The sequence below is a fragment of the Ceratotherium simum genome, chromosome 31, assembly GCF_057802395.1.
Source record: "Ceratotherium simum simum isolate JZ-2026a chromosome 31, ASM5780239v1, whole genome shotgun sequence".
Classification (NCBI taxonomy): domain Eukaryota; kingdom Metazoa; phylum Chordata; class Mammalia; order Perissodactyla; family Rhinocerotidae; genus Ceratotherium; species Ceratotherium simum.
This window is the reverse complement of record NC_141930.1, coordinates 29,124,292-29,268,470: the sequence shown is the minus strand read 5'-3', so window position 1 is coordinate 29,268,470 and position 144,179 is coordinate 29,124,292. Positions and strand designations below refer to the sequence as shown.

Sequence of the window (144,179 nt, the reverse complement as noted above, 5' to 3'; positions counted from 1 at the left end):
CAGTATATACACACAGTGAAATATTATACAGCCTTAAAAAGGAATGCAATTCTAATACATGCTGTAACAGGGATGAAACTTGCAGACATTATGTTAAATGAAATAACTTGGAAAGGGTAAATATTACATGATTTCACTTATATGTAATACGTATAATAGTCAAACACATAGAGACAGAATGTATAACAGTGGTTACCAGGCGCTGAGGGAGACGGGAATGCGGAGTTAGTGTTTAATGGGTAAGGAGCTTCAGTTTGGGGTGATGAAAAGATTCTAGACATGGATGGGGTGATGGCTGCACAACAATGTGAATGCACTTAATGACACTGAATTGTATATTGAAGAAAGGTTAAAATGGTACATTTTATGTTATATATATTTTACCATAATCTTTTTAAACAACTTTTTAAAAGTCACAGAATACACCACTTGGCAACCATCACAATAAGTGATGGAGGCATCGATGGATAATAGTACTAGTAGGTAAAAGTTTAATGAAAACCAGGAAATTTACAGTATCAAAGTACCTCCTGACAAGATACTGATGAATTATAGAAGGAAAACAATGACTTTAGAGTGGAGAAACCAGGTGACACCACCTTAACCAAGTGACCAAAGTTAACCTCACCAGCTCTGTGAGAAATGGAGCCCCGTGCCTCCTGACAGCCACACTGGGAAGCACACAGCAGCACTTCATTTCAGCAGTGCTCCTGCCAAAAGTGCATAACCTAAACCTAATTGTGAGGAAATATCAGGATAAAAAATATCACAATAAAAAAAAAAAGAAATTCCTGGTTCAAGTGGCTTACAACAGGAATATTTTTTTTCTCTTACCATGAGGTAGGAAGGATCCAGGTTTAGCTAATTTTAGCATTTCGTTGTTTGTTTTTGCTTCTGTACGTTTTTCACTCTGTCATCCTCAGCCTGTCAGTTTAGCTCCTCTATGGTTGCAAGACAGAGGCTGCGCTTCCTTTGTTATGTTCTAGACATAAGAATGGGCAAGGGAGATGAGGAGCTGTTTCTTCTGATGGTTGTCACTTTTAATCAGTGAGGAAAATGTTTCCCAGAGGCCCCAACATAGATACCCTCTTGGGTCGTTGGCTGAAACTGAGTCAAGAGCCAACTCCTGAACAAATCTCTGGCAGGGGGGAAGGGGATTCTCCAGACTATTCGGCAGTTCTCTGGGTGCCATGTTGGGAAGGGTGGTCACCCAAACCGAAGTGTGGCTCTTCAACCAGGAAGAAACGGGAATGGCTGATAGACAGTTGACCTCCAGCGTCAAGACCAGCTGCAAGTTAGAGTCTTGGATGATTCATTCACACAGACAAGGTAGGGGATCCAGGGTCACAATGCGGGGAGGCTTGGGGGAGGAGATTGTAAATTACATCTGAAGGTGGGTAGACAGCAACAGCAAACATACATGAATGATGGTATAGGCAGAAGCTATGAACCTGAAAAGAAGTTTTTGTCTGGTTTGGTTAAAATGCGCAAATAATAGCCTCAAAGTGGTGACAGGCACGGCAATGTGAAGTGAGTGAAGAATCTTGTAACCCGTCTTTTTCATAAACACTAACAACCTCTTCAGGTTTCCTGGGTAGGAAAGGGAGATGAGAGAATACATACTCAAATAATGCGACTCGGTAGATGACAGAAAATAAAATTTTTCCAGGAGAAAATGGATGGAGTGTGCCTTTTATGTAGTATTTTTTTTTTAACAGGGAGGATTCACAACCTCCCTGTCTAGCCTATTATGGTGCTTTATCACCTTGAGGTTCAAGAAACCTAATCAATACCGTGCTTGCCTACATTTAAGGCCAATTATTCTTTTTCAGTCTTAAACACACATGAAATACAACTGTTCATTTCCAAAAGTTATTCCACACAGATTTCACAAAATCTATTTAATTGCATCCTGGAACTTTTAAAAGATACTTCTTTATAGCATTTCTTGATGGCAGTACCAATCCATAAAAATGAGCAATTCCTAGATTCAATTTGCAAAAAACTCAATACAATACATTTTACAGAGGGGATCTCTTTGTTATTTCTACAGTTTAGGCTCACTGTAGTCTTGAACATTGATCTTTAGGGGAATCAAGTTATTTTGATTTATCAATAGAGAAAAACATTTTTGAACTGATTCTAATCTCCTAGCTAGTAGAACTTGTTGCTAGGGATTTAAATACATTGGTGCATTTTCATAAATCAATTAAGTTGCTTTTTTATATGAACTCAGTCAAATGATTTTTATCACAAGAAAATGTTTTAATCTTTTCCATACATTTTATTTGTTCACTTATTCAACAACTATTTATAACATGGCCAGTATCGTGGAAGGAACGAAGGACACAATAGTCAGTGTTACAAACCATTGCTGACTAATAATATTAACAATATATAAGATGTATCCAGTGTATGTGGCAGCGCTGTGCCAAGTGAGTTACGTCTGTTTTTTTGTAGAGGTGATGTGAGTTGCCCAAGCTACTATAGCTGAGAAGTGGAAAAGGCAACATTCAAACACAGTTTGGCTGTTTCTAGAACCCAAGCTCTTAACCACAGTGCTATTATGCTTCTGGCATAATGTTAAGGAATTACAAGTGTGACAAATGAGATAGAAAGGAAATCTAAGGCACCCAACCTTCGGGGGACAGAGAAGACCATCATGGACACGACATTTTGCCAAATGAGAATTAGCCAAGGAAAAGTGGAGAAGTTGAGGGGATTGTGCAAAGCAGAGGAAAAGTAGGGGCAAGGTGCAGAGAAACTAGAAGGAAAAAGAACCTGTATGGGTAAAATCAAGTGGCGGGAGGAGGGAGAAAGGCCGAGTAGTAAGAGGCAGGCTTACTTGTGAACCTTGTTAATAACACAGGACTTGACCTAAATGCAAAGGCACATAATCCTACCACCTACCATGGGGGTCCTATATTCTTCTATTTTCTTGCATATTTTCCTTTAGTTGTAATTGAATATTTTGATTTTTTAAATTATAAATTGAATAAGGGTAAATTTGTTTTCATTCATTTTTAACATATAAGCATACCTCCTTCTATTGTGCTTCTACTGAGTTTTTCACAAATTGAAGATTTGTAGCAACCCTGCATTGAGCAAGTCTGTCGGTGCCATTTTTCCAACAGCATTTGCTCACTTCATGTCTCTGGGTCACATTTTGGTAACTCTCGTTGGCAATATTTGGAACTTTTTCATTATTTTTATACTTATTATGGTGATCTGTGATCAGTGATCTTTGATGTTACTATTGTAATTGTTTTGGGGTGCCATGAAGCGCGCCCATGTAAGACGGCAGACTTAATCAATAAATGTTGCGTGTGTTCTGACTGCTCCACCGACCGGCCATTCCCCCATCTCTCTCCCTCTCCTCGGGCCTCCCTGTTCCCTGCAACACAACAATATTGAAATTAGACCAATTAACAACTCAAGTGAAAGGAAGAGTCACACGCCTCTCACTTTAAATCAAAAGCTAGAAATGACTAAACTTAGTGAGGAAGGCATGTCCAAAGCCGAGGCAGGATGACAGCTAGGCCTCTTGCACCAAACAGTTGGCCAAGTTGTGAATGCAAAGGAAAAGTTCTTGAGGAAATTAAAAGTGCCATTCCAGTGAATACATGAATGATAAGAAAGTGAAACAGCCTTATTGCTGATATGGAGACAGTTTTAGTGGTCTGGATAGAAGAGCAAACCAGCCACAACATTCCCTTAGACAAAGCCTACTCTAGAGCAAGGCCCTAACTCTTCAGTTCTATGAGGCTGAGAGAGGTGAGGAAGCTGCAGAAAAAAGTTTGAAGCTAGCAGAGGTTGTTTCATGAGGTTTAAGGAAAGAAGCCGTCTCCATAACATAAAAGTGCAAGATGAAGCAGCAAGTGCTGATGTAGAAGCTGCAGCAAGTTCCCCAGAAGATCTAGCTAAGATAATTGATGAAGGAGGCTACACTAAACAACAGATTTTCAATGTAGACGAAACAGCCTTATATTGGAAAAAGATGCCATCTGGGACTTTCATAGCTAGAGAGAAGAAGTCAATGCCTGGCTTCGAAGCTGCAAAGGACAGGCTGACTCTCTTGTTAGGGGCTGATGCAGCTGGTGACTTTAAGTTGAAGCCAGTGCTCATTTACCATTCCAAAAATCCTAGGACTCTTAAGAATTATGCTAAATCTACTCTGCCTGTGCTCTACATATGGAAAAGCCTGGATGACAGCAGATCTGTTTACAACGTGATTTACCGAATCTCTTAAGCTCATTCTTGAGACCTACTGCTCAGAAAAATAGATTCCTTTCAAAATATTACTGCTTATTGACAATGCACCTGGTCACCCAAGATCTCTGATGGAGATGCATAATGAGATCAATGTTGTTTTCACGCCTACTAACACAACACCCATATAGCCGTAAAGCTATAGCTGCCGTAGATAGTGATTCTTATGGATCTTGTCAAAGTAAATTGAAAACCTTCTGGAAAGAATTCACCATTCTGGATGCCATTAAGAACATTCATGATTCATGGGAAGAGGTGAAAATATCAACATTAACAGAAGTTTGGAAGAAATTGATTCCAGCCTTCATGGATAACTTTGAGGGGTTCAAGACTTCAGTGGAGGAAGTGACTACACATGTGGTAGAAATAGCAAGAGAACTAGAATTAGAAGTGGAGCCTGAAGATGTGACTCAATTGCTATAATCTCATGATAAAACTTGAATGGATAAGGAGTGGCTTCTTATGGATGAGCAAAGAAAGTGTTTTCTTCAGATGGGAACTACTCTTGGTGAAGATACTGTGAAGTTGTTGAAATGACCACAAAGGATTTAGAATATGACATAAACGTCATTGGTAAAGCAGTGGCAGGGTTTGAGAGGACTGACTCCAATTTTGAAAGAAGTTCTACTGTGGGTAAAATGCCATCAAACAGCATCACATGCTACAGAGAAATTGTTCATGAAAGGAAGAGTCAATCAACATGGCAAGCTTCATGCCACAGCCACCCCAACCTTCAGCCACCACCCCCCTGATCAGCCAGCAGCCACCAACATCAACGCAAGACCCTCCACCAGCAAAAAGATTACGACCTGCTGAAGGCTCAGATGATGGTTAGCATTTTTTGGCAATAAAGTATTTTTTATTTAAGGTATATACATTGCATTTTAGACATAATGCTATTATTGCACACCTAGTAGACTACAGTATAATGTAAACATAACTTTTATACACACCAGGAAACCAAAAACTTCGTGTGACTCACTTTATTGCAATATTCACTTTTTTGCAGTGGACTGGAACCAAACCTGCAAAATCTCCAAGGTATGTCTATATAAAATAAAGATGTGACTTGGGTTACTGGACTATTTTTCGAAAAAAGTGTCCTTTAATGACTATGCATTCCACTTCTTGGTTAGGGTCTTTCATTGTGAAGTTATGTTTTGACTGATTTTCAAAAGTATTTGAATAAGAAGGGGATCCTAGCATTTACAGCTCCTTGAAAGGCAGAGACCTTATCGTAAGTGGATACATTCTGCTTTATAAACCACACTTTGAAAACTGGTGGCAGGTGGGGCCCAGCCTCCAGCAGTGGCACCTAGAGCAACAGTCCATCCATCTTTGCAGCCCAGAGCCTGTGTTTCCACTTCCAAGACGTAAGTCCTTGAAGGCACGTGCTTGTCATGGACACCTGTTAAAATTAAAACTATAATGCAGCTCCAGGAGTCACCTTATGTATCAATGAAAAAAAGAATAACACTTGGAGAACACTCGAAGCTTCTTCATCAGCACGCAGGTTCCCCAGACAACTTGATGAAAAGAATGGTGATTCTTGAATCCACTAAAGCAGCCACTTGCCCTGAAGAAAGCACTTCTGCAGAATTTCAGCCTTTTTCATAAGTTTTTTGTATGTTGCTCAGGCGTTTTTTTCACTCATGAAAAATCTTGCTCCTGATAAACTTAAAATATTAGCAAGGACTGGGGTGACCACATCTGAACCCTGACACTTTCGTGTTATATTGATGCCGTTCCTCCATTTGCCAGTTGCACGAGAGCTGGCATGCATCGAGGAAACACACGCAGTGGGGGAGCAGCCTGTGCCTACTTCAAAAGGTTGTCATGAGGATTTTTAAAAGTAAGACAAGTAACGCACTTTGAACAGCACCTGGCTCGTGATAAGTGCTTGATGGGTGTTGACTGTTATTAAATCGGGATCTTCATTTATTTACAATGTTTAAAATTAAGCCTTACAAGCATTGTCAGGTTACTGAGAAGATTCCCCAGGCCTTGGAAAGGGGCCTGGCACTCCAGGGGAAGGGCCAGCTGCCACTAACACGGTGCTCGCTGAACTGAAGGGCGACAGTTATGAATGAGTCTCCTTAGGACAGGAGCCTGACACGCCTGTAGCACCAGCCAAGCTGTGGGGGATCTGTGAAGAAGAGCCTTATGCTATGACGGGGCTTGTCATGTCTCGTTAGTTAGTTACAGATTATATGACTAGTAATTTGTAATGTATCTGCTTAATCTCTATCCTGGAGGTATCACTTTTAGATGACTTTTCTCCTCTTGACTAACAACACAAAGATTTCCATGCAGACCAAAAACACAGAATTGTCATCTTAATTAACTTAATGCTTAGTTCACTGGGAAGATGGACGTTTCCTTCAGCAATGCATTTATCCTCTTTGGCATGTTGGCAGAGTTCTTATAGTCCAAAGTTTTTAAATAGTGATGTACCATCAGATAATTAACACTTACTCTTTGAAGGCTTGATGGTATTTTTCTCTTCTCAGGTCCTCAGTGGGATACTGGATTATATTATGGATCCCCAGCTAGGGGAGGCGTGAAGAATATTGATGTTTCTCAGGTTTGGCACACTAACTTAGTACTTGGAGTTTATCTGCAAGCCTCTTTTGTAGAAAAGAGATATTCCAACATAGTTGACTATCAAATGAGTTCCTGAATGTCCTCCAGTAAAAAGATGGTTTAATAAATTTGTGGGTATATATGTTGTGGAATATTACACATCTATGAAAAGGGATGAACTTAGGTCTATATCTATTCATTTGGAAGTGTTCACGATTTTTTTTTCTTCTTAAAGCAGGTTTCAAGATAATGTTTATAATCAGATCCTATTTTTGCAAAAACAAAACACACACACACACACAAACCAGAGGACACATGGAGGCTGACAGTGCACACCTCAGAGGCTCACAGAGGAGGAGGCATGAGGAGGATAATCCATTTTTTCTCCTTATATATCTTTGACAAATTCCCTCATTACAAAGAGCATGCTTTACTTTTGTATTTCAGAAATCTATTAAATATGATTTAAACAGGAAAAATTGTTCTCACCAAAAATGAAAAACCCTTCCCTAGAGACTTCTATTTTCCCATTAAACCTCCATCATAAAATTAAAAACCATCCCGGACAGGAGGGAGTGGAATCTAAACCATCTAATGCTGTGTGTGTATATCTTGGTTCCTGAAAATGGCCTGACCTGGTCTGGCCTCCTGCTGGGTGTTCCCAGCTCCCAGGCCAGTGCCTCCTTTCCAGCGCCTGATCTTTACCTCTTTCTGCCCCTGGACCATTGATGGCAGCTTCCTCCTTCACCCCATATCTCCCAGTGGCCTCTTGGTAACTGACTCTGACTACCCTCAGACCTCCAGTTCTGAATGAAGAGCTGGACTTGATTCCCCTCTTGTTCAGTGGAACCCAGGTCAGAGCAGCACCACATCATGTGTCTTAGTTGATCACTTTTCCACAGAGCAATTAAAATCTCTCATTTCTGGAGATTCCATTCCTCAAAGTTTCCAAATTGTGGGCCCCTCCTCCTTGAGTCTAGGTATTTGCCAGGAGAAGTGGGCCAAGGCTTCAGGTCCACTGGGAAATGACATGCATTCTCACCTCGTGATTTCATCAAGGTGCTGTGGCAAGGGGTGCTTTTGCATCCCAGAGTCCCCTCTTCTTCTTCAGCAGCAGGAACCTCCCTTTGTAGCTGGGCGTGTGCCACCAGCCTCTCTTGCAGTTAGATGTAGTCGTATGAGGAAGTGTGGCCCATTGAGATGGAAGCCCAAGTACAATGTGAACAACTCCGGGGAGTCTTCTAAGGCAGGGGGCAGTGCCATCTTCTGCCCACCCTCCTTCCTGTGGCCTGGATGGCAATACGAGGCTGGACCTTGACCCAAGACAGGGGGCAGAGGAGATAATGACTAAAGGGTCAGGGCATGGATTTCTTTTAGTGAAAGAAAGATAAACTTCTAATGTTTTGAAGCCACTGTTACTTAGGGTTTTCTGTCACATGCAGACAAATTAGTCCTAACCCATACACTGAGGTTTCACATTCTGTAGTGACTGAGTGCTTGTGTATTCGTTGTCTAACTTTTTACTCAGCAGGTAGTTGTTAAGCATCTATTATGTGTCCAAGCACAGCTCTCCTCCCAGAAGCACACACAAGAAGTAGAAAGATAGGGTCACAGCCCTGAAGAGGTTTATATCCCACTTGGGAAGCTAAGACCAAAATAAGACAACAAAGAGCAAGCAGGACATCCTGGCACAATATTGACTTAAATTATATGACAGTGGCTAAACGCGCAGGGAGAGCTTAGAGAAACAGAAGCTGAGAAGAGCTGGAGTTGTCTTAATCTCATAAAAATGGATGTATTTTCAAGGAGGAATGCCTACAAATTCTGTTGTTATGAACAGAGTTAAATGACTTCTCTAAAGATCCATGATACTTTAGGTTAGACTTTTCAAATAAATCAAGAAATGCTAGAATGATAAAATTATTAACAGAATGCAGAATTATTGTACAAATGACGAGCGGTGACTAGAGATGATTACTGTACAGATGTATAGAAGGTACTGCATGGTTAGCCCTGTGAGTCTGCTAACCTGCTTCAGTTTCTCAACAGAAATGCGAGGAGGATTGGAAAAGCACAAGTCTTCCTGGGTCCCTCGTTGCTGGTGCCCACATTGGGCTGCCTGTCCCTGTTCCAGCCAGTTAATAGCATTGATATTACTCTTGATCTATTCAATATTACTAAAATCCCAACTTTCTTCCTGCCTCTGACCTTTGTACCGGAAGTGTAGCTTTATAAATCACTGCTGCTCAGATTTATAAATTTATAGCATCAAAACTATGTTCTACAAGATTGGATTTGTTTGGAATCTCTATTAGGAGAGACAAACTCCCTACCTCTTCCCTGGATTTCCAGAACAGAATGGATATGGAAGTGAGCCTTACACCAGTCACATTCAGTAGCGGTGGACAGATAAGTCTACTGAGAGCTGTTAACCTAAAATCCCTGTCTTGCTTTTAGCCCAGATCTTGCACAAAATGGAGCCAGAGGAAAAGGTTAAGGTGCTAACGCTTTATTTGGGAAACGCGAGCCCCGGGCGGGGAGGGTGAAGTGAGAAGTGAGGCAAGCCAACTTGTGATGCAGGGTAATGAGACGTGTTAGCATTACTGCTCGAGCTGCTGTTTTTCATGCAGTGACAACAAAAAACAGCAGGTTGCTCAGCAGTATATTTACTCATCACACATGGTTTTCCAGAAGGGTTGCAAAGAGGAACTGCATCTCAGAATAGCCCACAGCAGAGAGAAAGAAGGGGAATGCCTGTGCCCACCACCCGGCTGTCAGTTCCCCCTTGCTAGCATTCGCCTCAAGGGAAGCTAAATCCCTCACGCGCCAGATAGCATCATCTGGACCATTGATGGCCACTCAGAAAGCAAATATTGTACTCTTCTGTATAAACTTTTAACAAAATCCAAAAGCAGGTGGGCAAATGGTGCAGGTAGCCTGCCAACCAAGGGAGCGAGGAAGAGGAGGCAGTTAAGGGAGTGTGAGGAGGAAGGCAAGGTGTTTATCCTGGTATAGAGCCACATGCCAACTGGATATGCCTAAGAATATCTTTACCATTGGTCTGAGTTTTTTTTTTTTAATTCATTTTTTAAAATTCTAAAGTAATTTAGGTTACACCTTATTTTTTTTTTTTTTTTTTTTTTTTTTTGGTGAGGAAGATTCACCCTGAGCTAACATCCGTTGCCAATCTTCCTCTTTTTTGGCTTAAGGAAGATTAGCCCTGAGCTAACATCTGTGCCAGTCCTCCTCCACTTTGTATGTGGGATGCCTCCACAACATGGCTGATGAGTGGTGTAGGTCTGCACCCAGGATCTGAACACAGGCCACCAAAGTGGAACGTGTGGAACTTTAACCACTGGTCTTCAAGCTGGCCCTGGTATGACATTTTTGATACAGTAAACAAGGGCTCTCCAAGTGATAGCTGTTAGCTAACAAATCTGGGCAGTGTGAGAAGTTCTGGTCAAGATAATGCTGTGAGTTCAAGCTTTACATTTCCTCCTTGATTCCAAACCATGGCAGTAATAAGGTTAAAAATATCAAGCAGACAAATTCATCCTTTATACTACTAGAAGTAGAAGAGTAACAGTCAGTCATCCCTACTGAAAAAAATGACTAAAAGAACTATGTAGAAAATGGAGCAAACACTTGTGATTTTTGTTTTGTTTTGTTTTGGCTACCCAGAAGCTAAACACACATCCTATTTTGGAGAAAACCAAATTTATGAGAATGAGATGGTCCCAGTAGAGCAGCTAACATGAATGGACAGTTAAAATTTCTTCCCAGGTCCCTTGCAGCTAAGGCATGACCACACGTCCTGACTTAGCCAACTGGATCTTCCCACCTAAGACTTTCAAAATTGAGATATAATGTAAAGATGATGAGGCAGAGATTATTCCTGACAAGGGTGGTGGAGCCAAGAATCCTGGGACACAGAACAGGAGCCCAGGGGCAATAGTGTCATAAGTAGGTTCCCTTGGTGACTGCACATTTTCTAAGCCCAGAAATATACACTTTCCATTGACCATGCAAGCTACACAATATCCTTATAAAAAGTCTTCTTCTGCTTAAGTTAACCAGAATTAGTTTCTGTTGTTTGCAACCAAGAACTCTGACTGGTTCAACGTTCTCAAACAAGGAAAAAAGTGAACCCAGAAAGAAGTAACAGAATTCAGGAAACAGTCATAAGGAAAATAGTGTGTTGCCTGGAGTGACACCTGGCTTCCCTATACATCGTCAACCACATCAGTAAGGATCAGAGGAGAGTTGTGTGCACTCAGACCAAATGTGTTTCTTTGTCACCTGGAGTCCAAGTGGGGCCCATATGCTGGAATATGATCATGCAGAGAAGACAGACAGAGGAGAGGGCAATGTGAAGACAGAGGCGAGATTGGAGTGATGTGGCCACAAGCCAAGGAAGCTGCCAACCACCAGAAACTAGAAGAGGCAAGGAACGAATTCTTCCCAATTCTTCTTGGAAATTCTTCCCAAGGTGTGGCCTTGCTGACACCTTGATTTTGGACTTCTGGCCTTTAGAACTGTGAAAGAATAAATTTCTGTTGTTTTAGGCCAACAAGTTTGTGGTAATTTGTTATGGCAGCAACAGGAAGCTAATATACCCAGTAATCCCAGTCCTAGGTATTCACCCAAGTGAAATGAAAACCTATGTTCACCTAAGACTTGTACAAAAATATTTATAGCAGCTTTATTCATAATAAACAGAAATTGGAAAAATATCAAATGTCTCTTCACTAGGGAATGGTTAAATACACTGTGGTACATCCAGACAATGGGATAATTCTCTGCAAGAAAAAGGAACAAACTACAATACAGGTAATGACGTGGATGAATCTCAAATGTAAATTATGGTAAGTGAAAGAAGCCAGACCCAAAATGCTGTGTAGTGCATGATTCCATTGATATGACATTCTAGAAAAGGCAAATCCTTAGGGATGGAAAGCAGAATAGTAGTTATTAGGGGGTGGAGTTGGAGAAGGGTTGACTATGAAAGTGGCATATGGAGGAATTTTTTGGGTGGATGATGCAATAGGTTTGTATCTTGATTGTGATGGCAAGTACATAGTGATACCTTCAAATCCCAAAGAACTATACATTTAAAAAGAGTTAATTGTATTGTATGTACATTAAAAATAAATTTTAAAATTAAAAAAAAGAAGAAAACTCTGGTAAATCATCATTCTGGAACCAGGTACCACGTAATCAGGAATGTCACTCAAACACTCATCAAAGTGGACCTTGTGTGACCTCAGAAAGATCATTGAGGATGAGGATACATTATTTTCATTTTCATCTAATGCCATCAACCAAAAATATTTATTTAAGTATAAAGTTTGTATGAGATATGTTAATAGTGGATAAAAATTTCTTAAAAGAAATAGTTCTTGCTCTTTAGGCACTTAAGACCTAAAAAAAAACTAATATGAAGTAGAACACAAATATGTCATTTTGACAAGTTGAAGGAAATGTGGTATCAAAATTTGCTCCCGATTTATTTTTCACTTCCCCTGTGCATTTTATTACATGGTTTCTTTTTTTTAACAAAAAGATGCACTTTGCATTATTAAAAAACAAAGAGCTCAAAATTAACAGACAAGAGAATAAAAGAGAAGAGATTTTATAAAGCAGAAAGATTCAAGAAAAGGAGGAGAAAGAAACACAACTCCCTCCCAAAATAAATAGGAGTCAGTGAAACAAGAAAACGTCTGCTGAGGATCTCATATGAGCGAGAAGAAACAAACAAAATGCAGTTTATAAATCTTGACTTGCCTCGAAGTTCATTATACCCCACATTCAGTAGGGAGAGGAATATGGAGAATTGTTATTCTAACTCAACTATGAACATCAAGAACTGGTTGGAAATGTGAAAAGCAATGATATCTTGAAAGCTAAGCAAAGGAATTCTGAGCATTGATATCTTGACTTGCGATAAAAATAGGCACATTTCCTTATCCGGAGATTCTAAAAAAGGAAGATGACTTAAGAGGAATGAGGGATCCAAAGTATAAGTCCTCACAATATCAACACAAAGTATGAAGAAATGGAAGGCCATGTATCAAAACCTATGTAGCTACACAAATTGCCCTCTAGTAATCTCAAATATTAACAGCTTGTTTATGAAAGATGGAAGAAATGGCAAATGTCAAAGAACAAGTTTCAAATGGTAAGACATGGAATCCTAGATCAGCATTTCATGCTGAAGCACCAAATGAGATGATGGTGCCAAGAGCAATATATTAGTCAGGGTTCTCCAGAGAAACAGAACCAATAGGAGATATGCGTGTGTAGAAAGAGGTTTGTTATAAGAAATTGGTTCTCGGTTTTTCCCAAGGGTAGGGCTTTTAGTAAGAGGTCAAACTTAAGAGAACATCAACTTAATATAGATTGCTAGTTAGTTAGTTAGTTAGTTAGTTAGTGAGGAAGATCGGCCCTGAGCTAACATCTGCCAATCCTCCTCTTTTTTGCTGAGGAAGACTGGCCCTGGGCTAATATCCATGCCCATTTTCCTCCATTTTATATGGGATGCCACCACAGCATGGCTTGACAAGCGATGCGTCGGTGCACGCCCGGGATCCCAACCAGCGAACCCCCCGCCGCCGCAGCAGAGCGTGGGCACTTAACCGTTTGCACCACCGGTCAGGCCCCTAGATTGCTATTTATATAGGTTATTAAGTATGAACCTCATGATAGCCACAAACCAAAAATCTATAACACAAGAAAATAAAGAAAAAGGAACCCAAACATAACACTAAAGAAAGCCATCAAATCACAAAGGAAGAGAACAAGAGAAGAAGAAAGGAACAGAAAAGAACTACAAAAACATCCAGAAAAAAAGTAACAAAATGGAAATAAGTACATATTTATCAATAATTATTTTAAGTGTAAATGGGCTAAATGTTCCAATAAAAAGATATAGGGTGGCTAAATGGATAAAAAAACAAGACCTACATATACGCTGCGTGTAAGAGGCACACTTTAGAACTAAAGACACTCACAAACTGAAAACGAAGGGATAGAAAAAGATATTCTATGAAAATGGAAATGAAAAGAAAGCTGGGGTAGCAATACTTATATTGGACAAAATAGACTTTAAAACAAAAACTGTAACATGAGACAAAGAAGGGTACTACATAGTGATAAAAGGAACAATCCAAGAAGAGGACATAACACTTGTAAATATCTATGTGCCCAATGTAGGAGCACCTAAATATATAAAGCTATTATTAACAGACATAAAAGGAGAAATAGACAGTAACACAATAATAGTAGGGGACATTAACACTCCACTTACACCAATGAGTAGATCATCCAGACAGAAAATCAATAAGGAAATACTGGCCTTAAATATCACGTTAGACCAGATGGATTTAATAGATATATACAGAACATTCCATCCCCAAACTAAAGGATACACTTTCTTTTCAAAAACACACTGAACATTTTCCAGGATAAATCAGGTATTAGGCCACAAAACAAGTCTCAATAAATTTAAGAAGATTAAAATAATATCCAGCATCTTTTCTGACCACAATAGTATGAAACTAGACATCAACTACAAGAAGAAAACTGGACAAGTCACAAATATGTGGAGATTAAACAACAAGCTACTGAACAACTATTGGCTCAATGGAGAAATCAAAAAATATCTGGAGACAAATGAAAATAAAAATACGACAAACCAAAATCTATGGGATACAACAAAAGTGGTACTAAGAGGGAAAGTTACAGAAATACTGGCCTGCCTCAACAAACAAGAAAAATCTTAAATAAACAATCTAACAATACACATAAAGGAACTAGAAAAAGAAGACCAAACAAAGCCCAAAATCAGTAGAAGGAAGGAAATAATAAAAATCAAATAATAAAAATCAGAGTGGAAATAAATGAAATAGAGACTAAAAAGACAAGAGAAAAAAATCAATGAAACTAAGAGCTGCTCCTTTGAAAAAATAAAAAAAATTTGACAAACCTTTAACTAGACTCACCAAGATAAAAAGAGAAGTCTCAAATAAATAAAATCAGAATGAAAGAGGAGAAATTATAACAGATACCACAGAAATACAAAGGATTATAAGAGAATACTATGAAAAGCTATATGCCAACAAATTGGACAATCTAGAAGAAACAGATAAATTCTTAGAATTATGCAGCCTTCCAAAATTGAATCAAGAAGGAATAGAGAATCTAAATACACAAATCACTGGTAAGGAGATTGAAACAGTAATCAGAAACCTCCCAAAAAACAAAAGTCCATGACCAGACGGCTTCCCCTGTGAATGCTACCAAACATTCAAAGAAGATGTAATACCTATCCTTTTCAAACTCTTCCCAAAAATTGAAGACCAGGGTATGCTTCCTAACTCATTTTTCGAGGCCAACATTATCCTGATACCAAAACCAGACAAGGACAACACAAAAAAAGAAAATTACAGGCCCATATAACTGATGAACATCGATGCAAAAATCCTCAACAAAATATTAGCTAATCAAATACAACAACACATTAAGAGGATCATATACCATGATTAAATGGGATTTACTCCAGGGATGCCAGGATGGTTGAACATTCACAAATCAATCAACATGATACACCAAATCAACAAAATGAAGAATAAAAATCACATGGTCATCTAAAGAGATGCAGAGAAAGGATTCAACAAGATATGGTGTCAATTTATGACAAAAACTTTGAATAAAATGGGTATAGAAGTAAAGTACTTCAACACAATAAAGGCCATATATGACAAACCCACAGCCAACATCATACTCAATGGGGAAAAACTGAAAGCTATCCCTATAAGAAAAGGAACAAGACAGGGATGCTTACTTTTGCCACTCTTATTTAACATAGTATTGGAAGTCCTAGCCAGAGCAATCAGGCAAGAAAAAGAAATAAAAGGGACACAAATTGGAAAGGAAGAAGTAAAACTGTCACTATTTGTGGATGACCTGATTCTATATATAGAAAACCCTAAAGAATCCACCAAAAAACTATTAGAAATCATCAACAAATACAATAAATTTGTGGGGTACAAAATCAACATACAAAAGTCAGTTATGTTTCTATACACTAACAACGAAATAGCAGAATAAGAAATCAAGAATACAATCCCATTTACAATTGCAACAAAAAGAATAAAATACCTAGGAATAAACTTAACCAAAGAGGTGAAAGACCTGTACACTGAATACTATAAAACGTTGTTGAAAGAAATCAAAGAAGACACAAAGAAATGGAAAGATATTCTGTGCTCATGGATTGGAAGAATTAACATCGTTAGAATGTCCATACTTCCTAAAGCAATCTACAGATTCAATGCCATCCCTATCCAAGTCCCAATGACATTTTTCATGGAAATAGAACAAAGAATCCTGAAATTTATATGCAACAACAATAGACCCTCAAAAGCCACAGCAATCCTGAGAAAAAAGAACAAAGCTAGAGATATCACACTCCTGATTTCAAAATATACTACGAAGCTATAGTAATCAAAACAGCATGGTACTGGCCCAAAAACAGACACAGATCAAAGGGACAGAATTAAGAGCCCAGAAATAAACCCACACATCCATGGACAGTTGATTTTTGACACAGGAGTCAAGAACATACAATGGAGAAAGAAAAGTCTCTTTAATAAATGGTGTTAGGAAAACTGGACAGCCATATGCAAAAAAAAAATGAAAGTAGACCATTATCTTACATCATACACAAAAATTAACTCAAAATGGATTAAAAACTTGAATATAAGACCTGAAACCATAAAGCTCCTAGAAGAAAACATAGGCAGTATGCTCTTTGACATGGATCTTAGCAGTATTTTTTGAAGATCATGTCTCTTCAGGCAAGGGAAACAAAAGAAAAATAAACTAATGGGACTACATCAAACTGAAAAGCTTCTGCATGGCAAGGGAAACCATGGACAAAATGAAAAGACTCCCTAATAATTGGGAGAAGATACTTACAAAGCATATACCTAATAAGGGGTTAATACCCAATATATATAGAACTCATACAACTCAACAACAAAAAAACAAACAACCCAATTAAGAAATAGACAGAGGATCTGAACAGACATTTTTCCAAAGAAGATGTACAGATGGCCAACAGGCATATGAAAAGATGTTCAACATCACCGATTATTAGGGAAATGCAAATCAAAACTACAATGAGACATCACCTCACACTTGTCAGAATGGCTCTTATTAAAAAGACAAGAAACAACAAGTGTTGGAGAGGATGTGGAGAAAAGGGAACCCTCATACACTGCTGCTGGGAATGTAAACTGGTGCAGCCTCTATGGAAAACAGTATGGAGATTCCTCAAAAAATTACGAATAGAGCTACTATATGTCCAGCTATTCCACTTGTGGGTATTTATCCAAAGAACACGAAAACACTAATTCAAAAAGATACATGCACCCTTAGGTTCACTGCAGCATTTTCACAATAGCCAAGACTTGGAAACAACCTAGGCACCCATCAATGGATGAATGGATAAAGAAGATGTGGTATATATACACAATGGAATACTACTCAGTGATAAAAACAGATGAAATCTTGCCATTTGTGACAACATGGGTGGACCTTGAGGGCATTATGCTAAGCAAAATAAGTCAGACAGAGAAAGCCAAATACTGTATGATCTCACTCATATGTGGAAGATAAAAACAACAACAAACAAACACATAGATACAGAGAATAGATTGGTGGCCACCAGAAGGGAAGGGGGAAGGGAGGAGGGCGAAAGGGGTAAGGGGGTACATGTGTACCATGACAGATGGTAGTTAGACTATTGGTGGTGACCAGCATGTAATCTACACAGAACTCGAAATATAATGATGTACACCTGAAATTTACACAATGTTATAAACTAATGTTGCCTCAATAAAAGCTAAAGCAAAACAGGAAAAAAGTTGATTTCTCAATTATGGAGGCTGAGAAGTTCCATGATCTGCCACCTGCCAGCTGGAGAACCAGGAAAGCGGGTGGTGTAAGTTCCAGCCCGAGTGCAGGAGAAGACTGATGTCTCAGCTCGAAAACAGTCAGGCAGAGACTGAATTCTCTCTTTCTCCCGCAGGCCTCTAACTGATTGGATGAGGCCCACTCACATGAAGGAGGGCAATCTGTGTTGCTCAGTCTACCAATTCAAAATGTTACTCTTACCCAGAAACACCCTCATAGACACACCCAGAATAATGTTTAACCAAATATCTAGTCACCTGTGGACCAGTCATGTTATTACATAAAAATTAATCATCACTAAAGAGACTTTTAAACAGCAAGAAGAGGAGAGGGACAGACCCATGCTTGGGGCTAGTGGCCAGTGAGGGGCAGTGTTTGAAGCAGAAATGGGCAGGCTCTGGGGCAGACAGAGGGAGCTGGAGTGGGATTCTCCCCTCTGTTCCTGACTGGTGACATGACCGTGGGCAAATTCCTTGACATCTGGGGGCTTAAATTTCTTTCTCTCTATAACAATGTGACCATTTCATATATTTTGTAATAGAGATAATAATTTGTACCTTATAGGACTCTTAGTTAAGTCATGGCTGTAAAGGATTTAGCACATGGCAGGTACCCATGAAGTGAGTGAGTGCTAAACATTTCATGACAGAGCACTAAGTAACAAATTGAAAACATTTAATAACAAAGCTAAACCTTTAATAACAGAGAAAAACCACTCACTTTTAATTCACATTAGGTCTTCATTAGAAAATGTCTTAAAACTAGAAAAGTGTGAATAAGCCTTCCTCAAAGGAATTGATGCTTAAGATATGTTTGTCAAAACATGGTAATTTCTAATTGTTTTTGATGTTTACAAATCTCCAGGTCCAGATGAATTAGAATTTATAATTAATAATATCCAAGGAATTTTGGACAGCAGTATAGAGACCAAAATTTCCAGGGGGAACTTGGATAAATGTCATTTTCAAGAGAGGGCAGAGGTGGGTTGTGAGGATACCAGACTGAGAAAGAAAGAAAATGCAGATATTGAAAGCTAAGTGAATCGTTTTAACACAGAGACACTCTGCTTAAAACAATTCTAGCTGTGCTGATCAAGCAGATTGTTTGTGATTACTTAGAAAAGGAAGAGATGATCAGCTAAAACCAGCTTCAATTTGCTGAGAATGAGTCATACCACACTAATCTCCGATTTTTTGGGGAAAAAGTTAATTTAACAAGAGAGCTGAGAGAACCATATATCAAATCCAGGAGGCTAGGAGCAGGCAATATTCATGGCTCCAGCAGGTGGGCAGGAGAAGATCCACAGGTACCTGGGATTGAAGATGAGGGATGAAGACGAGATTCAGGGTTGAGGAATCCATGATCAGAACTAGGGTATGAGAAGCCTGGTCAGAGCTGGAAATGGAGTACATTCACACAGCTGGACCAGCAGTGTGCTTGGTTTCTGAGGTGGATGTTAGCATGCAGAGGGCTGTCATCTCTGGACCACGAGGGAGTGAAGGAAACAGGACTGCAGGAGGAGTTGAACTTCAGCGCAATTGCAGAAGACCTCCGCCAACCCCATGGGGAGGTCTGGAGCTGCGGTGGCCCTTTAGAGGTATGCTGAATTGGGACAGGGGCCAGGCCTGTGTTCTGCCCCCATGGACCAGTCACTGGATGTGAGCTAGTGCCTGGGGAAGGGGGTGCCCTTGGGTAATGCAGCAGCCCCTTCAGCAGAGCACAATGCCAGAGGAGCTGCCCAGCTCTGAGCCTTCAGCAGCTGGGAGAAAAAGCTCCTCTGTCCTGAAGGAGGATTGGCGGTGCATCACAGTACCCCCTATACCTGGCCTGATGCTGAGTCTCCATGACACCAAGGAGGATCGCCTACAGCCCACCTAGACCACGAGCAGGACGGGAATCAGAGCAGCAGTGGTAGTTGTGGAAAAGTCAAGGACTTTTGCAGACAGATCAGCTCTTTGCTAGCAAGTTATTTAACCTCTTTGAGCTCCCAGTCTCCTTTGTATTTATAGACCACTTAGGGTGAGGATTAAAATGCACAACCTGGCACTAAGCCCAGCATATAGTAGATGCTTGATAAGTGTTCGTTTTCTTCCCTCTTGGACTCTCGGAAGGGTAGACCTGCAAGTGAGAATCAGGTGAGTTGGGCAGTGGAGAGAAGTCGGATACGGGGCTTGAAAGCAGGTGGGGTCAGAATAACATAACACAGAGAGGAATTCTAACAGCTGGACAAAGGTTTCCTAACAACTTGGATTAAGGTCGAGAGAAAGCTTACATATTAAATCTGTGGATAATCAAAACTTAAACATATATCTCAACAAAGCTGTTAAAAAATAAATAAATAAATAAATAAATAAATAAATAAAATTTTTAAAGAAAGAAATATCAGGATGTTGAATGATAGAATCAGAGAGATCATTACAACTTGGAAGGATGGGGCGAAATAATATAAAATTTAACAGGGATACAAGTGAAGTATTTAATATGGGTTTAACAGTTAAATTGCACATACACACACACCAGGAAAGTAAATAATAATAGCAGATATTTACAGAGTACTGAGTGCCTATTGTGAGCCAGGCCCTATACTTTTTGCTTTCTGTATTCTGCAACTAGATGCCACAAAGTGAAAACCCTTTATGGTGATGATTTCCACCAATCCTCTCAGCAGACCTGTGAGACAAGAGCTTTATTACCCTTGCTTTTCAGAGAGGTGAACTGTGGCTGGAGGGGTAAGTAATTCTGCCCAAAGTCACATAACTGAGAGCAGGTGGAGCCAGGAAACTCTCTGAGAGCCTTGATAGCCAAAGCTCTCACACATGACCCCGCACCTGTATCTCTCAATGTCAGAGAGAAGGAAACCAGCACATAACAAATTATATGTTATATCATTTGATTGATATAATGATCAAATGATATAACATATCAGTCAGGATATATAGGTAGCAAGTAATAAGAAATTCAACTTAAATCGGTTTAAACAAGAGAGAAAGGAATTAGTTCATATAACTGGAAGTCCAGAGGGAGAATGGTATTGAGGGTTGACTTAATCCAATGGCTCCATCTCAATTTCCCTGCAAATCTCTCTACTTGGCCTCCTCTGGTGTTGGCTTCTTCCCAGGCTGGGAGTGGCAAGTTCACAGCAGATCCAAGCTTCACATCCATGTGCCATAAATCCAGACAAAGAAAGAAAGGGTCATTTCCAGGAGCTCACCCAGAAAAATGAGAAAGAATTTTTCCAAAAGCCCCAGCTCACCTCTATTTCCATGTCCCAGGTCAAAATTATTAATAAATCAAGGGCATGAGACTACCTTGAGACCAGTTGGGCCACCCCTGGAACTGCAAGTGGGGTCAGCATCCCCTGAGACACACAGACTTCTTGGAGAAGGGGAGGATACCTGAATAAAATTAGGATTCTGTTAGGAAGAAGAAAGGAAGGAAAGAACGGATACTGAGTAGATAATCAACAATGTTTGGTTCAGAGAAATAAATTCTCATCTCATCGTCTTTTTGCAGATGACCTGTGGCTTTAAAACAGCTCTTGTGCAAAAGATCTGTGATTTTTATATTGATTATAAATTCAGTGTAAGACAAATGTATCAGATGGTTAACGCAGTCTTGAGCTCATTAATAAGAATGCCCAGGTCAAAAGAAGGAATAGTTTTGTTTTATTCAATATCAGCCCTGTCATATCGAGACTGTGGCATCAACTCCTGATGTTGCATTTTAAGAAGCATATTAAACAGAGATCATAGAGGACGTAGAAGTACAGCATAGTCATAAGAGTGGGGACTCACCAGGTTCAAATCCCAATTCTGCTACTTTCCCCCTGTGTGAACTTCAGCAATTTGTATAAACTCTAAGAATCAGTTTCCTCACCTGTAAAATGGGAATCTTGATAACACTAACCTGGCAGAATTGCTGGGAAAATTAAGACCAAATTCTGCAAATTCCCAGGATCATCGTGTTTACTGATGGTTATCATGGTCTCCAGACTCTAGCTTCTGCTGAATTCATTCAGTTCCAGAATTGCCTAGAAAGCCCCAATGAGCTCACTTAGCACTGCCCCTAACCCACCTGGATGTAAATCCTGGTCCCTTTTCTTGATTTCCACAGGAAAACAACCCCCTCCATCTCCAACCCCCAAAAATCTCACTCACACTAGGCCCTTTAGTGGTCTTGTCATGGACTGGGTGCCTCAAGAAACTTAAAGGTGGGTTTGGAAGCAATTAACTGTTTTTCCAAGTTGTTTCTTTTCCTTTTGTGTGTTAAGGAGGTGTAACCACCAGCCATCCCGAAACTGACCAAGCCTCACCACAAGAGCTATGCCCGTGACTTTTGCCTTATTTTATTTTTTGTGTGTGTGAGGAAGATCAGCCCTGAGCTAACATCCATGCCAATCCTCCTCTTTTTGCTGAGGAAGACTGGCCCTGAGCTAACATCTGTGCTCATCTTCCTCTACTTTATATGGACGCCGCCTCAGCATGGCCGGACAAGCGGTGCGTCGGTGCGTGCCCAGGATCTGAAGCCGGGCCGCCAGTAGCGGAGCGCGCACACTTAACCACTAAGCCACAGGGCGGGCCCCAGACTTTTGCCTTATTTTTAATGCAAAGATGTCTTCAGGAGGAGCTTAGGCCTCATTATGTGGAAGCATGCTCTCCAACTGAACCTGTGCAAGCAAATACCCACATCTCCCTTTTGAGTATTCATTCTCCAACCAAATAAAAGTTCCTGCTTTCCTTTCTTCTGGGACGCCATGACTTGGGAACTGATTCCCCATGGCCTCCTATTTGCTGCAAATACACTTTACTTTATGAGACAACTTCACTGGTGTAGAGTCTTATTTAACTCACCACGAGGTGAGCCTGCTTGGTTCGGCATGAGTCTTACTAAAGTTTTGGGGAGATGGGCAGGATTTACTTCTACAGAAACTTAACACCTTAAAATTCAATACTGGGCATTCTTGTTTTCCTTTATTATAAAATAAACAAATCATCAGTCAGGAGGGTATGCAGGAAAAAAGAAAAATTTCCCTCTCACCATTCCCGTTCCCCAAAAGTAATCATTGTAAGTAGATTTTTGTGTATTTCTTCCAGAAATGTTGTATGCATAACAAACATGAGCATATATGAGGTGTGTATATAAAGAAGGGGGGAAAAACCCTTCATTATTTCTATAATGTGAATTTTAGGCTTCAGCCTTGAGGATCTGACCCCTGTATCCCCCAGAGGGAAAAGCACACTCACAAATAAACAAATACTAGATACATATATAAGATTTCTTCCAGCCCTGGGTTGGACATTCAGCTTTTTTTGTCCACAACGACCAAATTCCATTTCAGATTAGGCCTCCCTCTGCAAATCTAAGATCTCAGCTTAGAAATGGCTGCAGATAAAGGTTCACGGACAAACTTCTCTGCCAAGAGCCAAGCCCTTCCCCAGATTTTGCTGGAGTTTCGGTGGGATGGCAGCGTGGAGGAGGTGGAGGAGCTCGAGTTCTCCCTTAGAGATGTGGACTGGACTGGGTGGGGCCAGTTCCTGGCAGGTGGGGGCAAGAAAGCCACCTGAGGAGCCGGTGCTAGAAGCCCCGCGCTGGTCTTCAAGAACCTGTCTACACTTGTCTGGAGTTGGCCCAAGTGCTCAGTGAGTGACCAGAGATGAGTGAGAAGGGTCCCACGGGGTCCAGACAGGAGCCAGGGTGGGCACAGAGGCAGGGCCCAGCCCAGGGAGGTACATGCTGACCTGTGGGTCAGGTGTGTTGTAGGGTGCCAAATTAAATGTTAGTAGGGAAGCTAGAGCAGTGATAGAAGGAAGGAGAAAAGAAGGCTCTAGTTTGTGGAAGGTAAGCTACACTGAAAACATTCTCTGCAACTCCAGACCCAGCTTGGCTCTGTTCTCCTGCCAGTAGGGGGCAGGTGTGAGTCAGGCTGGTGCAAGACAGGAGGGAGCCAAGGGGCTTTTGATGAGCTAGACAGGCCCACCTAACACAACTGAAGTTGAAAACTGAAAATAAAACTTTGCCGTCCAAACAAAACATGTCTGCAGATTGACTCTCCTACAGCAGCGTGCACCTATGCTCCAGAGTAATAGAGAGTCGCCCGGCCCAGCAGTAAGTGCTTAATGAATATTGAGTGAGTGAGTGTTGAAAGTGTCATCCTGAGAGAATGGGTTCTCTCCACTCATCCTAAGCCCCTCAGCTGCCCGCTGGACTTTTACCACTTGACTTGCTTGAAAGCGATGGTCCTGTCTTAAAGGAGTCGGGGTTAGCAAGGTCAGCAGCTTTGCTGTCAGTTTCTGCTATCAAATCCCATCCTGTGCTGGTTACTCTGACCCTCCCCCACCTCTTGGGTCCATTTCCCACCTTTCTCTGCCCTGACCTTTACCCTAGGAAGCCCACTGCTGACTGGACCCCCAGGCTCCCTTCCACTAGCTTCCCATTGGGTTGGGTCAGTAGGAGACACAGCAGGCAGTTGGAGGACGGAGGAGAGAGTGGATATTTTTTCCTTGCTCACTCCCTGCTTCTGTACTTTACCCAGAAGCCCATCCTCTAAGGTTCATCTCATCCCGGGCCTTGGAAACACCATGTCCTCCCCCTGCCCCTGCAGCCTCCAGGGTAGTGACAGGGCCTGCCTGTGGTAGTCTCAGACATCACCATCCTGTTTGTTTCCATAACCTGACCCACAGCTCTGCAGGTGACTTCCCAAAAGTCTCTGCTTTGGAACGATGGGCCCTGAAATCCGTATCCTGAGTAACCCTGAAAGATGCAGCTCTTCTTGTCACTCATGGTGAAAGGTGCCCAGGTCAAGGTCCCTGGATTAGGGAGTAAAGCCAGAGCAGTGTCACTGAAAAGAGGGACAAAAGCTCGAGAGTGGACTGGAAATTGGTGAGAATTAAATTCTTTGCTTAAAATATAAAGATTTGCATATAAAAGCCAATACATTCCTTAATTTAAACTTACATCAAAGTTTCCCATACTAGACGACCTTTATTTTTCATTTCCACGTTTAAACAAGTAATTTATTTTAAAATGTCTTAAGGACTGAAATATAATGCATTTGTTCCTTTATTTGACAAACATTATTGAGTACGTATCACGTCAGAATTTTTTCTGGAACAAGCCCCATAAATGTCACATAATTTACCTTTTTTTCCCCTATTCTGCCTCTCCAAACGATTTTATAGATCACACCCCATTCTCCCATTAACATTTCAAGAAATAAATTATGAAAAAACACGTTTTCTCATCTATCAAGGAAGGGACTCGGGTTGGGAAATGTGAAGGCCCTGCTCAGATCCCAAAATTCAGTGTTTTTAATTCTCTAATTTTTACAATGTCTGCTTTAAGCTTTGTGAGTGCAGTAGTGGTGATGTGACAGTACATTTTTTTTAAAAGGCTCTTGATTATTATATTGACCCTTGTTGCTCCCTCAAAGCACGGGAATCTAGAAAGCATTCTTTCCGTTGCTGCCTTCCACCCAGAACTGAACATCTCTCTTCATCCCGAGGCCCTTTGACCTCTGCAATCTGACTTCTTCCTGCCCGTCCTTGTGTCATTCCCCTTAACCGTTGTCTTGACTTTTTATCCAGTTGCATCTTAAGTTTACTTTCAATCTTCTGGAAGAAATCAAAATATTTTTCCTGTTGTTACATTCTAAAACATCTTTTCTGGTCAAAGCACTCTGTAAAAGTAGAATGGCAGGAAAACAGTATGGAGTTTCCTCAAAAAATTAAACACATGGCGCCAGCCCCATGGTGTAGCAGTTAAGTGCCCGCACTCCACTGCTGGTGGCCCAGGTTTGGATCCCGGGCACGCACTGACACACCACTTGTCAGGCCATGCTGTGGCGGCGTCCCACATAAAGTGGAGGAAGATGGGCATGGATGTTAGCTCAGAGCTAGTCTTCCTTACAAAAAAAATAAATAAACACAGAATTACCATATGATCCAGCAATCACTCTTCTGGGCACATGCCCAGGAGAATTGGAAGCAGGGTCTTGAAGAAATATTTGTGCTCCAATGTTCATTGCAGCATTATTCACAGTAGCCAAAAGGTGGACACAACCCAGGTGTCCATCAACAGATGAATGGATAAACAAAATGTGATGTATACATAAAATGGAATGTTATTCAGCCTTATAAAGGAAGGAAATTCTGACACATGCTACAATGTGGATGGATGTTGAAGACATTCTAAGTGAAATAAGACAGACACAAAAAGACAAATACTGGATTCCACTGATATGAGGTGTCTAGAGTGGTCACATTCATAGAGACAGAAAGTGGAATGGTGATTGTGGGGAGCTGGGGGGAGGGGAGAATGAGGAGCTGTTTCAGTTTGGGATGATGGGAAGAGTTCTGGAGATTGGTTGTACAACAATGTGACTGTCCTTAACTGTACACTTAAAAATGGTTAAGATGGTAAATTTTGTGTTAAGCATATTTTACCACAATTTAAAAAAAAAAAGTATAAGGGCAGGGGAGGATTCCCGGCAAATGTAATGACCAGGTAAAAGATTGAATTTAAGTAGGCTTCAGCCATGACAGAAATATTCTAGTTACTCTCCCAACTTCCTCTTCTCTCCGCCATTTCCTCCTGAAGGAAGAGAGGACTGCAGGAGTGCCTGCACCGTGGTGTGTGTCATCTTCAGCTATCTGTCACACCACCCTCACGTGGTTTCTCCCCTGCTGTCTCCTTTGTGGGATCTCCTTTCCATTTTGCACCAGAACTATTGGTGTTTCTGCTATTCCCCTCCTACATCCTCTCCATAAATAACCTTATGAAACTTCTTGATTGTCACTACCTCTAATAGTTTGGTCCCCAAATTTAAGTCTCCAGCTCAAAACAAGCACCTAAGCACCCGTAGACATCTCCTCTTAGGGATTCACAGGTACCTGAAACTCAACACATGCATGTGGATTCATGTTTCTCCCCGTATTGACCATATCTTTTCATTTGCTGTGCTCTGAAGCTTCGACGTCTTGGGGCCTTGCTGACCCTGCAGGGACTGCCCCCCAGGGCTAGCCAATTCCAAGAGATGATAAACAGCTAGCCCTGGAGCTCACTTTTCAAATGGAAACCAACCAATTCAGAGCCCATACGCCCCAACCACGTCCTCTATTTGGCTCTCACACTCAGAGCCACCATCCACCTGCCTTAATAACTCCAGGCCCCAGAACTGGACACTATGGATGGCCCCTATGCCCCAGAGCCCACTGAAGTTATTCAAGCCTGCTTACCCTGCCTTGTCATGTCCTTCCTGCAGAAGCCACAATAAAGACGCCTGCCCACAGTTTCCCCCTCTCCCTCTGCCTGACTGATCCTGGTGCTTCCCTGTGTGACCCTGCATGGTGTGGTGTTTCCTCCCCACCTCCTCTTGGGATCTGAGAGTCACAAACTATCTTTTCAATGGCAATTGTCTTCTGAGATGTTGGCCTCACCACCTGAATGATAATAATAAAACTACAAACTAACAAAGTTGACCTAATTGACATAGATGAAACACTTCATTCAAGACTAAAAGAGTTAAAATTCTTTGTGAGTGCCCACAGAACTAGCAAATACTGACTATATGCTGGACCAAAAAGCAAATTTCAAATGATTGAAATCATTCAAGTATGTTCACTTGCCACAGTAAAATTAAGCTAGAAATCAACTAAAAACAAACAACAAAAAAAAAGAAAATACTTAGTGTTTGGAAACTAAGCAATACACTTCTAAGTTACTCTAGTATCAAAGAAAGAAATAAGAAAACAACAAAGAAAGTATAATGAAATTAGATACCTTTTGAATTGAATGATAAAAGAATGACATCAAAATTTGTGAAATGCAGTTAAAGTAGTGCTTAGAAAGAAATTTATGACTTTATTCTTTTTTATGGAGGTATAATTGACATATAATATTATATTAGTTTCAAGCGTACAACATGATTTAATGTTTGTATACCCTGCAATGTGATCACCACAATAGGTCTAGTTACCACTCGTCACCACATATAGTTACAAAATTTTTTCCTTGTGATGAGAACTTTTAATATTTACTCTCCTAGCAACTTTTAAATATAAATGCATATATTAGAAAAGAAGAAAGGCTGAAAAATCAATGATTTAGGTATCCATCTCAAAAAGTTATAAAAACAATAAATTTAACCTAAAGAAACTAGAAAAAAGGAAATAATAAAGAGCAGAAATTGTTGGAAAAGAAAATAAACACAAATGGGAAGAAAATCAACAACAACAAAAAGAAGACTCTGAAAAGAACAATCAAATTGAATTTTCTACAGCAAGTATTGACAAACTATAGCTCGCGGGCCAAATCCAGCCCCCCACCTGTTTTAGTATGGGCCGTGAGCCAAGAATGGTTTTCACATTTTTAAATGTTTGGAAAAAAATCAAAAGAAAAATAATATTTTGTGACACATGAAATTCAAATTTCATTGTCCATAAGTATAGTTTTATTGCAACATAGTCATGCTCATTTATTTGCATGTTGTCTGTGGCTGCTCTCGTAATACGATGGCAGAGTTGAGTAGTCATGACAGAGACTGTATGGCCTGCAAAGTCTAAAATATTATCTATCTGGCCCTTTACAGAAAAAGTTTTCTGACTCCTGGCATATAGGAATGCTTGGCACAGAATAGACACTTGAAAACTACTTGCTGATTAAAAACGTGTAAGTTGAATAAATAAGCAACCAATCAATTTGCAGACTTGAAACCTCACTATGCTAGTTAGGACAGTTTATAGCCCACAACATCAAAAATGTTTACTGTAAAAGAGCCACCATTACAGAAAAAAGCATGACAGGCCCTGTTTTACAGTATCAAGGAAACGAGAGAGAGCCAAAGAGACTTAGAGACACAAGGAGAGTGTGAGAAAGTCCAAATTACCAATAGCAGGAATGAAAAGGAGGATTATCCTACAAATCCTACAAGACGTTGTGAACAACTTCATGAGAATAATTTAAAATGTTAGGGAAATGGACAAATTCCTACATAAACAGAACTTATCAAAACTTACCAATAAGAATAGAAAATCTTACCAAGAAGAAAAACCATGTCTATTACAGAAATTGAATTTGCAAGTAAAAACCTTCTTACAAAGAAAACTCCAAGCCCAGATGGCCTCATTGATGACTTCTTCCATTTGTTTAAGGAAAAATAGCAATATTATAGAAATTCTTCCAGCGATAGAAAAGCTTATCTTTACAAGTTTTACGAGCCTAGCATAACCTTGATACAAAAACCTGACCAAAACATTACAAGAAAGAAAAATTACAGGCAAATGTACATATATATTACAGTTACTTTTGGATGATATATTTCACAATTAAAAATTTTAAAGACCTAAAAACAAAAACAGAAAGACAATTTCTTAGAAACACATAAATTTCCAAGTTAAAAGAATCCATCAAATACCCAGCCCAAAGAATGAAAAATTAAACAAGTATCAAAAAATTTCAGACTTGGGATAAAATGAAACTACCAGAGAGAAAAAAAGGTGCCATGTAAAGCATTCAAATCAAAATGGCACCAAATATCTTATGTGAGCAACAATAGATACTAGAAGACAATAAAAAATGATTCAAAAATTCTGAGAATGATTTCTATCGTAGAATTCTATGCCCAGGTAATTTACCATTTACCAAACAAGTGTGAAGCCACTCAAAAGCTTAACCATGTATCTCTGATGCAACCTTTCTTAGGAAACGACTAGAGGACGTGTCTCACCAAAAGTAGGCATTAGCCAAGAAATAGGAAGAATGGGATCCAGGAAATAGGGCTCCAAAGGAGAGAAGTCAGAGAGGAATTCCTAGGATGACACAGCAGGGTTAGAGAAACCATGTCGGATTACAACAGATGTGCGGAAGGCTCCAGCAGAGTCAGCACCAAGACAAGAACAGAGCAGATAAAAACTGGCTGAGGTGCCTGACTGTAAAAGCTGTTTTGACTGTTTTTGCAGCTTCGTAGAAAAGTTTGGGGAAGAACTATAAGGGAAATTAACCAAATGAAACAGGAGATAATTACTAATTTGGCTGGGGAATAGAAAAGCCTGTGGAAGAAAGGAAATTCAAGCATAGCCACTATATGCCTCAGCTGTAAATGTATTTGCATAGTTGTAATACTACTGAATACTCATTTAACGCCAAATTGTGAGAACTCAATTGGTAAATTGGAGATAGGAAAGGTATGGGGAACAGTGGATGTAAATGAATTAAATCACTAGCTTTCTTAGTAGGAAATTAGTAGGAAAGTCAGCAGATAAACCTAGAAGTAGTGGCATATAAGCTATTTTTTATACTTATATATATATAGCTTTTACATATTTTATATATGTTGTTTAGAGGTAATTCTCAGAAGGAGCTAGAAGAACTGAAAGTGTTTGTCTAGAGTGGGATACTGGGTGATGGGGGAGAGGTAGGACAAAGGACCGCTGCCTTGCATTAGAAGCTTTCTTCAGCATGTGCACTACTCTGATATAAATGAAAATTAGATTTAAAAAAAGAATGAGTGTACTTTTACTTCCACAAGTTAATAGATACCAGGATCAAGCCCAATTTCAATGGTAGAGAATTATGGAGCTTTTAGTAGATATATTTTGTTGAGAATCCTTTTTCTTCCTTTATTGATCCAGAATAAACCAAAGGCAGCTTTGTGTGAGAGAATTTTTGAGGAGAGGCCAAGAGTAATATATAGCTTTTTGAGAAAATAGTGTCTTCTGATTTTGAGCTATAGAGTTTAGGGTCATAATTTTTATTTGTATAAGATAATATATTGATAGCCAATTTTTATTTTATTTTACTTTATTTTATTTATTTATTTTTTTGTGAGGAAGATCAGCCCTGAGCTAACATCCATGCTAATCCTCCTCTTTTCTTTGCTGAGGAAGACCAGCTCTGAGCTAACATCTATTGCCAATCCTCCTCCTTTTTTCCCCCAAAGCCCCAGTAGATAGTTGTATGTCGTAGTTGCACATCCTTCTAGTTGCTGTATGTGGGATGCGGCCTCAGCATGGCCGGAGAAGCAGTGCGTCGCTGCACGCCCGGGATCTGAACCCGGGCCACCAGTAGCAGAGCACACGCACTTAACTGCTAAGCCATGGGGCCGGCCCCGATAGCCAATTTTTAAAAGCGAGGGTTTATGCTTGGAATTTGATTTTGCCTACTGGGTCAATTAATGTGTTCTGTATTATCTATAAAACAATAGTCCTAAATGGGGAAATAATGTTAAATGAATAAATATTGAGTACCTGACTTTCAACACTGCTGGATGGCACACAGTAGAGAAGAAGCAAGAACAGGATACGTAAATAGCTGCTGTAGAATAAATTAGATGGAAGGACCAAGACAGAACAAATGTTTCACAGATATTGAATTATGATCTAAAATAATACGATAAAGCCACCCAGAATGCAAAATAACCCTAATACCACAAACCAGCCTTATGTGTAGAAGTCAACACACACAACATGGAAGAGATATACAGATTCACATCTATTCTTTCAGTTACATTCACACAAACAGGCATCATCTTTGAACATGAAAAATAATCATACAAAGACAAGATGTGCATTTTCACCACATCTATTCAACATAGTGTCCGAAGTTCTTCCCAGAGCAACTAGGCAAGAAAAAGAAAGAAAAGATATCCAAATTAGAAAGGAGGAAGAAAAATTTTCTCTGTTTGCAGATGACATGACCTTAAATATAGAAAACTCTGACATTCCACCAAAAAAATCTGTTAAAGCTAATATATGAATTCAGCAAAGTTGGTGATACAAAATCAACACAGAAATCATTTATGTTTCTATACATTAACAATGAACAATGGAAAAAGATACTAAGAAAACAATTCTATCTAAGATAGAATAAAATACTTAAGAATTTAACCAAGAATGCAAGAGACTGGTACTCTCAAAATTATAAAACATTGCTCAAGAAATTTAAGAAGATACAAATAAATGGAAAGATATCTCATGTTCATGGATACTTAATATCCATTTGGATATTCAGTGTTCATAGGATACTTAATATTGTTAAGATGACAATACTACCCAAATCACTCTACAGATTCAATACAATCTCTATCAAAATCTCAATAGTTTTTTTTTTTTTTATGAATGGGAAAACCCATCCTAAAACTCATATAAAATCTCAAAGGACTCAGAATAGCCAAAACAATCTTTAAAAAGAACTATGTTGGAGGACTCACACTAGATTTCAAAATTTACCACAAAGTTACCGTAATCAAAACAGTGTGGCACTGGCAAATGAACAGACAAACAGATCAATGTAATACAATAGAGAGCCCAGAAATAAACCCTTGCATATATGGTCAGTTGATTTTTGATAAGGGTGCCAAGACCAAACAATGGAAAGGACAGTCTTTTCAACAAATTGTTCTGAAAAAACTGGACATCCACATGCAAAAAAAATGAAGTTGAGGGCCCGACCCGGTGGCTGAGTGGTTGAAGTTTTGCATGCTCTGCTTCGGCGGCCCAAGTTCATGGGTTTGGATCCTGGGTGCAGACCTACTCCACTCACCAGCCATGCTGTGGCAGCGTCCCACACATAAAGTAGAAGAAGACTGGCACAGATGTTAGCTCAGGGCTAATCTTCCTCAAGCAAAAAAAAGAGGAAGATTGGCAACAGATGTTAGCTCAGCGTGAATCTTCCTCAGGGAAAAAAAAAAATTAAGTTGAACCCTTACTTTACACCACAGAAATTAACTAAAAATGGACCAAAGACTTAAAAACTTGAAAATTAAAAGTATAAAACTCTTAGAAGAAAACATAAAGGAAAAGCTTCATGATATTGGATTTGGCAATGATTTTTAGAATATATCACCAAAAGCACAAGCAACAACAACAAAAAGATAAATTAGATCTTATCAAAATTAAAAACTTTTGTGCATCAAAGGACACTATCATGAGAGTAAAAAGGCAACCCACAGAACAGAGAAAATATTTGCAAATCATATAAGGATTAATATCCATATCCAGAATATATAAAGAACTCCAAAAACTCAACAACAAACCTAATTCAAAAATGCGCAAAGAACTTGAATAGACATTTCTCTAAAGAGCATATGCAAATGGCCAATAAGCACATGAAAAGATGTTCAACATCATTAGTCATTAGGGAAACGAAAGTCAAAATCACGAGATACCACTTCACCCATTAGAATAGATATTATCAAACAAATGGAAAATAAGTGTTGGTGAGGATATGGAGAAATTGGAACCCGGGTATATTGCTGGTGGGAATGTAAAATGGTATGGGTCTCTGTGGATAACAGTTTGGCAGTTCCTCAAGAAGTTAAACATAGAATTACCATATGATCTAGCAATTCCACTCCTAGGTATATACCCAGAAGAACTGAAAGCAGGGACTCAAAATTTGAATTTGAGTCCATATTGACATTAAATGTGTGAGGGATGGAAATTGGAAAGTTCTTTCTTATGGTAGAACGTCAACTAATAAATGTAGAATCATAGAGCTAGAAAATCACACTTTTGAAACCCCCATAGCAATAATTTATTCAGGCAATAGTTAATTCAAAGGATGCTAAAACTAGTGGGTGGAAGTTTGATGAGAAACAGATATTTAGTCTCAAAGTATCTCTCCATAAACTTATTCATTACAAAGGGAAAAAGAACTTTACAAGGAAGACATCTGGTAGGTGCCATTTTAACCAAGTGAGCCAAGTTATTACCATTACTAATGACACAAACCAACATTGTGTGCCTTCTGATGAGACACATTCGAAAGAAAACAACATCATTTATGTCATATTTCTGGAATAAGGCATAACCTGAATCAAATCATCACAAAATATCAGGGAAAAACAGACTGAAAGGATATCTACAAAAGAAATAGTCTGTCATCTCCCAAAATGTCACTATCATAAAGACAAAGAAAGGCTGGGTAATTATTCTGATTAAAGGTGACTAAAGAGAGAGGAAAACTAAATGCAATGTGTGATCCTGCTATGAACCATGGATCAAGAAGAGAAATTGAATTGATATAAAGGACATTATTGAGGCAACTGGTGAAATTTGAACCCAGTCTTTAGATCACATAATACTATTATAGCAATGATAAATTTCTTGATTTTGATCATTGCTCTGTGGTGCTGTAAATGGATGGCCTTACAGTCAAGGGTAAAGGTAAGGGACACAGTGTCTGCAATTTACTATCAGATGATTCAGGAGAAAAAATTTTACAGATATCTACGTGGAGAGAGAGAGAGACAAGACGAGGGGTGTGTGAAGAGAGTAAAACAAACGTGCCACAACAATCGGTGAATCTGGGTGAAGAGTACACAGGAGTACTATGCACTATTATTGCAACTTGTCTGTAAATTTGAAATTGCTTCAAAATGAAAGTCTTTTACAAGGGTATGAAAGATTTCCCATGAAAGTGTGCCATGTTCATGCTTCTGGAGAGTCTCTAGCTTTCAAGAGATTCTGATTTGTGAACACTCCCTTCAAAAAGGGTCAAGAGCAGCCCCTTTCCATTCATGAGTTGACATTTCTATGTTCAGTCATATCCCCTCATTCTTCTAAGTGAGATTTAAATTCAAATAGCAAAGATAAAAATCTCGTATCAAGCAAGACAGGAAGCCTTCCTGTTAGTCTGAGTATCAGGGAACAAAAAAGGTTTTAAGTAAAGCAGTAAAAAACACTACAAAAACTAATAGCTTTTGCTAAATTAGCAGTAAATGTTGTTCTTTCTTCAGTTTTTAAAACTCAATAGTTGCCCAAAAACATTATTCTCATTCATTTTATGATCATTTATTCATTCATTCTGGAAATATTTATCAATTTTAAACAAACACTGCTCACTGCTAGAGGGAAAAAAAGCTACAAATAATCATTAATTGAGTCTTTTCACTAAAATTGAAATTCAAATATATTTATTACATTGGAAGTAAGGTTTATTCATTGTGGCTGAGATAGATGAATATGATTGTGAGTGAGAAATGTATAAACATAAAACAAAAAAAATCAGTTTAAAATAAGAAAATGTCACATACGCAAATTCACAAGAAAATGAATTACAATTCAGTTTTTCTTTTATTTTTATGTTGCATAATTGTATATACATTACACATATCATACATACACACTTGTTATACAAAAATCCAAGTAATTTAATATCTAAAAAGGAAGAGGGAGATACTGCATTTGATTTCTGGTACTATTCTGTTTAAATACTTTTAAAATTCAGATTTCAAGGAAACAACAAATCGAAAGCCATTAATTTTTCAGAAAGCTTTGTGTTCACATAAATCCATCATTCAAGTATATTTTTATTGAAACAATAAACCATCTGACTAGTTGCAAAGTCACACTGAATAAGCCACGATATGAAGCAAAAGCAGAGCCTTCTTGAGCTCTGCTTTCATCAGCCTAGAATCCGCTTCCAACAGGAGATGCAGAGCACAAGGGTCGTTGTAACCTTACACTATTACATGCCACATTACAGGGCTGACAATGCACGGCACACCCTATATTGCTTGCAGATTCTCATTAAAAATATAATACTAAAAAGATGATAATAATTAGAAATTTTCCTTTTCTAATTTTTTTATTCAATATGAAAAGCAGTACATCTTTTTCATTGTACTTGGCAACTTGACACCATACCTGAAGGAACAATTTAAACATCCTATGAACAAAATATATACACAAACTCTAAAAGATCTTGGTATTGCTTAATTAATTCAGTTATAATTTTGGTTCTACGGTTATCGACCACAGCAAATACAAAGAATTTAAAATAATATTCCTTACCATAGTATTAACAGGTTTTTAAAAAAGTGAATTGTTGATGCACAAAAGCATTGCATGATTTGCCCAAGATCATGAAAGGAAGATAAAAGAGCATTTTCTTTTCTAACTTAAGCATCTGTACTAAACCCTAGGTTATGCCATCTCACAAAATTAGCTCAGGGCAACAGATACAGAAATTAGATACATTATTTAGGAATGTTTGTTTAACATAAACTGCTGTTATTAATAAACTTAACTTTAGAATCTAAATGTTTATCATACATTAGGAATTTATAAAAAGAAACATGACCATTTTCTGAATTAATAGGCATGTAATGAGTTATTGTTTAAATTTGACACATTTGATTGCAAACACAAAATTGACAACACAATTTTAAGCAAGTTCAGTAAAAGATGCTTATTAACATGATTTTTTTAAAAAATACTTATTATAGTACCTACAAAATTTAGAAGACAGGACTAGAGACACAAACATATTAATATAAATGTATTAAATCATCTTCTAGTTGATCTTTTGTTTTATATGAAAACGTTCTAACAGAGCACTCATGATGTTTCCTGGTATTCTTTGGTGCTCATCAATCAAAGCTTGAACAGCATTCTTCGTCTATTAAGAAAACACAAAAGCCATTATTCTTTTAGTTCTCAATACAGATCATTTATTTTGTAAAGATTTTAATATACTACTACTTTCAAGAAGTCCTCCCTAATTTAGCACCCATCTCTCCTCAGAATTAATAATTTCCTACTCAGTACACCCACAGCATATTTCTTATACTTATTATGCTTGAATTACAGTTATTGTCCACATGGCTATTTTCCACCCCAGATTGTAAGCTCTTTAAGATACTTCTTAGTATCTCTTCAGCAGTGAGCAGAGCAATGCCTTGCACACACTAAACACTAAAAAGAACTGAGGAAAAAAATTCAGAAGAAAAAAAGTAGCAGGAAATTTTCTAGCAGCCAAATGGTAGCTTCACTCCTTTCCAGCCAGTAATAAACTTTTGTGTATTTTTCTTTCATCACCAGACCCACCAAACAATTAAATCAGGCAATGTAACAGGAAAAAGTGAGGAAAACTATGAATGAGCTGATAAACTTTAGTTCATTACCTTAATTTGCAGACAGTTTATCAGGAATTTAAATTAAGTCATAGCAATGGAAAAGTCAATTAGGATATATTAAGAAATCTTCTACAACTATTTGTTTCCCATTAAATTCATGACAAATTTCAACAATTTTTACTTTTAAATCAGTTTATGGCTATTTACAAAAATGTTTTATGCATGTACATACTGCATGCATGCATGCATATGCATACACACTTCCTTATAGATGCTAACCTTTTAATGAGCCTTCTTTTTACAATCTTGGACCTTCATCTCTTTTTAAATATAATTAATAAATATAATTAATAAACCCTAGCCTACAGGTGTATTTTAAAAATATGCCTCTCTAAACTGCAAGTTTTCACATCTGTGGAATGAGAACTATTTCATACACTTATTATAAGGATTAAACGAAATTGAAACCATGTCTTCAGGTACTTGGCACAGTGACTCACACATGGGCTATGTTCTGTGAAGTATTGTTTTCAATTTTATTTATTCATTCAGATAATATTAGATGCTTTGAAAGCTATAACGTTAGTGAACCAAGTTTCTAATCTCAAGTAGCTCATAACTTAATAAGCATAATCAAGTACAAGGTAATTAAAATATAAGATCATTTGTGAGACTTATCATCTGAGATGTGAAAAGAAAGCATATGAAAATTCAGACTGAGAGCCCATTTGGTGGACAGTGACCGGGGAAGGACGCATGACAGGGTTACTGTTTGGTCTGGGTCTGAAGGCCCAATAAGATTTCCACAAGGAGGGAGCATGAGGAGAAAGACCACAGGAAAACACCTCAAGAATGGCAAGTTGGAGAGTTTGGCTGGAGTTTCAGGCAGGTGTTCATAAGCGGGGTGGTATAAGGCTTTAAAGTTAGGTTTCAATTAAGTCATGAATGGAGTTAAATACCAAGTGAAAAAGTACAGACTTTGTTTAGTATAAATTGAGGTGTCAAGGAAGGATTTTGGGGTAAAGAAATGTCAGAGCTTTGCATTAAGAAAATACAACTCTTGCAAAGATCACCAAGGACCCCTTTTGTCACTAAATCCAATAGACATTCTTTGAATCCTACTTGACCTCTCAGTCACAATTGATCTTGCTTCTGGAACTCTCACACTAGAGGACAAGCTAGGTTTTACTCTGGCCTTCAGACTGTTCCCTTTCAATCTCTTTTTGCAGATTTATAATCCCCAAATCAGGCACTGACTTATTCTTCAAAGGTTCAGAAATCTTATCCATTTCTAAAGCTTTAATTACCATCCATTTGCAGATGCCTCCCAAATTTATATCTGCAGACCTCTCAACTTCAGGTAGGAATGTTCAATAAGACTTCCATCGAATGTTTTAAAGGCACCTCAAACTCAACAGGCTTAAAGACTAGACTCACATTCTTTCCTCCTCATACTTTGTCCTTTCCTGAGTTCCCTCCGTATTTCAGCAAATGACACTACCATGAGTCTAGCCAAGTAAGCTAAAACACAAGAGTCATCCTCAACTCCTGCTTCTCATTGACAATACCCAATCCATTGACGGCGTCCATTAGTTTCACTCCCCAACACCCTGCAAATCTATCCACTTCTCTCCATTTTCTTTCCACCTGAATAATACATGTATATTATATGTACATGTACATATAAATAAATCTGTATTTATAAGTATATGTGAATGTGTGTATGAGAACATACAGAGAGAGGCAAAGAGACAGAAAGAAATGGAAACAGAACAGAGATTAAGACTGAGAGAACTTTAAGGAAATATCCCAAGCGTCCTCTTCAGCATTAGTACAGTATATTTTAATTTAGAGTTAGACAGTGTTTACAAAATGGGTTTTCTCCACAATCAAATGCCTGAACAATCTATCACTCATTTTTTAAATGAAGTTTCATTTCTGCATTAATTTGGATGCTAGTCATTTTGAATTTGTGATAACCCAGGGATCATTATGCTATAGTTTATGCTTATGCTATTAACAAGGAAGACTGGAAAATCAGGACAACGTATTCACAAAGGGAAATTTCAAGTATTCTTTATTTCAAGTATACTTTAGTTCAATAATGACAATTTACAATCAAAAATATGTATATAGTAACTATATATTTAAGTAAATTCCCTCAAGAAATTCTACTAAACTATGCTTTTGGTAGACTGCTACTGGTACTCAAGTGCTGACGATAAAGTACATAAAGTAACTGAACACAATAACTGGGGTATGTCAATGATTCAAAAAGGCCTTTTCTTTCTTACTTAATTTGAATTGGCAAGATTTTACTATATTTATATATTTTAATATGTAAAATATCTAATTCTACCAGGGACATGAATGTGAGTAAATTTTCCTCTCATAGGAAAATCAAGTCACTGCAATTTAACTATCAGTAATATATTTTCCTTAACTGAGAAAAAGAAGGGAAAGGATTCATTTAATTTTAGACCTGGAAGAAACCTCTGAGATCATCTAGTTCAATTTCCCCATTCTACAAATAAGGAAACTGAGACCTAGAGAACATGTCACTTATCCAAAGGGACATTGCGGCCTAATGGTAGAGCGAGGATTAGAACCCAGATCCCTAAACTTCCAGGCCAGGCTTTTTTCCCCTTCTCTCTCCATTACCTTCTATTTTGACCATAAAATAGACAGTACTTGTAAAAAAGTGTTCTTAACTAGCTCTGACCCACTTAAATCCTGATAGGCAAGAAAAAATTTAAAAAGAACAAAACAGAATTCAGTTATATCCTAAAGAAGAATGCGTTTGTTAGGAAGCAGCAAAGAAACGTGTTATATTAACAATATAAAGTATGTGGGAGCAGAAGCAACATCACAGGGTGAGGTCTCAGCCCTGGTTAAGGCTCCTGGAGCATCTCAGGAAGGCATGGCTTCAGGATGAGAGAAGAGCCATGCTGTGTGGAGAGCGTGTGCTGACCCTAGAAACCAGTGTCACAGGGTTTTCTTTGAGGAAAAAGAGAGCAATAAACTGTGAGTATACTGAAGGACCCAGCACAATAACTGGAAGTAAGTTTCCTAAGAATGAAGTTCATATACAAGGCACATAGGTATCATTAATGTTACTTTTGCGAAACTTCCTACACATCAGCTGCTTGGCTTGAATAGTTTCAGCTAATGTAACATTAAAGCTGCTTCAGCTGCACATCCTTTTCTAAATGTCTGACCTTGCTGAGTTCCAGTATGGTACAGTGTATTATAGTCATTCATTCCCTCTGCCTACTAGGCCTCTCTCTTCTAGGCTACCCCTGCAGGTAGAATCCAGGTCCTGCCCCACTAAAGTCCCATGTGGCCGTGTGACTGCTTTGGCCAATAAAATGTCAGTGGGGACGAGTGAGCCACTTCCAAACAGAAGCTTTCAGGGCCATCTCATGGGTCCACTCCTAACCTTTTCCTTTTGCCATGCAAATGGCAACATCCCACACGGATTCTTTCAGCCTGAATCCCAGAATAAAGAAGACATAGGCCTCAGGGGAAACACAACATGAACAAGAAGTAAGCTTTATTGTCCTAAGTCTCTGAGATTCTGTGGTTGGTTGTTACCACAGCATAACCTAGCGAAGCTGACTGAATCATCCAGTTTTCTCATGTGTAAAACACCGATAATAGGGCGACCATATAGGGTTGATGTGAGGATTAAATCAGACTATGCATGGAAAGGAAAGATTAAAATTATCTCTATTCACAGATGAGACGATTTTATACACGGAAAATCCTAAAGATTCCACACAAAAAACTGTTAAAACTAATAAAAATTCAGCTAAGTTGCAGGATATAAAATCAACACACAAAAATCAGTTGTGTTTCTGTAATACACTAACAACAAACAATCTGCAAAGAAAGTAAGAAAATAATCCCATTTACAACAGCACCAAAAAGAATAAAACAGTTAGGAATAAACTTAACCAAGGAGGAGAAAGTTTTGTAAACCATAACACATTACTGAAAGAAATTAAAGAAGACACAGATAAATGGAAACACATCCTGTGTTCATGGATTGGAAGATTTAATATTATTAAGATGTCCATACTATCCAAAGTGATCTACAGATTCAAGGTAATCCCTATCAAAATCCCAGCAGCATTTTTTGCAGAAATAGAAAAAATCCTCCTAAAATTCATATGGAATTTCAAAGGACCCTGAATAGCCAAAACAATCTTGAATTGGAAAAGAATCAAGTTACAGGCCTCACACTTCCTCATTTCAAAACATATTACAAAGCTACAGTAATCAAAACAGCGTGGTACTGGCATAGATAGACACATAGGCCTATGGATCAAAACAGACAGCCCGAAAAAAACCTTTGCACGTATGGTCAAACATCTTTGACAAGGGTGCCAAGACCACACAACGCGGAAAGGACAGTCTCTTCAACAAATGGTGGTGGGAAAACTAGATATTTAAATTAAAAAGAATGAAGTTAGACCTGTACCTTAGACCATATGCAAAAATTAACTTACAATGGATTAAAGACCTAAACATAAGACCTAAAACTATAAAACTCCTAGAAGAAAAACAGGGGAAAAGCTTCATGACATTAGATTTGGTAATGATTTCTTGACTATGACACCAAAAGCACAGGCAACAAAAGCAAAAATAGACAAATGGGACTACATCGAACTCAAAAACTTCTGCACATCAAAACAAAAAACCAACAGGGTAAAAAGGAACCTATGGAATGGGAGAAAATATTTCCAAATCATGTATCTGATAAGGGGTTAATATCTAGAATATATAAAGAACTCATACAACTCAACAACAAAGAAAACCCAAATAATACAATTAAAAAATGGGCAAAAGACTTGAACAGACATTTCTCCACAGAAGATACACAAATGGCCAACAAGTATATGAAAAGTTGCTCAGGCCGGCCCCGTGGCTTAGCAGTTAAGTGCGCGTGCTCAGCTACTGGCGGCCCGGGTTCAGATCCTGGGCATGCACCAACGCACTGCTTCTCCGGCTATGCTGAGGCCGCGTCCCACATACACCAACTAGAAGGATGTGCAGCTATGACATACAACTATCTACTGGGGCTTTGGGGGAAAATAAATAAATAAATAAAACTGAAAAAAAAAGAAAAGTTGCTCAACATCATTAATCATTAGAGAAATGCTAATCAAAAGTACAATGAGATACTACCCCACACCCATTAGGATGGCTACTCTCAAAAAACCCCAGAAAATAATAAGTGTTGACAAGGATGTGAAGAAATTGGAACCCTTCTACACTGTTAGCGGCAATGTAAAATGGCACAGACACTATGGAAAACAGGATGGAGGAGGTTTCTCAAAAAATTAAAAATAGAATTATCATAAGGTCCAGGAATCCCACTTCTGGGTATATATCCAAAAGAATTCAAAGCAGGATCTTGAAGACATAATTGCACATCCATGTTCACTGTAGTATTATTCACAATAGCCAAGAAAAAGGAAGCAACTCAAATGTCCACCAATGGGTAGAATGGATAAACAAAATGTGGTATATACATACAATGGAATATTATTCAGCCTTAAAAAGGAAGAAAATCTTGTCACATGCTACAATACAGATGAACCTTGAGGACTTTATGCTAAGTGAAATTACACTTAACCAGTCATAAAAAGACAAACAGTGTATGACTCCACTCATATGAGGTATCTAAAGTAGTCAAACTCAGAGTAACACAAAGTAGAATGGTGGCTGCCAAGGGCTGGGGGAAGGAGGAAACAGGGAGCTGGTGTATGATCTCACTTATATGTGGAATCCAAAAAAAGCCAAATTCATGGAAACAGAGAGTAGATTGGTAGTTGCTGGGGCTGGGAGGTGGGGGAAATGGGGAGATGTTGGTCAAGGGTATAAACTTCCAGTTATAAGATGAGTAAATTCTGAGGATCTAAGGTACAGCATGGTGACTACAGTTAACAGTACTATATTATATATTTGAAAGTTGCTAAGAGAGTAGATCTTAATCTCACCACACACACACAAAAGTGGTAATTATGTGAGGTGATGGAGGTGTTAACTAACATTATTGTGGTAATTATTTCACAATATATACATGTATCAAATCTTCACATTATACACCTTAGACTTACACAATGCTATGTGTCAATTATATCTCAATAAAGCTGGAAAATAAAAAAGAATCTTGTGCAGCCCATAAAGGAACCAGAAAAAAGTGTTGATGGATGTATATGAAAAAAAGAAAGAAGGAAATGGGAAGGTGGTGCTGAGTGGGTACAGAGATTTAGTTTTGCAAGATGAAAAGGTTCTAGAGATCTGCTGCACAACAATGTGAATATATTTAACACTACTGAACTGTACACTTCAAAATGGTTAAGTTCATAAACTAATGCTACGTATTTTTTACCACAACTTTAAAAACTTAAAAAAAATCAGACTATGTATACAGAAGGCTGGTGTAAAAGTCATAATCAAAATACTTCATCCCATTTTCTAGGTGATTGAATAATATGACATTTATTGCTTCTTATGTAGTTTTATGTATAATTGCAAGCTGAGTGGTCTTTTCTCATCCTCATCTTCCTTGATCTCTTTGTAATAACTAATACTACTGACCATTCCTATTTTTTTAAAAACCTCACCTGCTGACTTCTCTCACACAAACTGACTTGTTCTCCTACCTCTCTGCCACTTTCCTTTCAGTCGGTCTTGATTGTACTTCCTTGGCCCACTCCTTAAATGTTACGTCTCCTACAGTCTGTCCTCAGTCCTTTTCTTTCTCTCTCTAATCTGCCTTGTAAGGGTAATGGTCTCAGTGCAAATGTCTTCTAAATCTTTATCACCAATTCTGACTTCTCTCCCAAACTCTAGTACAATATTTCCAAAAACCTACGTATATAAATATATATCTAGATATCCTGCAGGTAACTATATAGGATTAGTTTTCAAGTCTGGTGCATTCTATCTCTGTAAAATCTCTTTTGCTCTCCCTTTCAAGTAGATAAGGAGATCATTATCTAATTCATTCATTCTTCAAACATTTACTGAGATCTAATTAAACACTTAACACTGTTCTGGGAACTAGAGACATAAAAATTCATAGCATAACCTCTGCTCTTAAAAAATAAACTAATAATAATAAATAGCATAACCTCTGCACTTTTATTTATATGTATGTAAATAATGACAATTGCTAGAATCATCTTCACAAACCATTGTAGAGGAAGAGGTCATACATCTGCTTGCTTTGGCCAAAAAATTTGAGTGGAACTGATATAAGCCACTTTCAAATAGAGGCCTATCCTAATTGAAATGTATTTGGTAAACAAATTCCCTAGTCTGAGATTTAAGGGCCTAAAAATGTAGCTCCTACTTACTTTTCCAGTTTCATCTCAACCAAACCCCACCCACTAAGCCAGTGATTCCCCAAGTTTATTCCACAGCTGTTATTAATTGCTATTCATGGAAAAACAGGGAGAGGGTTTTGGTCAGATGAGACAGGGAAATGCTCTTTGAAACAAAATAGATCCCTTTATTGTAGGGCTTCTTAGAACCTTTAATATGTTAATATCCTTTCCAAATTCCTGGAGGACAATTTCTTAGGCAGTCTCTCCCAGCCCTGCTGTTCTAATCACATCAGATTGCTCAATACCGTGGGTATAAGCAGTCAGCTTTCCTACCACTGTTTCTTGTTCTTACTCTCCCCTCCCGCCCCAAGTCTACGTGTCCAAGTCCTGACCATCTTTCAAAACCCACCACAAATGCCCTCATTCTAGGACGCTTTTCCTATTTTTCCCTCACTAAGCAGTCTCTTTCCCCTTTGAGCTTCTACTGGTCTCACTCAAATTCAGCCTCCATATTGCTTCTAGGGATCTTTCAAAATGCAGACCTATGACTTCATTCATCTGCTTTCAATAGCTCCCCCTAGCTTTCAGGAAACAAAGTCAATTATAGGCCAACATAGGTCCAGACTCTTCCTACATTTCTAGCCTCATCTACAATTTCTCTGGTAGCTATACCAGACTACCCTCAACTCCCCAAAGATTTTATGCTATTTCATGTTGCCATCCCTTTATACACTCAGTTTCCTCTACCTCATTACTCTCTGTCCAGCTAATCCCTTCTTGTCTTCAAAACTCACTTCAAGCATTACCTCCCTCAAGGAGGGGTCCCCAATCTAATTTAGACGCCTTTCCTTTGTGCTTCCATAATACCCTCCACAGCAGTTCTCAACCAGGGGAGATTTTGCCCTCGGTGGGAACATATGGCCATGTCTGGTGAGGGGTGGGGATGGGGAGTGCTACTGGCATCCAGTGAGTAGAGGCCAGGGATGGTGGTAAACATCCCGCAACGCCACAATGCACAGGACAGCCCCCCCGGCAAACAAAACGTCAGTAGTGCCCAGGTGAGAAACCCTGCCATAAACACACCATTGTGGTAACACTTATCACCTTATAAACACTGATTCAGTTATTTATCTCCCCCACCGGACTGTAAGTTCCTAGGATGACAACAGTGGCCAGCATTCATGGAGCACTTACTATATGCCAGACACTGTTCTAAACAATGAACATGAGCAATCCCATGTAGTCCTCAAGGATAACTCTATGAGTGGGTACTACTCTCTGCTCTGCAGACTAGGAGAGTAAGGCGGGGACTGCCCAAGGTCATACAGCAAACAAAACAGTGGAGCTAGGAACAATCTGACTTCATAACTCACATTCTTAAACACTATTCCATTTTCCTCCCAAGATACTTCTACCAGACAGGAACAATTTCTTTCTTATCATGGAGGTCATAGCTTTCTTTTTCTGAACACCACTTACAAAACTTTTTAACCATCAGTGCCAAGAACAGGGGTTCTCAATGTCAGCACAGTGACATTTTAGAATGGATAGTTGTTTGTTGTGGAGGGCTGTCTTGTGCACTGCAGAATTTACGAGCATCCTTGGCCTAGACCCACTAGATGCCAGTAGCACCACCACCTCCCAAGTCCTACCCATCATAACAATAAAAAATGTCTCCAGACACAGCCAAATGTCCCCTGGGGGGAAATCACCACTGATCTAGAACATGTTTGTTGAATGAATGAATGAATAAATTTTTAATATAATAATTGAAAGTAAAAATCTATCCTAAGACTAAGAAAGAGAATAATTTACCTTTTCGGCTAATTCTTCTGCTGTTATCTTTGGATCATACGGAATGGGATCACCTAAATAGGTGCGTAACTTCACTGGAAAACCTCCATACATTGGAGCAAACGGATAGCGGAATTTTTCATAAAGCCACCTAAATAACCCTGTTTTAAAGTAACAAAATCATTTTACTTGGTTAAATATTCTGAGCATGTAATCATAAACTTTCAAATTGTAATATGTAACACTTAGAGGAAGGTGGCAAACAGTATCACCTCCTGGAAATTAATACAGTATTTTTTTTTAAAGATGAGCTTTTCATCACTTGTTACAAATGTACCACAATAATGCAAGATGTTAATAATAGGAGAAACTGGGGGGTATATACTCTCTGTGTTTCCTGCTTAATTTTTCTGTAAACCTAAAAATACTCAACAAAATAACGTCTGTTAAAAAAAAAAAAGATGAGCTTTAAAAAATATGAGAATTTTAAAAGGCAAACAAATTACTATTATTGCAAAACAAAGGGTAAAGACTGCAACCAAAAGCTAGAAGCTAAAAAGTCTAGAGACTCACAAATACGTGACATATGAATAAAAGAAGAAAAAATGGAAGCATAAAGTAAATTCATGTAAACCTGAGACTAAAATGAACCAATAAACTAGGTAAAAACTAAAAACATTATTGTAAATTGGAAAAAATGCAACAAAGCAAAGAATTACTAATACAAATGACCAAGTATGAAATTTAGCAAGATTTTTAAAAGTGGTAATAATGTAAAATTAACCGATAGACTAAGTTTTAAAAAAAAGGAATTCTAAATGGCAACCAACATGAAATACATAGTCATGAATTATACTGAAGTTTAAAATACTGTTTACATAAGGAAACACAGAATATACCCTAAGACCCATAAGAAAGTAATAAAAAAACACAGAATATGTTTACATAAGGAAACAGAAGATACCATAAGACACTAATTTTTGAGGTATTCAACTGCTGATGTCAAAAAGAATTTTAAAACCATTTTACAATTTAAGAAACAAAATTAGGAATAATTTCTGGTATGCAACTTAAATTCTGAAGAAATGACACAAAAGAAAGTTAGAAGAAATAATTCTACAACAGTTAAACATTACATCAATCTGCCTTTCCACTTAAATTTGAAAAAAAAGGAAAAAAAAGTAAGACCTAAAAAACATAATAGAATATCAACAATATACCAACATCAGACATAAAAGAAACAACAGAAGTTTCAAGCTCTTCAGGAGGAGATTTGTATGTGGACAGGAGCACTATATTGTTAGTGCAAGGAATATAAAATATAATCAATTGAATATAATATGTAAACTATAGGGGAGGAAAACAAACTATCAAAACTTCAAAATAAAAAGAAAACAACAGAGATACTGCAACGACAAAGCATATCTAATTGTTATCACTCCTATAACTAGATTCAAATTATTCTGTTATCAATAAATTAAAGGTAGGCAAAAAGAACTCTTCAATGTAAATGTATCATGGTTCAAAATATTAAAAAAAACAAAAACAAGAAGTAACAGAAATAAACCAAAGCAAATGATATCTCCTTAGGTTGTTCATCTTATTTCAATATCATATTTCTTCAGGGGTGAGTTAGGAAGACACTCTGGATAATATGTAAATTTGTTTTAAACCTCAACAACATGGTTTAATACAGTAAATTAGATAATTCACTCTGTAGTTTTAAAAAGCCCATGACAAATAAGCTTAAATATGTATATTAGACTCTTAAAAATCTAATATCTAAGAACCACCATTACTTAGAACCAGTTACCTCTTAGACTTGACATAAAAAAACATCTAAACGGTATATCCATTATCAAAAGTAACAATTCAAGATGATTCCTTACAGGGTTCAAAAGCCCAAATATTTAAAATATTACATTCTAAATATTACATTATAATTAGAAAAACCATACGAATCAGAACTTACTTGTTCCTCCAAGTGATCTAAATCCTTCTCGAATATTTTGTGTAAACATAGGAATAATAGGCTAAAGAGAGAATTTGAATTAAAAAGTAAATAAATCAATCCATTCAATGTCTCCATTGAGTCACTAATGTAAACTTTTGAGGACCTGTTTAAGATTATGAAAATAAGGTATTTTTAGAATAAAGGTATACTTTATCACCAGTGTGATTTATCAGACTAAATTTAACTTGATTATTTTAAAAAATATAAGTAGGAAACACTACCCTCTAGTGGTAATATATAATATTTCATTTACCACTTTTCCTATCATTCCACATAAACCCTTGAAACTCAAAATAAAGATTACAGTAATCATAATTTCATTAAATAAAATGAATCTGGTAAATTCAATTGGTTTTAGTGTGCTACTGAATAGTATGCTCACTGAAGAAAAAGTTGCAAGATGGAGATTCTCTCTACAAAAAATTTATATAAATTTAAATGACACGTTTTGGCAAGATGCTGTCAAGATATTAATGAAATACCACTTTTTTTTGTAAGCTTATTAAATCTAAAAATGTTCAACAACAATGAAAAGTAAGTACAAGACTCACTGCAAAAAAAAGCATATATAGAAAAGAATTCTTTACATCAATTTTGGAGAGTTTCTGCTCACGTTTATGGGTTTTATTTTTCCATAAATATCAATGATTATGTATGATTTTTTTAAATGGAGATCTTAACTAAATGTCATAAAACAACGGATGAAGTAGCAAAGGATCATGTAAGGAGGTTATGCCATGGTGAAACTGAAGTAGATAAAAAACTGAAAGAAACACTCTAAAATATACACAAAATATACTGAATTAAATGATGTTTTAGAATAGATAAAACTGGGGAGAGGGGGCAAGTACCACTTTACTTACAGTCTACCATCAGCATTTGCCTCAATCAGAATTACCTGCCTCAGTGAGCAGGGTTTGAGACATTTAAATAAGCTGATATTTAAAAAGTCATTCCTATTCAGCTTTGGAAAACAGTAAAATATAGTGGACTGAAGGAAAGAGACTAAAAGTATAGCTTTCTTCATAAAACTTATTGCCTCACATATAACTAACTGATCATTTATTTATTGTATCTCTCCTATCATCAGAAGGAAGACCCCTGATAGCAGGGACATTGCTGTATCCCAGCACCTAGAAGAGTGCCTGGAATAGAGTTAGTGCTAAAAGAAAGTGTGATGAATGAACACATAGAACAGAGAAACATTGCTGCTAATGAATTAAGTTTGTGTTCTCCGAATACAAAGGGTCAGAAACAGGCAGCGGCAATCTCAAAAGCAGTGAGGAAAAAGAGCAGCCAGGTAAAGAAAAGAAGTCAGATGAAGAATTTAAAATTTGACAGAGTTAATTCACAAAACAAACACATAAGACAAAGTACATTGACTCTTTTGTAAAAAATTCAGATTATGATCTAGAAAATCACCACTGGTTTTGTAAAATAAAATGAAGGTTGAAATCCTAATCTCTTAAATAGTTATAAAGTGTCTTTAGAGGTGAGAACTTAAAATGCCCAAAAAGGAACAGAAACCATTCAGCTCATATATACACCATTTTTCCTTCTCTGACCAGCACTGCTGAATTTATGTCTACTGACTAGCACGAACCCCGAAGCTTGTATTCAAGTATGCACTTTATAAAGACTCTTCAGGTTACATATCATCCTTTAAATAGCTAACTCTCCGCAAGCTGGACATTTCTAGACCCTACTAAAGAGGAGAAAGCGTACCCTAGCAGGCTCAGCATTCCAGGCTATAGACTGGACACATGGTTTCTAGATTTGCATTCAAGCTTGCAGCCTTAAAGCTGCAAGCATTACCTTATTACACCTTGATGTTGTAGTACAGTTATTCATTCCTTTTTCCTTGTGCACACTTTGTATACAAGGTAGTTGCATAAGTAACGCAGAATTAAATCCTGTTTACATGTATCCGTGTCTCTGTATGTATGTGTGTACACATATGTGTGCAAGAGAGAGGGAAGGTGTATTTTGCTAAAACTATTCTTGGGGAATCAGTTCAACATGGTCTTGGAGTCTTAAGTTTGCCACTAAAAAAGTGGGAACCATTTGACAAGTTGCTTACCAAGTCTAAGCCTCAGTTTCTTCATGTAAAAAAAAGTGGATAATAGGGGCTGGCCCGGTGGCACAAGCGGTTGAGTGTGCCCGCTCGGCTGTGGTGGCCCAGGGTTTGCTGGTTCGGGTCCCGGGCGTGCACCGACGCACCACTTGTTAAGCCATGCTGTGGTGGCATCCCATATAAAGTAGAGGAAGATGGGCACGGATGTTAGCCCAGGGCCAGTCTTCCTCAGCAAAAAAAGAGGAGGATTGGCATTGGATGTTAGCTCAGGGCTGGTCCTCCTCACAAAAAAAAAGGGGGGGGGGATAATAATAATTTTCCTACCTCAAAGGTTTTTTATAGATTGCAATAATACATATAAACAATTTTATTGAAACAAATGCTATTTTCTGTTACATCTGTTGTTTTCCAATTAGAGAAAACAGGCAAATTTTTTTCCCAACTTATTTAGATTCGAAGCTACCTAAAAATTCTTATCGAAATCATAATTCCCAGGAATTCACAAAATAAGGATTTATGTTATATCAAAAAGCCTGTAACTTTCAGATGAACCTTAACTATTTTCTACCAATATTTTGTGAACCTGTATTGACAGTCTAGATTTTTTCAGTTTAATTTCTATGTCACAATTTAAATGTAGTTAATCCTGAAACAACAGTCAAATTTTTACTCAAAGTTTACGATAATTCTCTGAGGCCTGTGAAGGGGTTTTCCAGACAGGATACTTGTGCCATCTACAACTATATCCATATACGACTGAAAGCTTTCCCTCACATATCTGGAAGGCCGCTCTAACCTCCAGGTCAGCAGACTCACTGTGAACGCAGTCAGGGAGGGCAACGGCACCGTTGCCTGCAGTCCTGAACTGAGTGCTCTGCTCTGCTTCTGCCTTGCTGTGTGACCCGATCCCTCCATCCCTTCATCTCTCTGTGACTGAGCTTCCTCATCTGTAACATTGGAATAATTACATATGTCACCTACTTACTGCAGGAGGACCAACATAAAGCCTTTAAAAGCACTGCAAGAAGTTGAAGTGGTACAATATTTATCAAACTTATAATGCTATTTTGTAAATCAGTAATGTTAAAGATTTTTGTTTTCAAACTTGTAAAAGGCTGTTTATTAAATTTTCTCAAGTTTTTGTATAAAAACCTTAACTAAATTATCTAGATTATGTTAATTATCTAGAAACTCTTTCAAGGACTGGAAAAGGAGTTCCTTTCTCTATATAATTTCTTTCTTTCAGGGCTTCTTCCAGGTAATGTTCCTTAAAACTGTCAACTTAAGGATGAGAAATTAGAATCCCATGATTGATTTATGTGATTCCAAATCTATTTTCGTCATTTTTATCTTAAGACTTAGAAGAAATAATTCTTTCAAAATATAAGCCTAAAAATTGAACTGTCTGATTAGGTTTTCAGCTTTTATCATTGCTTTAATATACATTACACTGATTTTTCTTAATTTTTGTCCAACTCTGCCTATATCCTTTTGTATTCTATATTATTCATATAGCCTAAGGTTTTGTTTTCTACATCAGGGCTTAAGACTTTTTGGAAAATAAAATGTGCTATAAATTAATTTTCTATATCACTAATACTATTAACATAAAATTAAATTCAAAAGGATCCTTTCTAGTAGTGTTTAATACTGTGTTAAGAAAAACCAATTCAATTCAACAAATACGAATAGCCTACTAAGTACTAGTCATTGTACTAGGGACTCAATATAAAAGATGGCCTTGTCCTCAAGGAGTTTATAATCTACTATAGGACAGTAGTGTTTAAATTTTTATGTTGTCTATTACTATACACTTGGGCAAGTACATTAACTCTTATACTAGGATCACATTATCAAAGCACTATAGCAATAACTTACTTCTAGGAGTTACATACATATATGTAAAGGAGAGAATAGAGCTCAATGCATTTAACTTTGCAATTAAAAAGTAAAAAACAATTTCCACTCTTCTTCCAATACTGGTCTTGGGTTAGAATGAGTCATCCATCATCTTTTCCTTTTTAATCAACAGTTTGTATTTGCAAGATGAACTGGCAAGCTAAGACTGCAGACTGGTCTCCTTACGTGGCAGCAATGAATATACAAAAAAACTGAAATGCGCAAGTACTGGCAGTACTCAACTAACTGGCCTGGAAAAAGAATACCACCTTGTCAAAGGTACTACAATTTCTTTTTCTGACAGACAATCTAAAACAAAAACAAAGAAGAAACATTCCATAAGTAATAAATAAGTGTTTCATAAGATAAAGTACAATATGGAGACCAAAAAGCTAAGAAATATTTTCCAAAGCAAAAGAAAAGGACAAAATGGCATTCACATTCTCCAGTCTACTAAGTAGAGTACAGTGAATCCCAGAGCAACACTTAATTTTAGTGACTAATTCACTTGTAAAGTCTTTTAAAAAGATCTAAATTACACTAATACCTATCTCTCATCTTTATTCATACTGTTAGATAGCTGATCACATTTGGTGATAAAAAAATGTTAGGAGTCATATAGTATTTGAGTCCTATTGTTACATAAATTGGTCACAGATAAAAGAATTGTAAAGGAAACAACCAACAACCAGCAATGAAATACGCCAACTCAGTTGTACCAAAGGATTAAAACACATAGAATTGGATTGATTATACTTATGAAAAAAAGATAACTGAAGGAATACAAAGAATTTTACAAATCTTATTAAAATAAGCCAGATTTTGAAATTAAAATATCACTTTGCTGGATATTTGCCAGATTGATTTTTTTTAAAGATGGCTTTCCATGCATAAGGAATATTTCTCTATTGTTACCTCTTAAAGAGTTATACATACTAATTTTTAAAGTAGTGTAATGTATCTAAATTCTTATATACTTTGGCTCACTATTTAAGCATTTATTTTAAATTCAACCTAGCTTTACTTTAATAATTAGTTTTATACAACTCACCACTTTTGCATCAATTGCAACCTGAGCAAAGCCTTTACGATTACCCCATATGATGTTGTAGGTTTCATCACTAAGTAGGGCTTCTCGAACTCCACCTGGTGAAATAGCTAACAAGTGACCACTCCTCAGAATTTCAACACATTTTTCTCTTGGTCCATGTAGAGCACAAAATACATCAAGTAATAAACTAAACCCTGTAAGAAACATTAGAATGAAGATATATCTTAAGTACTTCTTATCTAATTTTTTAAGACAGAAAGCTTCACAATCTACATAATTTACTATCTATACTTAAATCAGTAAATTCTTTTTTACTTTTTTAAAAATCAACAAGAACTCTTAAGGTTAACATAAGGTTAATATTGCTGGTAAAGTAATAGCTATACCTTATTGATCACCTATTAATGATCATCTCCTTAGTGATCACCTACTACTCTGGCTACTTTACATGTTCAAACTCTTATTAAAATTCACAAAAACCTTGGAAAACAGGGATTCGTATCTCCACTTTACAGATGAGGAAAGTTGGCTCAGAGAGCAGTAGCTTGCTCAAAGTCACACACCTAGCAAATGGCAGCGCAGAGATTCCAGTCCAGGTATGTCTAATCCAAAGCTCCTTCCACTGCATCTCCTGGCCAAACACTGTCTACAGTATTTGTTAGAGCACTCAGAAATGGTATCCCATCAGCAATCACAAATCTAATCTTCCATGAACCCTATAAGAGAATCACTCAAGAGAATGTGAATCTGACTATGCTTAGCCCTGCCAAAATTGGCAAGCCATAATCAAATCTACTGAAATTAAGTCAGATGATGCTAATTCCACAATTAAATTTTTTAAAATCCATAATAATAGCAAAATCATTAAGAGTTTTTAATAAAGTGAGTGTTTAACTCAGGAACAGCTAATTCCAGGTCTTAATATTATACAGTTTTCCAAATTATTACTACTTATAGATGAAAGAAATAATCCTATCAGTAATTAAATATTTTAACCAAATCCTAAACTGGAACTTCAGAGGACTGATGTTAGTATACATTATTCTTTGAGACTGGGAAATATGGGGGTGGGTAGTGAAAACTGTGCAGACAAACCAAACTTCTCATAGGTTTAAGGATCTGAAGTAAGATTATAAATATTATTAAGACTGAAATAGTTTTCATCCTACATTACATTAAAAGTTCACTGATTTAACTAGATGCATTCTCATAGCAAATGAACAGGGGAGGTTTCATAAATTACAAGATCATAAAGAGGAAAAATTTTTTAAAAGCCAAATGCTAAATAAAAATATTCACATTCTATTATATATATAAATAGAAAAAAAAATGGAAGCAACCTAATGTTCCATAAGAGAAAACTACATAAGTAAATATTTTAGTCATACATTAAAACTATTCTTTATATAACATGGTAAAATGTTAATGCTAAAATTAAATTTTTTAAAAAAAGAACACAAAACAGTTTGCAAACGTGAAAATATTCAAGTTAAAAATGAAGTAAAATAAAGCAAAATGGTAGCTGGTTATGTTAGGGTGGTAAGACTATAGCGATGTTCTACTCTTCTCTAGTTTCTAAATTTATTATAAAGTGATCAGATTACTTCTAAAGAAAAACCTTTTATAGCCAATTTAGTTTAAAGACAAAGCACAAGGGCTTTTTAGTGACTCAAGGATACCCAAAACTTTAACCATGTCTATGAAAGGCACTGAGTAGACTGTTATTTAATTCACTGCTTGGTGTTTGTCTTGTCTGTTGATGGGTGGCCTTTGCTTTTATTATTCCAGAGAACATATTATAAACTTTCTTAGCTTGTTTCTGGTGATTTAGTGACAGAAGAAAATAAGATTTAATCTCAATGAGTTTATTTTAGAATGATTTTTTTAAAACTTTACCATGTTTGAAACCACTCAGTTAATTAATCTATTTTAAAAGGTAGAAAGCCTTTACGAACAGATTAAAAAGAATGTAGTCTGGGGCCAGCCCAGCAGCACAGCGGTTAGGTGCACGTGTTCCGCTGTGGCGGCCCGGGGGTTCGCAGGTCCAGATCCCAGGCGCACACCGATGCACCGCTTGTTAAGCCGTACTGTGGCGGCATCCCATATAAAGTAGAGGAAGATGGGCACGGATGTTAGCCCAGGCCCAGTCTTCCTCAAGAAAAAAGGGGAGGACTGGCACTGGATGTTAGCTCAGGGCTAGTCCTCCTCACAAAAAAAAAAAAAAAAAATGTAGTCCTCAATCTTAAGATTTATAAGTCTACCAGGCAAGTCAAGTATGATAAAAGACATAATAGACTCTATTATGTCTATCCTATTAAGACAGGATTTCTGAGGAAATATTATATTACATGAAGACAAAATATATGCTGGCTAATTTTTATTTTTATTAATTTTGATTTGCTATCAAACTCTAATTATTATAAAATTAAACTCCAAAAATCAATACCTCGTTGAAGAAATTCATATGAAAAAAATCAACTACCTTCTATACCCAAATATAAATTATTAATTGTTTGGCAAAAGTTATGATTTATTTTTAAAAAGTGACATTCAGGATTTAACTTTGGAAAATAATGACTAAATACCTGTTAATAAAGAAAGTAAATTTTGGCCATAAAGTTTTTATATTTAGATATATTACCTAAACAGGATAATCAGATACTCTCAAATTGGAGTTCCAAGTGTGTTACCCTAAAAAGGCGAAAAGCTTTTCCAAATGATACCAGAGAGCTCAAAGATATAGACTATCACATAACTTGATCGTGTTAATTAAATATTTTAATATCACTATCCATAGTGAAAATTTACCTGGAATTTTAAAGACAAAGTGATCAGCTACTACTCGGCAAGTTCTGCCTTTATGGATAAAAATTTTAGCCATGAAGTAGTAAAAATCTATGGGAATAGCTCCATGATAAAAAATTATAAGTGCTGGTCCTTCCTCTGGTATTTTTTCCATTCCATGAACTTCATAACCTGTTAGAAAGACAAAATATAAATACTTAAAATATATTTATTAGTTTATTTACACTGAAGGATGGTTACTAACTCAGAAACTCAGTCTTTTCTTACAGAAGTGTATGGGCCTTGCTGTTTCCCATCCACTTTCCCTTCTTCTTCCCTTCCTCTTTCCCCTTCCTTCCCTTCTTGAACAAGTCAGTCCTACAGCCATGAGGTGGGCCAGAGGGCAGCAGGCCCTGTGTGGAGGGCGGTCTGGAGTATTTGAGCGCAGCCGGGGTGAGGAGGGCACTCACACGGGGTGTCCTAGAGCGGGCAGTCGAAGCGCAGGCACAGGAGAAGAGCCTGGAGTAGAGTGCTGCGGCCTGAGCGGGAAAAAGCGGGGAGCCAAGGTTGGGACGAGCATGGGGCCAGAGCCTGCCTGAAATGCGGACGGCACCCAGACACCTAAGTGGCCTGGTACTCGATGTCACAGCCCAAGTGGAGTAAGATGCCATCTGTGAGTGGCAGAGGATGGTGGCAGTGATGGGAGACTAGTTACATACAGGGGGATTGATAAATAAGTCTACATATTAAGGATAATGTGAGCCAGGCTTCTCAATGTTAGAGAAGGTGGTTGCAAATACAGAAAAGGAGAGAACTAGAATAAACTCTGTAGTCATAAGAGAACCTTGCTCCCACCCCAAGAACGAGAAAAAGCAGCATGTCAGAAAGCTGAGGTCCTCTCAATCAGATGAACTGAGCTCCCAAGGGTGACAACCCCCTCTAACGAGAGACAAGAAAACTGAGTATGGGTGGAAGAGGCAGGTGCCATACAAGTGGTTAAGAAGAAAACAACTGAAATGTTAACAAATACTTAAAGACCAAATGTAGGCGAGCACTGAGTGTAGAATCCCTGGGAACCCCAGACACAAACACGAGTCCACTCTCACTCACCAGCATTCCTCGACAGGCCTTGGTGGTGCTCATAAGACAAGTCAGGGCAAGGGCAGGCAAGAAACCCAAGAGAGGCCCTGCTAACGGTACAGAGAACAAAACCCCTTGCTTCCTGGAAGCTTCTCTTGTAAAAGCAAAACCTGACGCTGGGAGAGGTGCAGAAAACCCTTCCACCCCTTCTAAGAAAGGATATATGCAAAAGGCATCTGAGATGCTGGGAGGGACAGAGCTCCACACCCGCCTTCTCCTCTCCTCTGCCTCGCCCTGCCATCCCAGTCTCAGGCAAAAGGCCACTATTCCTAGGGAAGGGTAGAAGCCAAAGCATCTGCTACCGGGAGGTAGGGGGTAGGACCAGGGTCCTGAAATTGCATAAAGCAGAGATCTGCTCCACTGGGAGGAAGGGCAGGAAACTTGCTCCCAACCCCAAATCCGCCCCCGCCACACAAGGCAAAGTTTGCCTGCTACAGAGAAGAGGGAAAGAAACACTGAGAAAGCCTTACCTGAGCCTCAGGCATACAGGGCCTGTGTAAGATTCTGGCTGAACCAGGAAAATCGAGGAGTGCCCTCGCCACCCCTATCCCGACTACAAGCACTGCATGGAGTTACAAGCAAACGCAACCTTTTCCTGGGGGAGAGGCAGGAGCCTACAGAGAGACCCCTTCTGTGGCACAGGTATACAAGATTGAGGGTGGAGCAGTAACTGAGAAAAACCCTCTGGTACCCCGAGCCCTATACTGTGCATAAGGTAGCATTAGGATTTTGAAGTCTGCGCTGAACTGAAGATAATTATAGCTACAATAAAACCCAAGCCCAGTTCAACTACTGAGTGACTGAATTAACCACCACCTCATTCACTAAATGGCCTAACAGAAAAAGGCCAATTTTCAGTTATAAACACTATTTACATCAGTCTCTACTGTTCTTTCACAAACAATGCCCAGAATTCAATAAAAAAAATTATGGGACATACAAAACAACATGAAAAAAAAATCCCTTGTCAAGAGATTGTTTAATCAAAAGAACCAGACTCAAATGTTTAAATTATCAGACAATAACTTTAAAATAACTGGGCCAGCCCTGTGGCTTAGCGGTTAAATGCGCGCGCTCCGCTACTGGCGGCCCGGGGTGCGGATCCTGGGTGCGCACCAACGCACCGCATCTCCGGCCATGCTGAGGCCGCGTCCCACATAACAGCAACTAGAAGGATGTGCAACTATGACGTACAACTATCTACTGGGGCTTTGGGGAAAAAAAAAAAAAAAGGAGGAGGATTGGCAATAGATGTTAGCTCAGAGCGGTCTTCCTCAGCAAAAGAGGAGGATTAGCATGGATGTTAGCTCAGGGCTGATCTTCCTCACAAAAAAAATATATATATATAAAATAATTATAGTTAATATGTTAAAGATCTAGTGTAAAAAGTAAACACAAGCATAATCAGATTAGAAATTTCAGCAGATAGAAGGAAATTATTAAAAAAAGAGTCAAATGGAGAGGCTATATACTTGAATGAGATCTAGAGATTAGATATGAGTAATATATCAATGTTAATTTCCTGATTTTAATGGTTTTATTGAAGTTAAGTAGGAGAACATCCTTGTTTGTAGGAAATATTCACTAGAAGTGTTAAAGAGAGGGTAATGTAGGCACTTACAGTCAAATGATTTAGGAAAATAAGTTCTTTGTACAATACTTGGAATATTAATTTTTAAAAAGTCTATGAATAAAAACAACAATCTTATTAGCTTCTATGGAAAAATCATGTAATATCAGAGACTCACAGAATCTACAATGTACAAGAACCTTCAGGTTCCAACCTAACAGATAATATTAGAACTTAGGACTATTAGATTGAGGTTATCCAAGGAGTCACACATCTCTGAAACATCAAGCACACTTGATTGAATCTGCTAGCTTCTAGGAAACAACCCGGACGCTTCTGTGTAAGCTTGCTATAGAGTAGTTCCATAGAAGTACAAGCAGGTTGTGAAAGCCGTAATGAAATGAGCAGATAAGGGGGAGCAGGTGAAAAGGGCCAGGGTGGAGACATCAATTACGTTATAACTTCCCTATGAGCTTACACAGCCTAGAGTATAATTTAATAGTGAGTCATAAAATAATTCACTGACAAAAATAGGAAAAACTCTTAACTAGTGCAAACCAATGCAAAATAAAATGCCATTTAAACTGTTAAATACAAATGGATAACTTAATAATGCTGCAAACTTTTATTTCATTCACAAACATAAGACATATATATACATATATAAATTATTCTTTAGAAATTCCCTCCATTCTATTAATTAAAAACAAAAAAGATTTTATAGAATCCAACTAGTACATGAGGAGGAAAAAAACTGTGATGAGAGATTTGAACTAGATGTCAAGAAAACATCTGTCCTGTATTACAAGCAAGATTAGAGACTCATGCCATCCCTTACCTCTCCTTCCTGCCACAGTGTAAACCCTATTCCAAGTCACTGTAAGCAAGAACAAGAGTTTCAGTACGGGAAGCCAATGACAGGACAAAAAGGGTGGTAGAGATGGGGAGAGGGATCATTTCTGGAGGCTTCCTGCTAACTTAACCCCAATTCAAGGTTGGCTTCCTGGCTGTCCCTTTTTTCTCCTCTGCCAGCTAAAGATTCATGTAAGATCCACCTATGCTTCAGAGGAAAATGTCCTGGGTACTTTATCACAGGAGTTGGGAACTCATACTATGAGGAGCAGATGGAATGTGATCATGGCTCTAGTCATAAGATCTGCTTTTCCTTCCCATCTCACAACTGTCAGGCATGCCATCACAGACCAATGGCAGAGTTAGGCTCAAAGAAAAAGGAAGGGTAAAAAGGAAAGAAATCTCGAGTGGCTCTAGCGGAAAGGAAAGGAGGTTCCTACTGCCATATTACTCCACACAGGACAGCTGTCCCAGGAAGGCCCACCACTCACAAGACAAAAGTAAAGTCCAGAATATAGAAATCAGACACTATCAGTCTATTGCCTTCCTTAAGTTTATCGCTGTTGATTTGCTAAGAAACAAGCATTTAAATAGCTTCAGTGTATATTTTAGAGCAGAAAATTCATTTTTTTTAAGTAGGCAATTTTTTTTTTTTTTTTTTTTTGCAGGGAAGGAGTCGCCCTGAGCTAACATCTGTTGCCAATCTTCCTTGTTTTTTTTCCCTCCCCAAAGCCCCAGTGCATGGTTGTATTATCCTAGTTGTAAGTCCTTCTAGTTCTATGTGAGCCACCACCATAGCACAGCAACTGACAGACAGGGGGTGTAGTTCTGCAACCAGGAAGCGAACCCAGGCCACCGAAGTGGTGAGAACACTGAAATTGAACCACTAGACCATCAGGGCTGGCTCAAAAATTCATTTTTAAAGCAGTTTATAATGTCTTCACCAAACAAATTAAATTATATGTGATAACTGTGATTCTGGTATTGAAGGAAATAAACTACTTGGTAATATTTCAAATGGACTCAAGAGAATGATTTTAAAAATTAAATTTAATGATATTTCAAGATTTTCTATCTTTCTATTCTTTTAACATTCCTTTCCAATTACCTAATTCTAATTCAAATAATTCAATTTACTTTAAGCCCTAGAAAACAATCACTGAGGTTGTCTGAAGTTACCAAAAGGATCAACTGTCCCATCAGATAAACTTTCTGAGAAATAAAGAATACTTCTTTGAGGGATTCTACACTGAATATTTCTGAGGTTCTCTCTTACTTTCCAGATTATTAAAAAAAAAAAGAATTAAGAAATCATTGAACTACTTATATAATACTAAATCACCCAATTGAAAGCAGAAAAATTCAATTAATCGATTCTTGACAAACTATAGTTTACCACAGTGCCACTAAACCGTATGTCCAAATGTTATTTAACTGTGGCACTCTTAGAGCACAGACGTGATCACAGCACTCCTTGCTCAGAAAGCATCCGTGGATTATCACTCCAGTCCAACATTTTTAAGGCCTTTTAGATCGAGTGCCTATCAAGTGATACTAGTCAGATTCCTTCATGTATCAGGTGGACTAATGGTGGCTCCCTGAATACACCTTCCCATCTTTGTGCTTCTGTTCATGTGACTGCCTCCCAAGGGAGCACTTCCTGTCCCGTGTTTCCCTGTCTAGCAGAAGTAGAAATCTTAGGGCACTTTGACTTCTCCTCCCACAGACTCTATATTCACCTGGTCACCAAGTTCTGTGCATAGTACCTCGAAAAACTCGCTTACATCTTTCTTTCTTCCCAATGTTAGTTTCAAAGTGCAGCCCCATCATCTCCTGCCTATAGTACACCAACTCTAAGGGGATCTGACGAGCAATAGAAGCTCAGAGAGAGCAATTACAAAGGCAATTATCGTCACTGTCCATCCAACCACTATCCTGGGAGGGAAAGCCTCAAAATGCAGATTTTGAGTAGTCTGGGCCCCATTAATAGGAACATCCCTATTCTGTGATGAATGTGGCTCTCTTATTTGATACCATTAGATGTGAATTTATTTACCTCCCATGTTCTGACCCCATGCTCACTAAGCACTCTCCTGATTTTTTGGCTTCCCATGCAGCTTAGCCCACAGGAAGAGGATTTGAAGGTCACTTGGAGCTCAAGCAGTATCATCTCCATAGCAATTTTTTATTATGTAAATGAATTAACTGCCTACTGCTTTAGACATCAGTATCATGAATTCAGATAAGGATAATCTTCTAAGAGATAGATCCCTTCTAAATTTGTCATCAAAAATCCATTTTTAAGCCTATATACCTATACTCTATGGTAAACTAACAATGCCATCTTTTGGGTATTCCTCAGGAAAGCACATAGAACTAAATTAGCTATAAAACAAAGTCCAAACTCCTGAACATAGCATTCAAGATCCTTCAAAAGTTAGCTTCAGTCTACCTTTCCAGGTTCATCATGCAGCATACCTCTCACCCACAAATGATGCGTCTTCTAGTCCTGAATACACCCTGCATTTTATTTACTGACACTGATGTGTGCGTGTGTTTTAACATAAATGGTATCCTACTATGACTGCAGTTGTAGTTTCTCCGTTCAACAATGTATCTTGGAGATCTACCCTTGACAGGCACATGTCGTGATCACACTCTTTTTCATGGCTACAAAGTATTCTATAATAAATTCCTATCACAGTTCATTTAGCCATTTCCCTATTCAAAGACAACTGGATTGTTTCCAACTGTTCACAAATATTGCTGCAATGAATACCGCTTTATGACGCATTCTTGTGCACTCAACACGTGAGTGTACCACTAGAACAGATACTAAGAAGGGCAGCTGTTGTTCGATATGCCCACTTTAAATTACAGTAGATTCTACCAACTGTCCTCCTGACTAGCTGTACTACGTTACTTTCTCACATGCATTGGAGTTCCCTTCTCCACATTCTCATCATTTAATGTTATCAAACTTTTTAATTTTTGCCAATCTTTGAATAAAAATGATACCTCAATGTGGTCTTAATTGGCGTTTTCCTAATTACCAGTGGGCTTGTGTATGTTATAATTATTGGCCATTTATGTTTCCTAATCACATGCTTAGGCCATTTTTAAGTTAGATTTTTTTCTTCCTAATTTATTACTTTCTAAGATACATTCTAAATAACTTGTGCTGATCTGTCCCGTATTTTGACATGTGTTTTAGTTATGTCCTTTTCAGTAGCTTTTGTTTTTCTGTGTCATCTTTCAGAAGACCTTCCCTATCTGGAGATTGTCAAATACTTTCTTATGTCTTTTCCTGCTGATCCGGAATACTACTTTTATCATTTACTAAATGCACAAGTTTCTGGACTCTTGAATCTGTTTGATCTATTTGTGACAATCCTTTCCCTGTATGATTTTAATCATTATAAATAACGTTGGTGTTTTTGATATGATAGGGAAAATACTCCCTATTTTGTTTTTTCAAATTTGCCTTGGTTATTCTTATTTACTCTTCTGTATGAATTTTTAAAGTTGCATGAAAAATCAGTTGGAATTGCATTGAATTAATAAATGGACTGGAAACATGGGCTGTAGAGTGACATTTTTACTGTACTGATACTTTCCATCCACTTATTTAACTCTTTTTTGAATTCCATCTATAAAGTATACAGTTTCTCTATAGTGCTCTTACATGTTTTTTGTTAGATTTAGTTTTAATAGAATTTTTCCTTTCCATTTTTAAAATGATTATTGGTGGTATCTGAGCAGTTACTAATTTTGTGTTGATCTTGAACCCATTTCCCTTTGCTAACCAATCTTATTAGTACTGATAAGTTTGTTAGTTGATTCACTTGGTTCTTTCAGTTGTCTCGTCTAATCTTTCTACTTCCTTCTTTATGCTTATTGCTATAATTATATTATAGGTATACCTCCAGGATAATGTTAAATAGTACTGGTGAGAGCATCCTGGTCCTGTTTCCTACTTACTGGAATTGCTTTAATATTTCTCCACTTCTCCATTACGGATCATGTTTGTCGAAGATTTCTGGAACATTCCATTTATTAGTTAAAGGAGTACTTTTTAGTCCTCACTTGCTAAGATTTTTCATCATAAGTACTGAATTTTACAAAATTATTTTTTATGAGACTGACCTGAAAATCTCCTTTTTGTGTGTGCTCTCCTAAGTTTTTGTTTGTTTGTTTGTTTTTGGTGAGGAGGACTAGCCCTGAGCTAACATCTGATGCCAATCCTTGCCTTTTTCTTGAGGAAGATTGGTCCTGGGCTAACATCTGTGCCCATCCTCCTCTACTTTATATGGGACGCCACCACAGCATGGTTTAGCAAGCGGTGCGTCAGTGCGCGCCCCGGATCCGAACCTGCGAACCCCGGGCCACCACAGTGGAGTGCACGCACTTAACCGCTGTGCCACCAGGCGGGCCCTCTCCTTAGTTTTGATAGCAGTTATGCTAGCCTTGCAAAATAAACTGTATAGCTCCACACTTTCTTCTACGTTCTGAAACAGTTTGTTCTAAGATGGGCATTATTTGTTCCTTAAAAGTTTGGTATAACTTATAAAGCTCTTGGCCCTTTGTGAAAGGAGGAGGAGATAGACTTTGATGACTGTTCCAATTTATTTTATGATTCCTGGTCTGTTCGGTTTCTCTCTTCTACTTGAACTAATTTTGATCATTTCTGATTTCCTGCAAAACTGTCCATTTCGTTTAGGTTTTAAATACAGTAGTGGGAAATATTTACTCAATTTTTTCCTAACTATTCGTCAAAGCTTCGTTCAAAAGCTACCTCCTCTGTGAACAGTGCTTTTATTTCTATGTCCCATAGAAAAAAGATGAACATTCACTGAGCGTTTACATGCCAAAGACTGTATTGGATCCATAAGAATTATTTAGTCCTCACAAAATGCCTCCACAGATGAGGAAACCTAAGTGAGAAAAGCTCATATAAGTTACTCAAGGTCATGGTGGGGCCAGGATGCAAACCCACTATGTCCAACTCCAAGGTCTGTGCTTTTGCCCCATATCACACCTCCTACTACAGGTAAGTCCATGCTAACCTACATCTGTGATTTTCAAATGCTGGTTATAATCTAATTAGTGAGTTGTGAAATCACTTTCGTAAGTTATAACCAGCATTTTTCTTTTTAAATAAGAGAGGAGAATAGAAAATAGAGCAGATCACATGTAGAAAGTATATATACTTTTCATGAAACAGTATATACACGTGTGTGTATACTGGGTGGCAAAATGCATTTCTTACCAGGAATAATAGTCATAAATGTGATAGCCTAAAACTGTATCTTGAATATACTAGAGATCTTCACTATATTAATAATGAAAGATGCCCGATAATTATAATAGCTAACATTTATTGAACATTTAATATGTAATACAGATTATGCTAAATACTTTAAATGAAATTTCATTGAATTCTTACAATGCATTTTACAAAAGAGGAAAATGAAGTTCAGAAAAATTAAGTATCTTGTTTGAGAAGGATTATTTACCTAGTTTTAAAGTAGCTCCCCGAGATACTTATCAACTACAAGATTAAAAGGATAGCAACTTTATGGTGGAGAAACCTGGCAGACACCTCCTTAACCAAGTGATCAAAGTTAATATCACCAGTAATAAAACATATCAACATCAAGAACCTCTGATATGATGCACTGAGAAGAACACATCATCATTTTTGTGGTATTCTCGCCAAAAATACATAACTTCAATTCAATTATGGAAAACATCAGATCTAAATTGAGAGACAGTCTACAAAATAACTGAGAAGTACTCTTCAAAAGTGTGAAGGTCATGAAAGACAAAAAAAAAACACAACTAAATAACTGTCATAGATTGGGGTGGACATGACAATTAAATGCAGTATGGGATCCTGAAAAAAGGGTACTGGTGGGAAAACCGGTAAGATCCGAATAAGGTCTGTAGTTTAGTTAATAATAGTATTCTACCATTGTTAATTTGACAATTGTTCAAATGGTTATATAAGATGTTAACAGTAGGGGAAGCTAGGTGAAAAACAGGAATTCTCTGTACTATTTTTTGCAACTTTTCTGTAATTCTAAATTTTTTTCAAAATGAAGCTTTAGAAAATCATAATTATTACTAAAGGAAGGGAGGAGGAGGGAGAGGGAGAAGGGGGGAGGAGGAAAAGAAGAAAGCGAAAAGGGGGAAGGGAATAGGGGGCAGGAAGTTAGGTAACTTGTCCAAGGTCACCCAGTACCCAGGGAGAGCCTGGTTTTGAACTCAGGCAGTCTGACTGAGGAGTCCTTCACTGCATGAAAGACAGAAGAGGTGAAAGAAAACTCTTATTCAACTGAAGTAGAGAGAGGTTGTTCTCTTGATACCCCAATTTAATTTTCCCATAAAAAAATTTGCTACATATGGTTTAATTTATAGGACCATTTTAGTGAATAAAATGTGTCCAGTTCTTTAAAAAAATAACAATAAAATATGAATTAAAAGAAAGTTGAGTTTGTGCTATTATGATCTAATTTTTTTAAAAAGTCAGTAACCCATATAATATAAATAGTAAACTATATGATCAGACTACTTAATTAATCAAACCACTGCATTTTTCCAAAATTTTGTATTGCCAATGAATTGAAGCAGTTATATTGGTGTTAGGTAAGCATAAATATCATTTTCAGAAAATGAAGTAAATTTCCTTATAAAACAAAAACGACAATAATATGTACACACACACAAAATAAAACAAGGTAAAACAAACTAAAAGCCCCAAAGATAAAATATTCCTTATTTCCCTGAAGTGAAAGTTATGGTCCTCATTACCTTTACAGTTGTGCTAAAATACACAGTTTTGTTTTTTTGTGTGGTTTTTTATTTTTTGCAGGAGAAGATTCGCCCTAAACTAACATCTGTTGCCAATCTTCCTCTTTTTTCCTTCTTTCCCCCAAAGCCCAGTACATAGTTGTGTACAGTTGCAAGTTCTTCTGGTTCTTCTATGGGAGCCGCCGCCACAGCATGGCTACTGACAGACAAGTGGTGTGGTTCTGTGCCCAGGAACCCAACCTGGGCTGCCAAAGCGGAGCACGCAGAACTTTAACCACTAGGCAATCAGGGCTGGCTCTAAAATATATAGTTTTAAAGTTTCTCAAAAACATCTACATATCTTATTGAGGACTCTTCCTCATCATATTAATTTTCAGGGGAAATCATTAAATATTATGAGTCCACCTTTTAAAAATATTATTCATTTTTTCCAAGCATAATGTTTTTTGAATAATAAGTCAAAATTTTTATAGTTTAAAGGCTGTCAGTAACTTGAGAGTAGGGACTTCACTGACCCATCACCAAGCAAACTACCTAGAAATGTAGGTATTTAAGAAATATCAAATTAATGTTTCTTGATTTAGTACAGGCATTATGTTGCACATAAGAATCAGAATTTTTTTTAAAATAACAGAGCTCTTACATTATATATAGTACGAGGGTAAAATTTAACTTCAAAATAGAAAACACTGGATAGATTCTTGTACAAAGATACTTACAGTAAACAAATTATAAATAAATTATGATTCAGTAGGTAACTGACTAAAGTAGTTACAAGATTTACAGAGTTCCATGTAGTCATTAGCCATAAGGCTAAGTGGCACAAAAAATACTAGTCTGCCACATACATAAAAAATGATACACATACCACAATTTTAAGAGAACTTAATGTATGGCAAATTTTAGGTGACTATTATTTTCTTCTTTATATTTTTTTATATTTGCCATGTTTTTACAATGAAAACTTTATTAGTTAAAAAATCCCTTTGAAGAGTCTTTAAAAAGCATGAATTAAAATGATTTGACACCAATACCAAGTCCAAATATGCACACAAATGCCTACTACATATGTTACTAAAGAACAGGGTAAAGAAAATCATTTTAAAAAGTATCACTTACCCTAATAAAATACAATGTTGTTATCATAATAAAACATTAAAACAGGCTAAGAACTACATATTTTACCTCTTCTGAGCTATAAGTGCACATCTAAAAATACCTCAAAACATAAATAAATAAATAAAAATACCTCAAAATTATATATTCTACTACAAAATAAGTTAGTGCTTGAATTTATCCAAATTAATCATTCCTCCTGAAATATAAATTCAAATTCCTTACAATATACATTATCCTGAAATATAGGGGGTGTATATATGAGAGGGGGATGTATATTCCCAATGAGTATTATATGAGTATTATAAACGATGCTACTGAATTTTTCTATCACTGTTTTAAAGACAATGAACAGTAGCAGTCTACACAGATGCAGTCTCTGCAGACATACACACGTGGAATGCTGCAGTAACATCTTGCCTTATATAAAACATGAGAGGGTATGAGAGTTGTACTGACTGGCAAGACCACTAGTACTAATGAGTAAATATTAAGAATTCAAAACATCAAAGGTATATGGTTCCTGTTTGCAAACCTGCCGAATACCACTACTTATGACCCTGAATCCCCAACCTGGGACAAACTTACCACACAGCACAGATCACAACAGCACAGGCCTTAGAGCCTGATATCTGAAGTTGTATCCTGGCTCTTCTTCCTAGCTTCCTACTGTGACTTGGGCAAATAACAACCTCTCTGTTCCCCAGTTCCCTCATGGGAAAACTGTAAAATGGAGATAATACATAGAATCTATCTATTATGTTAAAAGGTTTAAAAGAATTAATGCACATTAAGCATTTGACAGTGTATGGCATAGTAAGAGCTCAAAAGAGATTTGTAAGTACGTATGTAGTTTGAAAATGACAACACGTTAGCCTAATTAGCATGTCATTGGTGATCCTTGCTAACAGCAGCCTATACTTCAGTGATGTATATATCCTCAAGTGTCTATTTCAAAATCTGTGCTTCCTTCCATGTCTTTCTGTGAAACCACCTTGATGCTCAACAACATGATACAGAAAGCACATCTTTGTACATGTATATTGAACTCTCAGTATTTTTGTATAGTCCAAAAACAAGAGAGACCAACAAATAAGGTAAAAATTGGTAGAGAAAAACACCAAGTCCTTGAAAATAAGCGACTAGAGGGCAATTTTCATGATAGCCAAACGAAGAAGACCCAATCATTAAACATAAAACATGACAATCTCTCAAATAATAGAGAAAAGAATGAATATGCTGGAGAGAAACTTATTGCTATCTCTTTTGTTCAGAAAGACATAACGACTGCTGAAATGAATCAAACAGAAAATGGGTAAATTATGGTATACAAATTATATTTAATTTAATATTATTTATATTATTTATTTTATATTAATATTTATATTATTTATATTAAATAAAATATTACTTAATAATATTAAATAAAAATATTATTTCATTTTTTTAAAATCTCTACACTGGGAAAGTCAAACTTACTTTGAACAAAGTGGAAGTAAATTATAAATAAAGCATTTTCAAAACAGTTTTCTACATAGTTTTAATTAGTCTCTTACTCTTTTAGATATCTTAAATATAAATTTTTATATTTTAGCTTATAGTGCCTACACTGCTGTGTGGTTCTTTGCTTAATGGAAACTTATGTGTTTGGAAGAAAATATTTTAAGAAAGACATATTTATGCACAACGCATACAAACAGATGACAGGAAATAGTAAATATCCCATCCATTATACTTTTCAGTAGCTTGTCAATCAATAAAACGGAATGATAATATAGTTTCAGTACCACACACATGGAGAGCAACACACAGAGATCAAAGTAATCTTGCTTACCATGCCAAACTGCTGCGTGTCCATCCCACAGAGTTGCCACTGTCTTCCTTGCACCATCCCATAAATTATGAGAATATGCTTCTTTTAATACATTCTTCCTCTTATAAATGTGTAAGAAAATAATAGTAAGGTAGAGAAGAAAGATAGTAAAGTAAGGAAGTATTAAAAGTATTAGTGGTGTAAAAACCCATAAGAGATAGTTTGCAAAATTCAAATAGTCCTCTAATTGCTCCACACCAAACCATTCTTCGAGTATGTGAATCAGACAAGTCATATAGGGCATGGAATCCTGTCCCACACCACAGGTTTGATTATTGTCTATCATTTTTCTTTAGGTGAAAATGACAAATTCAGTCTCTTTCTTCCTTGTCATGGCAGGTCTTTAATTTTGTCACTAGAAGGGAAAAATAATCCAATGTTACTCTCTTCACAGCTGAAAAGTTAAATGTTTTAGTATACATAAATACTATATAGAGTCCTTTCTTAATACCACAAATTAGTAGATTGGTAATGGTTAATTTTGCTGCAGATTTAAATGTGAAAATTATAACATTTCATCCGTCCACTCATGAAGCATGTTGGGTTCAGCTTCTGAAATAACTCACAAGCGATCATTGAGAGAGGAAAATGAAGCTGATGAAGAATGAAACCTCAGATTGATCTTAATAATCTGACTTACATCGTAAGTAGATCATATTGAACATCTGTATCTTAAACTAGGTTATGTTGAGATAACTCTGTTCTTTACCAAAGAAAACATCAATATCTGACTCGATAAAAGTAACCTGATTCTTCTGAATAGACCAATAACAAGTAAAGAGATTGAAATAGTAATCAAAAACCTCCCAAAAAATAAAAGTTCAGGACCAGATGGCTTCTCCAGTGAATTTTACCAAACATTCAAAGAAGATTTAATACCCATCCTCCTCAAACTATTCCAAAAAATAGAGGAAGATGGAACACTTCCTGAATCATTCTATGAGGCCAACATCACCCTGATACCAAAACCAGACAAAGACAATACAAAGAAAGAAAATTACAGGCCAATATCGCTGATGAACATTGATGCAAAAATCCTCAACAAAATATTGGCAAACCGAATACAACAATATATTAAAAAGATCATACACCATGATCAAGTGGGATTTATACCAGAGACGCAGGGATGGTTCAACATTCGCAAATCAATCAACGTGATACATCACATCAACAAAACAAAGAATAAAAACCACATGATCGTCTCAATAGACGCAGAGAAGGCATTTGACAAGATACAACATCCATTTATGATAAAAACTCTCAATAAAATGGGAATAGAAGGAAAGTACCTCAACATAATAAAGGCCATATATGACAAACCCACAGCTAACATCATACTCAACGGGGAAAGACTGAAAGCCATTCCTCTGAGAACAGGAACGAGGCAGGGCTGCCCACTCTCACCACTCCTGTTCAACATAGTACTGGAGGTTTTGGCCAGAGCAATTAGGCAAGAAAAAGGAATAAAAGGAATCCAAAGAGGTAACGAAGAAGTGAAACTCTCACTATTTGCAGATGACATGATTGTATATATAGAAAACCCTAAAGAATCTGTTGGAAAACTGTTAGAAACAATCAACAACTACAGCAAAGTTGCAGGGTACAAAATCAATCTACAGAAATCAGTTGCATTTCTATATGCTAATAATGAACTAACAGAAAGAGAGCTCAAAAAGATAATACCATTTACAATTGCATCAAAAAGAATAAAATACCTAGGAATAAATCTTACCAAGGAGGTGAAGGACCTATACAATGAGAACTACAAGACATTATTGAGGGAAATCCACGATGACATAAAGAAATGGAAAGATATCCCATGCACGTGGATTGGAAGAATAAACATAGTTAAAATGTCTATATTACCTAAAGCAATCTACAGATTCAATGCAATCCCAATCAGAATCCCAATGACATTCTTCACAGAAATAGAAAAAGAATACTAAAATTTATATGGGGCAACAAAAGACCCGAATAGCTAAAGAAATCCTAAAGAAAAAGAACAAAGCAGGAGGCATCACAATTCCTGACTTCAAAACATACTACAAAGCAATAGTAATCAAAACAGCATGGTACTGGTACAAAAACAGACACACAGATCAATGGAACAGAATTGAAAGCCCAGAAATAAAACCACACATATACGGACAGCTAATTTTCGACAAAGGTGCTAAGAACATGCAATGGAGAAAGGAAAGTCTCTTCAATAAATGGTGTTGGGAAAACTGGACAGCCACATGCAAAAGAATGAAAGTGGACCATGTGCTATCGCCATTCACAAAAATTAACTCAAAATGGATCAAAGACCTGAAGGTGAGACCTGAAACTATAAAACTCATAGAAGAAAATATAGGCAACACACTATTTGACATTGGTTTTAAAGGAATCTATTCGGATGACATGCCTACCCAGACTAGGGAAACTAAAGAAAAAATAAACAAGTGGAACTTTATCAGATTAAAGAGCTTTTATAAGACAAATGAACCCAGAATCAAGATGAACAAACAACCAACCAGCTGGGAGAGAATATTTGCAAAACATACATCTGACAAGGGGTTGATCTCCATAATATATAAAGAAATCACACAATTGAACAACAAAAAAACAAACAACTCGATCAAAAAATGGGCAGAGGAAATGAACAGACACTTCTCCAAGGAAGATATACAGATGGCCAATAGGCACATGAAAAGATGCTCAACATCACTAACCATCAGGGAAATGCAAATCAAAACAACACTAAGATACCACCTCACGCCCGTTAGAATGGCTATAATCACCAAGACAAAAAACAACAAATGTTGGAGAGGATGTGGAGAAACAGGAACCCTCATACACAGCTGGTGGGAATGCAAATTGGTGCAGCCTCTATGGAAAACGGTATGGAGATTCCTCAAAGAATTAAAAATAGAGATGCCCTATGATCCAGCCATCCCACTACTGGGAATCTATCCAACGCACCTGAAATCAACAATCCAAAGAGGCTTATGCACCCCTATGTTCACTGCAGCATTATTCACCATAGCCAAGAAGTGGAAGCAACCTAAGTGTCCCTCGACTGACGATTGGATTAAGAAAATGTGGTATATATATACAATGGAATACTACTCAGCGATAAAAAAAAAGACAAAATCGTCCCATTTGCAACAACATGGATGGGCCTGGAGCGTATTATGTTAAGTGAAATAAGCCAGAAAGAGAAAGACAAACACGGCATGATCTCACTCATATGTGGAATATAAACCAACACATGGACAGAGAAAACTGGACTGTGGTTACCAGGGCAGTGGGGGTGGAGGGTGGGCACAAGGGGTGAAGGGAGTCATATATGTGGTGATGGACAAACAAAAATGTGCAACCCAAAATTTCACAATGTTAGAAACCATTAAAACATCAATAAAAAAAAAAAAAAAGTAACCTGATTCTTTAGGAAATGATGACATACATTTTTGGTTACTGTCTTTTATAAGCAGGTTTATAGACAAGTTCTCTGTTCTTTTGATGTTATGCAATAATAAAAATTTATCAGCATCATTTTTATCTTATAATTACTAAAGACTGAAAATACAGCCATACAATTATGTCACTCTCTAAACCAGTCACTTAACTTACCAGAAATTAGACAAATATCTTGTCCCAAGCTTCAACGTATGTACTCTGGAAAACAGTATACAAATGGAAGAAAAATATGATTAAAAAAAGATTATCATTAATACCTAGATTGAGAATTTCCATAAAATAAATAGCAGGAGACATTCACACATGTGTGACAAATATGACTGCAGCCTCACACTAGTGTATCACAATTAAAAATTATACTCACGCTACCAATGCTTTAGTGAGGACACCTCTATGCACTGTTTAGTTCCATTATATAAAGCCCCACCTGAGATTTTTTTTTAATTCAAAGCTATAAAAAACTTTGCTTCTTCAGAGAAAAAGTATGAAGTTAAGACATGTAACTGACTATGCCTCTTTTTAGTAACTTTGCCAGATAATATGATGGTCAAACATGGTATTCAATGATACAATCGTATTAGCCCTTTTGATCATGTTCTGCTACATAAGATTTCCTTCTTCCATCCCTATTTTCTCTATTCTTGAATCTATTCTTAGAGATATTTTATCATTATTCCAAACTACATAATCTTAATGAAAATCATCTCAATTCCTTTGTGGATGAGGCAGGCAGTGACTAAATGAAAGGAAGGGATGGAGGGAGAGGGAGAAACAGATATACAAGAGCAATTATATGTTGCCTTTATGCCAAGATTATCTTGCTGACTGCCATTAGCAGGGCACACACTTTTACGTGTTCTTCCAGGGATGGAGGATTTAGTCTAACTTCCTTGTAGCCAACAGCGTTTACTTGTGAGAAATCTGCGCCTATTATGGTAACAGAAGGTGACAGCACACATTAAGCCCACACCCTGGGCTTTATTTACACTAATTCTCATCAATCCATCTAAAGAGTCGAATCACTATAATTTACCAATATTTGATCATGTAGAATGCAACATAGCAAAACTCATTACTTTTTTAAATGAGAGCTTTCCCCACTAGGATGGCTATAATCAAAAAAATGGAAAATAACAAGTGTTGATGATAATGTGGAGAAATCAGAACTTTCATACATTGCTGGTAGGAATGTAAAATGGACAGCCACTGTGGAAATCAGTTTGGCAGTTCCTCAAAAAACTAAACATAGAGTTACCATATGACCCAGCAACCACTCCTAGGTATATATCCAAAAGGACTGAAAACATACATTCACACAAAAATTTGTATATGAATGTTGACAGCAGCATTCTTCATAACAGCCAAAAAGTGGAAACAACCCAAAATGTACTATACCCATACAATAGAGTATTACTCAGCCATAAAAAGGAATGAAGTACTGGTTCATGCTACAATATGCACGAACTTTGAAAATATACTAAGCAAAGAAAAGTCAGACACAAAAGGCCACATTTTGTATGATTTCATTTATATGAAATACCAAGAATAGGTTAATCCATAGAGCTAGAAAGATTAGCGGTTGCCAGGGGCTGGGAGGAGGGGACAACAAGTGACTGCTAATGGAAACAGAGGTGTCTTTCACGGATAATAAAAATGTTCCAGAATTTTATGAACAGATACTTTCCCAAGGAAGATATACAGATGGCCAAGAGGCACATGAAAAGATGTTCAACATCACTAATCATCAGGGAAATGCAAATCAAAACTACACTAAGATATCATCTTACACCCATTAGAATGGCTATAATCACCAAGACAAAAAACAACAAATGTCGGAGAGGTTGTGGAGAAACGGGAACCCTCATTCACTGCTGGTGGGAATGCAAACTGGTGCAGCCTCTATGAAAAACAGTGTGCAGATTCCTCAAAAAATTAAAAATAGAAATACCTTATGATCCAGCTATCCCACTACTGGGTATGTATCCAATGAACCTGAAATCAACAATCCAAAGAGGCTTATGCACCCCTATGTTCATTGCAGCATTATTCACTATAGCCAAGGGCAAGCAACCCAAGTGTCCCTCGACTGATGACTGGATAAAGAAGATGTGGTATATATATACACAATGGAATACTACTCAGCCATAAGAAAGACAAAATTGTCCCATTTGCAACAACATGGATGGGCCTGGAGGGTATTACGTTAAGTGAAATAAGCCAGAGAGAGAAAGACAAACACCACATGATTTCACTCATATGTGGAAGATAAACTAACACACGGGCAGAGAGAACTGTTTGGCGGTTACCAGGGTTAAGGGAGTTGGGGGGTGGGCATAAGGGGGGAAGGGATGCATGCATAGGGTGACTGACAAACAATAATGTACAACTAAAATCTCACAATGTTATAAACCATTAAGACACCAATAAAAAAAAGAATAGCTGAAGCTCTGGCATGCAGATGAGCAGGGATTGCAACAATTACGCAAAAAGGAGAAGTACTAGGAAAAGCAGTAGAATCTGAGCTAACTCATTTTTCTTTGAACCAACAGCATTAACACGCATTTGTTAAAAAAAAATGTTCCAGAATTAGATAGCAGTGATGGTTGTACAACTTTGTGACTACACTAAAAACCGCTGAGTTATACATTTTAAAATGGTGAATGTTATGGTGAATTACACCTCAATAGAAAAAGAGCTTTTAAATATTGTTAATAAATCAAAATTTATGACAGCCTCTGAAATATGTTAAAAGGAGCTTTTCAAAGGCCTAAAAACCAATTATTTTAATATCCGACCCTTAATGCTTAATACAATTGCCCCCAACAAGCTAGTCTCATTTCTAATTTTTAATAAGATTGTAAAATCTTGTGGTTTTAAAACCTTCTTTAGTACCTCTCCCCACCCAAATTGGTAATAGAACTACCCCTTCTCACCTCACTCACATTCTGATTTAATATATACACTTAACAAACACAGTAAAGGGAAGGGAGACAGTGCAGAGGCAGAGTTCCAGTGAGAGAGGTTACACGGAAACCTTCACGAGATCTAGCAGTCCCTCAACAGGCCGCAGTGCTGCGTGCAAGAACCTTTTCCACAAATGGTCATCCCCGATTTTGATTTAAACCCTTCCAGAACAGAAAACTCAAAAGGAGTCCCATTCCATCTTCAGAACCATCCATTGAACTGCTAAAAAGATCTTCCCTATACTTACCTCACTGTACTCTTCCCTACTGGGGAAGAGTTCTGCACCATAGAAACTCTTCCATTAGACCATCTCTTAAGTTTCAGCACAGCTATCATGAGCTGCGAAATCCCCTTTCTAGTCAAAATCCTTAGTTCTTTCAACCACTCCTCAGACCTTGGTTTCATAATTTGTCACCACTCAGGTCACTCCCCGTGATTGACTCTAGTTATCTGATATTGAGAGAAACTTGTACATTAACCCATCTGTGCCTCAGTTTGCTGAGATCTGTAAAACTGGGATAATAACAGGATAATCTGTAAAATTGGGATAATAACAGTATATATAAAACTGGGATAATAACAGTATATAACAGATCTGTAAAATTGGGATAATAATAGTCAAAGTATAATAGGTGTTATGGAGAAAAATATACAGCAGGGAAAGAGGAATATGGAGTTCTGCAAGAGGGTAGGAGTGGGGAGGGAGTCGGTATGTCACATAGGGTAGTCTGGGGAGGCCTCTAAAACATACATTTGAGCAGGGACCTGAAGAAGTGAGAAAGTAAACCATGTGGGCATTTGGAAGAGAATCCCTGGCTAAAAGAACAGTAAGTACAAAGGATGTGCGCTTGGTGTGGTCTGAGGAGCAGCAAGGTCGGCAGGCTGAGGAAGAGAGAGAGGGAGAGCAGTCAAAAATGGACAGAGAGAGGTAGCACTGTAAAACTTTGCAGGCCAGCTTTTATAGAAGTGGGATGGACATGGCATCAGAAGGGTGAGATTGCCTGACCTGGGTTTTAAATGACTGCTGGGTTGAGAATACACTGGCCAGGGAGCAAAAAGGAAGTCACTGCAATCACCGAGGTGACTGACGAAAGCGGCTTAGACAAGTGCGGCAGACTGAAGGTGCTAAGAGAGGGTCCGTTTCTGGCTATATTTTGAAGATAAAGCCAAGAGGATTTGCTGGTGAATGAATGTAGAACGTGAGTGAGAAAGAGGTCTGGGATGACCCCCTGGTTTTTTGGCAACGTGGGTTTGTATTCTGGGAGGCTCTGCCACTTACTGTGTGACCTTGGCAAGTTACTTAACATCTCTCTGCCTCAGTTTCCCCCTCTGTAAATGGGGATAATAACAGTACTTACCTAATAAGACTGTTGTGAAGATTATATGTAAAAAAAATCTTAGAAGAGTGCCTTCCAGTCTATAAGTACTAAATAAGTATTGCTATTATTATCATCATCGTCATCATCATTATTATTATTAGCTTGCTTGTGGAAAGATGGAGGTGCAGGAAGAACAGGTGTGGGGGAGGATAGAGATCAGGAATTCAGTTTTGAACATGTTAAGATTCTACTGGACATCAAGTGAAGATGTTAAAGAGACAGCTGGACATAAGTAGAGTTTAGTAGGAAGGTCACGGCTAGAGAAGTGTATCTGGGAATTGGAGACATATAGACAGTACTGAAAACCATGAAACTAAAGAAGATCCCTCTAGCGAATGAATATAGAATAAAAAAGAATTTCCAGAATAAATATAGAATAAAAAAGAGCCTTGGGACACTCAACATTTTGAGTGTTATATGTTAAAGCTCCTTTAACATATTCCCAACATGTTGGGAAGACAATGAGGAACCAGCATCCTCCTTCCAGGAGTGGCATCCTGGATGTCAAAGTAAGAACGTGTTTCAAGAAGGAAGGAGTATCCAGCTGTTTTGAAAGATCCTGAGGTCTAGTAAGATAAGGAATGATAACTGATCACTGGATTTTACAACACAGAGGCACTGGCAAGCCCTGCTAAGAACTGTTTTGATACAGTGGGGATGACAGTCAGGTGGAGTAAGTTCAAGAACGAATGGGAGGAAATGAATTGGAAACAGCAGATATGGACAACTCTTAGAGGAATACTGCTACAAAAAGGAACAGAGAAACAGGCATCTAGAGGGGAACGTGGGTCAAGTCTGTTGTTGTTTTAAGATGAGAGAAAACGCAGCAGTTTTTAATACCAGTAATAACGTGTCAATGGGAGCCTGAGAAAAGGGTGATGCAGGAGAGGAGATAACTGTTGAGGCCTGTCCTTGACTAGGCCCGAGGGCACAAAACACAGTGTACAAGAGAGGGGATGGCCCAAGAAGACTTACGTCACTGCGTCATTCATTTATTTACTCAACAAATATTTATCAACCAAGTAGTCTGTGCTCGAGACTACTCTCAACACCAGGGATACATCAGTAAGCAAAATCAATAGTTACATGAGAAAATATACATAAAGCACTTAGAATAATATGTGCTTTTGGCACCTGACAAATGCCAACTAAATACAGACAGATCTGAACTATGTTCATCCAAATCTTTTATAAAAATATGGACTAAGACAGTGTCCTAAAACTTGCCCCTAGAGAACTATCAGAGGAGTTTGAATAACATGCTTTGAGTTGATAAAATTTAACTTACTTTTGATAATATGAGAAAATGGCGTTAGAACTCATTGAATGCAACCTCTTAATTTTGAAGAAAAAAGTTAAAAACAGAAAGCCAAGTTGACTTGCCCAGAGTTACTAAATTAATTCAGTGAAGAACCAAGAGCCAAAATTAAAACCCAGTTCTCCTACTTCCTACTCAGGTTTTCATTACGCTTTCTTTGATCTCTCTCTCGCTCTCTGACAGAAAGGCTGAAAATATTATGACTGCAATTTCTGTCTTCCCTCTACTTCTGCCCGGCCCTTCTTCCCCTCCGATTTACCAGAGGCTGTACTTGACTCCTTACCATTTTATTTTAATCCAATAAAAATTCTAATTGTTAAAAGATTTTTCAGGGAGATATAATATTTTAGTTACCAAAATTCCAGGTTATTTCCTATTAAAAAAAATCTATGATAAAACACAGTCCTATGCATCACATTTAAAGTATCTTAATTTTCTCATCTGGAATTCATGTAACTTGTAAGAAAAAGTTGACAGGCTGAACTATTACCATGTTGATACTGATAGTGAGGAATATTTCCTATTATTGACTTTACAGATGTTTAAAATCAGAATATTTCAAAAATGGATAAATCAGAACAGACGATTTTTTTGGTTTGTTTTCTACAAAACCTTAAAGAAATAAATCTGTTTTTAAACACCCATTACCAGTACTTTTTGCCAGTCCTGGTGGTCTAGTGGTTAAGATTCACCCCCTCGGCCCAGGTTCATTTCCCAGTTAGGGAACCACACCACCCATCTGGTGGTTGTCATACTGCGGCAGCTGCGTGTTGCTGTGTGCTGGAAGCTGTGCCACGGGTATGTCAAACACCAGCAGGGTCACCCATGGTGGACAGGTTTCAGCGGAGCTTCTAGACTAAGACAGGCTAGGAAGCAAGACCTGGCCACCCACTTTCAAAAAAATTGGCCATGAAAACCCTATGAATAGCAGCAGAGCATCATCTGATACAGTGCTGGAAGGATGAGAGGATGGCGCAAAAGACCAGGCAGGGTTCTACTCTGCTGTCCACAGGGGCGCTAGGAGTCAGCATCCACTGGACAGCACTAACAACAAACCAGTTCTACCACCATGAATGGTAGCAGATGCATTTCTTACTTTTAGTATATGAGCCACATTGAGGATATGCTGAAAATGCCAATTAAAAGAAATACTCACTGAAACACAAATTAACTTTCCCTTTTTCTTTTTGCATTTTTAATAGTGGTTTAACAGGACTTTAGTACTCAGTTTTAGCGACTAAGCATTCTATTTCAAACAGTCAATAAAGCTGAAGTTTATCTAATATTTCAGCTAAGGTATCCGCCAAACTCAACCTTTTTATCTTTAAAACAATACCTTTTAGATTTCAAGCTTCAAACTCTACGTTCTGATATGAATTACCTTTCAAGGATTCTTTTTTTTTTTTTAATTCTAGGATGTCCTTCAATTTCTAGCTAAAATCTTCCAGTGCTTGATAATTACTGCTCTACCCTTATTTTCTTAACCCAGCCTCATCCGTAAAATGTTGCTCATCAGCACTGCTACCTTCTTGAGTCACTAAAAGGAGCATCTCTCTGACATCAAAGGCAGCAGTAAGGATGTGGGAATAAATATTTCATATGAAAATTAATCTTCTATTTCCACCCACCAATAAATGTGGCCAAAATATTAGTGACTGTCCTAAATGTCTGGACTTTTACCTCAGTTTTTATATACTCTAAAGAAAGAGCAAACCAATTTCAGCATCAAATGGAAAACCCAGCCCTAACCGCTCCAACAACCGTCAAGTCTGAACGTGCTTCTTTGAGGAGGCTGCCTGGGCAGTCTCGACGAACACCGCGCACCCAAGACCGCCGGCTTTTTTCAAATGTACAGTGCTGCTCCAGTTTTGACATCCTGATTACGTGCACATGTAACTTTCTTATCAACCAGCAGCTTGAGGGCAGAGACCTGTATCACAAGCTGCAAACCGCAGGGACCCAGACAGTGCCTGGCGCCTAAAAAGTATTGGGCACCCACACTACCCACAGCACAGAGAAGAGGTGTGATATGCACGGTTCCCTCAGTGCCTTCCGCAGCCCTGGGAAGCAGGCACTACTGATCGCCCCACTTTACAGACAATCACGACGAGGCTCAGACAGGCTAAGCCGCCTGCGCGGGTCACACAGGTAGCACAAGGGGCACAGACCAGGATTCGAAGCCTGACCGTCTGCAGGCGCACTCTCACCCTCCACCCCGGCGGCGGCTCGGCTGCGCTCCCGGCATCTCCACAGCCTCCCCGAGCTTCCACACCAGCAGGCTCGGCTGCGCTCCCGGCATCGGGCGGTCACCGGGCCAGCCCCCGGCCTCGCGTGCGGCGAGCTGAGACCGGGCGCAGGTTTCCGGGCGCGAGGGGAGATGCGGGGCGAGGAGAACCGGCTCGCGGGGCCCCGCCCGGTGCCTGAGCCCAACACCGAGCCTGGCGGGGAGCGAGCCGCCCGCCCCGGGAGACTGCACGCGCGGCCCGGGCCGCTCCCAGCCCCGCGCGTCTGACGCGCCGTCGGGCGCCGGGCGGGGAGGAGCGCGGGGAGACCACGGCGGGCGCCCACGCACCTCGGGCGGGAGGGAGCAGAGGCGGCTCGCCCTCACCCTCGAGCAGCGGCGGGGGCTCTCCGGTGGCTCAGCGGCCGCGGGAAGCGGAGAAACTGGAGCGGTTGGCTCAACCTGTGAGGAAAAAGTCGAACGGCGCTGCGGCTGCAGCCCGGGCGGGGTTGAGTGTGACACCGCCCGTCGCCCCGCCCCTTCCCGTGGCCTCCGGGAGCCACTTCCGGTGGCGGCTCCGCAGCCTGCTCCCGCCTGGAGCGGCCCGGGGCTGGTTCCTGACTCGCCCCAAGACGGGCCGGCGAGGCCTCCTCCGGTCTCCAGGAACCGAGCAGAGGCCGGGCGGCCGGTCCCGCGCCGTTTACCGCAGGGCTGCCTCCTCCGAGGTGGAGGATGTGCTGCGAGAAGTGGAGCCGCGTGGCCGAGATGTTTCTCTTCATCGAGGACCTGGAGGAGGACTATAAAATCCTTTGCCTCTGCTCCAGGGCGTTCGTGGAGTAAGTAAAAACGTGTTCCTCGTCGTTTCTGGCACCGTGGTTGCCCAGGAATGGACGTGTTGAGCACTAGTTGTAAGTGATCCCGGAAACCACGACCAGAGGCTTTGGCCCTTGGGCATGGTGATGTTTAAGCAGCGGCAGCACAAGTCCTCAGACTGCGGAGTGGCGGCCTGCTGCCCTGAAGTGAGGGAGTGGGTCTGCTCTGTAGGCTGTTAGGGGAAAGTGCGGGAGCTCGTAGATGCCATTTTGTATTTATAAATTGCGGGGGCATTTCAAAATTGGGGGGAAGTGGTATGTAAAATGCAATCTCTTTCATGGATGTGACATCGCAAGGTGAAGGTTTGAAAATGGGTAACTTGTTTTGGTTAATATCTTTTTTAAAACCTTAAGATTTGCTAAAGCGCAAACGCACATAAGTAGGACTTCTGATTACCTGAGATACAAGATTTAGCTACATTTACATCAGTTTTTGAGCTGTCTTTATTTTGGGGAAATATTTGTTTCGGGTAAAAATTGCCCTGCATGGAAGATGGCTAGCGGGCAGGAAAAAAAATGACTAAAGAATTGGATTCTAGGGGTAGTTTTCTTTATATTAGATGTGTACATTTAGCCACTTAAATCTTTTCTTTTAATCTCTAAAACAAGTATATTTAGCCTAATCATTTTAATTGTTAGATAGAACTTGCAGAAGTGAATTTTATGTGACAGACTTTTAATATAGTTTAATGTAGTAGAATTTAAGTTTGAAGAAATTCTTACTATTCATCATGTGTTTTTGTGGAGTAATCAGAAAATTAATGCAAAAAGAAATTAAACACTGTGCTAAATTTAATGTAGAAAGTATTATCTTTTCATTCGTGTATGCATGTATTCATTCGATGAATGCTTTTTGTGCTTCTTTGTATTAAGTCCTGGTGGGCTCTGGGGAACAAGACACAGCCCATCCCTATGTCCTTTGAGTTTACTTTCTAGCAAGGGTGATGAATAGTAAGACAACTGTTACATAAGCAGTTGGTTAATTATAGTTGTAAGTGCTGTGGGAGAGAAGTACAGGATGCTATGGCAGCAGAAACCTAACCTTTGCCCACAGATCACAGAGATTTAATTTTGAGAAAGTAGTGTTTGAAAAGAGGTGTGAAGAGTGTGTGGAGATAAACTGGGATGTGTTTGAGTGGGAGGAAGCATTCCCAGAAGCAAAACTCTGTAAAAGTCTTGAGGGAGCAAAAGAAAGCCTGTGTAACTGAAACAGAACGGCTGGGAGGGGAAGATAGAAGACAGGGTTGATGAGGGAGGCAGGGTCAAATATGCAGGACTTTGTAGAAGACAGGTTACTCCGGCAGCAGCGTAGGGGGTGGTTCAGAGGAGGAGAACCACTTAAAATCATTTTCCAGGCTACAGATGATGGTGGCTTGGATTAGGATTGGTGGCAGTGGAAATGGAGAAAGAAGGAATTATAGCAGAAAAATTGTTGAGTTGAGGGGATTGGATTCGATGTAGGGGAATAAACGAAAGATAAAGGATGGGAAGGAGGAAACTAGGTCAAGGGTAACGCCTTGGTTTCTGGTTTGAATTGATGCCTTTCTCTGAGATAAATATCACGGGAGAGTCATAGGTTTTTATTTTGGGACAGTAGTGAGAAGACAGTCAATTTTGTATGTTTTAATTTTGGAGTCCTATGAGATATCCAAGGGTGGATGTTATAGATGGTTGGATATATTGGTTTGGAGCTGTGGCGAAGTCTGGGCTGGTCTTAAAAACTTGAGCCATTCTAGTGCAGATAGTAATTGAAGCCATTAATTTAGCGCTTAAGGGTGGGGGGGTGTGGGATCCGTCCTTGAAGAATTCCAACGTTTTTTAAAGATTAAACGAGAAGAGATGGATTAACTGAGAAAGAGGTAGAATGCAAGTATACTGTCACCAAACATTTGAGGGAAGGAGTACATTGGAAAGCTGCTACTGTAACAAGCTATATGAGAACTAAAAAATATCCACTTGAATTGGTAAAAAATTTTTTAAAAATCTGCTAGATTGGGGCCGGCCCCGTGGTGTAGTGGTTAAGTTCATGCACTCTGCTTTGGCAGCCCAGGGTTCACGGGTTCAGATCCTGGGTGTGGACCTATGCACCACTCATCAGGCCATGCTATGGCAACGTCCCACATACAAAATAGAGGAAGATGGGCACAGATGTTAGCTCAGGGCCAATCTTCCTCAGCAAAAAGAAAATCTACTAGATTGTTGACTTGCTCAGTGCCGGGCACTAATTGCTTTACATTTCATACTTTTTTTTTTTCCGTTTAAGCGTTCCAGCAGTCCCCTGAGCTGGGATGTCTTCTTCCTATCCTTACTTTATTCAAGTAGAAAACTGAGTTTCAGTAATGGCCTAAAAAAAAATCAGACAGCCGGGTAAGTGGCAGCCCTGCTTTCTACCCCAGGTCTGTGTTGACTCCATAGCCTTTCCACTATCCCACTAATTAGTCTAGAACATATGATTTTATTGAATCTTCCCAATTGAGTATTTAAGTGGTCTAAAGTCACTAGGACAACTGGAGCCTTATTAAAATATTTTAATGTATTTTAGTTGAGATAGAGAACTATTCTGGAAATTGAAGAGCCTGTGTTTACATCTCATCATGCCCATGTGACTGGTGGTGAGCACAACAAAATCATTTGAATGTGTGTTTTCCCACAAAATTTCTCATTTATTCACCATGTATTTCAGCCACCCATGTGTCAGGCACTGTAATAAAAAGATGACTTAGGCACGGTAGTGATGCTTGTTGTATTCAGAGGTGTGATGATGAGCTGCTTAGGGCTCTTAGGGGAGCAGTATCTTAGTGGGGTCACTGCAGTGCAGGTCTGGTCTCCAACTTTACGATTCAGTTCAGCAATTAAAGTTTATTTAGTCCTTACGATGTGCCAGGTCCAGATACTTATCCAGAATCATTATGCTCTGTGGCTTGAGTTACACTGACCAAATTCAAAGATTGCTTTATAGAGAACACTTAGCAAGTATAACAGAAAATTCTTTGAATATCAGGCATCAGAAATACATCTTTCTCAGTGATGAATGTTCTTGGAGATTCTTGAAAGTTGCCCTAAGTAAGAAACAGTTGTCATAAAAATTTAAAAGCTAGCATTCTCTCTCTTACTGCTAATCTTTCGGCCTCAGATTATCTGTAGTCTTGTGATGTACGAGTAATAACCTTGGATACCTGTTTCACCTCTCACCCATGAAGAAGTGTCTTTCTGCTCCTACCTCTGGACCTGGGCTGACTTATTGGGCTGGCCCATTCCCCAAAAGGGGTGCAGGCTAGCACTGTGGGCGGGGCCAAGGCGCTCACCACAGGAGAGTACCTGGCTGTATTGTTGGGTGTGCAGGCCAAGAAAGAAGAGTCAGCTTGCATAGGACACCAGCCCAGGTTACATAGTTAGTTCTTAGCCTGCAGCCCACTTGAGTCTTGATGCTGTCTTCATGAAGCCTCCTTTCCAAAAAAAGAAAAGGAAGGGAGAGAACATAAGTTACAAAATATAAAAAGTTGAGAAAAATTCTCATACCATACCTCTAGAAAACAATATGTAACTGGATTTCAATTAAAGTGACTTTATTTAAAACAATTTTAATTGCTATATAAATCACCAATTATATTGAATTTAGTCTTTTTGAATTAAAACGTGCACTCTTTTGGGGCCGGCCCGGTGGCGGAAGCGGTTAAGTGCGCGCGCTCCGCTGCGGTGGCCCGGGGTTCGCTGGTTCGGCTCCCGGGCGCGCACCGACGCACCGCTTGGCAAGCCATGCTGTGGCGGCGTCCCATATAAAGTGGAGGAAGATGGGCACAGATGTTAGCCCAGGGCCGTCTTCCTCAGCAAAAAAAAGAGGAGGATTGGCGGATGTTAGCACAGGGCTGATCTCCTCACAAAAAAAAAAAAAAAGTGCACTCTCTTCATTACAGATAATTTCGTACATATTCTTAAAACTTACAAGCTCTACTTCACTTTTAGAAACTACATTCCAACTTCAAAATAAGTAAAGAGAAAAGAATGACTTTTTCCTTTAGCTGAATTAATGCTCAGACAAATTATAACCCTTTAGAACAAAAAGAACTTGGAGATATGATCTTGGAATTGTTGCCAGTAGGAATTGTTGAGAAGTCCTCAGGAGTGGGAGACAGGCTGGAAGTTCAGAGGCTTGTAAGTGTAACCCTGATTTTCCAGGTAGGGAAAAGGTCTGTTTCAGAATCTAAAAACAACAGATTTGATTGTTGGCAAAATTCTAAAATAGATTATTAAACTGAAAAATCAGTACTACATAGCAGAAACATAGAAAATGAGTGTTAGCATAGTTTCCAAATAACTTCTCAGTAATTGAGTTGCTTCTCGTACTAAATAAGGTTATTTGTACACTTCCTCTCAAAGGCAGGAGCTAGGACATTGTATTGTAATTAATTTTTCTTTTCTGAGGACATTACAATTAACATACTGTCTTATGAACTCTGTAATTAGAGTAATAATTCTATTTCATCTACACATTCAGTTTTCTGTACATTATCTATATGAAGAAGACAACGTTATGGGACTCTTAAAAATAATCATTACAGTGGCTCTGTAGTTACTACAGAGAAAAATGCTTTGTGTTAATTAACATCAGAATACAAAATATCTACACTATGATTACAATTATGTAAAAATTTTGTGTGCTTGTATACAAAGCCTAGAATAGAAAATGATGGAGTGGTAGATTTTTGTTATAAAGCTACTTGTGCTATAAATAACAGGCTTTAATTTTAATTATTTTTAAAATAATTCATTTTGAAATAGTTTCAAACTTACAAAAATAGTTCAAAGAACATCCGTATTCCTCTCACCCAGATTCACCAACTGTTAACAATTAACTGTATTTATTCCATCTCTTTCTCCCTATAAACATACACACAATCATGAGTCTTTTTCTGAACTGTTTGAGAGCAAGCTGCAGACCTGATTCTCCATCTCTCCTAAATATTTCATTATATATTTCCCCAAAACAAGGATATTCCTGTACATAACCACTGTAGTAGATTCAAATTCAAATTTCCCAACTTTTCAAACACTATTTCTCTTTCCTTTCTGATCCAGGGTTCCACATAGGGACTTGTTTGCTTAATGTCTTGTCAGTCTCCTTCAATCTGGAAAAATTTCTCACTCTTCCCTCCGTGTCATGTCCTCAGCAGTTTAAAAGGTTCAGACCTTACCTTCTGTAGGATAACCTTACTTAACCTGGGTCTGTCTGACGTTTCAACAGGAAAAGAGCCAGGCCACGCCTTAGCTGCAGGAATGCTGCAGAAATGATCCTGTCCTCCGCTCTGCCTCACTTCAGGAGGCACTTTCTGTAGACCCACACCACAATTGGTGATGTTGAACTCCTTTACCTAATCATGTTGCTGTTTCTCAGGTTTCTTTACTGTAAAGTCACAATGGTTCCCTTCATATGAATTACTATTTTGTGGGGAGGTATTCCAGTGTGCACCAATGCCCTGTTCCTGCCTGAATCAGCTACCTCTGGAGGTTGCCAAAGAGTGATTGTCTGTCTCCATCTTTCCTTCTACGTTTATTAGTTAGCATTCTGTATGGAGAATGCTACCTAATGCTAACATGGACTCTGGACTGTTAGTTTATTAATGGGTTATATTCTGTTACTATCGTTATTTATTTTGATGTTCATGTTGTCTCAGATTTGGCTGGCGGGGGCCCGTTGAGGTGGCTCCTGTATCCTTTTGATGTGTCCCTGGCATTCTTTGAACTCTTCCTAACCTTCTGGTACAATAAGATGACACAGGCATATCTTTTACAGTCCATGTTCCAACCTGCAATTGCCATTTCTCTAAGGTACCCTGGTTCCTTTTAGTGGAGAATATTTAGAAACCAAGTCCTGGGTGCTCGTTGTGCTCATTGCTCCGGGGTTTTCAATGCTTCTATGCCCTCTCAGCAGACAAAGTTAGGCAGTATATATATGTATTTTACCTACATACATAAATATGTGGGGCGGGGGGAGACTCTTGGCTATCATTATCCTCAATACATTGACTTATTTGCTCAGTGTAACCAATCTTACAATCATATTGGCCCTCTCTTCCACCTGACACCTTAGTGTCCCATATCCTTGAGTATTGGAGGGCACACCATTGATGCCCTCTTTGTGGCTGCTGCTCCCTCTGCCGCCCCACTAGTGTCCCATGTTCTTTGAGGCCAGTGGGCATGCTACCAAAGCATATTAGCATTCATCCCCTCCCCCATTCACTGTCCTGTTGTGAGACACCACCTACTTTGTTCTGTAAAGTATCAAAAAATAAACAGGAGGATATGAAATATATCAAGTACACAAGAATTTTATTTTGTTGAATTTATTGTAGCTCCATTAGAAAAGTAGTATTAGCTATTACTTGCCTTACTATGGCAGTTATGATGGAGTTGAATTTACTGGTAGGAAGATAAAAAAAAAGGAGGGGCGGATTTTGCTATTATTAAGTCTTTTGTTGGGTTTATTTTAGTTATGTAATTTCCGATCTTAGTAAACAAAGAAAAAATTTTAAAGTAGATATGTAAAGAAAAGTTTAACTATTCACTGTTTTTAAAAGTTGTTGAGAATGAATTGTTTTGTCTTGATTTATGTTTCATTTTGATAAAATATTTAAATAAGAACTTCATTATATGTTAGTCCCCAAAATAGTTTTTGCCCAATCCATGAACATCTTGTTTACTAGACAGTGGATAATTTGGCCTATTTGCAAATGGACTAGGGTCTGCATGTGGATTTATATATGTGTAAGATAATCTTTCTACTTTTATGCTCACTTAGAGAAAATTTAAAGAACATTTCATTGTTTATGTATCATAAGGAGGATCAGATTCTTCCCCCAATATCCAAAACTGCCTCTTAATTTTAATAATTAGTGTTTTAATTATAAATGCTTGCTATGTGGTATATACTGAATGTTTTACATATACGGTCAATCCTTATAACAACCCCTTGAGATATGTATTATCACCTCTATATTACAGATGAGGAAAGTGGATTAAGAGATTGCTTTCTGTTCCTTAACTTTTTTACTAATTAGTCTCTGCTACCTCTAACTTGTTTTTTCTCTAAATTTATAGTTTAATTTTTTTTCAACATTGTTTAATTTGCTTCACAGAGATCGAAAATTGTGCAATTTGGGATTAAAAGGCTACTATATTAAAGGCAATGGCAACGATGCAGGTAATACAGTATAAAACTATATAGCCCTTTTTTGCTAAAATTAACCATAATACTGTATTAATTTAAGTATAATTTGTTATAATACTATATTATTAGCATAAAATATTATAAATGGCAAATAATCCTTTAATCAGAGACAGTCCTCATTTTTTATTATAACATGGTTCTAGAATCCCTATCATGGCAGATCTTTTCTTTTTCTGTAGGTAACTCCTTTGTGGACTTGAGGTAGCCTCTTTTTGCCCTTTGTAAGCATTCCTTCTTTAGTTGTCGCCGTTAGATAAGAGCAACCTGAAATTTAAAGCTTTGAAAGGTAGAGAATGTATAGTTTCTTCAGCAGAATTTTGTTGTGTTAAAAGGTAAACTGAGACACATTAAAATTTTCAAGAGTTAATTTGGGCAAAATTATTATAATTGGGCAAAGTCAAATTGGACAGCGCCAAACCAAAGGTGTTTAGGAGTGCTCCACCAGCAGGAGCTAGGGGAGGGGTCTTATGCTGAAGCAATGCAAAGAAATCATTTGATTGGCCATAGTTTATGCAGTTGCCTTATTTGGGAAAGCTGAGTTGGCTATGATTGGTGGTTCTTCGGTTTCATTTTCTCAGGTTCCAGTGCATTGACTCTGGCTTAGGTTTTGGTTTGTTTGGATAGGCTACCAAGGCATTAGAGCCAGCTCAGTCTGATGGCCTCCTGGTTAAATACTTGAACAATTGTATAGATAAATGATTCAGGATAAATTCCAAGTGAACATGCATATCTTTTGCCTGAAGTAAAGAGGACACAGTCTGGGTTAATTTTCCCAAATAACAAATATAATTTGTTCTATACTTTGAGCCTCACCTAGTTACCTGGAAACCGTTTTGATCTCTCAGAGTTCACTATCAGGACCCCATTTGTTCTTTTTTTTTTTTTAATTTTTTGTTTATTCCAGTAACATTGGTTTATAACATTGTAAAAATTTCAGGTGTACATCATTATACTTCTGTTTCTGCATAGATTACATCATGTTCACCACCCAAATACTATTTACAACCCATCACCACACACATGTGCCTAATTATCCCTTTTACCCTCCTCCCTCCCCCCTTCCCCTCTGGTAACCACCAATCCAATCTCTGTCTCTATGTGTTTGTTTATTGTTGTTACTATCTACTACTTAATGAAGGAAATCAAACGGTATTTGACCTTCTCCCTCTGACTTATTTCACTTTGCATGATACCCTCAATGTCCATCCATGTTGTCACAAATGGCTGGATTTCATCGTTTCTGGACCCCATTTGTTCTTTCCACGCAAATCTTTTATGTTTCTCTAGACACAGGGAAAACTGCAGCGTGAGTTACAGACTATACAGTGAAAAATCACTGTATCTTCAGTGGATGAAATGTTTGGTTGTGTTTCAATGTTACATTGTACAAACAAGATTTCTTTAGATACTGGACTCCCACCAAACATAAGAAAATATGCATACTGTGAGAGAAACATAAAACTTAGCTGATTTGCTTTTCCTATTTTGCTGTTTCCTGAGCTGTCTCTCTCCATAAGTTCATTGAGTGGAATGGTGAGTGGAATTACCTTCATTATTTAGATAGGATCTTTTTTCCTTCTTTCTTTTAGTAGAATTTGTGCACGAGATTTTTCTTTTTTTCAGTCTCCATATTTGCTGTGTAAGATTCCCCTTTCTGTTGCCTAAAATCGTTTAGCTGGAGTGCAACTCAGCCCTAATTCAGTATGCTAATATATAAAGTGATTTTTGTCTCACATTTTAAGAGCATTTGAATGGCATTAGTCCAATTAGTGGTATGATCTACTTTTAGATAACCATATTAAGATAAAGTAAAACTTGTTATAATAAAACAGGTTTCCTATAAGACCTAGAATCAGGGAACTTGAAAGGATCTTCCAGTTCTGTGGATTCCAGAGTTTTAATAGCAGAACGCTTCCATTAAATCGGTTCTCCCACAGAGTCCCAGGGCATAAATCCCTGTTGTGATTGAAGTACCTGTTAGGGGCCTGAAGACATACCTCTCACCTCTCTTATTAACAGCTCCTAAAATAACTCCATAAATCATCATTTTAAATCCACTGATCTAGTTCAGACAAGGGATGTGAAAATGTAAATCTTTTCCTTCTGGTTGCTCTGCTGTTTTCCGTCTTACGTCCTCAGTACCTTGTACCATGCTTGGCGCAGAAGAGATGCTCAGTAAGTGTAAGTTGATGGGCCACTGTATGGATAGTGGCAGGCAGAGCCAGACTAGAAGTTGTCTCTTGAGCCTTAGTTGGCTGTTTTTTTACTAGTCCGTATTACCATCAATTGCTTTTTTTCCTTTTTTATTTTCTTCCCCTTAAAAATTGTAACATTTGTACACCTTTACTTTGGGCAAGTCATGTAATAACTCTGTGTCTCAGGTTCTCCGTTAAAATGAGGATGATAAAACCTGTGTCTAAATTGTCTTAAAACTAAGTTAACAAATGCTGTCTGTAGGAGACCAGGGCACAGAAGAGGAGGAAGGTGGCACTACAGAATCACGTGACAGCAAAGGCATAGGCCTAGATGAAAGTGAGCTTGACTCTGAGGCTGAACTCATGAGAAGTATGGGGCTGCCACTTCAGTTTGGTGGGACGTCTGCACATAAACATTTTGAGGTAGCTATTAATTTACTTTTATTATTTCTGTTTCTTAGTTTTCTTCATAAAATAACACATGGAATTTTTTTATCCCAAATCTAATCCATTGATAAATTAGAGCACTGTACCTCTTTTTAAATGTATATATTTATAAATTAACCAAAACTGCAAGTTGAGATATGTCTCACATGTGATTTTTCCTCCTCTTAGAAACTTAGTAAGATTCACTTCTTTGTGTAACTAAAAGCCCGGGGTGGGGGGATTGAAGGTATTTTATTTAATTTAATGTCAAAATAGACTTGGATTTAAAATAGACTTGAGTTCTACTTTCTCTTATAGTTTATGACATGCATTTTATATTCAAGTTATTTGTCTTATGTAGGTGTCTATGAATACTAGAAATAAAGTTAAAGTTAAAAAGAAAAAGAAAAAGCATCAAAAGAAGTACTTAGATGAAATTATAAGAGAATCTTGGAGACAAGAATATGTAGAAGATGACATTTTGGCTTCAGATGATCCATCTTCTGTTGAACAGTATGAGAACACCAGAAGATGTAAACTTCAAACCAAAAAAGACATTGAAACTGAAAATCTTCCTGTTGAAAATACATTATCTCCAAAGCTAGAAATTACAGAGAAATGGGAAAAGTATTGGAATGAATATGGTGGAGGACTATTATGGCAAAGCTGGCAAGAAAAACATCCAGATCAAGCACTATGTTCTGAACCTTGGAACATTCCTGATACAAAGGAAGAATGGGAACAACATTATAGTCAACTTTATTGGTATTATTTGGAACAATTTCAGTATTGGGAAGCTCAGGGTTGGACTTTCGATGCCTCACAAAGCTGTGATACAGATACTTGTGGGTCTAAAACAGAAGTTGACAACAAGAAAGGTGAAAATTGCATGAAAGCAGGTTTACTTTCCTTTCCATCTTCATCAGTTGGTAGCGAAAGCTCTAGTTCAAGTGATAAAGATCATAATGAGATACTTGATGGAATTAGTAATATAAGTTTGAATTCAGAGGAGGTAGAACAGAGCCGATTAGATTCTTCTGTAAGTTGTGATGGACATCAGTGGCTAAGTGAAGTTAACAGCAGAAGAGAATGCCCTGCTTCTGGCCAAAATGAACCATGTAATGGTGGAACCAAGGAAAGCAGCTTGTCTGGGAATAATAGAAGCACAAACCAACCGGCTCAGGGTAAGATTGGCCAAGATTTATCCTACTGAGTAATGGTTAACAAAATGAATCTCTTTAGCAAAATAACTAACACTAGTCCATTATGGTAGAGTTAAATAATGCCAACTTACATTTTCTAGTATAATAATAAAATGATTTAATCCTCTTATTTTTATATCACAAGTTGTTTATTACCCTTTTGTATAAATAAAAAGAATATTTGCATAGGCTTCTGAAAAGTATCATTCCTTCCTCTTGTACCTTTGTGGCCAGTGAATTAGAACTTGGAAATCCCTTGGGAAATCTAATTTAGAGTGAGCTTGGAATGTCAGAGTTTCTCCTACAAGTTCCCAGGAGGCATGTGAGAGATTGATTGAGAGCACACGTTTGACATTAGGCAAATGTGACTGTGAGTCATATCGGAAATTCGGTTGGGACAAGGGAACTCTTGCTCTATAGAGAATCTCAACAGGGCATGATATTAATTTGTAACTGGAAGGGTTGATTTTAGGATTCTCATAAGATATCCAAGATAAGGAATTTGGTTGACTCCTGCCTAAGTGATTTAAAAAAAAAAAATCATTGTGCGGACTGGTACCACTGTCAGGACTAAAAGCCAGTGAGAAGTGTGTTCAGAGAAGTTAGGGTAGGATGAATAAGAATGCTCTTGCTAGGGAGAAGCGTCCTACCGACTCATGGCCCCAGGAAAATGGGAGAAGAGGAAATTTTTTTTATAACTTTTGAATTTGTCCTGAAGCCCACTAAGATGTTGTCTTGGCATTCTTGATGTTTGGTGCTGGAAAAGTCTGGTTTATAGGGACTTTCTTCTCAGCCTTATTCCTGTATGAAGCAAAAGGTTTTGGCCTTTTACTTAACAATTGGGTTTGCTTTGCTGTCTCAGATAGCTGATCTTCATCTAGTTCAGAGTTTCCTTTAGAGTTACTAAAGAGCTCTATCTACTTTTTTATTTCTCTTTTCTCTGTACTCTTACAATGTCAGTACAGTGTTCTCTTTCCTTTCTCTTTTGCTGTTTTTTCCATCCTTTTTTTATGTGATTATTTTATATTAGTCTTTTGATACTCTTCAATACTCTCCTTATTACTTTCCATAGTTATTTTGACCATAAAACTTGAAATATGTTTATTGGTCAGTACACACAAATATGCGTATTGGCCCCTATCTTACTGCTTCATGCTATTCCCTTTGATTATCCTTCCTTATCTTCCTACTTTTTTCCTTTGTCAAACGTAGTAAACCTCATCCTTTCTGCCTTCTATTGCCTGTTTCCTAAGTTATATATATAGATTGACCATTTCTATTGCCTGTTCCCTTAGTTATGTATATAATTGGCCATTTCTTTAATTAGCTCCAGGGTGACTGCCATCAGGATCAGCTTGAGAATTCTAGGTTTTCATTTGTTTTAGATCCTCCCTTGAGATCAAAACGTAAGATATGTATTGCATTTCTCTTTAAGTGTGTTTTCTACTTTTTTGTGGTTGGGTGTTCTCCCGAAATAGTCTGTCCCCACACAGTCAAAGCTTCCCACTCTCTACATTGCAGACACCTCTCCTTCTAGTCCCACCCAACTACTTTGTTCCAGTCTGAAGAAATAGAGAACAAAGATATGTGCCTCAGTTGGAGCCACCACAAGTTAAAAATACTTTTTAAATGCCTATCTTTCTGTTGCTTCCATTATTAATTTCAGAGCTATATTAGAGACAATTAAATGTATTTGCTTCTTAATAAAGAGAAATTATTTTTAATCAGTGTGATCATGCTGTCTTTAGAGTCATTTAGATTAAAATTCTATCAAAATGTGATAGCTAACAGCTATCACAGAGGTAACTTTATGGATTAATTTGTGTGGATTTGGACAGCTGTGAGGTAAGAGTTACAGTTCACTTTTTAAGTAGTTAGATCATGGAAACTTTAAGAGATGTAGCTTTGGTTGTTTATGCTCACACTCTGCATGCAGGTACACAGAATAGGTAGATGTGGTCTGGCACTTTGCCTGACGTGCACATACGGTTCATTGTAGGAAAGGCAGTGAGATATTTTGGTTGCCTTTGCAAATGGCAGAAGAGTTGTCAAACCAAGGGGGAAAGTTCACTGCAATGTCTCTGCCCCTTTAGATTCACAGGAGTCTTCAGAAGCAAACACGATCAAAGAAAGACCACATCCCAGTGGTGTTGATGGAGATGAGAGTGAAGAAGATCCACCTGAACATAAGCCAGGCAAACTCAAGAGGAGGCAAGTTGCATATTACTTTCTCTCCAGAATGTGTTAGCATAAGCACTTGTGTGCATGAGTGAGTGGTTATAAAGTGCTTGTTATATTACAACACTGCAGATCCTATGAGGGGAAACGACAAGACACACTGGCAAGATCCTGGGCTTTGGAGCATGGTCAGATCCCAACTCTTGCCTCTTATTCTGCCACAATTTCTTATCTATAAAAAGGGACTGATGCCTTTTTTGTGAGATCATTGGGAAGACTGGAACTAGCATGTAATGTATCTGACACTTAGTAGCGATCATTGGATGCTGCTTTTAACTAATAGTGTATAAGTAGGTACAGTCTCTCTCTGGAGGAAGTTCTAATCTTTTTTCAAAAGTCAGTGTATATTATCACAGAATTTTATTGCTGAAGTAGACCTCAGATGTATCAAATGTAATGCTCTCATTCTATAGATAGGAATACTAAGACAAAACAAAGGTAAATGCCTTGCCCAGACGTATAGCAACAGCAGCAGCTCTAAAGCTAGAGCCCAGCCCAGCTCTTTCAGAGGCAGTACTCTTTCTGGTTACACCCTTGAACATAGAATTAAACAAGGAGAGGGTAGTGTAAGGTAGGATGTGGTCAAATGCTGATGCTGTAAAATACAAGAAAAAGATGGACGTTACAGAACTTGGACGTTGGCTGGCAACATTTCATTTCTCTGACAGGATATGAAGTGTTCCACATAAGACTTTTATGTTCCATACAGCTTCTAGAAAAATAGTATGCAAGCTTTAGAGGCTCAGTACCTTAGCACATAAAAGCATGTCTCTACTGTGTTCCTTTTACTTGGTAGACATTGATTGTTAACTCCTCCATTAGTTCCTGCTAGTTCCTGGAGGCAGAGATTGTCTGTGTACTTATATTCCTGAGACCTCGTAGTTCCTCCATAAATGGTTGGTGAGCTTAAGGTAATTTTTAGGAATTCTTACCATTTTCATTTGTTACTGTCGCCCAGGTAGTAGATATCACTAGAAGGCATCTCCAATAGATGGATGATCCTGGGTTCCTTAATGTCACTTGTATCACAACTTTATTCTTCTTAACGGTTTTTGTCTTTTGTAATTGTTTTGGTTGGGTTGATAGTTCTCAAATGTTTACTTGTTTATTTTTAAGGAGAACCTCTAGAGATAACACTCTAGGAGATTAGTTTAAGGCTGCAGCTTTTACTGGTGTTTTTCCAAAGGAAAATGGAGAGAATCCATATTTGTACCGTGTTCAAGAATTCTTGACAAATTCTTGACATGGTTTAAGATTTGAGTGCTTACTGCTGTGTTCCAAACAATGCTAGGTACTTTATTTCATTTGGAAAATCCTGATTAAAGAACTCTTTCCTGTCTTCCTGGATTTGTGAACCATGGTGATTGTCGGGATGGGAAAGTTTGCATAGGTTGACTATGTGTACTTTTTGATATTTGCCTGCACCAGTCAGCTCTGGAGGTAATGGCTTATCACTATTTACCTTTTGTTTATTTGTTTAGCCATGAACTGGACATCGATGAAAACCCAGATTCAGACTTTGATGACAGTGGTTCCCTTCTAGGATTCCAGCATGGCTCGGGACAAAAGTAATTATACATAAATGCTATTGTCTTCCAGAAATCTTAGCCACTTTAGCTGTTTTAAAGCTCTCTGATATTCAGATAGCTAATAATGATTATGTATTTGATAGCATTTGAGATGTTAATTAAAACGCTACCCTCTCTTGTTAGTAAGAATCTTGGAGATATCACTGTACATTTGATGTATTTATGTGTATCAACTCATTTGCACTTCCTAGCAATCCAGTGTTACTATTCCAATTTCATAGATAAAGCAACTGCAGCTCACAAAGGTTTTGACTTGGTCAAGATCACATCATTTCCTGAGGAGGGGATTCAAGCCCAGAGCTTGAGACTTCTAAGCATGGTTCTCTCTTCATCTAACATCTCACGTATCTACCTCTGTGTACATCTGAAGTGTATAGCGAACATGCCATGAAAACTTCAAACCTGCAGTAATCTTTTTTCTTTTTTGTTATGAAAGTAGTACAGCTCAAACAAAACAGAAGTAAAAAGTAAAGAGTGAAAATCTTTTCTTCAGATCATTCCCATAGGTAGGCAATGTTTGGCATATATTATTCCTAGTTTACTAATGTGTGTTTTTATGATTATGTGCATATACACACGTTACTCTCTTTTTATAAAACACAAAAATGGAATCATGCTATATATATTCTGCACCTTGCTTTTTCCCCCCAACAATGTACCATGAACACCCTGCCTTATCAATACATTTACCTAATCCTTTCAGTGGGGCCATGTGTTTAATTGACCATCCTGTATTGTACCTCTAGGTTGTTTCCTAAGAGCTAATCATATGCCCTTGAGGTCCCCCCAGGTTATCGCATGTACCAGTAGTTCATTCCTTCTTATTGCTGAATAGTATTCCGTTGTATGGGTGTACCATAGTTTGTTCAACCTTTCATCTATTGGAGGACGTTTGGATTGTGTGTGGTATTTTGGTATTACAAATAAAGCTGCTATGAACTTCTCTGTACAGAAAATACAAGTTTTCTCTGGGATTAAATGTCCAAGCATTAAATATAAGAAAACTGAAGGGCTTATTGCATATGACATGAAGACTGAAGTGAGTAGATAAGGCACAATAAAGACCTAAACCACTGGTTTAAATCAAGATTAAGGTCTTGGACGTTTCTAAGGGCTGAGACTTATTTTGTTAGTTGTGAAATTTTAATGGATACTTATACATTATGAAGTCAGCAAGGAACGGACATAGGTCTCAAGGTTGACATAAATTAAATACAAATTAGTTCAGAAATACATGCTCAGAATTATAATACTATGAATAATTTTTTTAAAAGACTATCAGTTAATCTCTCCTATATGGTACTTCAAGGCAGTTGTAGTTCATATAATCATTTAAAGCTAAAGATCATAAAGATTAGTAATGTAAAGGGTTTTCCTGATATTGCCATGTTTAAATTCCTAGCAGAATTTATTTCTACTCACATATAATTTTATTCAGAAATTACTTGGATAGCTCTTGCTAGTATACACACATAGAAATTTATTTTGTTACCTAAGGTTTAACTTAACTATTCTCCTATTTAGAGCACCCAATTCTACTTAAAAGATATACTTTTTATAAGGAAGTTTATAATATGGCTAGAAGATAACATCTGACATTTAAAACCAAACTGTTCAGAGGAGTTTATAAGTGCTAAAATGTATACTACACCCTAAGTCCCTAATAGTCTGTAGGAGAGGCAGTTAATGAGGCTTGACATAGTCAAAGATGGCTTCACAACAGGATATATATCTTTTAGGATGGAAAAAGTCAGATGGTTAGCTCAGGTAGACATTCTCTAATTATTTTAATAATAAAGGTTTGCTTCTTTGGTGAGTTCGGATTGATTTCGGTTAAGAATTTAGTGACCACTTTTAAGATAATTTGAACATATCCAGATATATGTTAAAGAACCTTTGGCATCACCTCACTGTGAGAAAAAATTATATTTCCCAACATGCAATGGAGTTATATTTTCCTACTATTATTACATTTTACTCTGTAATTTCTGCTTTCTGCTCTATATAAGATATGCTGATATTTCAAACTTTGATGTTTCACATTTACTAGAGAAGTAACATACAAGCTAGACCTTAAACTCCTCTGCATTTTGAACTTTATTTCATAATTTTCATAATTTAGAAGAACGAAATTAAAATAGTGACTCCTAATAGAAAAATAGTGAAAATTGTTAGTTTTATTCTCTATTCATATAAAAAAACAAATTCATAGAACTTAAGGTTTGAGTAAACTTCTTTTGGTTTGGTCACAGATATGGTGGAATTTCAAACTTCAGTCAGCGACGGGTCAGGTATCTACAGAAGAATGTGAAGTATAAGTCCAAGTTCTTGGACATGAGAAGGCAAATAAATATGAAAAACAAACACATCTTCTTTACTGAAGAGTCAGAAAAAATTATTTTCAAGAAAAGCAAAACTTTGAGTAAGGTATGTATAAATTTTGTTTTATATTTACAGATAGAATCTCATTTTGTGAGCTTGACTTCTTAAAATTGTTTTCAAATGGGAATGCTGTTTCTAGCAGATATAAGGGTACATAAAATTATTTTCCACTTGCTTCCTAAAGGCATATATTTTGTGTGAACTAAAGTTGGAAAAAAGTAAGTTGGGGACAATGTGGAAAGGGGATGTTTTGAAAGCTACACAATGTATCTGGCCAGTTAAGTAGGTAAAATTGCCACTGTCTATGTGGTAACGGGGGATTTCTCATCGGCTTCCAGCTCAGTAGGGTCCCAGAAGTCAGTTTCTGGTAAAGCTTTTATTGTAAGCCTTAGTTTTGAGGTTATCTAGAGGTGATCCATCAAACTTAGCACTAACAAGTTCATCCTAATGGCATGAGACTCAAGGCGAATTTAGTGATTCACACTGTTAACTGGAATATTCACATCCTCTCTCCTGTACTCTGCTGTACCTGCCACCCAACTACGTGGAAAACAAGCATAATTACAGTTGCTTTTGCTCGGTGTGATGAGCGATTCTTCTGCATCATTGAAAAAAAGCACCTTCTAGTGAGCAGAACCTTTGTCTCATTCACACCTCCAGTAGCTCTTTAGGGCAATGGAACAAAATCTCAGAGCCAGTGCGGACTTTGCTTTACTCTTAGGATACGTACATGATCATCCCTACCTTCAGCATTCTTCCAAGCCATGCTCCAAAATTTATAGCTGATTTCAGTTTTATTATATTTCAGATTGGTTGGTTGCTGGTGATAGTTTAATTTTTTAGTGGCCCTGGCTATATCTGGAACAGATTTCCCTGTATCAGTCCAATCAGTCCTGTAGGACTTTTTATAATGTTTTGGATGTGATAGTCCCCGTATATTCATCTGTAGATGAAGAGCAGAAACATAACTGCTAAGTATTGCTGAGGAAAAAAATAAATGTGGCTGTTATGCCCTTAGATATCTGATTGATGTATAGGCACAGTCCCCTCAAAGGAAGATTCTGGGTTCTCATCCATGCCCATCGTCTGTCTACCACTCTTGTTCTAATTTCCTCTCTTGTGAAGGTCATGAAGATCTGTTATGAAGAATACTCTTGTTACAGAAGATTGCAAGGAGGTATATATCATCTGATCTTGAGCCTTATTAACATTTCAAAGAAGAAACCTAGTTTTTAGGAATCATTTTACTGGTTCTACTGCTTCATTAAAAGGCAGCTCACATTCTTTCCAAGATAGCACTGCTTTTATTCTTAGAGACAGATTGGCGCTAAAACTTTTTTGAGTTCATCTTTGATACTGAGTACCGTTTAACATAGATTGTAGCCTGGGCCATTGCAGAAAGCTCTGTATGATTTGAAAAACTAAAATGAATGATTCAACAATGGGTAGGTACTTTTGTACTTGTAATATCACATAGTACAGTTACATTGTTAGAAGCCTTTGTGGAAAGCTACTGGAACAGTTTTATCATCTTAGTGTTAATTGATAACAGGAAGGTCATAGTCTTGTGTTTAATCTGATATTTTCTTCCTTTTAAGAAATCTTTAATAAGTTCATAGCATGTTTAGATAATAAAGTGTGGTTAGCTCAAAATTGCTTACTCACATTAGCTTGTATGATACAGCATACTTATCAGAGCTAATAATTGCGACACAGCTTGTCAGTCAAGTCACAAATGGTAAAGCAGCTGGGAATATTCTGTGTAATTTGGAATTAATTCACGCTTGTAACATCTTACAATTTCAGGTAGAAAAATTCCTAAAATGGGTTAATGAACCAATGGATGAGGAAGCATCGCAGGAGTCCATTTCTCGTGACAATGTACAAGACACTTGCACAAGCAGTGATTCAGAGGAACAAGAAACGTCTGTTAAAAAAGGTGATGACCCACTGGAGACAAGCCATCCAGAACCTGAAACGCATCAAGCCATCTCTTTAGCTGGTGAACTTGAAACAGGAAAAAATGAAGGAGACAGCACAGTGGCAGCTGTTCCAGATAAGGAGGATCATGTTACTCAGGACGTACCAGATTCTCTTCAGGTTGAAACTGAAGGTAAGACCAAATATGCTTCAACTTGCTAATGGATTTAGATAAATACATTTTTTAAAATATGTTTTTTCCTACTTTTCACTTATGAAGTGAAACCTAAGGATTCACTGCTATTTATTTTTAAATTGAGAGAAGGCAGATTAAGTGTAAATGTGCTAATGGCTATGGTTTGCCCAAAGCGCACTTCACTCTTTGCTGAGCGAGCACAATAAAATAAAAGATCAAGTATGTGGTAAAATGGTGTTTGAGTACCTCCATCTTTGCTCTTAAGGTTGGTCTCTGCCACTGCACTCTGTCCCATGGGTCACAGGTGGCCAGTCCCTTTTATTCCATTGAAATTTAGTATTGCCCTGGTTTTCTTTCTGATAATTCTTTATTTTTTTGTTTTTTTGTGGTGGTTGTTTTTGGTAGTGGTAGTTTGTTTTTTGGGTGGTACATTGACGTAAACAAGTATTTACAGTGGTTGGCTATAATGAACGGAGAGCAGAGTAGCATTTTCACTTATGTCCTCTTGTACTATATGAATTTATTTTACAGCAAATGTTCTTTTATAATTTAAAAAACAATAATTGTATTCAATGGAACATTGAGGCTTTTATAAGGAAAGAATTTTCATTTCACATAGTATTCAGTTTTATTGATGAATTATTTCAGACTTGCCCTAATGAAACAATTATATTTATTGTGATGGTTTCTTTTTTAACTTAGTATTGAGGAAAATGCATTATTTGAATCATGGTTTTTTTTTCTTTATGTGTTGCGTGTGTGTGTGTGTGTAGACCTATGGTCTTTGAATCACATATTCTTTGCCTCTCTAAACAGCATACTTAAGGTAGTTTAAATTTTTTTTATCGTCATCGTACAACTGATGTTCATGTGGTACTTGCAGATTTTTGAAATGCTTTTGTGGGTCTTATTCTCATTTAACCTGTAAAGTAGCCCAATGAGCTAGGTATAATTAGATCCATTCTTTAAATATGGAAGGTAAAGCTCAGAGAAATTAAGAAATTTGCCCAAGATCAGGCAGGCGTGAATGGCATAGCTAGGACTCAGTACCAAGTTGTCTGATTCCTAAATCCCCTTTTCCCACTCTGCCCTACTTCCTCGTCACCACTCATCACCATCAGGTAGTGCTCACCTGCGGTGATGCTACCATCTCAGGGGCATGTGGAAGATGTTGGTTGTTAGAATGACCCTGGGAATTCTAGCAGTTAGTACTGTGGATTACTTAACGTTAAGTCGTGTACAGGATGGTCTTGTGCAATAAGGAATTGTTCACTCAAAATGTCGGTGTCCCCTCTCTTGAGAAGCTCTTGCTGCACTTTGCTGTTGATGACACCTTTTTGCTATTTGCAATGATCGGCTGACCATATTAAGATATAGTCCTATCCTTGAGGACTGTTTAAATGTCATAGAGTTTTATTTGTCGACATCAGTTTTTGTCACCATACTTAGTTGTGATAGCCCTCTCATCTTTCTAAGTTGCTACTTCTAATCTGCTCGGAACTGAAGCCAAATAACCAAACTAATAAAAGTCGTTTTTCTAAGAAAAAGTCAGTCTCTGAATGAATGATTTCCTTTTCTATTGAATGGAACTAGTGACCTATGTTTCAATTTCTCAGAGGCCGTTTGACTTCTAGGTAATGGCTGGGTTCAGGGGATTGATGTAGCTGAGAGTTGGAGCTTAATCAGTCCTTCGGAGGTTTTTATTTTAAAGAAGGGAAGGGAAATGTTTGGATTTCTATAATTCACCAACTAAAGCAGTGTCTTATCTAACAGAACTAATAACTTTTATACCCATAATAGTACCTCTACATATCTCCTAACAATCCTGTGAAGTAAGTGTGTAAAATACTACTCATTCATTCATTCCTTTTGAGGAATGAAAAATTGGAGCTTAGAGAGCCTGGGCTACTTTTCCAAGCTAAGGGAGCCAATAAGTAGCAAACTAGAGGCTGTCATCGAAAGTCAGTGCTGTTTCCACTGTGCGCTCCTGCTTCTCCAGATGTGGTATTGTATATGTGTTCTGGAACACAATCCCAAATAATTATTTGGTGTGGCTGCACTTTTAGATGAATTCACCTATGATTTCCTGTTTTCATAGTGAGCAGCTATATTCTTTATATTCTTTTATTGTAGCTGAAATTAAAAAGAAGAAGAAGAAGAAAAAGAAAAACAAAAACAAAAAGGCAATTGGTCTGCCTCCTGAGATAGCTGCTGTTCCTGAGCTGGCAAAATACTGGGCCCAGAGATACAGGCTCTTCTCCCGTTTTGATGATGGGATTAAATTGGACAGAGGTAAAGTATATATGTAATTTTTACTTTATTTCGAAATAATTTCAAACTTAAAAGTTGCAAGAATGTGGGGAAAATTTTCATATCCCTTTACCCAGGTGCAGCTATTTTAGCATTTTGCCACATTTGCTTTATCATTCTCTCTGTGTGTATATGTGTGTGTCTGTTTTCCTGATCCAGTTGCCCCTACTCCTTAATACTTTAGTGTGTATTTTCTATGAACAAGGATATTTTTATGTAACAATGGTAAAATTATAAATTTAACATTGTTACAATATTATAATCTACAGTCTGTGCTCTAGTTTCATCAATTATTGTAATCGTGTCCTTTATAGCATTTTTTTTCTTCTAGTATAAGATATGTATCACATTTAGTTTTCATGTTTCTTTAGTTTCCTTAAATCTGGAATAGTTGCTCAACCTTCTTTGTCTTTCATGACTGACATTTTCATTTTTTATTTTTTTTATTTATTTTTTTGGTGAGGAAGATCAGCCCTGAGCTAACATCTGATGCCAACCCTCCTCTTTTTTTCTTGGCCCTGGGCTAACATCTGTGCCCATCCTCCTCTACTTTATATGGGACACCGCCACAGCATGGCCTGACAAGCTGTGCATAGGTCCGCGCCTGGGATCTGAACCTGTGGACCCCAGGCCACCAAAGCGGAGCATGCACACGTAACCTCTACACCACCGGGCCAACCCCCCATGACTGACATTTTCCAACGAACAACAGCCAGTTATTTTCTAGAGTGTCTCTCAATTTGGGTATATATGTGATTTTAAAACTTCAGACTCAGGTCTAATCTGTATTTCTAGCATCTTAGGGTAGATAGCAAAAGGAATTGATAGGTTATTAAACAGAATATCTGATGAAGAAATACCTAGTGCAGAAAGATGTAATTTAATGAATTAACACTGGAAATGTTGAATTCTTTCTCATTTTCCTGCTGTGACCTTGAACAGCTTACTTAGTTCAACAAATTGATGCTTATTTTCATATTGGGGCTACCTAAATATTGATCTTTATTAACTGTCAGAATCAGGAAGTCTTGATCTGTGGTAAAATTTCAGGGGTTCTATGAACCTCATAAAATTATTTACAAAATGTACTTTGAGGAAAGTACATAGAAATTTGTTAGGAGAGGTAAGACTAGGTAAAAGCTTTTAACTCTATGAAAGGAGTTTATATTTTTATTCTTCCAGCAACGAGGAGCCGTTTAAAGTTTTGGTAAGGAAAGGCAACAAGAAAATTGGTACATCCTTTTATTCAGAGAAATATCTTTCCAAAAAATGTAAGTTTCTTCTCTTGGGAAAGAAGGAGGGCAGTATCCTCTTTCCTCTGGAGTGGGCATGGGACCTCGTTTCTGAAAGTGATGAGGATTCTGCTGTTCTTGCTGCTCTGCAGCCTTTTGCTGTCAGCTCTTTGCTTTTCCTGACCCTTTGGAAATGTGCGAACTTTTCCAAAATGTCTAGTACAAATCGAGATCATTGCTTCCCCGTTGGGAATGAAATAATTGGGAAACTCTGTGGAGTTTGGGGAATTGGCCAATTAGAATAGCTAACTTCCCATTTTCCGTAGTAGATAGTCAATAGTTAATACTTCAAACAGAAAAATCGGAATTGCATTCAGTTATTGGAAGTATATTACAAAGGAATCAGGCAACAATTGAAGTCATTGCTTCTGTGGAAATTGGGAATGGGAATGGTACTACTTTTTATAAGAAGCTTTGTAGAACTTTTCTTTAAAACTAGGTACTTTATAAGTTTTCTAAAAGAGAAACTAAGTTTTTTTTTTTTAAGTATATAATATATAGTAATATTTGCTGTGTTTATGCTTGGGTTGGCTTCTTGAAATTGAACATCTTAACAGCCGTACTCTTCCTTCACAGAGGGCTGGTTTTCAGTTACACCTGAGAAGATCGCTGAGCACATTGCTGGCCGGGTCAGTCAGTCCTTCAAGTGCGACACTGTAGTAGACGCGTTTTGTGGAGTTGGAGGAAATACCATTCAGTTTGCCTTAACAGGGAAGAGAGGTAATTAGCCATCAATGGAAGAAAAGTAATTTATTTTCAATTTATTCAGTAAATGTTTCATTTTGCTTCAGCTGATCTTTGCTGAGTTTTAATATATAATTAATAATTTAATGCCATATATTTAAAATTATAATAGCTAGCATATATGAAGCATACACTGGTATAATCGCTTCATATGTATGTATTTAGTCTACAGTCTTGTGAAGTGCATCTTTTACTATCTGCGTTTCACAGATAAACTGAGAGAGAAAGAGATGAAGTAACTTGCCCAGGATTACACAGGCACAGCTTGGTGGAGCCAAGATTATAACATTATGTAAACCTTAAAATATTAAAATGGGAGCCTAACGTTGAGAAGACAAGAAGAGTAGACAGGGTCCCAGCTTTGCCACTCACTACCTTTATGACTTGGGACATCAGTTAACCTTAATTTAAAGGAGACGTTAAATTGAAATAACCTCTGTGATACCTTTCAGCTTCAACATTCTGAGACACTAAACATCTTTTAAATATTAGATCATCCTTGTGGTTGTTAGACTTTGGAATCACCAGAAAGAAAACCTCTGTTACTATATATCTGTCAGGCACTGTGCCGAGTAGGTGGTATATGTGCTGTTTCCCTGGGGAAAGAAGGCTGTACAACATTGAATGGTCTGCCCAAATTGACATAGCTGAGCTGTGAAGCCAGGGCCGTTACTCAGTTTTTTCTGAATCTGATATCCCTGTTCTTTCTCTTTAAAGTGTGGTATATAATGTGATATTTTAGAGACATCAATTAAGTCATACTCTGAAGATGCTTTTTTTTCCCATTGTCTTTATATTATACATATAGCTTCCATTTTAATAAATTTCAGTTGTCTCATTAATTTATATCAAGTTGTTAATGTTAACTAGGAAAGCATATGATTCTGAAAAGCATAGTACAGAAGCTAGAAACTTAACATTGATTTTAGACCAACGCTGGTGACCCTTATTCAAACTCTCCTACACTCCAGGGTATGACATTTGCTAACTTTATGTGGTAGCCTCGATGAAAGCTATTTTCATATTTACTGGAATAGTATTATTTTCTCTGAATCACTATTTACTCTTAAAGTTCTACTCTGCCTTTGCCAGATAAGCCGTTCCATTTTGGCATTGTATTGTAACATGACAATTAAAATATCTGCCCTCAGATAAAGCAGCAAATAGATTTGGAAATTTCTTCAAAATATTATGGAAACAGTCCATATTGTAGATTGATATTTCTTCGAATATAGGTCTGTTACCCTGTAGCTTAGTACACATTTGGTAAAGGAAGATGTCTAATGTGGAGCTAAAGGGAGACTGCTTCTGCCCTGTTCTCACAGACCTAGCTCCCATCACAGCCGCTCGGGGTCTTTTAATCACTCAGGCTTACAGATGGCCAGCCTCTGGGAAGAAAAGGATGCACACAGCAAACACCGTGCCTCCCTGGTGCTGTCATAACCTGGCTTCTGTCCTTGCATCATATGGAACTCGAAGCTCAGGAGCCCTCAAGCGTGTTCAGCATAGTGGTGTCCAGTGACCTGCTCCCCAAACCAGAGGTGGTAGCTCACAGGTCCGCTAATGTTAGTTAGATATGCTACCCCTAGTGTGGTTGAGCTGACTACATTATGGTAGGGAATTAAAAACAAAGTATTGTGCGTGTGTGTGTGTGTTTATATACACACACACACATGCATGTAGACATACATATATGAGAAAATGGCATTGTGTATAGTTGACATGAGCCCTTTGTGCCAAACTTATTTCCATGCGGTTGCTGTCTGCACATATAACCAACTGAATGGTTAGAGAATCCACAAAGTTTTGCATTTTGCTGCTGTTAAAGATTTTTTTTCCCTTTCTATGTATTCCAGTAGTTCTGCCTCAATGCTATCCAGTAGAACTTTCTGTGATGATGGTAATGTTCTGTATCTGCACTCTCCAGTGTGGTAGCCACTAGCCACATGTGGCTATTGAATTGAGCATTTGAATGTGGCGGTGTGACTGAGGATTTAAATTCTTACTGTTATTTAATTTTAATCAATTTAAGGGTAATAGCCACATGTGGCTAGTGGCTGCTGTTATCAGACGGTACGGTTCTGTATAGTATCATCCAGCATTTGTCAGCGTTTCATTTATGTGATGGATTGAGTGCTTGCATTCTGTGAGACCTAAAAACAAAGTCAGCCTCCAAGAGAAGTGCAGATGAAAACATGAGGATTAACTGAATATATTTGATGTTGAAAGTCATTTTTTCCATTGACTTTTTGGTATTGTCAGCATATCTTTCCCTCTGTCTCTGTGCTATAAATGTAGCAGATTGAGCAGCTGAAAAGGACATTTTCATCCTTCCTCTTATAAATATGAATGTTAGTTTATTTAGAACACAAAAAATGGCGTTGGAAATGCATGATTTTGCAACATATAATTGATGCTTGTATTCATTGTTCTAGTGATTTACTTAACACATTATTTTTCAAAGTGTTAACAAATTTTGAAACCGGCGTTTTCTGGAAAACAGCTTTGTTTCCTTGACAGCCATGGTTTATGCATCAGGGTTCCACTTAGCCCTTCCAAATATAAAATATTGCCATGAACACACTGGTGCACATAGAGGTGCACTTGAGTAATTTACTGCAAGACATGAGTGAGCTAAAATTAACTCATGTTTGCATTGCTAATTATGAAATTTCAATAAATTAAATGAAAGCCCATTTGGTGAAAACATAACATTGTCTATTCCTTCTACCTAAAATGTCTCATTAAACATCATCAGCAGATGTTTTTGCATTTCTTCTTCATAAGGTGGCTATACAGGTTTGTCAAAATGTGTTTTATTTTGGTTTTCTGTAGAAGTTGTCAAATTTATCTTCCTTTGGAGGTTGCCTCATTTTGAGGAAATTGGTCTTTTCTGAAATCTTAGCATTTATAGGCTGTACGGGCAGTGGGTGACTTTCCCGCGTGTTTGCTCCGCAGCCTGTACCCTGCATGGAGCCCAGGGCCGACCACGTGTTTGGCTTTCAGTAGATACTTGGTGGCAGCTAGTGCGACTTGCTTTGGTAAAGCTGTTTCAGTGAGTCAACTCTGAAAACCAGGTCCTTCACTCACATTTTCTTGGTACAACACAAGAGAAACATTCTAATTTAGATTAAAATTTTTAATTAAATTCTCTCTCTCTGGCACATGTGGCCCAATCTCCCTTAGTCTTTAAAAAAAGGTCGTTGTACAGAAAATAAACAGACTGTTCAGAAGGTGAACTGTTCTATGTAACTAATAATCAGTATCATTTACTCATCTTTCCTGTTCCCATTTTTAGTGATTGCCATTGATATTGATCCTGTTAAGATTGATCTTGCTCGCAATAATGCGGAAGTTTATGGGATAGCAGACAAGATAGAGTTCATCTGTGGAGATTTCCTGCTGCTGGCTTCTCATTTAAAGGCTGATGTTGTGTTCCTCAGCCCGCCTTGGGGAGGGCCCGACTACGCTACTGCAGAGACTTTTGACATTAGGACAATGATGTCTCCTGATGGATATCCTTTGAAAGGCCTAAGAGTTTACTCAAACAGTGGTTGTGGAGAGAAAGGGGTGTGTGTGTGCACGTGTGTGTGTTTAAGAGAGAGAAAGAAGTTAGTGAAAAGGAGCGATATTAGCTAATAGCGCTTGATAGATTCCAGTTTGTTTTCCATAAAAAGCAAGTATGTAAAAATTAGCTAGTGATCTCCAAAAGTTATGGCAAATGTAAGGTCATATTTCCTTTGGTTGCTATCCAATGTTACCATTACAGAACAAGAACCAGAAAGCATTAATTGTGTGGAGTTATTGTCTGGAAATTGGGAATTTCCTCAAGATGTGTCCCTAAAGTCTGGGTGCTTATCCCTTGACTTTTCAACTCACAGTGACTTGTGAAAATTCTCTGTATATCTTCAGATTTTTCCTGTTACTCTTCAAGATACTGAAGCAAACCTTTATTTCATAAAGAATAGCATTTATTTATTATTTATCCCTTTTTTTTTTTTGTCTCTACTCCACAGAGGAATCATCTCTTTGACTCTAACAGGAAATGTGTTTCTAAATTGCTAATTAAAATTTAGAATGTAGACTACAATGGACAGAGTTACTCATCTATAGGAAATGGCAGAAAGAGAAAGCGTGTGTATTTCTCACTCTTGGTTGCCTACCACTAGGATAATTGAATAAAAAAGTTTAACTTCTAATTTCTGACCTATCAGGGACAGCATGCTGCTGAATTACAAAATCTCCTACTTAATTCTCTTTTAGATTCCATTAGAGGATTTAAATGTGTGCCTTATTATTACATATCAAAATACATTTGGGTTATGCTATAATAAGTAAAGAACATTTCTCTGATCAGAAATTAACTGCTGCTTTTGTTACTTTTTCCTTAATGCTGTCCACCTTTGAAATTTTCAGACTTTCCCAGAAGATCACTAATAATATTGTTTATTTTCTTCCAAGAAATGCTGACATTGACCAGGTAAGCCATTGCCAAAGAACTTCTCTGAGCCTCTGGCATAACTGTTACAAAGAATGGGCAGAAAGAGATACAGGGTATTTCTTTAATTGAGAACGTGTTTATGAGAAGTCCCTGGTTTTGACTGTTATTAGAAAACTGGAAGTATTTGGCAGTTAAATCCATGCCTGTTTCATCCTCTTCGTCTCCACAGCTCCTGACATACATAAACATAAGTAGCGCTCTGGGCTTTTAATTATAAGTCCTGAAAGGATGATCGTGTGTGTAGTGTTTCAGATGCACACACCTAAACTAGCCAAGATTTGTCTTTACTAAAACCTACCTTGAGAATAGACATTTTAGGTATTCCTGAAATAGTAGCCTAAATAGAAATATACAGACGGATAGGACCTTACTTTGCCCAAGATGAATTTCAATGAATAGTCTCGGGGTATAGGACACTTGACTAACATTCATGCATCTAACATTCATGTCCTTATTCCATTCTCACCATAAACACTTATTTTAATCATGTTATTTTTTCCCTAGTGGAATTGGATCTGGTATAATAACTCCCTCATAAAGATCTGATGATGTCTTTATTTCATGCATTTTTTGATTTTTTACAAACACTTATTATATATCTGCTTTGTGCTTTGCATTCTGTTGAAAATCTTTTGTCTTTCATATTCTAAATTTTAATGCCATGTTCCTAGGTGTGGGTTTTTCTTTTCTTTTTTTGATACTCTAAGAGCTGACCTTATTCTGAGCTTTTTCACCTTATTCTGGAGAAATTATCTCCATTATTTGTTCAGCTTTGTTCTCCTCACCATCGTTTTTCCTTTTTCTGGGACATCTATTATGTGGTTGTTAGTCTTCCAAAAGTATCTTTTCTGGTGTTTTGTCTCCTCCTTTTTCCTTCTGGGAGATTACCTCAATCTAGTCTTCCAGCTCATTCATTCCTCGGGTATGTACATTCATTATCAATCCTATCTATTTTGTTTTTTAGTTCAGCTGTTATATTCTTTATACTTAATATTTCTGCATTGTTTTTCTTCTTTTGCACTCCAATCTTACTATTATAAGAAGTTTAAATTCTTAATCAGTTCTGTCCTTTCTGCATTTGATGTAATTTATGATCTACTTTGTTTTTCTTCTATGAAATACTTACGATCCTCAAATGTCTTGTCTTAGTGAGTGTTGGCTATTGTCCAATAATGCCAAAGGATAAAGGACAGGCCAGGATCTGGTGAGTGTCAGCTCTCGCTGCACTTTAGAATCACTGGGGACACTTGAAAAACTGGGACCATCCAAGCCCCTGTTTCTTAAAGCTCCCTGGGTTGTTCTGATGTGTAGCTTGGTTGAGAACCACTGTGGAAGCCTGTCAGCCCCAATGATAACCTCAAGGGATAAAGGCGGGTAAGCTCTGGGGTTGTTAACCCAGGCACATAAGACTGTGGTTACTTATCACAAGACACCATCTCGTTATAGCTCCCCCTCCTTTGGGGAGGGGCCAGGCAGAAGCAGCATTTAAAGGCTGTACTCTAATCTTAGAGTGTAATTCATCAGCTCTGGAGTTTGGAGAGAGAGGAGTGGGAAGGCAGCTGCCAGAGGTTGGGTCCCACCTGTTTCTCGCAGCTTCTCACAGCAGAACTTTTTAGACTGCCCTGACTTTACTCCTGAGCATAGACCAGAGTTCTCGGTTTGTGCAAGTGAGGCGGCCTGCACTGTTCCTACAAGGCAAAGGCAAAGGGCAGGGAGGAGCGAGAGCAGAATTTCACATTTCTTGTTCTCCTTCCTCCTGTTTTATCTTCCCCATAAGCACGTGCCTCCTGCCCCAGGCCAGGGGGCACTACCCTCCGTCCTGCATACGCACACACATTCAGACCATCCCAGGTGTCTCTATAGGTTTCTTTTGTTTGGTGGTTTCCCTCTGTAATGTCTCCAGAGCTATCTTAACGGGAGGCAGCGGTCATGCTAGCTCAGCATCTTCCTAGGCATTACGAGATAGCTACATAAATTATAATAATAATGCAGCCTTCTCATAAGAAAGGTGGAGATTAAATGCTCTGGCTTTCTGGTGGATGACTTCAGGAAAGTCTCTGGATGATATAGCATGTCAACTGGACTTTACAGTTAGAGAAGAGTTGGTTGGAGGAGTTAAGGAGAAGGTAGCAAGAACATCGATGACATGAATATGTGGATAATGTCGAGGTAATGGGCTAAGAAAAAGAGATAGTAAGAGGCAGACAGACCTGAGTTTAGTATCAACCCTGCCACTTATTAGCTTTCTGGTGGTGGCTTTGAGGAATAAATGAAATTAGTGGATAAAGCATATATCACATACTTCTAGCCCATAAACCCTCAATCAAGTCTCGTGTCTGTTATGTAGAAGATCCTATTATAAAGTTATTACAGAAAGAATGTGAATGTTACTAAGATTTTGAAGAGGACCAATATGAAAAGGTAATGTTTTCTCCAGAGGAAAGAACAGACCACTTTAATATTTGTGAAATGATAGAATTTAATTTATAAACACATCTCAGATTATAGATTTTTCTCTTTCTCCTGTCGGAAACCAGATACACTCACTTGTTACTGGACGTACTTTCGTGTTAATTTGTTGCGCTTTCCCGTCCTCGGCTTCTCTGCTTGGTCTTTGGATCACTGGGTCTCAGCTCTGGCTACAAGTTAGAGTTGCCTGAGTGGCTTTTTTTTTTAATTGTGGTAAAATACATAACAGAATTTACGACAAATCATTTTTAAGCATACAGTTCAGTGGCATTAAGTACATTCACATTGTTGTGCAACCATTACCACCATCCATCTCAGAACTTTTTCATCTTCCCAAACTAAAACTCTGTACCCATTAAACCCTAACTCCCCATTACCCCCACCACCTGCCCCTTGCAACCACCATTCTACTTTTTGTCTCTATAAATTTGATACTCTAGGTACCTCATATCAGTGGAATCATACAGTATTTGTCCTTTTGTGTCTAGGTTATTTCACTTAGTATAGTCTCCTAAAGGTACTTCCATGTTTCAGCACGTATCAGAATTTCTTTCCTTTTTAAGGCTGAATAATATTCAGTTGTATGTGTGTACCACAGTTTGTTTATCCATTCATTCATCACAGACATTTTGGGTTGTTACACCTTCTGGCTGTTGTGAATAATGCTGTTGTGAACATGGTTGTACAGATATCTATTCAAGTCCTTGCTTCCAGTTCTTTTGGGTATATACTCTGAAGTGGAATTGCTGGATCATATGGTAATTCTATGTTTAGTTTTTGAGGAATCACCATACTGTTCTCCACAGCAGCTGCACCCTTTTGTATTCCCACCAGCAGTTCATAAGGGTTATTCCCATTCTCGCTAATACTTGTTGTTTTGTTTGTTGTTGTTGTTGTTGTTTGATAATGGCCATCCTAATGAATATGAAATGGTATCTTATTGTAGTTTTGATTTGCATTTCCCTAATGACTAGTGATGTTGACTATCTTTTCGTGTGCATGTATGCTGGATATTAATCCTTATCAGGTATATGTTTTGCCAGTGTTTTTTCTCATTCCATGGGTTGCCTTTTTACTCTCTTGATAGTGTCTTTTGCTGCACAAGTTTTTTTGTTTTTTTTTTTTTTTGTGAGGAAGATTAGCCCTGAGCTAACATCTGTCACCAGTCCTCCTTTTTTTGCTGAGGAAGACTGGCCCTGGGCTAACATCCATACTCATCTTCCTCTACTTTATATGGGACACTGCCACAGCATGGCTTGACAAGCAGTGCATCGGTCTGTGCCCGGGATCCAAACCCACAAACCCCAGGCCACCAAAGCGGAGCGTGTGAACTTAACCGCTACGCCACCGGGCCCGCCCCAGAAGTTTTTAATTTTGATGAAGTTCAACTTACCTATTTTTCTGTGTGTTGCCTGTGCTTTTGATGTCATATCCAACAAATCATTGCCAAATCCAGTGTCATGCCGATTTTCCCCTACATTTTCCTGTAAAGTTTTATAGTTTTAGCTGAGTAGCTTTTTTAAACTACTGATACCCTGGTTCACCCGGAAAGATTCTCTAATTTATTTTCTGGGATGAAGCCCAAGCATAAATCTTTTAAAACTCCCCAGGTCATTGTAACGTGCTACCAGGGTTGAGATTCTCTGGGTTAAACAAGGAGTAAATAAAATTAACAAGCCTGAAGTCTTACTCTATGAGTTAGAAAAAGATGGAATTAGATCTTGCTACCTGTCATCTATTTATGAGCCATTGCATCTAAACATTAGGCCTCCTAAATACTGTATGCTGTACCAGTTACAAGAAAAAGCACTGTCCCCTTGCTTCCTGCATTTTCATAGCAAATTTGACATTAAACCTAACATCTGCTACTCGTGTGACTCAGATATGCGTTCTAGACTCTCAAGTAAGGTTGAGCCTATTGATTCTATAATTCCTACTGTTCTCATATGTAAATATTGTACTCCATACTAGTCTCATAAGAGGCTATATGATCCTTATATTAAACATTAGATGGGCTTATTTGGTTACTTGAATGACAATAGGAAATTCACTATTTATTGTAAAAGTTACAGTGAGTAAATTTTTTTCCAGTTAACACTTGCCCGAGGAGAAAGTTAACTTTTTTCTTTAACTTGTGTTTATGGTTTATTGATTCAAAAACCTACTAGAATTACAGTTGGTAGTTCATTCACATTTTCTACCTCTAGAGGGAGTGATGACACTAAAGAATAATAGAAGTCAAAAAGGAAACTTGAGATTTCCAGTACATTGTATTGTTTGGTATTGAATTTGGATCAAATTACAGTGGGAAATCAACTTTTCTGTTTAAAATGAAGAAAATCTATCCATATGTAGGATTTTAAAAAATGAGAGACAGTACTGCAGGATTGAGAGAGAGCAGAGTTACAGAGAAGTCGACTTTTTTGTTAAGGAACATTTAGAATGTCACGACAGCCTGAACTTACAAATGGGTTGGGTTCCCAAAGTTTATGGGTCTGCTGTTTGAAACTCAGGTTGCATTTTCACCATAGGAATGTCTATAAAGAACAGTTCATTTCCCATCCAGGGAGATTTGTACTCTGGACAATAAATATAAATATTATTTAGAGTAGTTAAACTGACTGTGGACTCAATGTCGATATAACTTGTCTTGTAATCTTTCCATATAGGGGATGAGTCTAATTGTTTTCTGTATCTAGTAAAATATTTTTCTAGGTCCCCTATTGCCTCCATCTGTTATTCCCTTTTTCTGTTTGGGGGCTATTCCAGGCCATGTATCCCTTGTTATCCAAATTCCTACCGTCAAGCTCAAGAACTGAATAGTTTAGAAAATGTTTTTGTGATAGGCTCTTTGGAGGGAAGGTACATCTCTCTCTCTGAAATCACTATAGACACTTGGGAACTGATTAGATTCAATTCAGAGAGCCCAGGGTAAAAGTATTTTGTCTGCCTGACGCCTGTATCTTGCTATGTCTTGCTTCATCTCTTTCCTTTGACAGCCACAGAATTGCAGCCAGTACTAGCTTTGGATCTACTATGCTTTCCAAACGTGAAAAGCTTCTCTTTTTAAGAAGTAAATGTATACAATACAGATAGAGGTCTCTGAGCAGAGGAGAATGGTTAGTCTCCCCAAGGAAGCTATACAGGAGTAATTTTCAGACACCATCTTTGTATGAAATCCCTGTGCGGGGAATCTCCAGCAGGCAGAGTCCTGTCTCCTAGGCAGACATGGGAATGGTGAGAGGAGTGGCTCCTGGTTAATTTGATATAGTACCTCCTCATTCTTGTTTGATTTCATAACTCAAAATGTCTAGCCTAAGAAAATCTATAGCGTTTATACTTTTTGGGTCAAATTAATTTAGTTACTTTTCCTTATAATATGTTTATATCAGTACAGTCATGCATCACTTAACAAGGATGTGTTCTGAGCAATGTGTCTTTAGGCTTTTTTTTTTTTTTTTTGTGAGGAAGATCAGCGCTGAGCTAACATCCATGCTAATCCTCCTCTTTTTGCTGAGGAAGACCTGCTCTGAGCTAACATCTATTGCCAATCCTCCTCCTTTTTTTCCCCAAATCCCCAGTAGATAGTTGCATGTCGTAGTTGCACATCCTTCTAGTTGCTGTATGTGGGACGCGGCTTCAGCATGGCCGGAGAAGCAGTGCGTCGGTGCACACCGGGATCCAAACCCGGGCCGCCAGTAGCGGAGCGTGTGCACTTAACCGCTAAGCCACGGGGCAGGCCCCTCGTTAGGCGATTTTGTCACATGAACACCAGAGAGTGTACTTACACAAACCTAGATGGTATAGCCTATTACACACCTAAGCTCTATAGTACTAATCTTATGGGACCACTGTTGTATATGCGGTCCATAGTTAACCAAAACATTAGGCAGCACATTTCTGTAGAGAGCAGGGCAGCATTGAGCATCGTTCCTAACAATTGTGTTGAAAACCTTAACTGTGAAGCCCTGCATCATATACTTTCTGGCACTTGTCCAGTAGATAACTCCACCCTTCTGTGACTTCCCCCAGATGGACATCATGGTAACGATTAGGCGAAACCCCACCTATTTTATTTCCTGATAAAGCAGGAAAATATTTACAAATTGACCTAACACTGTAGGTAAAAATTATTCTGTGATTGTTTGAGTTGTATCTTTAAGTATAGAAATAGCTGTTAGATTTAATCAAGAGGTCTCTTTCTAGCTGCAGAGTTCTTGAGGCTCCCATTGGGCTAAGACACAGTGTCTAGGAGGGAAGAGTCTCTACCTATAGCAGTCATCACGTTTCTAATTTACTAGGGGGGGAGGGAGGACTTATTTATGGGTAACATTTCTAAAACTTACCATGTAGAAGAAAACAGTTACATGCTTTTGAATATTTAAAACTATTTATAAATATGGAGACTATTGGGTAATATCGTTATTTGGTAAAACATTTTAAATATAATTAAGTTCAGTTCATTAGCTTTTTTAGTGTTTGTTTTTGGCTGAATACAATAAAAATTTAGCACTAATTTCTTTGCAAGTGAATACTAAGCTATTATAGTATCTGCTTATTTAACAAAAGGAAAATTGGGGCCTTATCAGTATTGAGATTGATAAGAACTTTGTGTCAAATTGTTCTAAATGAAATTTCCATGGTGGAAATCTGGTCTAATGGCAGCACTCACATATAGCCAAAACTATAGCCGTGTGGTAAGTACAATAAAGTCATCCCAAGAAGTGTAAACACCAAAAGCAGGAGAGAGTAGAAAGAGGGCTAAGAACTGGATTGGACTTCCAGTACATGTAGGAATAGTAAACTCTAGAACTGCTTAACCTGAAAATACCCAGCTGTTAAAACTCAGAGACCTTGAAAGTACATTCATCCTTCAAAGGACCAGTACCTTGCATTTATATACAACATAGAAGCTTACTAAATGTTTCTTGTCTTAATGGCATACTTGGAGTGTGTAGGGTCCCCTGCACGTTTCATTGGAGGATCATAACAGCTCTGGAGTAAGCAAGTCAGGTTGTCAGCCTGATTTGATTGATGAGTGATCTAGGGAAGTCGAGTGATTTGCCTAGTCATTCTGGCTCACAGTGGCAGAGTTAGAGTGCCTTGCTGTCTTCCGCTGACAAGGTATTCATTACCAAAAGGAACAGATTCATCTCTTGTTACAGTTAGCCCACCATGAGATTGGGAGCAGTGAAGAGAAGTTGAGGTGACAAGAGAAGCAAGGGAAATTTTAAAGAATTTCTGCTGCGTCAGTTCTGTTCCATTCCTGATGGGTGAGAAGGACAACAGAGGGTTAAACAAGTTCACCACAAAATGAAAGGCACTGCTGCTGAGCTTTGTCTGCCACAGGTGTTCTCTTATCTCTTCTAGTAACTGGTACCCAGGTTTTTACTTTTTGTGTGTGTGTGTGAGGACGATCAGCCCTGAGCTAACATCCATGCTAATCCTCCTCTTTTTGCTGAGGAAGACCGGCTCTGAGCTAACATCTATTGCCAATCCTCCTCCCTTTTTTTTTTCCCCCCCAAAGCCCCAGTAGATAGTTGTATGTCATAGCTGCACATCCTTCTAGTTGCTGTATGTGGGACGCAGCCTCAGCATGGCCGGAGAAGCGGTGCGTCGGTGCGCGCCCGGGATCCGAACCCGGGCCGCCAGTAGCGGATCGTGTGCACTTTACCACTAAGCCACGGGGCCGGCCCAGTACCCAGGTTTTTAGACCAACTCTCTTCTTAGTGAAATCCACTGCTTGATCATACATTGCAATTAAGGATGCAGTTGATCAGCTTCTAATGCGTGTTAGCCAGCTTTTCTCTCGGCAAGTTTGCGCTGGACAATTAGGGCAGTATTGTTGGTTCTTGTAATGCGAATATTATTCTCCAGAGGGCTGTGAACACTGGCCTTGTAAGTCAAATTGAGAAGGCACGAATGCTTCTGAAGTTAAGCTTATATTTCCTTCACTCCTTTGAATAAATTTTTCAGTAAATGACGTAGATAGAAAATAGAAAGATGCCACACATGGTACTATCTACAAGTCCTGTGCTGATAGCCAGGGGCTTCCCGATTCTCTGGTCTGTTGTGCCTTATGTAACTTGTTGAATTTGAGAACAGTCTTCGTGTTTGCAGTATCCGGTCCTGAGAACAGATGAGGGATGAAGCTTAGTGAACTGGTGATTGGCAGCCTCCTCCTAAGAGACCAATGTAGGTGAGCTTTTGATGCCCCGGAGAATTTTTTTCCCTGTCACTGTGTGCTCCTGTTGACAGTGGTGGCTTTTTAAAATCATGTTTGTTTTAATCGGCAAGCAAATATTTGAAAAAAGAAAGAAACAGAGAGGGAACAATATCTGTGAGAGCCTGAGGTAGCATTCAAGTTATCTGAAAAACTATCAGCAAAAAAATTAAGATTTATTCACTTAGGCATAGAAATCTCATTTCTGTCTGCCACATACAGAGAAATGAAACTAATTTTAATACATATCTGTAAGTTTGAGTATTGCCTGGTTTTCCACTGATAAAAATTACTTTCTTCATTTATCTCCCAGAGAACTGTTCATCAGAAATATTTTTACCCAACTTACTTTTATTTCTGTGTAGTCATTAGTTGGATGTAGCAGAAGAAACATGAGGGCAAAAAGGAATCGTGGGTACGGCACTTACCTGTTTGACGTGAGGTTGCTGATCACAGCCAGTATTTCAGACGCTTGCTGCTCTCTCTCTCTAATTGAAGGGTCTGTGGGCCCCATAAAAAATGCTCTTCCTCTTCACCTGGTGTGATTTGCTTCTGAGCCAGCTTTTGCATATTGCAGCCATCATCACTTCTCCAGCGTAGTAATAGCACATTTTCTCAGTGCTCTAATTTTTCTGCATCTTTCTTACAATGAAGTGTTCCTGTCCTTAGTCTGTGTTATATATTTTTCCATTAGGATCCAGTTTGGAAGTTATTCTCTCTCCTTCATTCAGTCACTATACATTTTTACTTTAAATAAGTTTTCTTTTGGAAAAAACACAGTTTTGAATGTTTCTTTGACTCTTAAATCTTCTGTGCCTTACCCTTTACTTAAAGTTCTCACCTGTGTTGTGATTTTCACCCGTCTCTCCCTTCCCAGACCCCAAAGGCAAGTTCTTACCTGGTATAAAATCTAGTTGATGAAGGTTCAGTCCTTAGTTCTAGTTCCAGTCCAAACTAATTGGGATTTCTTTTGGTAAATGTAGTATGTTTGGGTAATATGCCAAAAACATAGCATGTAAACCACAGCTGCTAATCTTTATCTGTTTACCTACCTCCCCTTTTCCTCCCTCCTTCTCTCTTCCTTTCTCTCCCCCTCCTTCCCTCTTGCTACTTCTCTCTCTCAATTTATTAAACTTTAACTAAGAAAGGGAAAGGAGGGGCCGGCCCCGTGGCTTAGCAGTTAAGTGCACGTGATCCGCAACTGGTGGCCGGGGTTCGGATCCCGGGCACGCACCGACGCACCGCTTGTCCGGCCATGCTGAGGCAGCATCCCACATACAGCAACTAGAAGGATGTGCAACTATGACATACAACTATCTACTGGGGCTTTGGGGAAAAAAAAAGGAGGAGGATTGGCAATAGATGTTAGCTCAGAGCCGGTCTTCCTCAGCAAAAAGAGGAGGATTGGCTTGGATGTTAGCTCAGGGCTGATCTTCCTCACAAAAAAAGAAAGAAAGGGAAAGGAACCAAGTAACATTTTGCCAGTTAAACCTGCTAGTGAAAAATTAAAGACACCTGGAAATTGATGGCATTGTTTGCTTGAAGCAAAGTATTATTTATTGGCTTGACTACATAATCTTTACAGTCTTTCCAACTCTGGAATTCGAACTTTTAGAATATATATAGTTGTGAAAAAGTACAAAAAGGCTAAAGTTAGAAACTATTTTTAATTAGAACACCTGAAAGTAACATATTAAGTTTTTTGTTTAATTTCTTTCTAAACACTAAATAGCTATGAGTTTTCTCATTATATTTTGACATAGATTCACTTTTCCTCCAGTATCAGGAGCAATACTTGTTTTATCTGTCCATCATCTGACTCTCCCAGTTAGGATATAAGTAAGATTCATGAAGGTAGAGATTTTTTTGTTTTTTTGCTACACTCCACTGCCTAGAACAAAAAACTGTAAGCACTCAGTAAATAGTTGTTGTATAAAATAATTTATTAACTATTTTGTAATGGACCTCAGAAAACTCCTATGTAAGCACATCTTCATTCCTTTTTCTATCCAAAGCACCCAAGTCCAGGCAACCCTCTAAAAAGTAGAGAGAGAAAAGCAACTACCCTGTATTCCCAGAGATTTGTTGTAGTGTAATTCTGTTTATGGCTTAGAAAATGCCCTTTTTAGGGAGACAGGTAGTAGTCCTATTTTTCAGATCTAGAAAACCAAAGCCTATCTTAATGGCTTTCTAAATTGATGCAGCAAATTATTGGTAGAACTGGTATTAAAATTTGCCTCTGACTTCGTTTTTTTTCCTGCTAGACGAACCCTAGCAGATTTTTTGCTGTTGTTTCAGGTCTGCTTGGGTTCTCTCAACCCGACCTGTTCTCTCCTTTCCTTTCTCCCTGCTAATTCCCCACCCTCAACCCCAGAGAAAACTGGAGCTCGCCAACCTCACTTTATTTTTTTATTTATTTTTTTGTGTGTGTGAGGAAGATCAGCCCTGTGCTAACATCTGCCAATCCTCCTCTTTTTGCTGAGGAAGACTGGCCCTGGGCTAACATCTGTGCCCATCTTCCTCCACTTTATATGGGATGCCACCACAGCATGGCTTCCAAGCGGTGCGTCAGTGCGCGCCCGGAATCCGAACTGGCGAACCCCGGGCCGCTGCAACAGAGTGCGCGCGCTTAACCGCTAGCGCCACCGGGCCGGCCCCCTCACCAACCTCACTTTACATAAGTCTGTGACTAAAGAAATAGGAGAAATACTGCACTTAAGGTATATCTTAACTCATAGAAAAATTATTGTGAAACAGTTCTATTTTAGAGACACTAGTCAAAATGCTTTTTATTGGTTAAAGACAAAATTCTTCATTTTGCCCTTCCTTGTGAAAAATCAGACTGACATAAAGATACCAAGATAGAAAATAAAACAATTATACCTAATAAGTGCCACTCTGAGACTACTTAGCTATTTTTAATTTCTATTTTTACTTTAATAATTATAATACGACGTTTGACTTCTGTTGCCATCTATTCCTTTTGATAAAAACACAGCCATCTCTTTCGTGTCCCTTTGCAGGCGGGGGTTCATGTTGACACTGTTACTGCCTTGGTGGCACAGTTTCTTTTTTTTCTCTTAAGAATGTACCATAAAATGATGTGTTGTTTCTTCCCTATTTCTGTATCTGTAACTTTTTTTCTAAGAGGAAGTTGAAATGCTTTAAAATACATACTCATTGGTGATGCACAGTAAGCCTTACCTTCTGCCAGATGCTGGTGGTGTATGTGTAATACCTCTGAGAGTAGATCTCTCAGCCTCCAAACCAGACTAGACCGACAGCACCTCTCTTTGCAAAATAGACAACTACAGTTTTTCCAATTACAATTACAGAATTAATTACAGAAAATGTATGTCTCCTGTTGTTTGTACTGGTCCCTGATACTTTGGGTATCGCTTTCTCCAACACTCAGTGTCTCCAGTTCTCTGTCTCCTGGGACTTCCCCCTCCATTCCCCTGTCCCTTAATCATTCTCACTGCTGCCCCGATGAACTGATCTCTGGTGATGTAGTCATGGGTTAGAAGGTACTATATTTACTAGTTAATAGAACTGAGAGGTTGGATGGAAAAATATTGGACTAAAACAAAACTTTGTAAGAATTTAGGGTAAAGCATTGCTGATTTGAAGCATCTTTTTGATATTAACTCTGTGGAGGTGGAGAGGGGGTAGTGCTTTTAGCTTCCTAATAAAGGGGTTGCTCACTGTATTCTAGTAGACCTTAAAAAGAGCAATATATTTTACCACAATAAAAAAGGGGGAGGGTTAGAAATATACACACACAAAAGAGCAACAGGTGGAGGAGGGGGCCCAAGTTGGGAGAAGAGCAAAAGACCAATTAGAGAAGGAAAAAGTAGGTAGTAGAGACCAGAACTCTCGTGAGGGTGGGGTCATATCTGCCTTGCTCTCTGGTGTATTCCTAGTGTCGTGTAGCAGGAACTCAGTACATGTTGGTGAGTGAATGAGAGGGTAAGATGCAGAAGATAAGGTGAACAGGACAGAAGTTCAGGAAAGGGGGTTATTCTTTAAATTTCTATCCTAATAAATAAACCTGATATTTGGGAAAGATGCTGTTCATTTTCTCTTCCTCTGAGTTCCTTAGCTTCTGGCACTGGAAAGATTGGGTCCTGTACAATAACATAGCACTATGGTCTTACCCATAATATCAGATGTGTCTGAGTAAAGTATTTCTGCTGCCAAATATTCATTAATACCTATCTGGAAAGTAATAGTGAGCCTTTGAGATGCCTCATTATTTGAAGGACTTAAATAAAGCATGTGGGTGAAAGATTGATTTTGAAGTCATCCTTATCTATGTGTGACTTTCTTCTGTTCCCTTTTTTAGGTGGCATCCTTAGCTGGGCCTGGAGGGCAAGTGGAAATAGAACAGAACTTTCTTAATAATAAACTGAAGACAATCACTGCTTATTTTGGGGACCTGATCCGAAGATCAGCCCCTGAATCATCACTGTGAGGTGGTATAAAGACAAAAAGATCATGTAGTGGTCAGAACATTATTCAGACGAGACACTGGGAATCTCTCTTCTGTATTCACTGACATTTTGTACCCATTGTCTTCTATCACCATATGAAATTGAAACTTACAGGAGATTAATGACTGTTAATGATGTCCTTTGAGATCTTGGGATAATTTTAGCTATGTTAGGATAGTAAGTGTCTGATATGGAAAAGGTAGTCTTTCCTCTGTGCTTAACGTCCATCAGTGTATGTGTGTGTTATGTATGTGCATGTGGCTGTATTTTTTTTAATTTTGTATGTTTTGGTTTAACACCTTTGTGTGTGTGTGTAAAAAACAATTATTGTGTTTTTTTAATACAGAGAAATATAAAGAAAACAGCGAATGAGTTAAAGTCTAGCCACCCATTTAACCCCTGCTGAAATAAATAATGTTATACTTTTAAGGGTAGAAACATAAACAGTACAGAATGTACAAAATGAAAAGTACAATCTCCCACTGCCTTCCCCTGCCCTTTCTTCATCTGTCTGAAGATAACCACAGCCATCAGTGTTTTATAATTCCTTGGGAGGACAGAAAGGAATTGCAATGTACCGTGATACACTTTTTCCCCCTCGTCATTGCACTCTTCAGTACCCGCTTCCTTTTTTCTTTTACTTAATGTATCTTTTTTTTTAAGTATATACTTTTTTGCTGGTATATCTTGAAGACCTTTCCACATTAGTGCGTACGTACAGATCTACCTCATTCCTTTTAATGGCCATCTTGTATTTCATCTTCTAGATACACCATAATTAATTTAACCAGTTCCCTATTGATGGACACTGGGCTGTTGGGGGTATTTTGCAATTATCAACTCTTCTGTGCTCTGATTAGAGTGCGTGTTTCCCTCTACCCTCCCCAGCTCTCCATCATCAAGCATTTTAATTTTTGCTATCATGTGCAAGAAAAATGGTATCTGATTGTTTGTGTTTCCTTAATTATGAATGAGATTTGAGCATATTTCCATATATTGTGGTCTTTTTAAAATAGTTTTCCCCTTTTAAACTGACTATTCCTGTCTTGGATCAATTTTTCTTTTGGATTGTTACCTTTTTCTTATTAATATGTATGAATTCTTTGTAACTTGAACATCCCTTTGTCTTTAGTAGGTGTTGCAAATATGTTTTTCCAGTTGCTTGTTGGCCTTTAGACTTATTTTGTAAAGTGATTTTTTTTTTTTGTCACACGTAAGTTTTTAATTTTTATGTACTCAGACTTAGCAGTCTTTTTTCTTTGTTGCTTCTTCTGGGTTTACATCCTCTTGAAAGATCTTTTCCACTCCCAGGATATAAATATATTTATCCAAGCTTTTTTCTAGAACTTTCTTGTTTTCATGTCTTTGTTCCATCTGGAATTTGCTTTTTAACATTCTTTTATAAAGTTAGCATTTTTAAAATTTCCATTGCAAAAACAATATGAAATATATTTTGTAATATAGGAGTTTATATTCTTTTTCTATTAAAATGGCAATGAAAGGAGGAAGAATATGTGTTGCTTATTCATTCATCTAAAAAGTGTGTTCAGTAATTTTTACAAGTAGGTAAAAAGACAAGAGACAGAGGACTCTGGCTTTGGGGGATCTGGGACCTTTATCTTTTAACAATGTGAGCATGTTAAACATTAAACAAAACATGGTGTTGGCTGGGATGGAGCTGGGGAAATTGAAATAAATTGGGGGAATTTTTACAGTAAGTACTGGAAAAAATAATTATTCAATAAAAAGCAGCTTTGTGGGAGAGTGGAGACAATGCTCACTTTCGTCTCTGGAAACTTGACACTGTGTGCCTGATTGCCCTGATACAGTAGCAGTTGAGCTGATCATTGAGGATTGAATTAACTTTTTATTAATTTGCAACATCAAAATCTGTCATGTTGTCAGTTTTCATACTTTTTCATCATGGAGCATTAGTGTATATATCATAAACTTGTCACCATGTTTTAAAAAACGGCAGCATTGGTCACGAACAGTTCTGTATGTGGCCCCTGGAACTACTTGGCCACTTGGGGTGGGAGGTGGAGAGGTAAAAGCAGATTTCCAAAATCACCAGTTATTTTTAGTTCTTGTCACTTCACCTTTCATGCATACATTTTTTCCACAATACATTTTCTTATTTGTATATTGTTAGTATAAAAACTAATTTGTCTTCCTGAGCATACATGACCTGTGAGACAAGACCAGGAAGCCTCACCAAGATTAAAATAGTCCTGCCCACTAATCACACGCAGATAACTGACTTATAGACTCATTTGTAGATCGTTAGTGCTCAAAAGAACCTTGGTCTGTTATGCAACCCCTGTGTTCAAGTAAAATCTTACCAAGAAGCCAAATACGTGAAATGGGTGACAAGTAAAGCCCCTGGAGCTGCTTGGGATCCAACAGATGAGGAGGCTAACAGCCCTGTTCCGGTCCAACTCGCGCTGCTTTTCTTGTTAAATTGTAAAACTTGTTAAAGATGTTTTTATAAAAATGAGTATGTGTTTTAACAACTCGAATACAAAGTGAGCACCCCACTGTCACCCCCTGCATTGAGCCCTTTCTCTCTGCCTCCATCTCCCACCCTTCCCTTCCCTTCCCAGAGGCCACTACTATTCACACTTTGGTGTGAATCCTTTAACACATTTCCCTGTGCATTAAAAGCTGTGTACACAGTGGGATGGGGCAGGATTATATTATTTTGACATTTGATTTTAATTTAATACATCTTACAAATTTTTTCACATCAATACATACACATTTGCACTATGGTTTTTACTAGTCACATAGTACAAATCTACGGGAATTTCTTTAGCCATTACCCAACTATGAACATTTAAATGGTTCCTAGTCTTTGCAATTGCAGATAGTGCTACAATGTATTTCTTAGAAGAGGTTCCTAGAAGTGACATTTTTAGGTATCATGTCAAGTAGCCCTCCAAAAATGTATATTCTCACCAACTATGCATGAAAGGGGTGAGTTTTCCCCACACCCTCAAAAACATTGCATATTTTCAGTTATTGTGACCAAACTGATCAACAAACAATCAAGTTATTTTAATTTGCATGTCTTGATTACTAGTGAGGTATGAGCAACGTTTCATGTATATATTACCCAAATGCATGTGTTAGGCATCTAATTTTTCCCCCAATGAATAGCTCATCGCTACATGATTTTCTATTAAATGACCCAACCTTTCTTCATTAATTTGCAGTCTAACCTGTGTGTGTGTGTGTGTGTGTGTGTGTGTGTGTAATTCTGTTTCTGAAATTCTTTCTGTTCCCTTGATCACTTGTCCATTCCTGTGCCATGTGTTGTTGATTACCGTAGTTGTAATTATATGCTTTGATTGTTGTGGATTCCCCCATCGTTAGTCTCTCACAATTTCCTTGGCTCTTCCTGAGCATTTTTACTTTTTTAGATGCACTTGAATTTATCAAGTTATATCTTAAAAATCCTTTGGGATTTTTAATTTTCAGTTTAGGAAGATATCTTCGCAACATTGAGTCTTCCTATCCAAAGACTTAATATGTCCCTCCATTATTCTGGTCTTTTATATCTTTCAGTGAAGTTTTATCATTTTAGTTGTATAAATCTTACATATTTTGTGCCAGGCTTATTGCTTGGTATTTTAGTTTGTTTAATTTTGAATGGGATCTTTTTTGTTGTTACATTTTCTAGTAGATGTATTGTTTGTATGTAATAATGCTTTTAATTTCTTTCTTGTATCCAGTCACCTTACAGAACTCTTTTTAATAGTTCTTCTAATAGCTTTTCACTTGATTGACTTTGATTTTCTAAATAGGCACTCATGACATCCACATATGAGTTTTTCTCTTTGCCGATATATAGGCCTCTTAATTCTTACTCTTTTGCTATTGCATTGGTTAGGACTTCCAGGAATGTTATGATAATGGCACTCATTCCTTGCTTGTCATTTTTCAGCAAAAGCTTAGAAGCATTTCTATTAAATTTTATTGTAGCTTGCATTAAAATTAAAGATATTACTTTTCTTACCTAGAATCTTTTTGTTCTTATTTAATCTAATAAAGTACTAAATTACTTTAAAAATTTCAAATTATTCAACCATCTCTGCATTTAATCATTAAATCCTGCTTTATCATAATGTATTATTTTAGTTCACTATGAGATTGCACTTGATAAGTTTACTCTGTTTTGCTTATGTTTGTTTTTGTGCACCTTGCCTGGTTTTAGTATCAGAGTAGACTCTTCTGACAGAATGCTTTGGAAAGTCTTCCATTTTTTTTCTGTGTCCTAAATAATATTAGCACTTATCTGTTCATTAAACCCTTGGTAGAACTCCAAGGAAAATTGGGCCTGATACCTTTTAAGCAAGATATTTTGATGGTAGCAGTTTCTTAAAGTATCTTTTTATTCAGGTTTTTTAATGCCTTCATTATTTTTTTTAATAATTTATAATTCCCTGAAAATTATCTACATTCACTTAGATTTTGGTTTATGGATATAAAATTAGTACATTATCTTGTGATATTTGCTCTCATTCTTTAACTTTTCATTTTTTAATAGTTTCTGTCATAAAAAGGTTCAAAAACTAGCACAAAAAAATTTTGTACCCATTTCACTCATCTTCCCAAATGTTAATATCTTATCTCAGGCTGCTCAGAAGTGGCCCCCGGTGAATTCTGGAGGAAATAGCAGAGGGATCTAAGAGGCAACATGAAATGCTCCCCAAGCGCTCACCTGCCAGGGTCACAGCCTAACCAGGCAGAGGCAAGACTCAGCCACGCCAATGCTTCCCAAACTTCAGGCTGCTGTCTCCTACCATCATAATGTTGCCACGTCTGTGCCAATATGTACTGTTAGTTTTTTAACTCAGTTGATTTTTGAAAACTTAAAATTTATTTGAAAAAGAATTTCAAATAGTGCCATAAGTGAAAAATCACTATCCGTTTTAATATTTGTATATTAATATAAAAATGTTAATCCATTGACTACCTGAAAGAATGCTACATACCACACTTTAAGAAACATTGGAATGGATGGTGAAAGATAAAGATGATAAAGACCTATATTGTCCCCTCAAGGAGCTAGGAAGTGTGACATGGTATACTGTGTACCATGAAAAGGTTGCCCCGGGCCGGCTCCGTGGCTTAGCGGTTGAGTGCGCGCGCTCTGATGCTGGCGACCCGGGTTCGGCTCCCGGGCGCGCCCCGAGGCACCACTTCTCCGTCCAACGCGAGGCGAGTCCCACGTACAGCAACTAGAGGGATGTGAACCTATGACATGCAACTGTCTACTGGGGCTTTGGGGGGAAAAAAATGAATAAATAAAATCTAAAAAAAAAAAAAAAAAGAAAAGGTTGCCCTTTAAACAGTGTGATGAGGAGGAGATACAGGAGTAGGAAGTTTCCAGGTTAACAAATTGGGACAAGGAACATTCCAAGAAAGGAAACAACGTTTAGAAGACACAAAGGCAAAAGAATGCTAAGTCTATAAAACGTCAGACAAGCGGAGCGTCCTGTGCCATGCTAAGGAGTGCCAGCTGCATCCTGAACATGGTGGGAGCCTTTCACCAGCACAGGAAGTGAAATCTCTCGGAGGGTCTGCCAGCTACTGCAATTTCCAAGTAGTGATACCTGTAAATGGTATGTCAAGAAAGCTGCAGCAACTAGAAAATTACCTGGAAACATCTAAATTTCTTTTGGTGGCAGAGCACAGGTACTGCTAGAAGCTTGTTTTTGTTTTATGTTGGCCATGCACATTCACAGACTGCCTGAATTCTGTCCATGATCCCCATAGTGGCCCACAGACTCCAGGTGAAGAGCCCCCCTTAGAGAGAGCCCTCTAACTCAAGCATTAGGCCTGACCAGAAGTGAGAGGCTGGGAGGAAGCCCTCATCCACGATCAGTGATGTGTGTGCAGCAGGGAGGACTGGGGGGGCGGGGGGCTAGATCTGAGAGAGGTTTAGGAGGCAGAGCTCGCAGGAGAGAGAGGCAAGTTAGTGTCAGCCCCACGTGCAGTTCCTTACTCTTCCCAATAGACGCTGAGTTCCTGGAGACCCCGTAAGACAAAACTCTTTTCTTCAAGAGAAGAGTGGGTGAAGTCTCCAGCTTTGAATGGGGAAGGCATTCTGTAATTAAGCAAGATGCCTAGTGGAAATACTGAAGAATATTAATGAGAACCATCTAGATCAGCATTGTCCAACAGAAATACCATATGAGCCACAAATGTAATTTTAAATTTTCTAGTAGCTACATTTAAAGTAGAAATAAACAGGTGAAATTTTAATAATATATTTAACCATATGGAATATTATCATTTCAACATGTAAAGGATATAAACAATTATTAATGAGATATTTTACTTCTCTTATTAAGTTTTCAATACCCAGTGTGTGTTTTAAACTTACAGGCTACACTTCCAAGTCCTCAGCAGCCACATGTGGCTAGTTGCTAATGGCTCCCGTTTCATTAGTGCAGATTTAGATCTCTGGAGAACAGAAAAGAACACTATTTTTCATTTTGAGGCTTTTGGTACCTTGTAATTAAATCTAAAATGCTTGGGAATTTAGATTTCACCTTAGGTGATAGAGAGCCATAGGCCTCGAAGCTGGAAGGTGAAATGACCAGCTCTGCATTTTACAGCACAGGATGAAATGCTGTAAAGGTCTTCCTCCTTCCAACCAGAAATATGGAGATCAGTCTTTTCCAGTATTTCACATAAGAGCTTAGGAAGTCCTAAAGTAAGGTTGCGATAGTTTAATTGTCCCAATCGAAGTCTACTCATGACTTTTTAATCCTTTATTTAATGAAGAATTATATAACTGAGGGGCCGGCACTGTGGTGTAGTGGTTAAGTTCTTGCGCTCCGCTTCGGCAGCCCAGGGTTCGTATGTTCGGATCCCGGGCATGGACCAATGCACCGCTTGTCAAGCCATACTGTGGCGGCATCCTGTATAAAGTGGAGGCAGATGGGCACGGATGTTAGCCCAGGGCCAGTTTTCCGCAGTAAAAAGAGGAAGATTGGCAACAGATGTTAGCTCAGGGCTAAACTTCCTCACAAAAAAAAGAAAAAAGGAATTATATAACGGATTAAAACTAGTACATGTATATGCTGACGGTTTTTGTTGTAACTGTTACAGCCACCTGTTTCTGAGCCTAGACTAGCGATGGATCTTGGATCGATTTGCTTGGATTCTTGCAGGAGGCCTGGCAGCCTCTCCCTGGGAGCTAGTGCAGAGCTCAGGCTCCACAGGACGCCCTTCTGAGGAATCCCTCCTCAGCCTGCACACAGACCGCTTAACTCTGTTTTAAGACATTTGTTCCCTGCATTCAAACTCATTTTCTTTGAATTATTTTTCTAGTAAGTAGAAAAAAGCACATCTAAACATTAATTTACATGAGGAAATGCAAATAGTATGCAAACAAGAAATATATTTCTTCTCCCTAATAATCATTTATTAAGCAAGTGTGCCAGGCGCTGCTAGACTTTGATTCATAATACCAATTAAAGCAACCTTTAGACACCAGTTTATATCTCATCGGCTAGCAATTTAAAAGGAGTAACATCCAATGATAAAATAACTCACTCATTCACTGGCTGTTCACCATTAGTGCCTTTTGCAAAAGCAATGGAATCAAATCGAAATGGCTTAGAGCTCTTTAAAGCTCACTTCCAACACAAGCCTGCGGCCACAACTTGAGGATTTAAGTTCCAACCGGTACCCCGGTACCTTTCACTCCAAATACGCAGTTTCTTGTCTTGTGTCCCTGGTGTCTGTCTGTTGCCTTGTCCCTGGATTCTCCTGTTCCTTCTGAGCCCTCCACATTCATTGGACTGGCTGCACAGCTGTCCATTTCCATCTACATTTTGCCTCTGGACATGGTCTTGATCCATCTTGGCCTCTTGATCTTTAGCCCTCAGTTCAGCCTGGATAAATTACCTTTATGTCAGTTATCTGACTCCTGAGGATCTGTCCTAAGGAAATGTTTGAGGGGAAAAAAAGAGGTATATACATGAAGATGTTTATTGCTTATAAGGAAAAATTTGAAAACAACCCAAATGTTCCATAAAGAGGAATAGCTAGGTAAATTATATTACCTCCACTCCATGAAATATACAACTATTTGCATTGTGACCATTAAGATGATGAAAACACATAAATGCATTTTTTTCAAAGTGTTTACAGTTCAAAAGTATTTCTATGGCATATTCTCTATCACAAAATAGCGCACCCTGAGGCCCCCTTCTTTGGTCTTGATACCACCTCTCAGTTGATCAGAGTGGGTTCTGTGATTCCTGTCTGCTCAGCCTTGCAGAGAGGCCAGCACATATATATCATCCTGCTCTGTTCTTGTTCAACCTCAAGACAAACACTGGAGAGCCCAGGGGAGCTAAGAGTGGGCTGAAAAGGTAATTTCAAGTTCTACCATTTGGGACCCCAACCCATTTGTTCTTCTCTCTGCCCACTGTATGGACTCAACACTTGTATTTATTTATGCCCACGAAATTAACACTTGTGCTAGAAAAGATACCGTTCCTTGGAATGATCCCATGCTCTTCTCTTGGAGAAAATGTAAACCACAGTTTGAAGCAATTATGGCTTGTCTCCCTAGAATTGAATTTCACACAAAGGGTTTTTAATTTTTTTAATTTCTCGTCAGATTCTGGTGACAGTCTCATCATTTGGTATCAAGGTTCTCTCTAGAGAGAAATAGTTTCTGGTTGCATTTTACCAGACAACTATAACAGGTGAGACACCATCTGTTTTGCGATTTTACGCAGCATATGAAAATAAAACCAGCAAACAGTATAGCATAAAAAGAGACATAGGAAAAATGGATAAACTACAAAGGGTATGAGAAGTAAATCTTTGCACTGTCATCAGATAATCATTAGTGCTTCTTAATAACACCAATAATGAGACATTAAAAACTTATTGTATTTTCATAATTATTTCTCTTTGGAATTCTGCATCATTTTGCAATAGTGCCTTCTAAAATCTTTACTAATGGACAACCTAAGGTAAGGTGATGTTTTTAAAGTATAGTTGCTAACTAGTAAGCAGCCTTTATGAGGGCCTCCCAATGATCCTTGCCTCCTGGTATTCACACCCTTGTATAAGTGCCCTCCTCTTTAGTGTGGACTGGACTTACTGACTCTCTTCTAACAAATAGAATTTGGCGGAAGTGATGGTATGTCACTTCTAAGATTAGGTTACAAAAAGACTGTAGCTTCCATTTGGGCACTCTTTTTCACTCTCTTGGATTGCTCACCCTGAGAGGGTCATGTTGAGAGGCCCTTGTGGCAAGCAACTGAGGCCTGCTAACAAGTACGTGAGTGAGCTTGGAAGCACATCCCTCCCCAGCACAGCCTTCAGAGGAGACCACAGTCCCGGCCAACAGCTTAACTGCAATTTCATGAGAGACCTTGAGTCAGAGACAGCCTGCTAAGCTGCACTCAGATTCCTGACCCATAGAAACTGTGAGGTAAACATGTATGTTGTTTTAACCTGCTAAGTTTTGGGATAATTGGTTACATGGCAATAGATACCAACACAGTAACCAAGCCATGGAGGCTACTATGTCCACCTGATTGATCAAATAAGCTTTGACTTACTGTATATATGCAACTTATCAGCAAGAATTTCTCATTTCTAAATAATTGGTGAATCATCTTTTCTCCTCTGATTCTCACTGATAATATCCTAGTTTAGGCCGCCCTCATTTTTAGCATCAGTTTCTGCAGTGGCCTCCTAGCTGTTATCTCTGACTCCAGGGCTGTTCCCCATCAACCTACCTTCTCACTCTGCAGCCAGAGCAAGTACTCTTCCTAAATTCTAAATCTGATCACGTCTCTCCCAGCTTAAAAACTCTTTGATGGCTCTTCCATCCTTCTCTTTGCCCAAGTGAAATTCTGAGTACCACTTCTGAATCCTCCCTCACACTGCCCTCATGATATAGCTCAAATGCCTTCCCATGGCCTAAAAGACCAGCGCAATCTGACTCCTGCTTATCTCCCAGCCACACCTCTCCCCCTCTGCTCCTCGTCTGACCTTCCATCCCTGATCCTGCTGCTCTCAGCTCCCCGCAGCTTCTGCACAGGCTGTTCCCTCGACTGGAATATTCCCCCCACGAACTGTACTTCGCCTGACTAAACCAACTCAGCCTTCAGGTCTCTGTTGAGACGTCACTGCTTCAGGAGGCCTTTCCTGACACTTCCTTGCCTTCCAGTGCCCTCTTCAACCCTCTGTGGGATCCATCCCCCCGAGCTCCCGAGAATTCCTGCCCTACTCACCTGCAGACCATCACACTGTCCTACCACAGTTCATGGACTGCTTCTTTGAGTTGAAGCATTGAGTGAAAATCCTCTGCTAAAAGGTAAAACCCCTGTTAATCACTGCATTTCATATCTGCAGCTGGAATAATTGTGTTGTCATTGTCCTTTGTACTTTCCTGGAAAGAAAGCAAAAAATTCTTACAAATTACTCCATTCAATACGTGGCAGGTATTCATAGTATCATCTAATTTTTCAGTTTAGAGAAGTTCAGGTTAACCCACAATCACATGATCAGTTAGTTTCAAAATCAAGAACAGTACATACAATTCTAGAATCTCTGTCTTCTTCCCTGAGCTCTTAGAAACACTTCTTTCTCTACTCATGCTCCCTTATCCATTGATTTCTTTCTGCCTATGAAACAGACAACACCCACCCAGCTTTACAAAATACTGCATATGCCCCAAATACCCTTTGACGAGAGAAGTCTTTATTTACATGAACATTTTCACCATATCTGAAAAATTCATATCCAACAGGACTCTTAAAGGTAAATTTGCTTTTCCTATTCTCTTGATGAAAGAAACAATGATAAACATTAGTGACATTTTTGCACCACGTGTGATCAATATTAAAGTGCCAACTTTGAATTTGCTTTCTCTCCTTGCTCTGTCATATTTTTTACTGTTCATACATGAAAGAATTTTAAAGATTAAATTTTACTATTTACTACTTTTAAAGTGATTATAAAAATTTACATTAAACTTTTTAATCTTAATTTCTTTTTAAAATAATTTTTTAGCTTTTGAATTGTGGAAGCCTGTAATGTGACAAGGTTTTAAAATTGTTTCTCTCTCACTCGCCCTAGAAGAAAGTGACCTACTCCAGTTGAAGAAGTGAGCTATAAATCACTGAAAAAATCTGTAATCAAAACTAACTAAATATTTGGGCACTTGGAAAAAACAAAACCTGTAAAGCAGTCTATATCCTGCCAGAGAATATTTATAGCAGCAACTATATGTTGCAGCAATTAATCTCTGTGTAGCGCTTTCACGGTTCAGCATGCACCTTCACATAGCTGGCCACCTCAGCTAGTCGACCAGGCGGTCCCAGGAGGATGTTTGGCAGCTGTGATCAGCCTTCACTCTAGCAGAGATTGACAGCATTTCAATGAATCCACGGTCAGGCCTGCCGCCACCATTTGCAGGACCCAGGCCAAGAGTACCAGTGGAGGCCCACATACTGTGTGCCTGTCAGTATACTGGAGTTTGTGGTACGTGGCTCCCTCTAAAGCATGGGGCCCAGGGTCTGGCTCTAAGAGCAGATTTGTTATTAAAAGCTAGAGCCACAACTTCAATCTGATCCAACTCTCAGTTCCTAGAGCAGAGTCACATCTTAGGCAAGGGGCAAGGCTATCAAGTCAGCACTTGAATTAAAATACCCCAAGGCAATTGATAATAAGGGCAAGCTGGACTTGGGTGTTTTAATTTAAGCTCTGACTTGATATTCCCTAAATTGCCCGATGAAGTACAATATACATGACTTTGTGTTAATAACCCATGCACTCTCATAGAGGATGTTATTAGTGGTTGCCAACCTACCAGTCATTGCTATAGGATCCTGAATTTCCCTGCCATGTGATTTGGATGGCTGGACCTTCTCCTCTGTTCTAAAGGTGGGCCCTGAGTAGCCAAAGCCAATCAAAGCCCATGTGCCCTGTCACGACAACTGGATCAGAAGTGGACACACAATCTAAGTCACTCCAATCAGCAGGAAAGTAGAACTTGCTATATGTGGTTGAGAAGATGTAAATAAGAAGCCGAAGCCCCTGGGGTAGAGCAGCCATCTTACAGCCTTGGGTAAACCACAGCCATAGATCTCTGGGTCGAATCGCACCTGAAACCACACTGCTGATCAACTCAACATTAGTAATGATTCCATTTGTTATTGAAGCCAATTGGGTCAGGTTTTTGTTTCTTGCAACTGAAGGCATTCTAACTAAAACAAAAGTTAAATACGTAGAGTGGCCGTCGAAACCCTATCCATCAGACTGTGCCTATCAAAAGTACAGGCCAGGGCCGGCCCCGTGGCTTGGTGGTTAAGTGCGTGCGCTCCACTGCTGGCGACCCGGGTTCGGATCCCGGGCACGCACCGACGCACTGCTTCTCCGGCCATGCTGAGGCCGCGTCCCACATACAGCAACTAGAAGGATGTGCAGCTATGACATACAACTATCTACTGGGGCTTTGGGGGGAATAAATAAATAAATAAAATCTTCAAAAGTACAGGCCTGAAAACAGCTCTCAGGGATGGCTTCAATCACTTCCACCATCATATAGAATGAGTCTGGAAAAACATGGATAAAAAATAAAATCAGTGAGAAAATGGAGGGGCCCACCAAGGGGGAAGGGATTTCTACCTTCTTCACCTTCCTGCTCGTTTTTAACCGGGATGATTTCTATGTCTTAATGACTTCCCGCTCTTCCTCTCTCTAAGGCTCATTCTTCTCCTTTGCCACTATTTCTTTGCCCCTAAGTCTATGTCCCTTCCCCCGCAGATCTTGAGGCCCTTTTTCTCCATATGGAAAAACAAAGAAAGATGGTTTATTTTTAACATGAAGAAGAGGAAGAAAAAGAAGAAAGGAAAGAAATGGAGTGGAGCGTATGGATAACTCTAACATAGTTCTTGGTGCTCAATCTATACATCTAAATATGATACCTCACATAAGTAGAGTCATATGTCTAAGTCTACTTATCTGAGATACCTAGAATAGTCCAGTTTATGGAGACAGAAAGTAGAATAGTAACCACAGGTAACCCCAGGGGCTGGCAGGAGGGAGGAATGGGAGTTATTGTTTAATGTGTATAGCATTTATGTTGGGGATGACGAAAAATTTCTGGAGATGGATAGTGGTGTTGATTGTACAACAATGTGAATGTGCTTAATGCCACTGAACTATACATGTTAAAGTGGTAAATTTTATGTATATTTTACCACAACAAAAAATGCAAAAGTATATATACAAATATACATTGATGTACATCAATATGTAGTATTTATTATTGTTAGTGCCCTTGAGTTGATTTTGACTCCTAGTGACCCTGTATACAGCAGAGCAGAAACCTACTTGGTCTTTTTGTCCCATCCTCTCACCTTGCGCCGCTATATCAGACAATGTTCCACTGCTATTTGTATAATTTTTACGGCCAATTTTTTCGGGAGTGGGCGGTCAGGTCCTTCTTCCTGGTCTGTCTTAGTCTGGAAGCTCCACTGAAACCTGTCCACCGTGGGTGACCCTGCCTGTATTTGAAATACCAGTGGCATAGCTTTCAGCATCACGGCAACACGCAGCCACCACAGTGTGACAACCAACAGACTGGGTGGTGTGGTTCCCTGACCAGGAAACAAATGCCAGCTGTGGCAGTGAGAGCACCGAATTTTAATCACTAGAGCACCAGGGCTGGCATTACATAATTATACAACTATAATTTTTAATGTGGCCTTACCTGCATTACTTCCTCATTAAGCCATTTTCCAGCCTAGACCTTGATGATTACAGGGAGCAGAGTAGAGAAAATAGACAACATCAGCACAAGTCATCTTCAGGGCTGGGAAACAGCTCCATAGGGCCAACTCCAACCGTGGTAAAACGAAATAACGCAGTGCTCACGATGGGCAGACTGCTGTCAATGCTCTGTGTATATTAATTCACTTAACACACACAAGAGCTCTGTGAGGTAAATAGTATCTGGCTCATTTTTGAAGATCAAGAAACTTATGTACTGGAAGACTAAGTAATTTGTCTGAGTTCAAAGAGTTAGTAAATGAGATAGCCAAGATTCGAACCCAGATACCCCATCTCCAGAATTACTGCACTCTTCTGCCCAAATGAGACTTAACAAACTGGGGACCCTCTATGTCCTAGAGGGGATACAGAGCTGAGTCTAGAAATGGAGACTCCCTCTCTGTGACTTGGTTTCTCCCTCTGAAAAATGGAGATGATAATGACACCTATCTCATAGGGTGGTCATGAGGATTACATGAGCTGATGTTTGTAAAGTGCTCTGTGTGTCTGGCACGTGGTAAGGACTAGCTAGTATTGGTTATTATTATTCTTAAGGAAAATCGAGGTATCAAAGATGATTGTTGCGATAAAAACTCTCAACAGACTGGGTATAGAAGAAACGTACCTCAGCACAATAAAGGCCATATATGACAAGCCTACAGCTAACATCATCCTTAATGGTGAAAAGCTGAAAGCTTTTCCTCTAAGATCAAGAACAAGACAAGGATGCCCACTCTCACCTCTTTTATTCAGCATAGTACTGGAAGTCCTAGCCACAGCAATTAGGCAAGAAGAAGAAATAAAATGTATCCAAATCAGAAAGGAAGAAGTGAAACTGTCTCTATTCACAGATGTCATGATATTATATATAGAAAACCCTAAAGACTCCACCAAAAAAACTGTTAGAACTAATAAACAAATTCAGTAAAGTTGCAGGATACAGAATTGATATACAAAAATCGGTTGCATTTCTATATAATAATAAATAACTATCAGAAACAGAAATCAAGAAAACAATCCCATTTACAATTGCATCAAAAAGAATAAAATGCCTAGAAATAAATTTAATCAAGGAGGTGAAAGACTTGTATACTGAAAACTATAGGACATTCAAGAAAGAAATTGAAGAAGACACAAATAAATGGAAAAATATTACACGCTCATGGATTGGAAAAATTAATATTGTTAAAATGTCCATACTACTCAAAGGAATCTACAGATTCAATGCAATCCTTATAAAAAATCCAATGGCATTTTTCACAGAAATAGAACAAATAATCCTAAAATTTGTGTGGAACCACAAAAGACCCTAAATAGCCAAAGCAATCCTGAGAAAGAAAAAAAAGCTGGAGGCATCACACTTCCTGATTTCAAACTATGTTACAAAACTATAGTAATCAAAATAGTGTGGTATGGGCCTAAAAACAGACACATTCATCAATGGAATAGAACATGAGTCCACAATTAAATCCACACATATATGGCCAATTAATTTATGACAAAGGAGCCAAGAATATACAACAGGGGAAAGACAGTCCGTTCAATAAATGGTGTTGGGAAAACCGGACAGCCACATGCAAAAGAATTAAAGTAGACCAGTTTCCTTCGCCATGCACAAAAATTAACTCAAAATGGATCAAAGACCAAAAGTGAGACCTGAAACTATAAAACTCCTGGAAGAAAATATAGGCAGTACATCGGTCATATGGGATCTTTTGACATAAGTCATAAAGGGATCTTTTCAAATTCCATGTCCATTTGGACAAGGGAAACAAAAGAAAAAATAAACAAGTGGGACTTCATGAGATTAAAGAGCTTCTACAAGGCAAATGAAAACAGGATCAAAATGAAAAGACAACCCACCAGCTGGGAGAAAATATTGCAAATCATATATCTGACAAGGGATTAATTTCCATAACATATAAAGAACTCACACAACTGAACAACAAAAAAACAAACAACACAATCAAAAAATAGACAGAGGATATGAACAGACACTTTTCCAAGGAAGATATACAGATGGCCAATAGGCACGTGAAAAGATGTTCAACATCACTAATCATCAGGGAAATGCAAATCAAAACTACACTAAGATGTCACCTCACACCCGTTAGAATGGCTATAATCACAAAGACAAAAACAACAAATGTTGGAGAGGTTGTGGAGAAATGGAAACCCTCATTCACTGCTGGTGGGAATGCAAACTGGTGCAGCCTCTGTGGAAAACAGTATGAAGATTCCTCGAAAAATTAAAAATAGAAATACCTTATGATCCAGCTATCCCACTACTGGGTATCTATCCAACAAACCTGAAATCAACAATACAAAGAGGCTTATGCACCCCTATGTTCATTGCAGCATTATTCACTATAGCCAAGAAATGGAAGCAACCCAAGTGTCCCTCGACTGATGATTGGATAAAGAAGATGTGATATATATATACAATGGAATACTACTCAGCCATAAAAAAGACAAAATCGTCACATTTGCAACAGTATGGATGGACCTGGAGGGTATTATGTTAAGCGAAATAAGCCAGAAAGAGAAAGACAAACACTCTATGACTTCACTCATAAGTGGAAGATAAACTAACACACAGACAGAGAGAACTTTTTGGCTGTTACCAGGGTCAAGGGGGTTGGGGGGCTGGGCATAAGGGGGGAAGGGATGCATGTATAGGGTGACTGACAAACAATAATGTACAACTAAAATTTCACAATGTTATAAACTATTATGACATCAATAAAAAAAAATTTGTATCCATGTGTGATGATGGAACCTATTATGCTAATCATTTCAGGATATGTACATATATCAAACCATCATGTTGTACACCTAAAACTAATACAATGTTATAAGTCAATTATGTCTCAGTAAAAAAAAAAGATGATTGTTCAGGTGTTAATGAGAAACCTTTTATTTTTGTTACCTAAAAACTACCTTCTTAAGAAATTTGTGTGATTTTTCTTCTTTTTGCAAATGAGTAAAGTTAAAGGCATAAATATTAGAGTGATGTTTTCTTGTTTTTAAACCTAAAACCCTCACCTTCATAATCACATTGTTTTAATCATAAAGAAGTGTTGATATTGGGCTTGAAGGCTTAAGAAGGCAATTTGATCCAGTTTGGACAAGTCATTTGGTGTCTCTGGCTCTTTGCTCATTAAAATGGAAATAATTCCATTTCACAAAATTATTGTGAGGATAAATTAAGGGGCAGTGTAGTATAGTGGTTAAAGGTCTCAGAGTCATTCACTCTGTGTTGATAGCCCAGCGTCTTAATGAACCTCCACTTTAGCTGTAAAATGGAGGTGAGCAGATCTCTGAGGGTTGTCATAGGGCTTAAAGCCCTTAGCGCTGTTCCAGACACTGTATTGCCTTGAAACATAAGAACTATTATGAGGATATTGATGAAAATGATGCTGTAGTGTTGTGAAAGAGCTAAGAAAATACAGGTTATTATTTCTGTTACTTCCTAAACGGCTCTTAAAAATGGATTTAAAATACCATTTTAAAAACTAGGATTCAACATGAAAGGTAGTTATGGGCCCACTCCGTGAAACATCCATGCGACAGCCTCCCCTCCTGGGAAGTCTGCTGGTTTCTGCTGTGCAGCAACTCAGAGGGGGAAGAGTTCCCAGGTGTGGTCCCATGTCGCGCCCTCAAGTGCGAATGTGAAAACAGATTCATCAGTACGTGCTGCTGCCTTTTCAGTTTCACTACCGGAAAAGCCTGCTTGGATGGAGAGATGTCATTTGCTATGCTTTCTGCCTTTGAGTCTGGTTAGCATTATGAGCAGGTGTTTTTTCATTCAAAACATGTTGTGGCCCTTGTTTAAAGCCATCATGCAACAAGCAGCCAGTGCGACCAGGAGGGGACCCGACAATTCTAGACTTACGGTGGCCGTAGCCGGTCTCTAGAAATCCTTACAGTGAGGAAGCGTCACTCCCTGGCTGGTATACCTTATCTTACTTACCTTGCACCACTGTCCTTCAATTTCCTATAACTAACCAAAGGATAGCGGTGAGTATTTGAAATTTCTCAGTTCTCCCAGGTCAGGGGTCAGCAAACTATGGCCCATGAGCCAAATCTGGCTCACCAGCCTTTTTGGTAAGGCCTGTCATATAAGAATGGTTTTTACATTTATAAATAGTTTTTAAAAAGAATAAAAGTATTTTATTTTATGACATGAAAATGAAATGCAATGCAAATTTCTGTGTCTATAAATACAGTTTTATTGGAACACAGTACATCCATTTACATATGGTCTTTGACTGCTTTTGCGCTGTAAGGACAGGGCTTCACTATTAGTTGGGAAGTTTCCATTCCATTCAGTTTAACAAAAATAAATGAATAAGTAAAACAAGAAATCCTTCCATTTTAAGATGACAAATTGTGATTTTCCAGTAGTGCTATAAGTCAAAAGTGAATTTCAGAATTTAATCTGTAAATATTTAGGAATTGACCCAAACAAAGGAGAAACCTGTAACAAAAAGTATTGTATTTAACCTTTATTCTGTAAACCAAATGCCAAATATGTACTCCCTATCCCATGATTGTCTCTGAAATTCTTATTTAAAAGGGAAAGAAACAATTGTTCTAGAATAGGCATGAAGCTGAAGTTGGTACTGTAGAAAATGAAATTAAATGCTTCAGCTAAATTATTCAAGATTTTAGCAGGAGTTATTGAAATAATTCTCTCAATTCTCTATTTTACTTTAGTGGCAAGGCAAGCTAGATTACGTTGACTAGATTAAATCCTACCCAGAATTTCAAAGGCTTTCCTCTACAAGACTCTCCATGCCTACTGTGTGTGTCTGTGTGTGTTTGTGTGTGTACGTGTGTGTGTGTATGGCAGGACAGAAAGAGAGAGAGAATGCAATAGCCACACCAGCTCGGTAGATGAGTCTAATCCTGATGACTAGGCACCAGAAGCAAGCCATGAGTGTCATCATGGGCCGAGAGAGCATAAGCCTCAGAGAATTTTGCTTATGCTTAAAAAACTCAGGCTACAAGAGAGTAAGAATTTAAATGCAAAATAAAACTCGTAATGTAGATGTTCATTGCAGTGCTCTTTTGAGTAAAGAGTTGAAAACAGCCAAGATATTCAGAAACAGTGAATTCTTAGATTGTGGTACATACACATAGAGAAATACTGTTTAGAGCTGTGCAGCACAATTGTAGAAATACCATGTGAAACTCAGTAGAGAAGTTCTGTGCAGCCGTTATGACACTCGGGCAGAAGCGGATCTACTGATGTATCGATCTGCTCCAGTCCTCAGTTTAAGGGGCCCTTGCTCTGTAAAGAGGCTTCACATCACCAATTTCCCTCAACGTCTCCTGCCCCACGGTTCAGCATCTATTGTTCACCTCTGTTGTTACCACGGCCCACTTACAGTCAACATCTCCACAGCCAGGGGACTCTCCCTCTCCCAAAGGAACGAGGAAGAGAGAGAGGAGAAAGGTAAAAATAATTAAATTGCAATAAACTTATTTACTGTTTTTCACAAGCAAAGTCGTTTATTCAAATGATTGTTTGAACTTTTTCATTTGACTTGAATATTTGATACAATATCCTGTAGACATAGAAATAAACCAGGAATTATTGAACTTTTTAACTAGAAATTAGCAAATTATTTACATGGCACTAATTTGTAGGCAGCCTATCACCAAAAGAACTAAAGAAGGATTTGTGTGTTTGGGCCTGCCTGAGCCTACTGTGAGAAGTCCCTCAGTGGCTCATCCATGACTCCCCTAGCAGCATCTGGATCATAGTCTACACCATTTATTTGGTAAATCTTATGGGCTGAATTGTGTCTCCCAAAACTCATATGTTGAAGTCCTAACCCCAGTAACTCAGAATATGACTGTATTTGGAGACAGGGTCTTTAAAGAGGTAATTAAGTTAAAATGAGGTCATTAGGGTGGGCTCAAATCCAAAAGGACTAGAGTCCTTATAAGAAAAGATTAGGACACAGACACACACAGAGGAAAGACCATGTGAAGATACAGGCAGAAGACGGCCGCCATCTACAAGCCAAGGAGAGAAGCCTCACAAGAAACTGCCAGCACCTTGATTTTGGACTTCTAGCCTCCAGAACTGTGAGAAAGTTAATTTCTGCTGTTTAAAAGCCACCCCATCTGTGGTACTTTGTTATGACAGCCCTAGCAGACTAATACAGTACTTAATCATGCAGTAGGGAGAGAGATCTTTTCCATTGTTCTTTTATCATTTGACATGGGTACCATTTAAAAGTTTCTAATGTGTTTATGTGTTTTTTTCCCAACTAGATGGTAAGGTTCTTGAGGACATTGCAACCCAAAAGTATTTAGCTCAGTGTCCTTGCAGAACTCACTAGATGTTTATTGACTTAATATGATAACAAAATGTGTAACTTGATTCTGTGAAAAAGAAGAAGTGAGACAAGAGAGGGGAAAGTTAGTTTGGGGTAGACATTGACATTTCTATGTGAGTGATTCTTTTAGTTGAGTCAACCAAAGATTGAAATAGTGCTTTAAGGCTTTACAAAGTGATTTCTTGGACCTAATCTCGTTTACTCTTCACAACGGCCTGGGAGAAACGGGCTACCAAAGGCTACACCTTTCAGATGAGGAAACCGAGCTCAGAGCTGGCACACAACTGGGCGGGCCACACAGCACCAGAGGCGCTGCCTGGAAACGCAGCCCCAGCTCTGGGGCACAGGCTGACGGAACCCAAGAGACCCCAGGCCTCTCCTCGGATCGACTGCGTTCAGCAGACACATCGACGCCCTCCTTGAAAACCCAGCGGAAGAGGACCAGCCAGCCTCGCCTTTCCCACCCAAGCCCTTGTAAGATTCAGAACCTTGAACTAGCACGCGAGAAGAGTCTGCAATTTAAAAGGAAAGTGTGTGTTGTTTTAATCCAGGTAAGGAAATCAAGCCTTGGTACTGATATTGTGCATTTACTGCAAGCACTCAAAGGGTTTCTCAGGGCAGTTTTTTCTTTTTCCATTCGCGGTTTTCCGGCCACGGCCAGGGGGCCGTGCACTTCGTTATATTGATGAAACGTTCTCACTTCTCCATTCCCTGGGCTTCCTCCTGGTGACCAGCTGGCGAACAGCTGGCCCGTTCTCTGTGGACCTGGTAAGGCGCTCCAGCCAGGAGGTGTTGTTACCGGATTTCACGCCGCTCTATCGGGCTGGGGGTCGGGGGGGCCGGAGGGCGCTGAGGCCGGCCCCTCTGGATCTGTCCAGCCTTTCTCTGAGGCTGCAAGCCCTCTTTCCCCTCGTCACAAACGCTGTAAACAGATTGGTAATCGCTGCTAAACACGTGGAGTAAAGAAGGATTTATATACTAATAGAAGGGATTTTTTTCCTCAAATAAATTAGTTAACTATTTGGGAAAATGAATTAAATTAGATTTCTGCTGCGTGTCCTGGAATGAGACCTCGGGAACCCCTCAGGGCGCTGAGAAGACCTAAGCCACACCCGCTCCTTGCTCAGGGGTGATGCAAATACAAGCCTTGCTGAACAGCACAGGGAGCGCAAGGAGGGCTGAGAACGCTCTGACTTGATGAGGATACTTGGATGCTTTTAAAGAATATCACGTTCACTGTCCCCTCCCCAGTTTGGTTTGGTTTGATTTGGTTCCTAATTTGGACCGAAGCCATTTAGTTTATCATTAAATTACCTTTTAGATTTCAAGCTTCAGTCTCTAGGATCTGATAGGAAGTACCTTGAAAGTTTCTTAAAAATAAAAAT

At 38.3% G+C, this 144,179-nt stretch overlaps 2 protein-coding genes and 1 long non-coding RNA gene across 7 annotated transcripts; 1 reads left to right on the top strand and 2 right to left on the bottom strand.

The window, feature by feature from the left end:
- Positions 1-34,863: 34,863 nt before the first annotated feature.
- Positions 34,864-80,857, bottom strand: TMEM68 (transmembrane protein 68). Of its 3 annotated transcripts, none has more exons than XM_004435712.3 (8): positions 80,695-80,857; positions 72,615-72,659; positions 68,964-69,357; positions 55,663-55,830; positions 52,855-53,048; positions 47,789-47,849; positions 45,838-45,977; positions 34,864-36,225 (listed from the first exon to the last, which is right to left on the bottom strand). In XM_004435712.3, the coding sequence occupies exons 3-8, from the start codon at positions 69,286-69,288 to the stop codon at positions 36,121-36,123; spliced, it is 993 nt and encodes a 330-aa protein (XP_004435769.1). In that variant the 5' UTR covers positions 69,289-69,357; positions 72,615-72,659; positions 80,695-80,857; the 3' UTR covers positions 34,864-36,120. The 3 variants fall into 3 exon arrangements, with proteins under 3 accessions (XP_004435769.1, XP_087276683.1, XP_087276684.1); XM_087420557.1 differs by having other exon boundaries at positions 80,731-80,842; XM_087420558.1 differs by lacking the exon at positions 80,695-80,857 and adding an exon at positions 80,330-80,350.
- A 58-nt stretch (positions 80,858-80,915) lies between these two features.
- TGS1 (trimethylguanosine synthase 1) lies at positions 80,916-124,131 on the top strand. 2 transcript variants are annotated; one of them, XM_004435756.3, is made up of 13 exons: positions 80,916-81,179; positions 88,349-88,413; positions 90,898-91,058; positions 91,423-92,245; positions 94,357-94,474; positions 95,983-96,069; positions 98,343-98,517; positions 100,279-100,585; positions 102,722-102,880; positions 104,767-104,910; positions 108,233-108,449; positions 109,336-109,414; positions 122,473-124,131. In XM_004435756.3, exons 1-13 carry the CDS (start codon positions 81,076-81,078, stop codon positions 122,599-122,601), a joined length of 2,568 nt encoding a protein of 855 aa, XP_004435813.1. In that variant the 5' UTR covers positions 80,916-81,075; the 3' UTR covers positions 122,602-124,131. The 2 variants fall into 2 exon arrangements, with proteins under 2 accessions (XP_004435813.1, XP_087276682.1); XM_087420556.1 differs by lacking the exon at positions 122,473-124,131 and adding an exon at positions 118,025-118,260.
- LOC147913054 (uncharacterized) lies at positions 112,005-118,621 on the bottom strand. Of its 2 annotated transcripts, none has more exons than XR_015549257.1 (3): positions 118,556-118,621; positions 113,298-113,388; positions 112,005-112,074 (listed from the first exon to the last, which is right to left on the bottom strand). It is a non-coding gene; the product is annotated as an uncharacterized LOC147913054 (long non-coding RNA). The 2 variants fall into 2 exon arrangements; XR_015549256.1 differs by having other exon boundaries at positions 112,017-112,099.
- Positions 124,132-144,179: the final 20,048 nt, after the last annotated feature.

What these genes read in the sequence shown, in the direction of transcription:
- TMEM68 (XM_004435712.3), bottom strand. Translation starts at nt 69,288, where the DNA reads ATGATAGACAATAATCAAACCTGTGGTGTGGGACAGGATTCCATGCCC. An exon ending in TTGCAATTGATGCAAAAGTG is followed by an intron (nt 47,850 to 52,854) that starts GTGAGTTGTATA and finishes TTCTCTCTTTAG; the next exon opens with CCTATTATTCCTATGTTTAC. An exon ending in CAGAAGAATTAGCCGAAAAG is followed by an intron (nt 36,226 to 45,837) that starts GTAAATTATTCT and finishes TTTTCTTAATAG; the next exon opens with ACGAAGAATGCTGTTCAAGC.
- TGS1 (XM_004435756.3), top strand. Translation starts at nt 81,076, where the DNA reads ATGTGCTGCGAGAAGTGGAGCCGCGTGGCCGAGATGTTTCTCTTCATC. An exon ending in CACAAACCAACCGGCTCAGG is followed by an intron (nt 92,246 to 94,356) that starts GTAAGATTGGCC and finishes CTGCCCCTTTAG; the next exon opens with ATTCACAGGAGTCTTCAGAA. An exon ending in TCTTCAGGTTGAAACTGAAG is followed by an intron (nt 100,586 to 102,721) that starts GTAAGACCAAAT and finishes CTTTTATTGTAG; the next exon opens with CTGAAATTAAAAAGAAGAAG.